The 121559-nt window shown below is 47.3% G+C and overlaps 1 protein-coding gene across 2 annotated transcripts; it reads right to left on the bottom strand.

Annotated features, from left to right (window-relative positions):
* Positions 1-12675: 12675 nt before the first annotated feature.
* LOC133344077 (potassium voltage-gated channel subfamily B member 1-like) lies at positions 12676-118945 on the bottom strand. 2 transcript variants are annotated; one of them, XM_061554021.1, is made up of 3 exons: positions 117948-118945; positions 26869-27078; positions 12676-25761 (listed from the first exon to the last, which is right to left on the bottom strand). In XM_061554021.1, the coding sequence occupies exons 1-3, from the start codon at positions 118512-118514 to the stop codon at positions 23851-23853; spliced, it is 2688 nt and encodes an 895-aa protein (XP_061410005.1). In that variant the 5' UTR covers positions 118515-118945; the 3' UTR covers positions 12676-23850. The 2 variants fall into 2 exon arrangements, with proteins under 2 accessions (XP_061410005.1, XP_061410007.1); XM_061554023.1 differs by lacking the exon at positions 117948-118945 and adding an exon at positions 29215-29287.
* Positions 118946-121559: the final 2614 nt, after the last annotated feature.

The raw sequence follows: 121559 nt of genomic DNA, 5'->3' as shown, positions 1-121559 counted from the left end.
AGTTCGTAGCGCAGTGTGCTCACCACTACGCTACAGCTGCCCCACAGACTCACGCAGTTACACACAAGACAAAGATCCCCCGTATAGCCTTAACATACCGTTCGTGCAAGTGCTGCTAACGAGCACCTATGAAGGCCGGGACGGCACACGAGGGGGTGGGTGGCCATGACTCCCGGCCGCCTTTGTCTCCGGGCGGCGATGTTTATACACCGCAGGAGGTACTAATTTGAGGCCGAGTCGATCTAGGGAAAGCCCAGGACCGGTACAGATAATCGTCACTGGTGTCGGATGGCCGGGTACGTAGCGCAGCTCGCGAACCACTTCGCGACCGCTCCCCAATACGGACTCGCACACCGACGCACAGTTACACAGACACGCACACAGACGAGCATGTCTGTGTTTTCTTAAGCAGAGGAAATGTTTGCTGAGCCTGTCGGGGGCTCCAATCCTTGCAGGAGGGGGGAGTAATCACACGTGTCATTTTAGCAAAGGTTTTACATTTTTTTAATTTTTTTTCTAATTCCGAGGAACATATTAACTCTGCAGTCGACCTCTCCGTGCAGCAACAGCCTGCAACAGCTCCAGGGGGTCGTGTGTGCGTGTCTTTGTGCGCGTGTATTGGGGGTGCGGTAGCGAAGTGGTTAGCGCGCTGAACTTTGAACCCGGCCACCCGAGTTTATATCCCTTTCACGCCCAATACCAGTGACGATTATCTTGACCATTCGTTGGCCTCACTTAGGTCGACTCAGCCCTCAATGAGCGTCTGATGCGGCATGGAAACAGCAGTCCTCGGGAAGCAAAGGCAGACGGGCGTTGTGTGCTGCCCCCACCCGACCCTTCGTGTGCCATGGCGGCCTTCATTATGTGCTCGCTTACAGCACTTGCCCCAATACCCTGTTAAATGTTATACGGGAGATCTGTACATGTTGTGTGTGCACGCGTGCATTCGCTTAACACGACGCAGGAAAACCCCGGCACACGGAAACTCAATTACCCCCCCGCCCCGCCCCCCCGGGTCGAGCACCTCCTGGGCTGCCCGTCGAGTGAAGCCGCGGCGTCGTCTGCTGCGGCAGCGTCAGCGGGTGGTTCGAGCGCCGTGGTGGTGGTGGTGAGAGAGTGGAGCGGAAGAAAGAGGAGATGTGAAACCTGCGCTGAGCATAAATTAAATAAATAAAGATACATTGCTGCCATCCACAATCCACCAATGGATGAAGGTCTCGCGGTATGTTGTCCATGATTTTTTTAAATGCCATGCTTCACTAAGCTGGTCAATTCCGGCTGGTGAAGAAGACCGGCTGTGATATAACGTGCCACTGATGTTAGCCGCGGCCTGGGAAATCGTTCTCGGGTCGCGAGCGGTTCCTGTCGTGCGGCGCGCTAACCACTGCGCCACCGCTCCATCAGCCACTGAACAGGCAGCATGGGTAGATGTAAAATGCGTTGAGACGCCGCTGTCGTCGCTTCCAAGTGGAGCAAGGCAGAGCTCGGCACTGAGCCTGGGGCGCTCGAGACTTGACTCGTCTTGATCACAGAGCTCGAGCGGGCGACAGTGTTGGGCTTTCGCGGAAATGTTTGAATTCGCCACTCAGCTCTCGGTTGCCGATAAGAGCTGAGTGGAGCTATGATCATCAGCCATGATCTATCCACTGATGCATGAAGACCTCCCCCAAGCCATCTCAATTGCAAAAATGGAAATATCTTCGTTAGAATTTATCTTCGTCACACGAGCGGATGTCATCGCTCCATCTCTTCTAGGTGGACGTCCTCTTGGCTGTCACTATGTCATCAGCCTCAGCCAATGGCCATCACCATTCTAGCCCAAGCCGAGGAATCCGTCGTCTCGGCAGTCCCCATGTTGTCTCAAGCCTGCGTGTGTTCTCTCCTCTACATGCTCCTCTTCTCTTCTCTCAGCGTCATTACAAGATTGCGTCTTGGCACTCTTCTCATCTTTTGTTCCATTTTCTTTGTCAATCTTTATGCTCCATACATCAAAGGACGTTCACCGATTTAAAACGTTCTCATGTACGCACTGTGATATATACTCTCCATCGGCATTCGAACCTCCTGCCTATATTGTGGGGCGTCTCACCCAGACTCCATTTTCAACTAATCCACTAACCCGGCGATCATCTCTTCATCGTCGATAAAACGAGTACTACATTGTGAGCCTGGTTAGTACTCAAATATGAAACCCCCTGGATATGCCAGTTGTTGTAGGCTTGGGCCACGAGGCAGGGATGAGATGACTCCAGCAGATTGATTGTATGTACGTATGTTGAACTTCTTTCACACAGTTCGTAGCCAATCCATCTGGGTTGAACTTGGAGCGTCACCCCCTCATTTGCGTCCTGGGGTTTCCCAGGATTCTCGGATGTCCTCCCAACACGAAGCCAAACTCATTACTGGAATTGTCCAAACATTTAAAAGCAGGACCCTGCTGAAAAATATTCTTGATTTTCATGAGTAAGCAAAGCGAATTTATTTTGACTATTGTAATTATTTTCATTTGACCTGCCGAGTAAAGCGTGGCATTATTGCTTTTCCATTATGCCAAACTATTATCCGAGTCCTTAATCCAGCAGTGGATCGATCATAGCTTCTGATTATTATTTGTTATATTAACTGAAACCGACTCTATCTCCCGCCTCCACTACGTCCCGTCCAGATTCAGGAATTCATTTTGCACCTTGACTTTATTCAGAAACAAACAGCCGTATTAGAAAATCGTTGAAATGTCAGGTTCAACACGCACACATCTCACGATATATTAGCAGAAATGCATAAGGGAGGGCATCGTGGCTGCTCTGAACAGATTCATAACTCAATCCGTCACCCGCGCCGCGAGGGGAAATAACGAGGAGGGCGTCAGTGAAATAAAATGCACTTTGAAAACACAACACACTTTACATTTATCCAAGGCCTCCAATAATCATAATGATGTAAACTTGTAACGCGCTCAGTATTCGCTCACTCTCGGAGAAAAAGGGGGCTACGAAGAGGCGCGTGGAGGACACGCAGACGAGCGGGATTGCAGCAGCCACGCTGTGACCTGGCGACAAATTCTCCCCAAGCTCTGCGATCCTTTCTATATATGAAGTTGTTATCGGCCATTTAGTTCTTGTTTATACCTGGAAGGAAACCGGAGTACCCAGAGAAAACACACGCGTGCAAGGCGGCAACACTTCACCCCATACAGAGGCAACCGATGGAGTACACACCCTGCTGTACCGCATTGTCCTGGCGAGCCAGGGCATGGCACTACCTCGAAGCCCACAGGGAGTTGCGCATCATGTGTGTGATCACCAACCATCGCCTCCACAGTGCTAATTGCAGGCCATGTGCATGGTAACTACCGCCGATAAAATATGCGTAATGATATTTGTGCTTCTTGTTTTTGTGGTTATTGATATTGTGTGGAGCGGTGACGCAGTGGTTAGTGCTCTTCGCTATTTACCTGACGTCCTGACATCGATTCCCAGTCACGGTTAACATCCGTGGCGAGTGATATCTGAACCTGCATTGGCCAGCGTGGTGAAGTATGGTCAAACATCCATGACCGACACGTGGTGGAAGAGCTTTCATCTCGCAGTGGATTGACACATGGCTGTACATTAATTATAATGATTTAATATCGGCACTCTGAGCGAGTCAATGTTTTCGTTTAACAAGCATAAATTCTCAGATGTTTAACCAGAAAGACTTCACTGAGTCTCAAGACTGCATCGAGGTGTTTGGCCAATTCCATTGGAGGAAACCGGACACCATGGAGAGGACTCGCTACGTTGCATCGGAGGGCTTTGCCACTCAAAACTGCCATCTTGTGGTCATCTCGCAGAACATCGAAGATTAACCACCTGGTAGTTCTCCGGCAGTGATTTAAGCAGCCCAGCGCTGCTGATAAAACGCTGAATGTTGGCACCGGTCCAGAGTTTGTTAATATAAAACCATTGCTCCTGAACAAATTAACGCATTCGAGGCTTTGTGGCCGATGAATATGTGTATACACTTGTTTATTTACGTCCAGGGACAGAGATGAAGAGGCGAATTGTGTGCGGTGCTATTTTGCGTGAAGATGACAATAGGGAGACCGGTAACACGTGGGGCAATGAGTGCGAATGGATCATGACCCTCATACTCGTCTCCCCACTCTCTCCCCACGTACTTGACCCGGCCTCAGGGTTTCTCATCATCGCTCTCACTCTCGTCCCCACTGCGCGCCTCACAATGATTCTCCAGGAATGCGTCCCGGGGCCTTTGCGGTGGTGTTCTCTCTTTTTTTTCTCACGCAATTCGTACATTCCTTGCTCTGTGTCGACCGCCGCGCCGATGCAGACCCAAGGCACAGCTACTATCCCCACCCTTCCCCACCACCACCACCTTGGTTTCCCACGAGAGTTGAAGCAACTGCCGCTGTTGCTGTCCAGTGGCTGTCCCTCTGCAGGAGCCACGTGGTGGCAGAAACGAAACCTTGACGAGATGGTGACATGGCTTTGCGTTTGTCGCATGTCCGTGGTTCTAGACAGACAAGCGACCGCCTTGATTAATGCTGTGATTGTATTGACCATGATAATAATAATAATACGCGGCTTATGCTGCTTACGGTGGACGTTAAAAAAACATTTATTTGACGTGATATGAAAGAATTGGCCATGTATGCAGGTATCACTGTCCGAATTTAGAAATTTACTTAAAAATTGCTTAATTGGATAAAGCCACATATCAAAATTGCCTCCTACTGGTGGAATATTCTGATGGGCTATACTGGTGGACTATATTTGTGTGGAATCATAGCGCCTTCGCAGCAGCTGTGCCGCATAAGAATTGCGCGAAAAACAACGCCACTAAATTATCTCTGCTACCAAACAGGGACCATAGAATCGTCCCGCTCGCAATATTCAATGCGGAAATTTATCCTAAACAGTGACCCACATGGCTAGGTGGTTAGGCGAGATTTATTATCCGGGGTAGTGGCACACCGGCAGAAAAGGCCGCTCGCAATCGGAAGGTCGCGAGTTTAAATCCCAGTGAGGGGGGGGGGGGGGGTCGACACGATTGTCGCTTTGCGGAGAAATCAACAATAATCAACGTTGGCTGTCCTGTGAATAGTACTCGCCTAGGCTATAGCAATGTGGAATGTCCTCCACTGGTCTGTTTAACAGGGTATGAGCACGAATGTCTCGATGCCCACTTGAGTCGCTAACAGTGCCATGCAGACGCGACGACTTACAGAGCAACAGCGCCACCTCGTGAATACACCCCACACGTGACACGCGCGTCGATAATTATATAATTCAGGTTTATAGATACAGAATACGATATCAATGTTGGCAATATGACGATATCAGTTTCCCATAGCTTCGCAATTGCAGTTCGCTGCATGTTTATTGTGATTTGGTGTACATCCATATTATTATATACCTGTGTTGTGTAAACGTTATCCAGCTACAATTGATGAACCCGGCTGAATGTGACAGCTGGATTCGGTACCAAGATGTGGGCCACCTCTCTGTGGCTTGCAATTCCGTAAACACGAATTGGTCGCTTTCAATTTAAATCGCTGGCGCTGTAAGCGGGCGCCATGGCCTACGTAGTGAGAGTTAGTGGATCACTTATAGATTTGTGGTACTCACGAACCAGCTGGGCTGCGAAGTAACCATACGATTTCAGTAGAGGAAGCGGATTCGTGGGTCCATCTATGGATTCTATGCGCTATGATGTGTATCTTTATCTCACAGGTGACACACAACTGTCGTTGTTACACGCGAGAAGTCGCAGCTCTGATCTCGGCTCGTGACGTCCCAAACCTGCTGAGAGGTCGCCATCTTCTGGCTTGCCACGAAATGTCAGTTCGGCCCTGGACGATGTTCCACCGGCACGTGGGCTGATTGTTACAGCCCGCCCCTCCCCTCGCACGCGTGGGGGCTCCCCGCGTTCCTTTTCCTTCGTCGGGAAATGTGCCGCGTCTGATGGATGTTTGCTGTACGATCCACGCGTGCCTCTCTCTGGCCAGCAATGTATATCGCCTGCGTTCTCGACACACACATACATGTGGACAATTCGCTAACAACGGAATTACAAAATCAATGCAGGTGCATTACACACGGTGATGAAAGGGGTGGCGGGGGAATGTTATATGTACTGCAATGCGAGATCTATAAACTATGAAAGCCGAACGATGTTCACATTACGTTCTGTGATAATCATATTATCTGTCCCCATGCTGTAATTTCGTTACCGTGGAGTTGACCACGTGTATAATCCCATGGAGGAGGCTGAACATTATTATTGCACACGTACTCCTCGTCGCTGAGGTGATGAACGTTGCAGTGAGCGTCGTTGGTCCGTGAGGGCGGTCACTTCATTGAAACAATACAGGGAGAAGGCCGGAGAATGATATCCACGTATGAACGCGGAGAGGACAAGTGGCGAGGAATGGTTTCTTGACAAATAGACGATGTGAAATATGTCACGGCAGTCAGCCAGCCAGTGGCAGAGCTCACGGCGGTGTCTGCGGCGACCGTGAGCGGGAAGTCGAAGGGGGCAGAGAGGGGCGCACGCACGGAATGCGCAATGTGGCGCGCGCACGAAGCCACCTCGCGTGCCGCGTGCTGCTGCGTCGCTGCCGCGTACCATCCGCGAATCGCAATGACCGCGGACCACACTGCAGCTCACGCCCACGCAGATCTGCGAGACGAATGTGGGACGTGCGCGAATGTTGAAAACCAGATCGCAGTTCGCTGCGTGAAACGTGCCGAGCGGCTCCGTGGGGGAGGGACGGGGGTGAGTCGGCATAACTGAGGACCTCGGTTATAATCCGGGTATTAGCCACCAGTGATCAGATTCTACAATTCTTGCGAGTTGATGGCTTCAGCTTTGTTGCCGGTGACTACACAAAAGAAGATAACTACAAAAACGGATACATTCAAGTTCTGATCATTTTAAAAGATTAAGGTTGGCTATCGTGCCACGAACAATTCTCCGTATCAGGCATGCGGCAAATTCCAGTAGCCCTAGTGTGAAATAAAATACGTCACTTGGAGGGGTCTCAGAAGTCGCTATTTGTTATATCTTTCCGCGGGCCGTTCACTACCAGAGGGATGACGCACTGCTCTGAGAGAGTTGCACATGGAGGTATCTGCTGATGTGACGATGTCAGTCGCGAAATTGGAATAACATTTGAAATACACCAATTTTAGTGCACACACTATGGCTTAAATAAACCTGGATATGTCTGAGTAAGTGACCCAGATAATATGTATACACCTGTCACACCCATCCAGTATACGTCTCGCTGTGACTGTGTCTACGAGTCACGCATCTACTCCAACCTACCAATAACTGGAACATATTCCTCCTTGGCACACACATTTGCTCCTGTGCCTTGCGCGCGAGTGGACATAGCCCAGGCAATGGAGTCACGTCTCAGAACGGGACGGTTCGCACCGCGGTCTCCACTCGGCCCCATCTCCTCTCGTTGGGGAGAATGTATCTGTGCCGCCAACTCCCTGCTGCCCGCATTTATGATCTCAGCACAGTAAGATAAGTTTGACCCCTGACCAGCAGCGACCAAAACACAATGATCATGTTCAACCATGGCCAGGTGGCCTTGTGCGGACCTCTGGTGGTCGACCATGGCCCAGATACTCGCGCGCCTGTGTTCGTCGATTGGGATTTTGTTGTTGCTGAGGATACATTTGTGGATGGATCGGTGGGGCAATCATCAGCGCGCTGCTGTATGGACGTGGCGAAGATAGAATCTGATTGGGTGGAGGAACCCAAATTACATCCTAAAATAATATTAAAACTTCGCCATGCCGTGCCCAGTCATGTGGGTTGATTGACCATACTTCACCACGCTGGTCAGTGCGGGTTGGTAAAATGAGGCCATCCAGAACTGGCAGAGAGACCACTCGTCGCTGACGTTAATTCTGGCCGGGAATTGAACTTCAGTCACCAGCTTCATAGAAGTGCGCTAACTGCTATGCCCCCACTCGGCGTCGGGTAAATTCGGAGTAAAAATAAGATGTAGGCGAAAAACCCAAAGCGAGAAGCCATCAGAGAGGCCGTGATCGATGAAGAGACGCCGGGTTCTGCATGGGGCATTGGGCCAAGGGGCAGTGGGTCCCGCTCAATTATAGACGCCGCATTCCCCACATGGGTGTTGAGTTAAAAACATTCGAATCTCGGCTGCGTGAACCTTCACAGAGGTGCCTTTTAATCGAAAAAAGCGGCATCAAACAAAACGAGCGCCGTCCTCTGTGCTGTATTTTCATCATCTCCACTCTCAACGCCCTTTGTATTTGCTCAGTGTTGTGCTGCGCGTTAGCAGCATCGCTTGGGATATTTGTATTCCGCCCTCGCCGAGAAGCCCCGCGTCTGCTGTACAAGCCGCGGTGACGCGGGTGCTAAGAAGTGTTGAAATGTGGGTGCGTCTTCTTGGTTCTTTCGGTAAAGTCACGTAGAAGGGAAGTAATAAAATAATAAAAATAAAACATAATAAAATTATTTTATTACTTCCCTTCTACGTGACTTTACCGAAAGAACCAAGAAGATGAATCCCTGCAGTCACGAAAGCTTTAAATCAAAATTGTGGGTGCGTGTCTGTGTGTGTGGGGGAGGAGCGGTGCTGGCCACCCACCCCTTCCTGTACCGTGCTGGCCTTCATAGGTGCTCACTAACAGCACTTGCCCCATACGTCTGTTGAAGGCTATATGGGGGATCGTTGTCTTCTTGTGAATGTGTACCCCAGTTTTTATTCACGTGCATGAGCGGGTGAGTATGCAGCAGAGATTTCTTATGAAGAGCTAAGCCAATGCCTACTGCACTCTGTTAGGAGGAAAAAACGACCACGAAGGAATGGCAATATAACAAGCACCCTGGGAACGATGCAACGTGCGACCTCCAGCAGCTCCAGTCACTGTCGCAGCTTCCCGGAGCCCTTGCGGACTTTGTCCGTTTCCCACCATGATCGCTTTTGTAGAACATAAATAAGCAGACAATACGCCTCCTCCACACATCTGTTCTTCCACATACCTCATGAAGTACAACAGTATTTGACGCATCCCATCAGACAAACAGCCCTATCGGAGTTTGGAATTTTAGCAGTATTAGTTCAACACAAGTAACATTTCTGGACGGGATTCGACATTGTTTCTCCATCAGCCAGGCTTGCTTTCACCAATAATGATGGTGAACCCACCAGATGTTTTTTTGGCAGATATGGCTCCGAGTTTGATCTCATACCTGCAGCATTCGCAATTTGTGACGTGGTCGGCGTTGAGAAGCGAACACGTTACCCTGTCGATCCCTTTTCTTTCTTGGCACCACCCTCCCTCTGGCGCTCCTTCTCGGACGGCGGCGCGACGGTGCTCCTGCAGAGGCCACTGCACGTTACTCGCCAGAGACCCTCGCGCGCGTGCAAAAGCGGCTGTGTCGTGATAGCCCCCGTCGTAAAGATGACCCAACGTGAAACAAAGCTGGAATTAAAAATGTGCGTTGCTCTCGGGGACTGAAAACAGGAGAATTATTCTGCTTGTTTACCCAGGAGAGCATCGCTCCTTCTCGATCCTCTTTCAGCAGAGTCCTGGAAAATTTACGCAGCCGCCGGGGATGATTGCTATGTTCGGCGCAATTGAGTTGATCAACAGGTATCCCAACTTGGAGATACATTCACATTGAATTATAATTGATGGAACGGCCAAGAGGGCCTCCGGGGACTCCACATCATCCATGAAGACCCCACGTGCTGCGCACGTGACGCACAAACACGCCGCGTCCTCGGTTCGGTATAGCGCGGCTCTCTGGCTTCAAATTGAGCGACCCGTGCTGTTTATTCATTCAAGCGATCGGCAATGACGAGCATTGCTTGTAAAAGAGCGTTCGCCATTTGTGAGGCGGGACGATTAGACAGCGATTATTCCAAGGAGCTTCCTGATCTTTGCGTGAAAGTTGGTGGTGGAGGTCGGATGGGGAGAGGGTGGGAGGGAGGGCGTGGGGTTCTGGTGGAGTCCGGGGGTTGGAGGGGCCTCCCCCTCCACCCGGTGCTGCCAGCAGCTGCTGGCCGGACTGTGCAGTGGCTTTCGGGCGTACATGAGATGGATCATCTGCTCATTACTTCCTTGCGCCGAGGCCCATACCAACCACGCTACTTCGGCTCGATGAGGCCTTGACAAATGAACGAGATTTTATTCACTTCGAATGCGATTTGTCGAAAGAAAAGCCAATAGAAGGGAGGAGTAAAAAATAGGTAAAAAAAACAAGCTTTTCAATGCACGCATTTTTTGGGGACTCAAAAGTGTAAAATATATTATTTTGACTCCGGAATTCATTAAATTTGATGTGCTCAATAAAAGTTGTTGGCTTGCATAAAGACATTTTTTTTAAAGGCCAAAGGAAACTCCACCGCGTCGGTCGGGCCCCGCCGGGCCCCCGCCGACCGAGTGACGCCCCCCCCACACCACGCTCGCGCCCTCTCTCGTAGCGGCACCCACGGGCGTCGCACGGACGCCGCGAGAGGCGGAGGGAAGAGGAGGAGGAAAAGGCCTTGCCTCAACACTGCCTCGTAGCGGCACATACGGGCGTCGCACAGACGCCGTGAGAGGCAGAAGAAGGCAGGACGGGCAGGGGGTCTTGACAGCCAAGATGTTGAAGATTCACTCTTTTGAACGCCCCCCGGGCTCCCCTTTATAATTAGTATTACACGCTGTTATTTAACTCACTCTGTCTGTTGTCGTCGTCGTTGTCGTATGCTCAAATATTGTCACTCAATTTTAACCCACTTTCCAATGTGGTATCAACTGCAAACTTGGTATACTTATGTCATACTGATGACAATACTATATTCTATCATTAAAAAAATGAAACCATCTTTTTTATATGTTATGTTTCGCCTTGGCTCTAATTGTCCACGCTCAACTGACGTTGGCTGTAAATCACCACGGTCCTTACGTTATGGCAAGCCTCGGGGCCACTTCCTGGAGTCGTGGAGTTCTGCCATTACTCGTACGGTACATTTCATTAAAGAGTGTTTTTAAAAAAATATTTTTAAAATATTACTTATTATCCCCCTGACCTCAAAAGCCCGGGGTCGCGTCGTACAGCGCGGCCAATCGTGCCGCATGCCTGTGGGTGCTGCTTGGTCTGTCGCCGTCACTTGGATCCCCGCGTGGCTGGTCACCCCGTGGTGCCCTTATATAACTCAACGTTTAACCTCCTCACGCCGGCTTGTGCCCGCCGTTGACCCTGGCCATTGACCGAGCAACCCAACGTCCCTACCAGCTCCCTCCGCAGGAATGTGTTTACGCTACTCATACGAGAGAAGAGTGCTGGGATTAAACGGATCGATCATCGGACTGAAATTGATACAGGGGATGTGGCGAGAGGGATTTTAGTGAAAATCAAACTAAAAAGCTACGTAGTTTTACGTAATTTTAAGCTAAGTAATGTTACGTAATTTAAGCTAAGTTATTTTATTTTCCTAGGTAAGCCCACTGAGCTTTACCTGCACGGTTTTAAAATACCTGGGCTGACCGAGAAATATGTTCGGGCTTGGCCTGCAATGGAAAATGTTGCGACCCGATCCGTGCCACAGGAAACCCATTGCATCTCCAGTGACACGGGTCGTAGTTCCTGGCTATCCGAGCCAGGCTCGTGCTTCCTGAACCGGTTTGGAGCTATCCGAGCCCGGTCGTGCCGAGGCTATCTCAGCTCTGTATCGTGAGTATAAGTAGCAGCGTCTGGCAGTGAAATCAACAACAACCGCCATTCACCACCACTCAGTGGCGGTGACGTCATTGAGTGGTGCCAGGCTATGTGCACGTTATGATCACCGCCGGTGTCTCCCTCCACCTGCTGTTGTTGATATGGCGACTTGCTGCTGCTGGAGTGTTGTTGCCCGTGTCCGAGTCAAACCATCCCGCGGATGCGGTGAGCGACCACCGTGCAGCTGCCCAACCGGTCTCGTCTCACCCATCAACTCGCTCGCCCACCTACTCACCCGCTCACTCACCCATTCACTCACCCACTCTCACCTGCTCACTCACTCACGCACCCCACTCACATACTCACAAAACTGACCCACTCGCCACCGTGCATGCAGGTCACAACAACACACTGTTCCACATTGGAATTTCCTCCCGTCATCATCGCTGTCCCAAGCTCTCGACATATAATACACACTTCTGATATAAACCACCGTGCGTAGCCAACAGTACTCATTGGAGGTGCGGAGGGGGGGCAACAAACTAAACACCAAAAGCAGTAAAGAACAACGTGTTCACTCATCTCTTGTAACTGTAATCGTGCTGTTTGTTTCTGGCCGCTTGTTCTTTTGGGCCTCTGGGCCTGTGCTAAGCAACACTTAAATGAACCTTTCCAAATCATGGCAGTGCGCTTACAAAGTGAACAAGTGATTGGTGATACTGCGTTAGCTGCGGTGCACAAGCACATGTAATGAATAAGGGCCATTGCCCGAAACGTCGCCTGCTATTGTAGTATGTATCCGTTGAAGGCCACGCATTGTTAATGACAAACGTGTTCAGTGTTCTGATGATGCAGTGCGATGGTGCACTGTGAAAATCACACCTCGATACCCTTGCAAACGAGATGTTCAGTATCTTCTCACAACGCTCCCCGTCACTGCTGGGGGTTTCGTTAACGACTCATGAACATCTGCGGTTGGTTTTTAAAAAATACTTTAATGTTCATATTCTCATTATTCAGCTTTAATAATCATACACTAGCATGACAGTTCAGATTTGGTAGAACATCAGGGCTTCATAAGAACATTCCGACAGATAAACAGACGGGACAGGCACGGATACATCACCTCCTCCAGCGTGACCCCTCCACAGGGATCCGGGACTTTAATTTATTTGAGTTTTCATTTTGTCTAGATTTGAAGCTTTCGTGACTGCAAGGATTCATATTCTTGACTTTACCGAAAAAACCTAAGAATATTTCATTTTGTCGTTTGTTTTATATTTTGACCTGCAGGAGGCAGAGATAGAACAAAGTGCGAAGCTCAATTTGCACATTCTACCTTGAGCGTCATGAACACTGAACACTGGGAAAATAACGAAGAGTGAAAAGCGGCACTTTTGTGGTTCGAATCAGTGGTGGAGCTGTGACTCGTGGTCAGTCGGCATGCTGGTAAGTGGTAGGGCTAGGATTTGCTTAACCTGTTCACTATGTATGTACGTTGAACTTCTTTCACACTGTACATAGATAACCGTGATAATCTGTTCGCTATGTACAAGAAGTCGGTTGGCTCGTGGTTTCGGGTCAGACACTGCTCGTAGCTGGTGAGCTAGGTTTGATTGCCTAGGGCTGGACTTTGGAGGTTGAAATGTAGGAATAGATTAATATCTCCACATGTACATTTATAATTGTATGCAAATGTGATGAGGCTGTAAGGGTCAGAACAAACGAGGTGAACAGTTACAGAGCAGACGTGCAAGAGCAATCGAGATGGACTAGACGCACGGTACAAAGGAACGCGGCACGCAGCATTGCAAGAGACACCAACGCACAGACGAGGCAGACAAAGCGGACAAACTAGAAAATACAAATAAGATGAACAACATAGTGTAGCCAGTACTAATGAGACCATGAGAACGAGGCAGTACAGTGACATGCAGTGTGGATGAGACAAACAGTACCGACCAGACAGGTACAGACAGCACTTTCTCAACCAAACAAGTGGCTAAGAGTCAGAGTCAGTGGCTTGCATCCAATGGTGGCGAGTTCAAATCTTGGTTGGGGGCTGACTCAGCCGATCACCCCCCTGGGGTTGATAAAATAAGCACCACTTTGTGGGGAGGTCATCAGTGATAGACTCGCCCCTTTCATAGGAATGTGGAATATTCCCACTAACTCAGGGCTGTAAACAGTTGATGAGCTCCACCCCAGTACCAACTGAGCCAGAAATCACTTTAACTCTGAAAGACAGCACAATGAAGACAATACAAGTGACATGGGCAATGAAGACAAGACACTACGACCAATCAGAAAAATAAGGAATCGATTTCTGAATCAAATAATGACAAGAAATTGTGACATTTGAATGGTGTGCATCGGAGAATGGTGACATGCCTGGACATCAAAGAGACAGCGCCTCCACTGGTGATGGGGAATCTGTGAGATTATCCGTGTGGGCAGCAAGCCCAAGCCACCACCACCCTGGCTTTTACGCAGTGGCCTAGATTCATGATACACACGCTTGACTTTGGTGGCCTCAGCAATTATATTACTACAACGTAATTCTATGAATAATCTGGCTGCAAGGTGGTGTCGCTGTAAGAGCTCTTGACTTACAATTACAAAGTTGAAATTTCACATCCCTGTCAGAGAGGGATTTAGTCCATCCCCCCAGGGGCATTTTAAGTCGGTGCCACTTCATGGGATGTCAGCAGTGGTTGATCTAACGTGGCCACGTGTGACAGGCCAAAGGCGCTGTGTTTGCGGCTGGAGTTTGAAGAGGAAAATTGCGCCTTGAGAGATTACTTGGTCGGTTGTTGGTTGTGGGCTTGTTGGTTGTGGAATTGTTGGTTGTGGACATGTTGGTTGTGGACTTATTGGTTGTGGAATTGTTGGTTGTGGAATTGTTGGTTGTGGAATTGTTGGTTGTGGAATTGTTGGTTGTGGACTTGTTGGTTGTGGAATTGTTGGTTGTGGAATTGTTGGTTGTGGAATTGTTGGTTGTGGAATTGTTGGTTGTGGACTTGTTGGTTGTGGAATTGTTGGTTGTGGAATTGTTGGTTGTGGAATTGTTGGTTGTGGAATTGTTGGTTGTGGACTTGTTGGTTGTGGAATTGTTGGTTGTGGACATGTTGGTTGTGAACTTATTGGTTGTGGAATTGTTGGTTGTGGAATTTTTGGTTGTGGAATTGTTGGTTGTGGAATTGTTGGTTGTGGACTTGTTGGTTGTGGAATTGTTGGTTGTGGAATTGTTGGTTGTGGAATTGTTGGTTGTGGAATTGTTGGTTGTGGACTTGTTGGTTGTGGAATTGTTGGTTGTGGAATTGTTGGTTGTGGAATTGTTGGTTGTGGAATTGTTGGTTGTGGACTTGTTGGTTGTGGAATTGTTGGTTGTGGAATTGTTGGTTGTGGACATGTTGGTTGTGGAATTGTTGGTTGTGGAATTGTTGGTTGTGGGTTGTGGAATTGTTGGTTGTGGACTTGTTGGTTGTGGAATTGTTGGTTGTGGACATGTTGGTTGTGGAATTGTTGGTTGTGGAATTGTTGGTTGTGGAATTGTTGGTTGTGGAATTGTTGGTTGTGGAATTGTTGGTTGTGGACTTGTTGGTTGTGGAATTATTGGTTGTGGAATTGTTGGTTGTGGGCTTGTTGGTTGTAGAATTGTTGGTTGTGGACTTGTTGGTTGTGGAATTGTTGGTTGTGGACATGTTGGTTGTGGAATTGTTGGTTGTGGAATTGTTGGTTGTGGAATTGTTGGTTGTGGAATTATTGGTTGTGGAATTGTTGGTTGTGGGCTTGTTGGTTGTGGAATTGTTGGTTGTGGACTTGTTGGTTGTGGAATTGTTGGTTGTGGACTTGTTGGTTGTGGAATTGTTGGTTGTGGGTTGTGGATTTGTTGGTTGTGGACTTGTTGGTTGTGGAATTGTTGGTTGTGGAATTGTTGGTTGTGGAATTGTTGGTTGTGGAATTGTTGGTTGTGGACTTGTTGGTTGTGGAATTGTTGGTTGTGGAATTGTTGGTTGTGGATTTGTTGGTTGTGGACTTGTTGGTTGTGGAATTGTTGGTTGTGGAATTGTTGGTTGTGGACTTGTTGGTTGTGGAATTGTTGGTTGTGGAATTGTTGGTTGTGGATTTGTTGGTTGTGGACTTGTTGGTTGTGGAATTGTTGGTTGTGGAATTGTTGGTTGTGGAATTGTTGGTTGTGGATTTGTTGGTTGTGGAATTGTTGGTTGTGGAATTGTTGGTTGTGGATTTGTTGGTTGTGGACTTGTTGGTTGTGGAATTGTTGGTTGTGGAATTGTTGGTTGTGGAATTGTTGGTTGTGGACATGTTGGTTGTGGACTTGTTGGTTGTGGAATTGTTGGTTGTGGAATTGTTGGTTGTGGAATTGTTGGTTGTGGATTTGTTGGTTGTGGACTTGTTGTTTGTGGAATTGTTGGTTGTGGACTTGTTGGTTGTGGAATTGTTGGTTGTGGAATTGTTGGTTGTGGAATTGTTGGTTGTGGATTTGTTGGTTGTGGAATTGTTGGTTGTGGATTTGTTGGTTGTGGAATTGTTGGTTGTGGAATTGTTGGTTGTGGAATTGTTGGTTGTGGATTTGTTGGTTGTGGATTTGTGGGTTGTGGAATTGTTGGTTGTGGATTTGTGGGTTGTGGAATTGTGGTTGTGGACTTGTGGGTGCGGGAGACGTTTGAAATAGAATAAACACAATGAATTACACAGTGTAACAAAATACAACGCACAGAAATACAATAATAACACAAACAGGAAATAAAAACAATAAATGAAATAAAATACAGCCGGGAAGACCGATCACGCATATGGGTTCTGTAATGATTGTCAGCATGCGTGTTGTCCTCGGGACTGTTTAATCAGCGATAATGACGCTACCCTCTCAGCCGCACCACGAGACCTCACACATAATGACTTCATCACCTTGGCCGACAAGGCTTATCCTTTAAGCGCTGGTTTTGATCTCTAACTTTTGGAGTCGTGCATAGAGTAATTCAAAAATAGCAACAAGGCTTTATATATGTAAAAAAATGATTTATTCATTTGGGATGAACTTGATGCTGATTACTGCGACTCCAAACCCCAGCCCCCGCTACACACAGATAAACAGACCAAGATGAAGCATTAACACTTTCAACCCTAGTTGGAAAACTTAAACAAAAAATCATCTAAATTACTCCATGACATGATTACATTGAAATCACGCATTATTGTATGTGTGCCGCGTACACAGAAGGTGCAATGGCTGACCAAGTTAGCTGCTTTGTGCGGCTAATTGGTCAGCCCGGACACGAGTGGGGTGTGTGACATGACCTCGGAAGCACGACCCAGGAACACGTGACGTGTCTGATGGATGACCTGACCGAGTTCCCTCCAGCCAAAATATTGTTCTCCATCACCAACTGTCAAAGCCACGCTCTCAGGCTGTCACGCGTGAGAATGTGACATCATGGACCTCACGTGAGAGAACGTGACATCATAAACCTTGCCAGCCTGGAAATAGACCTTGGAGGCCGTGGCTGTGGTCCCGTGGGACTACTGAGCTGGTGTGGTTGTTCCACCGAAGGGAGCCCTCCACGAAACTTCCGGACGCTAGCGGGTCGCATAAGCACGGTTACCCCACGAGTACTTCCAGTGGCTGGAGGGGTGACCTGAAGCCATTTACGTATGAATCAAAAATCATTGGTTGGTTCCAGCACGTGCGGTTGCTCCTTTGCTCCATCTGAAATCAGAATCTTTATTTTTCCTGGAGAAATTCGATGAGCTATAAAGCTCTTTTCACAGATGTCCAGTAATCATCATGCCGCCTGCTGGGCTCCGCCAGACCAGTTCTCCACTGCCTCCACCAGTGCAGGCCAATTACTCAAGGGGTCTCTTTGTAAAGGCTGTGGATCTCTGGCCAGTCACTGCCAGTTCATTACAGTTTCGCAGTGGGTCTGCATGTGAGGCGTGAGGCTATGAGTCTTTTTTTTAGCCTGCAGGTATCTATGTGAGTCGATGAGCCTCTGTTAGAAAGTGCTGATGATGAAGCCACTGTCTGCGCATTCAAGTGTATCAATGGGTCTCTGCACGTCTGTGGGTCTCATTGCGAGTTTATTGGTCTCTTTGTCAGTGTATGAGTCTGTATGTGAGTGAGTCCTGTGTGAGTCTATCTCTATGTGAGCCTATGGGTCTCTGAGAAAGCACCTATGAGGACGAAGCCACTGCCAGTTTTCGGAATTAAATTTTTTCAGTCGATCCGCCTACACACGTTATCACCCGAGGCCGGGAAACCCGGAGTGGAGTTTGTTTACACTCCTCAACCTAGATCCGAGGGAGAACCAACCTCGCCAGCGGCAGTCCACGCTGCGTTACGGACGCCGTGGCGAGCAGGCACATATAACGAGACGGAGGACGGGGGTCACGACGCGGAAACAACATCCGTTAAAAGGAGGAGGAATGCACCTTGCCGAGTGGCACATTGACAGTGAACCGAAAGCCAAAACGGGAAAAGAACACGTTATTGCTTTTAAAAATGGAGAAAGTTGAAGCAAATTCCCCACTGACACTCTCACGAGCTCACGTGTCCACGTGCATGGCCCAAACAGAACAGCAATGCACAGCGAACAGAGAACATCCACCAAGAGGGGAGGGGGAAGGGTTCACGTAAGGTGCAAAATTGGTAATTGCCCAGTTTATAAATTATCGTATTAGTTTAATTATAAATTACACAACTATAATAATTTCACTCTGTATAGTACATATTGTCCCTTTACCGTTTCATACATTGGCCTCTGTTGTATGTTTTAGTATTCATTTCTGTACAATAATACTTTAAATAGTCTGTGCCTTTACATTCAGACATTCATTAGTACATTGCATTACCAATTAACAGCTTCACAAATGCCCGTCCCAGTGCCACGCCGCAACAAGCCGCGAGCTAACGGCGTCGCCTCGCTCCTGTCAGCCAATGAGAGTCTGTCCTGCTTCCACCAACCACGAGCCGACCATCGTTTCGCCCTTGGCCCACAAGTCTTAGCTTTGTCGGTCTAGCGTGGGTGGCACGCCACTCCCCGAGTGTTTAATTGTGCACTGCCCCAGTTGTGGTTGGGGGGCGATGCCCTACCAACTTCTTTCCTGTACGGAGGTTGTGATATAGAGCAGCCAGGTTGAACATATTTCGCACCACTCCAAGGACCAGGATGGGTGGGTGGGTGAGTAGTTGAGTCATCGACAGGGACTCTAAAGCAGCCTTGCAGATGAGCGGTGATTGAGGCTGAGAGTTCAGGTTCTGACCCACGTCCGTTCGCCGCCCTGGCGCGCTGGCGAGCTCCCGAGGTGGGGCACCTCCGCCACGAGTGGGGCTAGGAGGGGTGGTGTGGTCGTCTTGGCTCGTCACGGTTATGTATAGGGCCACGCACGCACGCACGCGTGCGCTGGTTAGGTTGAGACCCACCGTTGGAAGTCCTTGCAGCGGAGGTAAAACATGCTGCAGGAGACTCGAGCGATGACGCAATATTGAAGCAAAAATAAATAATAATCGTAATACGCGTGTAGAGACAGATATATATATACACATTATGCAAAGTTCACGAACGAATTGGAATAAGCCATCGCTGAAATTCCCGGGACGTCCACTCATCTAGCGAGGAGGGAGGAGGCTGCGTGAAGTGGTTGCAGGTGCGACAACACGGTCCCTGCTGCACGAGTTTGCTGACACGAGCAGACCAGTGCGCTGCCGCAAAGTGCGGTTCTCTGCCATGGAGGGAACTTTTGCTGGCTTTGCAAGCAGAATATTAATTCCAATAAGTGCTGTTTATTTCAATATAAGTACTTTGTAAAATCGACAGGTCTGACAAATCGCAGTCCACCACGCCAGAAGTGACCAATCAAGATCGGGATGTGATCGTGAGGTCAGCCACTGCTGCCACCACCAGCTCCTTGCTGCCAATGCTCTCTCCCCTTCGCCAGATCCCGCAACTTCACCAAAGTCGACACGCAACATCCAAGATATACCCTAACAGTCTCTGACCATCCTCTTCCAGGTCTCTATCATATATATTGTTTTTCTTTAAAAGCAGTGTTATTGACGAATGCATGACTGTTAGTCGATTCGCGTGTGGCGAGGTAAAATGTGGATACACCCAACGTTTTCAAGACGCGCGGTCAACGTGGACGAGTAGACCAAGTGCCATCGAGAATTCGCTCGAGCGGTGGTGTGCGCGAGCGGGCGTAGCGCCGCCGTACGTTTGCGTTTGCCTCAATGGGGAGTCGGTGATTTTGTCGGTGGTGATTAAACCGGGTTACCAGCAGCTGCCCGCCTGAAACTGGCTTTCTCGCTCATGGGCACAGCTGGAATTTGCACTGGGAAGACTTAAAAACAAAGCATCTTTCACCATCACAGCAAGGTGTGACACGGGGACAGGGAGACATGCGGACACGTGCAGGCTACACCGGAGACATCGAGACAAGCCCACAGAGACACGAGCAGCACACAGACAGACAGGACGCATCGGAGTCTGTACACCCGCACTCTGCGCCCATTGTATTCACGAGTATGTAAAACACGGCTCTAGTTTGATACGGGCCGTGGCAAAACAAGGACAGACACGGCTAAACATCACTTGCTTCTCTCCAAGAAGTGTGTTGACTTGCACGTTATGTGAAGGTCAACGATCTCTCGGATAATCGCGCGATACTTTATTGCACCCGACCATGTGTCCCGTATCGCGCACAGCCATCCATTCAATTCGCTACCTCCCTCGCGTAAGGCGAGTCGGACCGTTCATTCGCTACAACTCTCATTGTTCTGTTGGCTGGCTGGAGGCCACCAAATCTTTGCAGTGTCTTCCTGATTTTTTATTTAAATGACCGTTTACTATCAGTAACTTCTCAGCCCAGTATTTTCATATTGGCTCATATTGCACTCGTGTTTGATAATTCATTTTGTTACTCTAGGAAAAAGCCTCTGATGTGTCTCAAGGTTTCTGCATTGGGATGTTTGGCCAATTGCCTCGAGTTTTCGGGCGTGGCAGGAGACCACTGTGTTCACCCCTACGACGGGACAGCACTCAAAACTCTGCACAGATGACCTATCAGACACCTACTCCTGCCAGCTCAATTGGGTCGGAAATCACTTTGCCCATTACATGTCGTTAATTGCGCATCGCAGCTGTATTTTGTTGTGGCTGCTGTTATTGGTTTACAGTTTGTCATTACCACGTCGTAAAAGTCTGCAGACTTCACAACTGCATTATGGCGAGGGGTAAGAAGTCTTCACCGCCTATCTGTGTACGAGGTCACGGCGGTGTCACTCCTGTCACAGCCACTCTGCCCTGGTTACAATGATCCCTTCATCCCAGCGATGTAAAAACTAAACCTGAAAAGAGAATAAAAACGGACAAGGGGATTGCGCAGAGCCCCGATGTGGGGCTCGTGATAGGAATGGTTTCAGAGGTAGGGCCAGTGATGGGGACTGGTTCCGTGTATGTATGTTGCACTTCTTTCACACCGTACGTAGCCAACCATGCTAATCAGGTGCGGGGGAAGGACACTAGATTAAACACAAAACGCAGTTCTAAAGAATTGAGTTCTCAATGTAGATGTAAAAGTGCATACCTCCAGTGGCTTCCTAATATTGGAAGGAAGAGCGTCCCAGACGGCCGGTAGTGTGGGTAGGGTTCGGGGCTGGTCTCATCTTAGAGGCTAGTTGGTTCGTGTGCTTAGGACGAGAGAGTTATGTCAGCAAGTGTGGTTGAGGTAAGAAATAGGAGTACTGTTTGGGGCTGCTTGGCCAGCGTGCTAAGTGCTATGGTTAGGGTTATGGGTAGGGCCAGTGCTTGGGGCTGTTTCGGGTTACTGGTGAGGGCAAGCGTTTGGGTAGAGTGCGATTGTGTTTAGAGGTGGTATCTAGTTATTGTGGTTAGGGTTGGGAGCAGGTGTAGAGTCGAGTTGACTGTCGTGGTTAGGCTCTCGGCAGAGCTACTGGATATGTGTGCTTAGCTAGTTAGCATCAAGAGTTGGGCTAACGTTTATGTTGGCAGTGCAGTTTGGGTCTGGGGTTGGGGTCACGGTCAGGGGTGGTGGCCTCGTGTACTCCTCCTACCCCTTACATTTGGCAGGATTTTTTGTTTTACCTTTTTGTTCAGTTTTCTCTTTTGGCATTCACAACAGCATCATCATCACCACCACCATGACCACCACCATTATTAGCATAAACACCACCCCAAGAAACACAACCACCGCCACTGTTATCGGAGTCGTCTCGACAAGAGCTCGGCAAGCGATGGGCGAGGTGAACCGTGAGCAGACCACAGGCGGATGGGACGTATGATTAGCATACTCGGATCAGGGGGCGGCTTTGTTGTGGGGGCATGGAAAGTAAAATAAAAAATCGTTACAAACGGAAAGGAACCTGCGCGTGGATCTAAGCGTCTGTGGTGTCAGTTGTTTTGTTTTCGTAGCCGGGTGCCAGAGCCTCGCGTCTCCGCCGTTACGGTGAACGGTTGTGAAGGTGAAGCGACCATGGAAATGGTCGTTAGGTCAGTGTGAGATGGTGGAGGGGAGGAGGGGTCGAGACGAAACGAGGGGTAGCGCGCACGAATGCGAGTGTGAGTATATGTGTGTACATGTATGATAGAGAATACAGATGCATGTGTGTGTATGCATCTGAATGACTGAGCACCAGTGTGTGTGTTTGTGGAGGGCAGTTGATGCATTCTACACCATTATAACTAGTATTTAAAGCGAGCATTAGCAATGCATGAGATTGATACTTTAACGATGTTACAGGACCTCCCGTTGCGACTGGTATTCGGATGAACCACCATTGTGGTAACAGAGCGAGCATGCCGATATCCAGGACCCGATCATCTGGGCTCCTGGGAAGATCTTGCGGGAAGCGTTTCCATTTGCCGTTCACTCTCGTTCATTATGAAACGTATCCTCCACAAAGTGCTTCCTTTTTTGTCTGATGAGGAATGGAATGAGAAGAGGAGAGGGCTGTTCGCTGGCTGCTTGCTCTGGTCAATTTTCATTCCCATCCGCTGCCGGCGATGGCTAGGGATGACCATCGGGAGAGGCGGTGCAAATGCTTGTGAAGCTTGTTTTCGGCGTATCTCTGCGGAGCTAATGAAATGAAACAAACCAACACAAAAAGCCCAAATGTCCCATTTACATATGCATAATTTGCAGCTCCGCTGATAAAAGTATGAAAGTAAAGTGTTTACATTCTGCTTGTGAGTTTTGTGCGACTGGAGTAGGTTTTTTGTGTCGATTATTCCTCCTGACGGGACGGATTATTGCACGCTGTTGTCATTCCAAACCAGCAAAAAGGCATGTCGCGACAAAACTAAGCATCCTCAAGTGTGAAACAAACAAACGCGGGCGACAACAGCGGCAACTCGTAATGTTCGCTGCGAGCTTTATTAGCGTGCCAATAATTATCTCAATTCCCGAGAGGTTTTCCCTTCCAGCACCGTGGAACCACGCACGGATCGTGGTGGCGTGCGTTTCCGAGGATTAAGCCGGTAATCGGGCAACATTACGTGCCTTATTGGGAGGCGAAGATGCCATCCTCCCATCAGAAAACACCACTCTCAGTCTTACTTCGGGGATAATTCATCGGAATCGGCTCACTGCACAGGATTTGTAAGATGAATTAAAGATTAATTAAACACAATTTATTTCCGCCACTGTAGTCATCCATTGCCGTTTCCTCTTTCGCATCGGCAGCCAACCGAACGATACCCGGTTGCCCATAATATAATGCCCACCGTTTGTCTGTATCCCTGAATTTAACAGAATGGATACAAAAATAATTGAATGAAGATGGGAGAAAAACACCAGCAAAAGCATCCTCCGGGGCAGTTCCCAGGAAGGGCTCTCGCGTCTCATTGGACTATCAGTGCGCGTGCCGCGTAATGGCACCCATCATGCCGGCTCCTCCAGCCGCGCCGGCACTTCCCGCACGCTCGCCCCACACGGCACCTCCCACACCCTCGCCCCACACGGCACCTTCCGCACACTCGGCCGGTACGGCACCAACCGCCCGCCACGCACGGCGGCGACGATTCAGCTTCTCTACACCGCCGGCTAGTCGCGTGGCACCACCACTCGCCGAGTTGGTTTTCACGTCCCGCGTTGGGTGGAAGGGGGGCGCTCTCACATGCTGGTCTCGCACACGGTTGACAGCGCGTCTGCGTCTTCGGTGGCGTCTCCCTCCGGCGCCAGGAGCACCTTGTGATCGAGCGGCGCCGACGTGGCGCGCACGTGGTTCTGTCCATACCCGGGCTCCGCGACGTGGCCATCGAAGCGGCGGGCGGTGGCCGGAGGCAGCGCCGCCTCCACGTGGTTGGCTTCTCCCTGGGAGGCCGCGCGGGTTTCCCGGACGGCACCGCCGTCGTCGCAGAAGTGGGACCTGGACGGTCTCGCCGCACCGTCCCCAGTGCCGCCGGCGCTGTTGTCGTCATTCTCCCTCGACGGCAGCATGCCAGAGTTGGGCTGCTTCGCGGCTGCCTCGGCCGTATTTCCGCCCGGTTGCGTGGCACCGAGGGACGACCCAGACAGACCCTTCCCCACGGCACCCAGTGCCAGCGGCTGCGTGCTCAGCTCCGCCAGGCTGCTCCAGCCCTTGTTGCTCCACGGATTCGCCGCGGTGGTGGCGGCAGCAGGATGCACGGGGCGGCTCCTGATGCTGCCGCAGGCCTCTCTCTGAGCGCTGCCAAAAGGAGCCTTGTGGTGCTGCTGACGCTGGAGCGGGGTGTGCGCGTCGCCGACGTGCCAGCTGGACCGCACCCCTGCCGGCAGCTTGGTCCATGGCGTGACGCCCTTGCCGCACTCGCTGATAATGGGCAGGGGCTTGGGCCGTGGATCGCCGGCCACTTCGGACAGGCCGGACATGAAGCTGAGTGGGCGGTCGCTGTCCAGGAACTCGGAGGTGCAGCTTGTGAAGCTGTCGACGCTGGAGAAGCTTCGCATCTCTGGGTGCTGCTCTCTGCCCATGCTGCCTGTCAGCCCCTGGAAGTGCAAGTCCGAGGAGACGGTGGGCAGCGGGCCCGTCCGCCCCTCTGCGACCATTGGAGGCCGCTCCCCCGAGCTCGCGGACAGGGTCATCGGGTCCACGGGGGGCCGAGACTTTGCCATCTCGTCGAACATCTCCTCCAACCGCTCCACGCTCAGCCTTTGTGAGTCTCCGGGCACTGGGTTCGAGGTGGTGCCAGCAAAGTCGGTCGATGCCGCAGCCGCCGCCTCCACGTTATCGGTCGCCTCCGTAGCCCGCTTTTCCCGCGGGCTGGGTGACTCGCTCGTCTTGAGCTCGAGGGATTTGACTGAGCCAGTCTCCACGAGGGAGGTCACAGAGCGACGCCCCCATTTCCAGCGGCCTGGCGAGCGCTGCTGCTGCAGCAGAGCATCGGCCTCCTTCTCCTTGTGCACCTCGATGCTGGAGCCGTGGCGCTGAGACATGTCGGACAGCTCCAGGCCACGGGCGCATGCCTCCTTAGAGTTCATCGACACGATGCTGCCATTGCGCTTGGCTCGCTCGAGCGCCTCACGCCGTTTCACCGCCTTCTCCTGCCGCTTCTGTTCCTTGTAGAACTCGCTGAAGTTGTTTACGATGATGGGGATGGGCAGCGCGATGACGAGCACGCCCGCGATGCAGCAAAGGCCACCCACGATCTTGCCGAGCAGTGTCTGTGGGTAGATGTCCCCATAGCCCACCGTGGTCATGGTGATGGTTGCCCACCAGAAGGATGCCGGGATGCTCTTAAACTTGGTGTCTTGCTCGTCCTTCTCGGCAAAGAATACGAGGCTGGAGAAGATCATGATGCCCATGGCGAGGAAGAGGATGAGCAGGCCGAGCTCGTTGTAGCTGCGGCGAAGCGTGAAGCCCAGCGACTGGAGGCCCGTTGAGTGGCGAGCCAGCTTGAGGATCCTCAAGATCCTCATGATTCTGAAGATCTGGACGACGCGACGCACATTCTGGAACTGCAGCACACTCTTGTTGGACTCGGTGAGGAAGATGGTGATGTAGTAGGGCAGGATGGCGAGCAGGTCAATGACGTTGAGAGCGCCCTTGAGCAGACGTGAGACCAAATTCAATTACAAAGAGGGGAAGAGCAGACAATCAGTGAATGCACATCAATATTCGTTTCTCTGAAGAAGAAGAATGTGACGAATGGACCTCTCGACATAATCTTTAAGGAATACGCGTTCCTGTTGAGGAATCACTGCAACACACGTGGAACTTTTACAAGGTATGCCCTTGTGATATCCGAGATCATTAAAATAGCATTAACTCATCGTTTATATTCGCCACATAGTACGGACAGAGCAAGTGACAAGGAGAGTGGAAATAGGTCGAGGCGTTAAATCATGAACATTTGCAAGAAAAATGACCAACATCTGACAAAAAAAGTAATAATAAGAATGCCCTGTATTTATGAAGAGGGTCCTGCGTTGGGATGTTTAGCCAATTCCGTTCACAAGTGTTTGGCGTTGTGTGGGAGGAAATTGGAGAACCCGGAGGACACACAACCACGCTGTACACGAGGGGGTGAATCTCAGCACTGCAATCTTCTGATCACAACTCGCAGCCCCCGAGCCTACAACACCTGGCAAGCTCTGGTGGTTTCCAAACCAAGTAATAACTAGGCTCAATCCTTCTTAAGCAGGCTGGTTTGTTCATAGTAGCAAATATATTATATTTTATGTGGCAACCCCCCACCCCTTGCACAGATGGTACACTCCAATATTACGCAGGAGCCAATGTAATCCAACATCAGTGAGTGAATCTGCAGTTATGATCCATCACAGTCCTCTGATGGAACAATCTCTCTAGCTGCTGCGAATTAGGGGCTGCACACGAGGAGCTCGTGTGCTCGAGCAGCATGGGTGGGCAACACCACGCCCGGCCAAATGTGTCTCTCCAGTGCTGATATTTACACGCATTTTTACGGCTGAGTCAACCTTGGGGGAGACCCATGACAAGTTCAGATAGTCGTTACCAGTGCTGACTGTGAACGTGAATCAGAGTGGGGTCGCTGCGGTGCTGGGTTTGTGTAATTATATATACACGGTGCACGCAGCGCCCTGCGCCAACCGCTGTGCCACCACTGCTGCCCACGGTGGGGCATGTACACGCAGGTGCGCGCCAGCGGCCGGAAGCTCTGCGGGTCTCACTTTGAAGAACTTCCATTTGTTGGGCGAGGAGAGGAAGCGCAGCATGTACTCGGTGGTGAACCACGCGATGCACACGGCCTCGACGTGCGCCAGGCTCGGGTTGTCCGTGAAGTGGCCGTACTCGTCCTTGTGCTGCAGCTCAGGCAGTGTGTTGAGCGACAGCGCGATCGTGGACAGCACGATGAACAGGATGGAGATGATGGCGAGCATCTGCGCACGCGTGCACGCACACACAGATTAGTGAGTTTGCGCCCACGCATGCACGTACACACACGCATATGCGTACGTGCACACACATACATTTTGGGCACGTACCCACAAATGGGTATTAAACATCAAGGCAGATTAGCATTGAATAATTGCACCAGGGCTTATCTGTTTACAACCCTGAGCCCGTGGTGAAAATACTACATTCCTATGGCCAGAGTAAATACACCTTCCGATGACTTTGTGCGACCACCAGCAGTGCGTGGGGCCATGCGTCAGGCGCCACTCGCCACTTCCCAACCTGTGGATTTTGTGCACTAAGCAAGTGGAGAGCTGCACGACTGCTGCGAGCGGAGAAAGGCACTCTGCCTTGTGTACATACGGAAGAACCCATTTCCGGAAACAATCATGCAATTAGTGTGGCCGTCGACAGAGCATTCATTCCCGCCTACCTAATGAGCTGAGCGCTATGAACTTCACACACGTGTAGTGACATCGCGGATGTCACTGTGTGACGCCGGCCCTAGCGAGGCACGGCGTGTGATGTATTGCCATCGCGGACACCCCGTACATGTGGGTGTAGTGCCAGCCCTAGAGGGGCTCGGTGAGCGCTGAGTGGCACCACGCTCGGCGTGCAGTGTGAGGGTGCCGGCCATGAATGGGGTTAATGTAGGCCATGGCACTCTAGTTGACCCTGGAAGGCACGTGACGGGCAAGATCTACACACGGGCCCCAAGTGGAGAGCTAGGGGTGGTCACGTGTTGGGCGAGATCCTGCTAGAGGATTCGAGAAGGTGGTCGTGGACAAGGGCGGAGCCAGCCACGACCCGTGAGGATATAAACCTGGTCCCCAGAGGGTCCGGGGGTCAGCGTTGCTGTTGTCAGCCTGAAGATCTACGTTCTACGTCCTACGTCCGAGAAGAGTCACCGATACGTGGACATGGACCCAAGCCGGGGTCCGGTCCGTTGTAGCTACTCCCAGTGTGATTAGTGTAGTTAGCCTGGTGGTTCACCACCATAGGCTGTGATCTGGTAAAGGGGCAGTTGCCCCTTTGTGTTGGTGTTAATAAATGTGTTTCCTCCAAAGAGTACGTCTGCGACTCAGTTGAATCCACTGCACGTGTAACAGGCGACAGATGACTCTAACCCAACCAGGGCCTCCAACTCTTTCTGAGCCAATGTCTGCACCTTGGTGACAGCGGTGGCATCAACAAGCCAAGAAAAAGCTGTGGGGCACCAAGCCGGTTCAGTGGCTCTGGATTCATGCCATGAGATATCAGATTACTTTAAAATCCCAATACATAGCATACACATCCAATTAGTCTCTCGTCTTTGTCTGCATCTCTCTTCTCTCAACTCACTATGCCTATTTTTATTCATGTTTCTCTAATCTCACTTCATCTATTGTCTATACCGCCCTTGTCATCTCACTAGGATTTGACAAATGGACATGGGGTTCCCCAAAATAAATTGCTCCTATAGGACTAGCACCACCACTGGTTGGTGATTTACATATGATTGATGAGTTACGTATGATTGATGATTTACATATGATTGATGAGTTATATATGTAAGTAAGTAATAAGAACATTTGATATTGCACAACCTTATAAGTCTAGTCCATCACGAATGCGCATCGACCACACTTTGAAAAAGGCTCTCTGAAACAGCACTGTTTTAAGTCTGCTGCGGAACTGGCTCAGACTCAGGGATGGATCCTGAACATGAGCTGGTAGCATGTTGCAGGTCTTTTGGCCGGAGACCCCAAAACTGCGCCGGCTGTGTATCGCACGCGAGGTTTACACGCGGCAGGTACAGCAGCAGGTCGCCGCGAGCCGCAGATCGTAGTCGGAGTCGATTTGGGTCTGTTGAAACTGGTACACGCTGATCGGCAAGATAGGATGGAGCAGACTGATGGAGACTCTTGAAGACGAGTCGGCATAATTTGTACGCAATCCTGTATCTAATCGGTAGCTAGTGCAGCTCATCACGTATCAAACTCGTGATTGGATCATGTTTTTGTTTTCTAACTATCAGACAAGATGCAACATTGATGAGTTGCATATGATTGATGATTTGCATACGATTGATGATTGGCATATGCATGTCAATAGGTTCCTAGTTTACGTTATGTATTTACCTGACGACCTGAGTTCGATATTCCAGCCACAGCAAACATCAGTGGTGACACGGATTGACACAAGGCTACACTTCGCAATTCTCATGAATACACGCAGACGACCACACAGGCACACTGAGAGGGGACAGGTTCTGCGAACTTCATGCAAAAATAATACCGTTGGTTGTTGGGGCCCATTGCATCATGGTAACCATGGCATCATTCCCATGGGAACGGAGGCTCGTTACTAAGGGGATGGCTGGTCCCCCCCCCCCCCCTCTGATGCATTCTCTCCACCCACCCCACCAAACACTGATGTGACAGCTGCTAGCAATACAATCAATCATTGCTGTCCCCATAACCTGCTACGATTAAAATGAATTCTATTTTCTCCCAAAATGAAAAAAAAATCACAGCCAAATCAAGATGTCAAAACATGAAAATCATTCAGGCATTGAGATGTCTGCATACATCGAGTCCAGGAGAATGTTTCCTCTTGCCTAAGTGGTCATGTTAACCATTTGCCGGTGTGCTGACAGTAGCTCGGGGATGCCGAGAGAGCGCGATTATTGACCGCAGCGGGAACATTTGTGGGCTTGTCTAAGTGCCGGGGCATTAATCTTGGGCACTCTGGGTGTGGATATGTGGTAGGCGTTTACAAATTGTTTGTGACCGATGTGGTGTACCCTGGATGATGTACGAGCAACCTGCGAGGAGTGGTGGCACAATGGCTAACCCACTGCACTTTAATCTTTGTACACACACCCATATTGTGTACCAGGAAAGGACCTGGCCAGGAGTTTTCAACATTGCCTTGTCCACTCTTCAGTATCATCATCATCCCTTAGCTGATAAAAATGAATGTCACTTTTTGGAAGAAAACAGCAGTCATTCTAGGAAAAGACTACCCTTCCATAGGAATGTGGAGTTTCCACCACATCTCTGGGCCACCAATGGAATAGAGCACCCAGCCCCACACTAGACTAAGCAAGGGACAAATTACACGGTCAGTTGCCAGATATAAATCAGCACCACTGGAATTACTGCTGGGATAATACAATTGCACACATTTTCAGCCAGCGCAATAATCATCATAATAATGATAATGGAAGGGGTTGTGCTGAAAGTCTCTGTCATGATAGGATCGCCGCTTTTCCAGCTGCCACTCGCGTCTCTTGTGACGTGGTTATTCCACGTTGGAACTAGTGATGTGGAGGTGCCGCTATGAAGCCGATTCGCCCTGCAGCAGCCCATACTCACTGCGATTTCCCCCTTTGCAGAAGCATCGCGGTATAGGAATAGGAACCGTTCTGAATAGTGGCGATGATAAATGGCGCTGTGGAGCACTGTCATTTACCATCCCGTTTCCACCGTGTACTTGTGTTGTGCAGTATAACCACGCAGAGACGAGGAATACTATAACGGCTGTTGCCGTTTATTAAAACACTCTCACACTCGGCATCCTACACTCACACCAGTGTAGGTGCACTCAATCACGGTCCTTCACCCGGACACTGAATACTATTTGGACCCTACCATCGGCTACCCTTTGGCTATCTCACTCGTCTGCCCGGAGTGGGGGATCAGCCAACACCGCTCCGCGACGAGGAAAGAAACCCTCTTCCAGCCGGTCCTTACACTGGCACCCAACGACGTCATGGGGTCCCCCTTAAGAACCCCTTAGGCGGCTCCTCCTCCCAGCTCGGCCCCGCCCACGTTCCAGAAAGTATTTTCTGAAAGCCCCTTACGTAACCCGTGACATTAAGTCATCCTTGACTCTCAACCCGCTCGCACCTCCTTCCGTACGCCCCCTCATTGGTAACTCACAATACTCCTCTACACTTGTATAGCCGGACAGGGCTTTTAAATACCTTTGGTGGGTCACAGATGAATGAACACTGAGATGAACGTGGAAGCTAAATTTTGAAACACTTTTGCCAGGCCACTGAAAATATTCCCCTCTCGTAACTGAATAGTGCGGCTAAGATGCTGGCAGTGACGGATACATATCCATCATGGACCATTAGGAAGTGGTAGGTTTGAGTTGCAGTTGTGGTGATTGCTACATTGGAGAAACGAAACGTCATGTTTCTGATCGTGTCCGCGAGCACAAGTCAGATCTGAAACACGGCAGAACTGATTCTTCGGCCGTTGCCGATCATTGCTACAACTCTGTGGGCTCTCATGAAATTGTCTTTTCCGAGACCAAGGTGCTCTGCAAACCTCCTGGCTACCATCAAAGGTTTGTACACGAAGCCATACAAATATACAAACACAGACATAATTTCAACCGTGATGATGGTTACAAACTGAGTAATCATTGGAACGATGTGATTAACCATGCAAAAAAGATTTAACTACACTTATTTGGTCCATCTTATTTGACAGACAACTATTACAGGTTATTGATAGACAGCCAGGCTTGTTTTACCATGTTTAGTTGTTTTCTTTTTTCACACTATTGTTATGTAGGTCAGGCTTAGTCACAAACCGTACCTCTCCATAACAAAGGCTCAGCCTTTTGTTATGCAGTCTATTCTTAGTCTTAAGCCTCACATTACCATATTAATAAAAAGTGTGCCTTACTTGGCCCTTCCCCCTCTCCAACCATTATATATACGGAGTGGTAGCTCTTGTAATCTCTCATTTACTTGATACAGCTATCGTGGCTGTGACGGTTCCAACTGAAGACGGAAGCTTGTGTTGCCTCCGAAACGTCGTGATTTTAATTTTTATTTTATTTAACTTTTATTAATTTTAATGCTTTACCTACGTGACTTTACCGAAAAAACCTAACAATATGAATAGGTTTCATGCGGTTGTGCGCTGTGTGAAATTAGAATCTTTATTTATCCTGAAGAAATCCGATGAGCAATGAAGCACTTGTTCATAGATGTCCAGTAGAAATGAAGTCATGGACCACATTTGGCCCAAAGGCTCTATGTTCCCCACTCCCGGACTTGGGATAGGCTCATCTTTACGCAACATCATGAGAATGTGCTGCTGCTGCGACTGGCTGCCTCCCTCGCCGACCCACTGTTCCTCCTGCCTGGCCTGCACATACCAGGTCTGCCAGGTATTGCGCGGTCTCTGGCGGGCCACGCCTGCCCACTGTCGGGCTCCGTGGCCTCCGGTCATCGAAGTCCGTCTGCGGTGGTGCCCCATTGTCGGCGGTGACCAACGTCCTCCTGCGGTTAGACTCCCCCCCCCGCCCGCCCAAGTCTCTGCCACTCCTGGCGGTAAGCACCTGCCCGTGATCATGCTCCTTGGCCTGGGGCCATCTGTTCTTCAGGTGGGCAGCTGCCATTCCTGGCAGCATGCCACCACCGCTGGTCGCCATTGCTCATCCGTCTTGGTCCTCTTTCATCCCCGTCTATCGGCGCCTGTGCCCGTTGGTGCTCTCCAGCTCTGCCAGTGTCGGCTCCAGAGGTCTCCTCTTGTGGCCCCTCTGCCCGACTCCTGTGCTCGATGGTGGTTTATGGCCCTGCTCACATCTTGACTCCCATCATCTTCAGTGGCCTTTGCCAATTTGGGGTTGCACTCCCCAGAAACCTGGGTGCCGCACCTTCACCTTGGACTGCCCCAGGTGGCCGCTGGTTGACGCTGCTGCAACCATGGGCAGAGCACTGCCTTCATTGTCCTGCCTCTGTGTACCACCGTCGCCAGCAGTTTCATGCATCCTCCGGCTACCAGCGGCAGCTCCTCCAGTGCCACATTTAGCTGCCAACTTAAAGGATACTAATGCTACTCGTCCACTGCTCTTTCAGCATCCATCCTTGCTCTGCCAGCCAGCTCTGCTCCCAGGACAACCAGTGGCTTTCGACAGCAACTGTTGCATCAAAACGCAGTGGACGCCGACTGAAATCCATCTACCTGTGCTCCCGTCATGAAGCTGATCATGATATACGTCGCCTCGCCTGCAAAGCCACCATCAAGCTTATTGTGGCCTTATGCACTTCACACAATAATGAACGCATAACATCTCCATCCAACCGCTCACATCAACTCTAGTCGACACTTCATGCCTGATGAATTTGCAGTTATGGCTTCTCATCGTGACATTGCCTCCTTCTGGCTCAATGTTTTTTTCTCTGTCACGTAAGTTTCACCAAGTGACACCTCTACTCAAGATCCCAAACACCCTGCAAACTAACACCTGATCCCTAACTTATCAACCATCTTCAAACTTCTTGAGCACCTCGCACATTTCAGAATCAAGATCACGTAATTTCATTCCCCAATTGTCACCACCTTCAGTTTGCCTACCGCCCAGGGCACTCCACCGAGATATCACTCATCAAGATTATAAATAACATTTAACATTTTATTTCAATTTCAATTACAATTTAATTGATTCAAATTCTATCATATCACAAGAGTTTGATTGAACACTTAGAATCTGATTTCGCCATCAGCGGCACAGCTCTTCAGTTGCTCTCATCGTAGTTCTCCGACCGGTTCAACATCAAGTCGGCAAAGTCCTCAACCTCACAGTCGTCACATCCACTGCAGGTCCCTCACGGCTCCATTCTCGGTCCTTCACTTTTCTCAGTCTATACCTCCCCATTCGGTCATCTCATGGGCAGTCATGGCATAAAATATCACACCGACGCTAATGACACTCAATTATACTCCACTCTGACCTCAATCTCGTTACATTCAGGCCCTTTGTCATGTCACCACCGGTTAAAGGCCTCCTTACACACATCAGTTATGGGGAATGTTGACTATACATCATCATAATGGTCAGTACGGGTTGGTGATGGTGGTTGGCCCGGGACCAGTTCACATGACACTTGATGCTGATGTTAGCCATGGCTGGGAATTAAACTCCGGTCACAGGGTTCATTGCATATTGCGCTAACTTCTCTGCCACTGCTCCACTATCAATTGCATATAATTTCAAAGAGTGTAATACATTCTCACGCCAACGATTGGATGTATCTTGAACACAATACCATTAACCGCATCAATTTCCATAGCACAACCAGTGTCAGCTGTTGGTAATTGATACCCTAATTAGTTGCAGACAGTTCTTTACCACAACTGCTGTTTAGACCTTTATTCGTGCCTTCGTCATATCCAGACTTGACGACTGCAACTCACTTCTCTATGCCTCTCAACATCCCTCACCTCCCTCCATCCCTCACCTACCTACATCCCTCACCTCATATCCCTCACCTTCCCACAACTGCATATGATCCACAATACTACTACCAGACTTCTCACCCACACCCGTAAATTAGATAACATCATCCAATACTCAGATCCCTCCACCAGCTCCTGATCGAGTCCTTGATTCATTTCAAGATCACACTCAGCATCTTCAATTTACTCCATTGACTTTCCCCTGCCTACCTCTCCCCTATGATCGGACTCTACTCCTCATCATGGACTCTCTGTTCAAGTTACGAAGGCTTTCTGTGGAAGCCCCCAGTCAACCTTCGCTCAGTGGGAGGGACACTAATTATGCTCTGCTTTTCCCAGAGTTGAGAACTCCCTTCCCCCAAAAATCCATAATGTTGACTCACTGGCCTTGCGTAAGTCCAGGCTCAAGACCCTTCTTTTGTCTTTCTGTCTGAGTGACTGTCTCCCTTTATGAAATAAATACAGCCATCTATTTCTGTCATATTTAGACTCTATGTGAATCCACTTTTTTGTAATCAATTAATTTGTCAGTGGTGACAGGGGTGGCTGAATATACACCACAATATAGTCATCGCTCCTCCACTGCCTATCAGTCCCAGTTCCTGAGACCAATAACGATGAGCACGTTTTGTTTCCGCGAATTGTTTGTAGATGTTGACAGCGATTGTTGTAAATCTCTTTGACTCGTAACGCGGTTGTCACACGGAAAAGTGTAATGTAAAAAGTGATATTTAGATTTTGCTTTAATGCTCGAATTCAATGAAATGAATGAAAAGTGGATTTTATTTTGTTGGTGCCACAGCAAGACAGTAAGGATCTAACAGGCGGGTGGCAAAATTTTAAAAACATTTAATCCGGATTTCGTAGGGGGAAAAGGGGCTTGTGATCGTTGTTAATTCCGAAGGATGTTTCTGACAAACGGCTGGCGTGGACACTGGGACACGAGGAGTGCTCGTTCATCTGTGCCGTAAAATTACTGATGACCGAATGACAGGTCAGTGCTGCACTGGAATTGACATGCGTCGCTGAGTGGAGATCATTCCTTCAAACCAGAGTCATCCAGTTGTGCAGCCCCTTACAGACTGGGGCTATTTAAATGAAAACCGCTCGACTGGTAACCGTTTTCATAATCGATTACTCGCGCTAAAAGTCAGTAATGTTAGTGATGATTATGCCAATTGGCGCTCGCGCGAACGATTTAACAGTTTTTTCTAAAGCAAAGAAAAACAAACAGTAAAACACATTTATTGCAGACCTATCTCATTCGGTTAATTATGGATTTCTTCTCGTCATGCGCGTTCGTGTGATGCAAAGGAAGGTGCGCTAGGTTAAAGGCGGGTTTCTTTTTGCTGTTGAGTGAAAGTGGGAAGGAGCTTGCTGGGTGGGCTGTGCCAGGTTGGGACCCTCCTGCAGTTGAGATGACGCGTGGATACTACTCAGCATTGTCTAGCCACGCTCATGTGTGTATGCAGTATTGGTCATCTCAGTCAGTCAACCCATAACACCTGGGCCTGTCCCATTACCTCATGTCAGACAGCCTTGCACATTTCACGTGGCAGCCTCAAAATGCACCTAGCCTGGCACAAATGCTGTGGTAACATCACTGCCACTTTGTGGCGAATGGCAGCTGTTGTATGTAAGTGGTGGTGCAGTGGTTCGCGCTATGAACTACAAACCTAGCGACCGGAACCGGATCCTGGGTGTCCAATCACCCCCCCCGCCCTTAACAAATCATGTTCACTCGCCCGCAATGACCAAATTAATGAAGTATGATTGAAACGGCACGGGGAGTCCATCATACGGTGGGTCAACAATGCAACTATGAATTATAATGCACGGATTGAGATGGCTTTTAAATGTGTGACTGTGAGGTTCAAGTGAAAATGCCTCTGTATCTGTGGCAGTATGTTACGTGATATAACGCAACCCACCATCTCGCATATTTCAGATGCTGGGCGGCACTGCGCTTTGCACAGTTTGTTCTGTGGTTCCGAGCCAGATGCACGGGTACATCCCGTGCGCTATTTGTAGCCACAACTGGCAGGACCTGTGCCCGACTATCGCTCCTGCCACCACTGATATGTCCAAGGACGTCAACTGTTACCGTCATCATGTGCGCACCGTTAACAGCTCGGGTCAATTAACGTGGTGCCTACCTTGATAGATTTGACGGTAATGGTGGTAGTAATAGTGGTGGTAGTGGCGGTAGTGGCAGTGGTAGCGGCGATGGTGAAAGCGGTGGTGACGGTCGCGGTGGTGGCAGCGGTAGTGGTGGCAGTGTATCTATGTTGAACTTCTTTTGCACCACATGTAGCCAACCGTGATAATTGGAGGTGTGGGGAAGGACAACAGACTGAACACAAAAAGCAGTTCTAAAGAAATTAGTTTTCAATTTAGATTTAAAAGTGCATATCTCCAGTGGGTTCCGAATATCGGAAGGAAGAGCGTTCCAGAAAAAGCGCATCTGAAAGCGCACAATGCAGTGACCGTCTTTGTTCGATGGTCAGCGAAAAGCCGTTGCGAGGATGACCGATGTTCGCGTGATTGCTTATTCTCTTTGACAAGATCAGCTCGGTTTTGTTTAAAATTTGTGGCAAGCACTTTGTGTATAATGAAGTGGTGGTGACTGTAGTGGTGGTGCTGATGGTGATGGTAGCAGTGGTGGTTGTTGTGGTGACGGTGGTGGCAGTGGTTGTGGTGGTGGTGGCGGTAGTGGTGGCGGTGATGAGGGGGGTGTAATTCTTTGCTAGAAAGCTTTACTCAACTCTGCTAAAGAAATGTGTCTGTGGAATAGCAGTTAACCCGATGTTTAATTCTCCGAGATAATGCAGTCACATGTGGCCAGCCTGAGGCCATCGACTCCCTGCACTTTAGAACCCAGTTTAATCACAACTTAGTCTATCAGTCTATGGGCCTCTATGCAAGGTATGGTTCTCCACCCATTCTGCATGGGTTACTTCCTGGTTTTCGGATTCCCTCCCATAGCTAAAGCACCTCAATTTGAAAATGTATCTGCAAATTACTAATTGGGAATTACGCACAGCGGCAACATTGTACCCTTCTGCAAAAACTTGGCAAGACCCTCCTGAAAAATACCCATCAAACTAAATGAGCATAACATTAAAATAACAATACACGAGAACCAAGGTTAATCACAACTCAGTCTACATGAGTCTACAGATCTCTATGTGAGTCTGGGTCTCTATGTTCGTCTGGGTCTCTATGTGAGTCAATGGGTCTCTATGGGTGTCTATGTGAGTCTATGGGTTCCTATTTGACCACTGCTGGAAAGGTTTGCTGCACTTAAGAACTGGTCTAATTACCGCTGTGCAGCTAAAACTCGAATTCAAAGCCCTGGACCCTGACGGTGCTGTCTCTGCGTCTCTGGCCCCTGAGCCACTCGGCCACTTCACATGCGGTCTACTGTTGCACTGCCCGTTCTCTAGATCGTCTGTGAGATGGCTCTTGCCGAGGCCAGCTCGTTAGGATCTGACAGACGTGGCGATTAGCGGAGAAGAGACTCGGACGTGGGCCCCCGGCACGCCACAGGGACACTCAAGAGCGTTTACCGAACGCGCGAACCACACCACACCGCACCGCCAGCGATGGGATAGGCCGTGACAATGCATCCTGATAATGTGCCCTTGTTTATCATATTCCGCGGGACACACATTAGTGCTGATGCACTGTAATAGGGTCGTCACTTTCGCTAATAGAGGTCAAGCAATTCCACTTCCATATGCTGGGCAAAGCACATAATGATGAAGTCTCAGGGGCTACTAATGATTGTGGCCGGCGTGGACTATGAACGATGAGTTGCACTGCTGCCCAGAGCAGACCCGTGGGTGATGAGTCTAGACGTTGTGGCGTTCATCTTTGTGGGACCTCTTGTGGACAATGCCAGCCTTAGTGCATTCCCACAGCTGCTGCAAAGTATTCCACAAGCCACGCTGGGTTGTTCCCAGGGTGAATTGCTAAGCGACCTAACGATGCTGGTGTTTTTAAATATAATTATTTTAGATTTTTATTCCAGTGCTGTAAGTCATGCGGCTCTGTTTCCCCGGCCCCTCCTGTTCTCTTCCCTCTCCACCCACGTGGATAAAGTCAAAAGTCAAGAAATTCCATTTAAACACAATGCTACATTCTTTTCACTGGATACTGTTTATTAATTGTATGTTAATAAAAGTAAGCGATCGTAATTATTTATTGTCTGCTTATTTATTTTGTTTTCTATATTCTCCAGAACGATGCTAGTGATTGATTTGTGTTGTCTATTATCTAGTTTTGTGTCGAACTATAACCCATGTCTTACAAAGAGAGTCCCTTGCCTATAAACATCTGGAAATTCATCAGCATTGGTGCATCAAGCGAGCCTCACTGTTGATGAGACACTGAATGTCGAATCTGGTCCAGAATTTGCTTGTGTTGAACCAATGCTGCTGAAATTATGCACTCCCAGTAGACTGCCATGTGTGTGCTGTGTAAGAAGCATCTTCATATTTACGTGAAGGGAGGGATCTGCAAAGAGGGGAGTATTATCTGCTTAGTTGTTTTGTAAAATGTGGTTTGACTCACACTTGGCTTAGCTCACACTACCCCAACATTAATTCCACTGCTTTTGTCATTTTACACTGTTCATTTGTTTTTGTGACTAAAATCGTGGTCATTAACGTTCCCCACCTGAGAGATGACATTTACCGCACGCATCTTACACGCTGAGCCCTGGATATCAACACTTCCCATGGACGGCCCTGATGGACGTTTTTAGCTCGACACTAATGTTCGCCATGACCAGGCATCAAACTCAGGCCACCAAGGCCGGATTAAGTTTGATGAGGACCCAGGGATGTTTTCGTTTTGGTCACCCTCTTTGTATATTAATGTCCTACCCTTGACTGTTTTGCCACCAACCATGCCCAATTCCATACACTCCGTTGCTATTCACCTCTGTTATTTCAGTTCTAGTTATGAGATGAGATTCACATTGTCAGACTAAGTGGAAAGGGTGGACCGTGCGGCGGAGTAGGTCGCTATGACTGGAGTTGAGACACACCGCCGTGGAGGGCAAGCGTCCTCTGAGACCGACGGCAAGCTCAGAGGCTAAAGGTTTAGAGATGGGCGGGGCAACTAATGTTAATGTAGGAGAGGTCTCCGACACCGGCAGTAGGTCTACATCATTACCTTGGCTAAGGAAGGTGGTCCATACAGTGCAGGGTTTTTTCACCCTATTTTGGGCAGCCCTTGCATCACTGTGGCCGCTTTTCTATCAGGAAGGGTCGTAACCGTAACATGACCTTATACAAAATTTTTATTTATATCATATCATCTGTACGAGAGTTATGTGACCCCGTTTTACAGACAGATGGACTGATATATCGCAAAAAAGGCTTTCAGCCTTAGTGTGAAAGCATTAAAATCAATCAATGTTTACACACACGATTTGATGCATGCACCGCAAACTCCCAATGACGTCCACTCCCACGCAGCCCTGATATAGAGCGGTCGGGCATGAGTAGGAAGCGTTCTTAATAAATAATGAACAAGTGCTGGCTAATTGATGCTTAATGATGATGGCAGTGGGACATGGGGGTGGAGGGAGTGCAGTAGTTCGTGATGATCGCAGTCATTCCCAGTTAGCTCATCCACTTTCGTGGTGGATGGCGACTCGAGTCTGGGTTGTTGTGGGAATCACTGGGATGGGGTGGGCACAACGTCTTCTGTAGACTGCGTGTGATTTTGAGGGGTACAATAATGGATTAGACTTCTAATGAAAATAAAATATAAATTTTAGTCAATCAGCTTGGTGGGCCTTTCACCCTAATAAACTCTAAACCTAAGATTCGTCACCACAATCATCATGAGCCATGGTCTATGCACTGCTGGGTGAAGGCCTCCCTCAAGCTCTCGTCATCATTCATAGTCCAATGGATGGGATTGGTCAGAATGGTAGCCAACGTAGCGAAGGCACCTGCCAGTCCATCCACAGTGGAGTTGGGGCGGTAAGATCAGCTCACGTGCAGGGCGGATTATCACATCGCAAGACTGTGAGAGCTGGTGGAGGCGTTCATCTAGTAGTGGAAAGATCATGGTTGATTATGATTACTCTTTGATTATAATGCGCAAGGTTTCTTCAGAGGTTGATACCCCATGAGCACGGCTGCCCGAACTCTTCCCGGACCCTCCCTCTACTTATCTTTGATGCAATTGAGCAAATATACAAATAAGCACGTGCTATAACTCCACCGAACAGCCATTGGAATCTCAAATTGATGACCAATGCCATCCCATTGATAAAATTAATATTTCACTTGTCAGAGTCTCGGAGATTAAAAATCATTGGAAAAAAATAAGTAAATTGAATGGATTCTCATGCATTAATGCATGCATAACACTAACCAAACACGAACCTTAACACTAACCCTAAGAATAACTTCCCAGTGAATATTTTCTGGGTCACTGGTCGGCTGGAGTTGGCACAAGACCAGTCGCCACAGCCATAGCGACGGGTATTTGGGAAGTGGTGTACCAGTTGCAGAAATATTTTCTGGGTCCCTGACCTCGACAGGCCTCGGTGTCATGAGTTTTCTGGGATGACTGGTAGATTCACCAACTGTGCTGCCCCCTGTGCCACCTCGCTGTGTTTTAGTCTGCCCGGCGCTCCACTCATGGTTATGGGCCTCGCTCCTCCACCCTCTATCACACACACACTCGCGAAAATACTCTGTGCGGAGCCGGGCAATGATGGACGTGCGGTGATGACATCACCTGCACCTGCCACTTTCTCGGCATTTGCTCCACCAATTTCGCTAATTGCGTTTGAGAAAACCCATACCGCATGTTCCTGAGAAAACGGAGATGCAAACCAAAATCAATAACTTACTCTGAACAAATGCAAAAGGAAGCAAACGAATGCGATACTTCAGCTTTTTTACCGATTGCTGTGGAAGTGCCTTGAACGTATTGTGTCAGTTTCAGTGGGAATGAGCAATGTTTCATTGGATTGTAACGAGCTCAGCAGAGTCACGAAAACGAAAAACCACAAGCAAATGTAATTATCCTCAGAATGTTTAAATATATTTAATTCGTTACTTTGATTTTATTGTGTCACAGTTCATAAGAATAGGGACTATGATCGTGTAGCATTTTCCAAGATTGTAATTTATCTTCACGCTTAGATCATTTATTCACACTTCCGATTATCACGGTTGGCTATGTATGGAGCGAAAGAAGTGCAACATACATAATTTGATGTGCCGTTCTTTCATTAATTCACCCAAAAAAGTTAATTAAGAAAACTAATTTGACCATCTACTCTATTCACGCATTGGACAGTGCTCATCTCCATTTGTTATCCTGAGTCAGTCATTTAAATTCCAAATTTTTATGAGAGGACCATGAGAGATGCTTTCAGCATGATTTTGCATTTCCCAAAATTGTGCTTACCATTGATATGACTGTTTGACATTCAGGCCACAGGAAATCGTAGCTGAGTATGTTAAGAATATTTCACTCATCTCTCACGTCAACTTCAAAACACACGGGGGTCAGAGCACTGAGCTGGCAGCAATCACATCTGAGTTCGAATCTGTATTTTGAACCCAGGATCGATCTATGCTCTTTCGTGATAAAAGTGTAATGAGATAGTGACCTCTACTGGTTGGAAAAGGGAAGAACGGGTACAGGCACCACTATTAACATTATTCAATCCCCAAAGGGAGAGGTATCTGGGCCAAAGGTGAAGAGTGGGGCTGGCCGAGAAACTCCGAGGACCGGCAAGAAAGTTACATGAGAGGGCTTGGCCGGCGGAGCCTAGCCGCGCTTGCGGCAATATAAGCAGAGGCAGAGGAGGACTCGGGGTCGGTGTGGGGAGTCTTGGGTTCGAACTGCGTCGCTGCTCGCCGTCATCTCTCTCCGTCGTTCGGCCACGTGGCGGATCTCTTGCTGAGCTCCACCGTCCTCCCCGGCACGCCATCAGCCAGCGGCGAGACCGGGAGTGGACGGGCGGGTGGCTCAGTGGTAGAGCAAGCAGCTTGCAATCTGAAGATTGTGAGTTCAATCCTAGTTGGGGGTTGACTCAACCCATCATCCCTCTGGGGTTTAAGATAGGTTCGGGAACTGATAGAGTTAGGTTTGAGGATAGGATACCAGGATAATTTTAACATCCTCCCTGGACTCGCCTTTGACTACTTCTCCCATCTCATCTCACTTTACTTCGCTCCACTAATTATCTGCTCCAGCAACCAAGGGTGTCTGCCGAAGCCCGCAGTCAACCACCGGTCAGTGAGAGGTTCCTCATTCTCTTATGTTGCCCCCATTGTCTGGAACTCTCTTCCCCTATCCGTCTGTGCTGTCGACTCCCTGCCCTTTTTCAAGAGCCCAGGCTCAAGACCGCTCTCTTCTCCTCTATGACCGACTACCTCTTTGTATGAAATAAAAATGACCACTGTTTATTTCACAACATCTTGAGATGCGGTCGCTTATCACACTACAGCCCTTTGGTGAATCCACTGCTACGTTGTAAATCCTCTGCTTGATTATCAATCTGTAGTGGAGAAAAGCTCGTGGGGTTTTGCAAACAGTGTGCATGCATGTGTGAGCCGCGGACAGTGAGGTCACATCAGGGCGAACAGGTGCTGCGAGAGAAAGCAACACGAGAGAGACGACCAATGAATATGCATAGCCGTGATTGGTTGGCTGCAAATGCAGGCGCGGAGTAGGCGCCTCGGAGTGTGCAGATTGAGGCGATAGCAGCGGACGCTACGTGCGGGAGGCGACGGGAGGACGCCAGCTTAATTAGGGCAGTTAATGAGGAGGAGGATAAATACGGAACGGGTGAGGCAGGGAGTTGAGTTGGTTGGAGTGAAGACAAGAGGGGACACAAGAGAAGTCCGGGGCCCGCTCGCCACACCTCGTCCTCTCCAGCGGTGATGGCTGAGCCCCCACTGGAGGCAAGGGCGAGGTTGGAGAAGTGAGGGCAGGCAAGCTAGCAGTGGAGAGGCTAGTGGAATCCTAAGTGTGAGTGCGCGAAGACTAGCTGTCGAGAGGTAAGCAGAGTACATAGCGGAAGGCTAGCAGTAGAGAAGCTAACAGAGTATATAGCGAAAGGCTAGCAGTAGAGACGCTAGCAGAGTGTATAGTGATAGGCCAGCAGCGGAGAGAGTGAAGCGAGCGGAGCGTGGCAGGCAGGCTAGCAGTGGAGAGGCTAGGAGAGTGACAGAGAGCAGGCTAGCAGTGGAGAGGCTAGGAGAGTGAGAGAGAGAGAACAGGCTAGCAGTGGAGAGGCTAGGAGAGTGAGAGAGAGAACAGGCTAGCAGTGGAGAGGCTAGGAGAGTGAGAGAGAGAACAGGCTAGCAGTGGAGAGGCTAGGAGAGTGAGAGAGAGAGAGAACAGGCTAGCAGTGGAGAGGCTAGGAGAGTGAGAGAGAGAGAACAGGCTAGCAGTGGAGAGGCTAGGAGAGTGAGAGAGAGAACAGGCTAGCAGTGGAGAAGCTAGGAGAGTGAGAGAGAGAGAGAGAACAGGCTAGCAGTGGAGAGGCTAGGAGAGTGAGAGAGAGAACAGGCTAGCAGTGGAGAAGCTAGGAGAGTGAGAGAGAGAGAACAGGCTAGCAGTGGAGAGGCTAGGAGAGTGAGAGAGCAGGCTAGCAGTGGAGAAGCTAGGAGAGTGAGAGTAGGCTAGCAGTGAAGAGGCTAGGAGAGTGAGAGAGAGAACACGCTAGCAGTGGAGAGGCTAGGAGAGTGAGAGAGCAGGCTAGCAGTGGAGAGGCTAGGAGAGTGAGAGAGCAGGCTAGCAGTGGAGAAGCTAGGAGAGTGAGAGAGCAGGCTAGCAGTGGAGAAGCTAGGAGAGTGAGAGAGCAGGCTAGCAGTGGAGAAGCTAGGAGAGTGAGAGAGCAGGCTAGCTATCGCCCCTCCCCGATGGATATAGAGCCGTCCCCTCATCTCAAATGCGGTGGAAGGAAGGACCCTGCTGGAGGACATCATGCCGCTTGTCACAATCATTCTTATAGCTGCGTGCTGCCCTGGGAGGGATGCCCTGGGTGAGCATCCCTCACGGGACCACAGAAATTACGAGATGCTCGACCGGTGATTTGCGGCTCCTGCTGCTCCACTGGCTGCAAGGCTGAATTAATTAGGCCCGTTCCCCATAACCTAATGAGAGACGCAATCAGGGAACAGCCAAGTAAGGAAATACATTGATGGGTGGAATAAACAAGGAGGAAGCCAGGCAGGTATGTAAGCGCGTACGTAGATTAACAAACCTGGTTCAAATACAAGCAGTGTGATTTACACGTACATTGTGGTGCATACACGTGTATACACACAGGCAATGTGATATAAAGACATGGTCTATGATATACCATGTCCATCTTGACATGTCAGGGGGAGGGGTACATATGTTTTCAATATGAGTGGTGGCACAGTGGTTAGCGAGCTGCACTACGAACTGGACACATGAGTTGTATTGCTGGCAACGAGTACCATCCGTGGTGTGTGCTATCTGAACCGGCCCTTAGAGCGATCCCTTTCAGGAACCCACAATGACCAGCATATGTTAAAACCTGATGTATGGAGGCCTTCACCCAGCAGAATATTGACATTACTGAGAATTAAATTCTCTTAATACAGGGGTGATCCTTAGCTTCATTTCACTAATTAAATCGCGCAGATGCGGCTTCAAAACAAACCAAGCGTCAATTCAAGTAAAGTTCGTTCAGCATTAAATCGCCACGAGTGTTTTAAAGCCTTTTGGCAGTTACACAATTATGCATGCAGACATAATTACATCATATTACGTACAGAAATACTAGTCCATTAGTGTCACATTGCATGTGTGGATTAAAGAACATGCAAGTGTAATGTTCGACCCAGTGCCCCTCATGTAGATGTAGGTGCTCCGGTGACATGACAAAACCACCGCTTCGCAGTTTCTTCAAAGACCGTCCATACAACCTTCACAAAATGTTGGGACAAGTGCTGTTCGTGAGCACCAATGAAGTCCATCAAACCGAACAGCCTTTGCGATCCTCGCTAACTCGTCCTTTGTGGGTAAAATTGTACGGCTCTCACCACATCCAACGTGTGGAGAGCTCTGCCTGCAGTCCGATTCAAAAGGAGCTGGACAGATAGTTGACAATTGCAGCTCTTGTTGTCGATTAAAAGTTGAAGCCACCTTGGGCAGAAACTGAGGCGAGATCCTCAGAACAACCTTGTCGGCCTTGAAATACACAAAGGGGGGATAGGCCAACAAAGCCTGTACCTTGCCCACTCTCTTGGCCTTCATCAGCCAAGAGACTGATGGTGAAGGCTTCCTGTCTGGTAGGTGTATCAGACCCCGATCCATCCAGATATCGTCGTCACCTCCGATTGACACAGTTGGCTACATACAGTGTAAAAGAAGTTCAACATACAGACGTAAAGGCGCTGTGTTGGCTGTAGGACACACTTGGTCGGGTTCACCACCCATCTCTGGTCTTTGAGCAGTCGCTGGAAGGTGTTTGACTTGCCGTAAGTTGGGGCTTGAAGAAGACCTGATCAGCAGATCGTCAAGGTATGGATCAATGTGGATACCCCTTTCTTTGATTGTTGCCAGCAAGGCCACCAGGGTTTTTGTGACTATCCTTGTGGCTGAAGCTAGCCTGAAAAGCAATGCTCCAAGGCTCTCTCTGCATTGTTAAGATTAACTCAGTGGCCAGTGGGCGGCGGCATGGACCCAGAGACATTGGATAATCGCCACTGATGTTAGCTGTGGCTGGGAATTGAAGTTCCAGGTTTGGAGCACAGTGCACTAGTCACGATATCACCACAGTGGTTACAATAGTGACTAAAACATTCACACGCATTCATTCAGTCACGAACACACTGCGCTAACAAAGCCTGTGATACATTCTCTCACGCACAGATTGGCACATAATAACATGTAATGAAAACATTTAAACAGATAATAACATGGAATCAGTTCCAAGCCATATTTCGCAATCAAACTCTGACCGCAAATCACACTGCATATTCATTCGCGTCCATTAAGAGGTTTTATTAAATGGCTGCCATCAAAATATTTGGCATGGAAACATTCGCTGCGAGGTGATATACGGTTCTGAAAAACATGGTGAGCAGACAATGAGAGCGTTATCAGGAGTGCACACCTGACTGGGGGAATTGTACCTCAAGGCTAGCACTTCCTCCCTTCTCGCACCTGCCTCCCTCCCATCTCATCCCCCTATCACATCCGCCTCCCTTCTACCTTCCCTTCTCACATCCCCTCCCTCCTACCCCCCCCCCCTCTTTTATCCTACGCCCTTCTTTCCCTTTCCTACACCTCTCAAATCCCCCTTCCTCTCCCACTCAACACTCCCTCCTCCTCCCCCCTCACCTGTCTTCCTCCCACCTCCCCCTCTCACATCACCCTCCATCTCTCCTCCCCTTCTCACATCTTCCTCCCTTTCCCCCTTTTACATGGCCCTCTCTCCAATTTCCTCACCTTCTCACCCCTCCCTCCTCTTTTCCCCCACGTGTCCCCAGCCCAAAGCAAATATTAAGACACTGTCTCCACCTTTGACAAAGTAATCTCAGGGAAGGATTAATCTAAAGTTTAATGTAAATACAATGAAGTTAATTATTGGAATTTTTTCTCAAAATGACTCACACCTCAATCCTGTCTGGGTTGACTCATCCTTAAAGGAATCACCTGGTGGGACAAATAATGGCAATCCTTTGTAGACAAAGGTGACCAAGCACGACATGGTTCAAGTGATTGTGTTCAGTATGAGGCGGTGGTCATCTTCATGATGCCTTAGCGAACTAGAAAAATTCAACATTCATATGACAGGACCCCAGAACATCTGCTGTTGACCTCTCAAAGTAGTACTAACTTTGACTACGAAGTTATTATGATGTGTAATTGTGGATAGGTATGTGGTATTGATACTGATGGAGTGGCAAGACATAAAAACTTTAGTAATGATGATGAAGTGGACAGGTGTTGAGGTGGCCAGGTGGCTTAGTCTAGAGCTGACACGGCTGACATCCTGTGCTGGAATCCAGGTTTCAACCGTCTGTGATGAAACCAGGTTATGGTCTTTTTCTGGTCACAAATGACTGGACACAAAAAAATACTAAATTTGGTTTTGCACTTGATTTGGCTAAATGCGCGTGGTGAGAATAGAACATGTCAGTTTGCTGAGTGACGAGCATTATTTTCTACAGCAAAGTGGTGGCAATACGCTGCCCCGATGGTGGATAAGAAGATGTTTTCAGGGATGTCACAAGAAGTATTGTCATATCTACTTCTGTGGACCATTTCTAACACACAGTACATTGCACACTTTTCAATCATGCTGAATTCTTCATCTCACGACATGACGCTTCTTGGAAAACTGTCATAATATTGTGGGGGGAAACTAAAATAGTTACAGATAAAGAGTGGATACGTGGATTATGATGATGGTGATTGCTGACGAGTGAAGTTGTCCTTCAGCTGATATTTGAATTATCAGGCCTTGGTGGAGTCGCTGACCCCGTGACCAGATTCAGTTCAGAAAAGCGGGCCAATATTAATTTATGTTTGAAAATTATTTTAAGTCAAGCAGTGCATGTGATAATCAGGGGACAAATCTAGAAGATTGATTTAGAATCAGGACCCTTCATCAATGATGACATGGCATTTTGGTCACTCAACTCACACACACACAACTTTTAACTAAATATTTTCCCCCAATTGTATCGTGATTGTGTCATGAGATGAACAATCTATTGGAATGTTTCAGTGCAAACCTTTTTGTTAGAGCTTGAAGAGAGCTCTATGTTCCAAAAAGTAGGCCACCACACTTTGGCCGATGCTTTGCCACATGTGATAGTAAAACTGACTTTTTTTATTCTTAGTGTTAGAATTTAGCCAAATTAAGTGCAAAACTTAGTTTTGTATAATGGGCTTTTTTCAGTCATTTGTTACTTGATTAAGACCACAAAATCACTGCACTTGACAACACGGATTTATAATGGATGGGTGAATCCTGGATTCAAGTACATATCTCATTGGTTCTGGTCCAGTATTCTGGCCCATGAATCTCCTGGCCAACTTTAAAATGTATTCTTACACTCGTGATACGTACAAACATCAAACTGCATGGATATCAGTCGATATTGAAAATTATTACTGGTTTATCGATTATCGTTGAACAAGCCTGGTTTCCTTACTTTATTGGTGATCTGGCTGATACCATCAACTCACTACACTTTTCAACTTGGTTTAATCATAGGTGGCTAAAACCCAGAATTTAAACAAAATCTAGATGGTGCTGACTCAACTCTCTGGCCGCTTACTCACCCGGTCACTTTGAAAAAATTAAACTTTTTTATACTTTGTTGAATTATTGTGTTCCGCATCATCAAACCGAAGGTGTTGATGGAGCTAGAGATTATTATTTAAAAAGCAAGCAGATTATTTGGTGTGTAAAAAATAATGCGTGGCTGAGTGGATCTGTGCCAGACACTTATGAAACCAATCCTAACTCGGGTAGTAGGCTCACAGCTCTGCGCCTTGTGTTGATTCCAGACTTGATGGGATATTGTGGCAGAAGTCAAAACTCAATGAGGTTGCACGCACGCAGGCGCAATGGTAATCGCTGGTTGAAAAGAGGGGGCGCTGAGGATGGTAGTGGTGGGGGAGTACTTGGAAAGATATGGACAGGCTTCGCTAATGATAGGAATATCATCGCTATAATTACTGAGCGTGACAAGAGCGAGTATTGCTGACAACGCGCAGCGAGGAAGAGAAGGAAAGACGTAATGTGGCAGGCGGGTGCGTGGGTGGGTGGATAGCCTGGTATTTTGTGGATGGGTGGGTGGATAGACCAGTGGGTGGGTCAGTGTATGGGTGGGCCGGTGGCTGGGTAGGAGGAGGGGCCAGGGAGATCGGAAGGAGGTATTTGGTGGCAGCACCAATGAGGCAGGCAGTGAAAATGCCGGGGTTGTGAGGAAGGGTGACGTGTCAGGGCACGAGGTCACCTGGCAATGCGTGCCACGTGCTGAACAAACAACAGCTGCTGCCAGCATCACATGATGAGTGTCATAGTCCCACCAAAACACAACCTAATATTAATGTTATTTTAAATGTTTTTAGCCGGCCGCTCAAATAACATCAGCACCATTCCCCCACCCAGAACAAACTCCCCCGTTCCCTTCTGTCAAGCTAATTTAAGCAGATAGATGCTTTAAATTGTTATAATACAGAATGAGGAGTGGAAGATGGCAGCCTTCACGTGGCCTATTCTGTTAAACGAGAAATCACAAAACTCACAACTGAGCCATAAACCCAGCAACCGAATATCGATTGAGGGACTTTCCTGGTCAAGTGCAAGTATCTCGCAAACATTTTGAAGAGGCGTAAGTAACATTGACGTGTTCATGCTCCAAGAAACCCACATCTCCAATGACCAATAAAATCAAGAATACACTTCAAAATCATCATATTAACATATAAAGAAATACACAACCAAGCTCCGCCTTAGACAATAAACCTCATACAGATCAGGCAAAACAACAAATCACTTCGCTCCTCAACCCAAACACTCCTCCAATCGCCAACAACCAAACACAAAACTATGGGGACATCTTTATCATATGCAGTACCACACCATGAAAACCTCCCCGCAGCAATCAGCACACTCGACTCCATCACTGTATTCATGACACAACTCAAACACACACCTTTTTGCACTTGCATATAACAACTCACAGCCACAACTTGCTTGTCTTTAAATATTTAAAACAACTATAGTAAGTATATATTTCTTCTCATTGGACAAACATTTCTACTTTTATGTTTCAGTATTAATGTGATGGCGCCTCGAGTGGCAGATTTATTTTTCGCAGAGAAGCACCACATGTGTAAGCAAAAATAAACCTTACTTGACCAAGAGGCCGGTTGCTTCCTCATCCATGGCTACAACCTCACGACTCGCCACTACCACCCAAAATATGGTCTGAAAAATATTCCCCGATTCCACAAAGGCCATCATCACCTATATCGGCATTGAAATCCCCATGATTATCTCACAATGAGTCCCATTATGAACCTAGTTCAACATACATAACCAAAGTCGGCTGGGATTGCTACCGGAAAGCCATCGAAAATGTGGTGATCCGAATCCTCATGACAGCGGAATGTTATCACCGGTTCATTGGCCTTCCTTACTGCCACTAAGAAAAAGAGTATCCCTGGGGTTTCCAGAAATGATCCACTCACTCCTTGCAAGGATTAATCCCTGCCTCAAAACATTACGCTTGCAATAGGCGGCTACGTGTCCATTTGGATGACAGAGTCACCTTGTCCCAATTCCTCAATAACGGAGCTGCCACAAGGTTCAACGATCGTGACGATTTAAATTTTTATTTAAAGCTTTCGTGACTGCAGGGATTCATATTCTTGGTTCTTTCGGTAAAGTCACGTGACTTTACCGAAATAACCAAGAATATGATCGTGACGATGTTCTTAAATATTTACATGAACGATTTGCTATCAACAATACCGGACATTTTGCATATGCAGATAACCTTGCCCTGGCAACGCAAGCAGCCACCTTCAATGACATCGAGTCCACCTTCAAAGGTGACCTAAACTCCACGCAGGGATATTTCTACAAATGGAGGCTCGAGCCAAACCCCAACAAAACAGAGGGCACTGCATTTTATCTCAAAACAAGAACATTAAGCACACCCTGAAAGTGTAATTTTGTGCCAACACTCTGCAACATGACCCAACTCTGACCTCTCTCGGAGTGAACCTGGACCAGACACTAACCTTCCGTGACCACCTAAAGAAGGTAGCCGTAAATATTAAGACAAGGGTTAACCTGGTCCAGAAACTAACAATGACAAGCTGGATAGCATCAGCAATGTGTGCTACGGACATCAGCGATGGCCATTGTGTACTCTGTAGCTGAGTGCTGTGCAGCACCAATACGGATCAGAAGTAGCCACACTCGACTTGTTAAAGTTCTTAACTGAACGCTGCAATGCATTGGTGAATCACAGGAACCCTCAAGTCGACCCCAACAACCTTGCTTCCCGTGTTGCTGCACATCGCTCCCCCATCTATTCGCCGCAACCCCACAACCCTCCAGAAAACATACATCTCCCCATCCATGCACTTCATCATCAACCATCCAACTTTTGGCCCATGCGCTTAATCTTCGACCATCCAACTTTAATCCTAAAATGCTTGGAAAGCCAAATAGAGTTCACAAGATATCACAAATAAACACCTCGTGAATATCCTGACCTAGAATATCCATGGCTTTGATCTTCCATGAAGCTTATGTTTAACCATAAACCTCATCGGCAAAAAACATGGGAAATGCTGATACTTGATGCGCCAATTGGAAAATAAAAAATACTTAAACGTGTCATTGTGGTCACCCAGTAAAGATAATGGAACATATATAATGACTCAATGTCTGATTCACAAATATGAAGGAGGCATCACAATAATACACTGCTACTGCTGATGTCATTATCTGGCTCAACCACCTTCATGTAAAATGATAGTTGTTGCTCCATATCCACATCAGCCATATGAAGGAGAATACAGAAGGAAACCAATTTTGATTTGGCCAAGAAGTAGATGTGGCTATGGGTGGGATATGTGTGCAGGGTGGAGGAGGGCATTATCGTGGCGCCCACAGGTCGACAACCGAGGGGAAGATATAAAAGCAGATAGTGGTGACGCTGCAGGAAGGTCAGGGTCAGGTGTTAACCACTCAACAGTTGTGAGAATCTAGAACAGAAGGGAAGCGATGACAGGTCGCCATGGCATTTGTAGGGTGACTATGACCTCTCGTCAATATTTTGATCTTCACAATAAAATGAACACCTCTGCAAATAATCACAATTCCTAGAAATGCGGCTCCACTCGCCCGCTTCTGTCGACCACTCAGGCGGTGGCTGCACCTCGTTAATTCTGGTCGGGAGTGCATTATTTATTGCACGTCTTTATTCCTGAGTGACCTTGACAGTGAAGGGAAAACAGAGCGCGCCGATGACAGATGGTCATCGCGGCTGCTTGCCACGTGTTAACCATACACGCGCTGATTCTCTAGACGAAGACGTGTGGTTGGAGAAGCCCTGAAATTACCAGCAGTGTATTGGGACACCTGATGGGGTGACCGTCTCTCTCGCTCGTTTCTTAGGGGGCCTTGACATGCTTAAGAGAAAACAAACACTGTTGGCTTAGAGATCCGATAAACAATGCCTATTTTGCAGCACACTGATGAAGACCGCTTGTGTTGCGATCGAAACGTCGTGACTTTTTTGCTTTAATTATTTTAAATTTTTTATGTTATTAAATTTTATTATCTGTTATTTTAATTTTATTTTCTATCTACGTGACTTTACCGAAAAAACCAAGAATATGGTAAATAAGGTTTTTTTCTTCCTAAAATATTTCATCTGGAAAATCGCTTCATATGCAAACATTTCATTTGCAAGATTGTCCAGTGTCAACTGGAAAATAAATAGCAAACACATGACACGTATGCACACACCTATACAAAGACAAAGGCCCCTCCCGGAAAGCCTTAAGACTGTTGGGGCAAGTCCTGTTCGCAAACAACTATGAAGCCCGGGACGGCACACGAGGAGGTGAGTGGCCAGAATTACGCCTCGCCGCCTTTGTCTCCATAGTAGATTTTTTTTTACACAGCACACCAGGCTCTCACTTGAAGGTAGGATTGGGGTCGAGCTAGGTGACCCCACGACCGATTCCGGTATATGTCGCTGATGTTGGCTGTGAGTGGGAATCGCACTTGGATCTCTGGATTCGTGGAGCAGTACGCTCACCACGTGCACTGCATAACATCACTGTATAATATTTAAAACGTATTAAAACACGATATAACATTACTGCACCTTATTTAAAATGTATTATGAATTACATAACACTATTGCACGGCATTTGAAATGTAAAGGAAACAGTCCTCACCTCATGGCATGCCACCAGGGCCTGTGATTTAGTGGGAGGTGCTGCAAAATGGCAAACCGCACCGTTGATATGGAGTTGGAGCAGCGTGCTCAATGAATTAATTACAGCCAAATAAATATATAAGCGCATGCATTTACGGAGCATGCATGGGAAGTTAATATAACATTTTTTTTTTTTTTATGGGAGAACTCAATTATAGAGAGAATGTTTCAACTTTGAAGTCTCCTCCACAAACCTGGAAAATGTCGTTGATAACGTTCATGTTTTTTTGCACAAACATTTTAATTTCCAATGACACAAATCATAATGTTTCGAGGTCTGTGACAAAAACCACTGAACCACAAATGTTATTAAATTGGCGATGGAACTCCTATGGGAGAGACAACAAGCCTGCGAAGTAAAGCAACATACTTCAACAATTTGTGCAGCTCCTGCTCTTATCCATCTGTGTCGACTTTCTCTTTCATGCTGACAGACGCACCCCCCCTCCGTTTTGCTTATAGTGCCGATAAATACCGCACCCATCATTATAGCTGAGTGGCACGTGCAATTATAATACGTGACGACCCTTACTAGTTGGCTGTGTTGGGTGGTGGCGGGTTTTAACGACACATTTATATATTTACGCGATCTAACCCAAAAACACCTCTATTATGAATACGTAAATCATTAATTTACTGGACATCTGTGAAAAAGAGCTTGATAGTTCATCAGATTTCTCCAGTATAAATACATATTCTGTTTCGGTTCACACAGCCAGTTGAAACGAGTTGAAATGTTGTGCAATCATGGTTCAATTAAATAAGTCGCGACTGGCGACATGAGAGCACGTTGAAGCGCCTCTGTGTCTGAATGAGAGTGCCCATTTGGGTGTTTACTTTCCAGGTCAATGCCATCGATAAGTTCCAGTCAATGACGCTTGCAACGACAACAAAAATACTTTCTTGTAAATATTCATAATAATATGCGAGAGTTCGGCGATGATTGCTTGGTATACCCCCAAAACCAACAGGTCTTAAGTTTGATTCTGGTTGCTGTGTTAATAAAAGCTACAATAATGTAGTGCTGTGTATTAGACGAAGGGTATGTTGGTCTAGGTTAGCAGTGGAAGATGAAAGCAATGAAAGGTACCCTTTGGTTATTTCGGTAAAGTCACGCAGGTATAAAATAAAATATATCACGACGTTTCGGGCGCAACACAAGCGTCCGTCATCAGGTGGGAAAGCTTTTTCCCACCGAAAGATCCAAAGAGTATGGATTCCTGCAGTCACGAAAGCTTCAAATTAAGATTCAATGAAAATGTATTCGAAAAAAAAACGATTTCGGGGAAGATATCATGTAACTGTAAAGAAAAGTAAGTGGGCTTGAGCAGGACTTCTGTCTAGAAGCAGATGACGGCCAGTGGTCGAGAGTCGTGACAGAGTGGCAGCCAGAGGAAGGAACACACACACGAGAGGATGTCCGCTCCCGGTGTGGAGCTTTGGAATCAGCTAGTGTGCAGCTCTGCGGATCGCTCCATCACGTGACTGTTATGGATGGCAGCAGCTTGATGAGGCTCCGTCCAGCAGCGCACTTTGTTTAATTCTAGATTTGATTATATTATTTTATTATTATTATATTATTTCACTTTGTTTAAGCCGGGTCAGTCAGCGAGAGTCCACCTCGTTGTCTTGTACCTCGCTGGAGGTCACCGGGCAATTGCGGGATTGCTTCGTCACCCTCTTTACATTTTCAAATCGAAATTGATCCAACCCTTAATCTGGTACGATTGCCAACTTGCTGTTTGCCGACCAGCAAATCATCCCGACTGTGCCCGATCACATCCAAGGCAGATTAGTACTTGGATTGGTGACTACCGGGGGCTTGTGTGACCAGGCGATGGAAGTGTTCATTGTGGTGTTTTTTTCTGCAGGTTCTGTCTAATAATTGTTCACCATCAATACCTGCAGTTTCCCTCCTGCCCTAATTAATTTGTGTTGACTTTCAGCAGCTGTCTGTGCAAAAAAAGATTGTCAAAGTAATTCCCTGTTCAAATGAGCATTGAGGCAGTGCTCATCTCATAGTTCCTATGACGGAGGGTGAATCTATATGAAAACCGCCGTCGTCTTCTTAACAGAGTTGCACTCATTTTATCGACTAGGGAGGACTGATGGGCTGAATCAACCAATCTAACCAGGATTTGGACATCTACCTTCCGCTGAGCCGCCTGGGCAGTTATCTGTCAATGAGAGATGAGCCGGTCCCCCCCGCCCTTGACATGTCGGCCCATCCCAAGCCTAGCCACTCCTGTCAGTGTCCCTGCAGGAGATCCAGCTACCCGAGCAAACTCCATGCAGTCGTGTAAAACGAACCGCTGGCACGACAAGCCTCTCCCGGGTGCATTGCATGGCACGGGCATGGCGGAGGGAGAGTGTGCAGCTTCACCTTACAGCACTGGGATCGTTACTGGGCGGGGGAGCGGGATGGGGGTTGGCAGTGGGGTGTTGGGGCGGTCACGTTGCTGTGTTCAAATCGGGTCATGGCCTACTCGACCTTCTGTCCATCCAGCGAATGACCGTGGGTTTTAACCAAGCGGTCGAGCCGCACAGGGTTGAAATTCGAGAGTCGAAGAAGTTGACGTGCTTAGAGTCGCCGCTAACAATAGCCTGGTCCAGCCGGCATCCGGATGGCGAAACAGATACGAGCGTTGCGGAAAAGTGTGCAATGGTTATCTCGCAGCTTCCACGCGCGTACAATGCGAACCGCTCTCTTCTCATGCCAGGCCGTTTTTTTTTATGAGAATTATTAGTTTAATAAGGTTTTTTTATTTCTATGAGCGACTTGAAAAATCATGGTCAGCATAAACGTCGTCATAACAAACCAGCTCAAATTAATATCGTGTTGAACGCACGCCGCGGAGGAGACCAACGTTTTGCTGGAGGGATTTACCACCCACGTGTGCAACTGAAATCCGCTTAGCAGACCTCAAGAGATGTAATGCCGCCTCCCCGTTGAAAACCAGACATGGCTATGGATAAAAGCACGAGACCTTTGTACACGTCCACCCTCCGAATGAGGAAACGGACACGAGGACACACCTTATCCTGCCAGGGGGAAGTGGCAGCTTAGGCAGCGTCAGTGGGGCCATAAAGTGGGGATTCACTAATTATGAATCGGGGTATACTGCCCGCTATGACATGTGGATAACAAAATTGGAAGGTGCAACTTCTGCCACTGCCTCAATGCTCGTTTGAGCAAAAAATCATTTTGAAATTATATATTCACCCAGCGTCCAAGCTGACCACCTTGCAGTCATTATTGATGATTTAATAATTTTGTTATGACCAGTAAAGCATTGCGGATGCTGCTCTAAGTTACCAATTGGCTGATGGCTGTACCAGAACGATCCTGATTGGTCAGGCTAAAAAGTATATTGGACCAGCGAGCATTGGATCGGCTGTTGCCTGATGATGCTAGTGGCAATTACCAACACACTGGTGTGCTGTACTAGTGTAGAGGAGTGAAATATACGGTGCGCACAGTTAGCCGAGGGCAACTGAGGGAAAACGGGTTCGCGCGTGCAAACGTTAGGTTTCCATGGACAAACTGCCAGTTTTTAAGGGGCAAAGCAGGTGCAAACGGGATCGACCGGTTGTGCACGTCAAAGGCTGGAGGTGTTGCCAGGGAGACGGGAGGTAAGGGTTGATTAATGGGCGAACAGGTGCCAGCTTGGCTGGGCTTAAAGAGACACACGAGAGCTCTCGGATAATTGGCAGGAGGATATAAGGGCCTGTGTGTGAGCGGATCGAGAGAGTTGTTGCTGGGGACAAGGGTAAAGACAACTCGCCACTGCTGCTCCAGTCGTCAACGGGACCTCAACCCTCACGCGTCGCCGGGTGGGTATTGGCTGATCCCTCTGCCCAGGACAGATGGGTGAACGGGTTTGAGGAAGTGTAGGTGAGGGCAGCGGTGGAATTGTAGAAGCTGCTGTCTGCAAAGCTGCTGTGTGCGAAGAGGCTGTGTGTGAAGATGCTGTGTGTGGAGTCGCTGTGTGCACGCTGTGTGCGAAGACGCTGTGTGCGGAGTCGCTGAGAGCAGAGCTGCGGAGGGCAGGATAAGTGAGATGTATCGTAGATACGAGTGGGAAGAAGTTATATCTAAGTGACCATACAGATAGCTCTAGGAGTGCCTACAACTGGTGCCAGAATAGGTCAATAAAGGTGACTTGTTACAACGTGTCAGTCTGAGTGATTTTTGAAGACACTACATTTGGTGTTAGAAGTGCCAACGAAGCTTCGCCGTCATGTCCAAGTCCGCGATGAAACGAAAAAACCAACCTGCTGTGTCGTCTGACGCCGACGCCGAGCAAGATGTCGTCCCTCCAATGGCTCCGGTTGCCGGAGCTCTGAGCGCCCGCTCCGACGACGTGCTGCAGTTGGCGCAGGAGTGCATGGCAAGTCCAGCCAAGCCACCTCCTCTGCAGAGCTAGACATCACCGGTCACTTGGGGAGGTTGCTCATCTCTTCGAGTGGATGACCGCTGCGCCTTCCACTGGACACCAAGACGCGCTTCATGACCGAGGCGACTGGAGCGCTGGACCTTCCCGCCATTTTGGAAGCTGCAGCCATGCTCCACTTGTCCACCATTTCGGGCGATTGGTCCGCGCCGCAGCAGCAGCCGCCGACTTCCAAGGTGGAAGTCGTTCCCAAGCCCCGACAGCTGCGTAGTGGGCACCGCGATGGGTTCTTCAACAATTGTGCAATTGATTCAGGGGATCCAGGTTAATCTGTTGATAGACACAGGGGCCGTTGCGACTATGGTTTTACGCGGCTGTGTTTCGCACGTTGCCTTCATCATCTGATCATCTTGCCCCCGTAGAGAGCACTTGTGTAGTGGTTAGCGGGGAGAGTCTTGGTATAATGGGTCAGATGTTGGCCTTAGGGAAAATCTTTTTGGAAGGCCAGATATTCGTTTCACGGACATTGGCCTTGCCCTGTTTGCTGGGCACCGATTTTCTAGGCAGAATGCCCTTGTAAATTCTTATTGACCAGGGGTGTATTGAATTACCATCGGGACAGTGGTTGCTGTTTTTGAACTCCCCTGGTCGACAGCCATCAAAGAACAATGTCATCCATGACATTGTTCAGGTTCTCAAATGCTCATCCCGCTGCGATTGTGCAAAGAGTTACCTTCACGGTACCCAGCGGAGGGGATCTTGTTAACCCCTTCTAACGCCGTGTCGCAATCCTCTTCCCTAGTGGGGGCTATGACTATTGTATCTGCCGAGCAGATGCCGTTCCTACAATTACTTAATGCGGTGCATGCGCCGGTTGTGATTTAGGCGGGCACTGTCCTGGCACATGCCTCGGCGGTCCAGTGTCTTGATAATGCGGAGGAGCCAGCTCCTGTATTCGTGGGAAACTTTACTAAATCTGATGAGATGGATTCCGCGTTGCTGGAATCTCTGTGCTCCGAAAACCCTGCACTGACAGAAGTCCAGCGAGCTCAGCTGCGCCGGCTCTTGAACCATTTTTCTGATGTCTTTAGCACTAGCAAATTTGATATTGGGCGCACTCCTTTCCTCCATCATATCAATACGGGCGATTCGCCCCCAAATCCCCACAGACTTAGCTCCGCAGAGAAGGAACACATACGCCAGGCTGTGGATGAGATGCTGGCAGCTGATATTATTTCCCCGTTCAATAGCCATTGGGGGGCACCCATAGTCCTAGTGAAATAACGTGAAGAGAACTTACGGTTTTGCTTTGATTTCCACAAGTTAAATAAGATATCAGTGGCGGATGCATATCCCCTCCCTCGTATGGACGACTCGCTCGATGCATTGTCGGGCGCACAATTCTTTTCAACACTCGATTTACTGTCTGGGTTTTTGGCAATTGCCCCTCGACAACGAATCAAAACCAAAAAACGCTTTTCGCACGCCCCAAGGGCTCTACCACTTCAATTGTCTTCCGATGGATTGAATTCAGCACCAGCCACCTCTCAGGGATTAATGGAATTGGTCTTAGCAGGGCTGCAATGGGATTCTTGCCTTATTTATTTGGATGACGTCATCGTTTTTGGCAGTACCTTTGACGAACACTTACAGCGATTGCGCTCGGTCTTCAAGCCTCAGAAATGTAATTTGCTTCAGACATCGGTTAAATACTTGGGCCATATAGTTAGCGTAACCAGTGTTGCCACAGATCCAGAGAAGACCGCGTGCGTGCGCAAGCGGCAGATGCCTAAATCGGTAGCGGAGGTCTGCAGTTTCGTCGGATTCGTTTCTTACTACCGGCGTTTTGTTCAAGATGTTGCCATTGTTGCTAAACCACTACACGCCCTCACGGCCAAGGGCCAGAGATTTTGGTGGGATAAGGCTGAGGAAGATTCCTTCCTCGCCCTCCGCGCCGCCCTTGTCGATGCCCCCCCGCTTACGTATCCTGATTTGGCAAGGCCCTTCATATTGGACAAAGATACCAGCGATACGGGCATCGGGGCAGTCCTTTCCCAGCTTGTCAAGGGCACAGAGAGGGTAGTTGCTTACAGCAGTCGAGTCGTGTCTCCTGCTGAACAGCACTATTGCGTCACGTGCAAGGAGTTACTGGCCATGGTCCATTTCATCCTGCTCTATCGTCCATATTTGGAAAGACGGGACTTTGTTGTCCGCACGGACCATGCGGCCCTCCAGTACTCCCTGTGCATTGACCAGCCGTCTGGGCTGTTGTCCCGATGGCTCGAAATCCTCCAAGGATTCTCATTCAAAGTGGTGCACAGGAAAGACACTCGGCACGTCAACGCTGACGCCTTGTCCCACTTCCTGCCCCATGTCACGTGCACATTTTCCTCAGGGGCGTCGAGATGTAAGCCCTCGCAAGGGGATGTGCCCATGGTGCTTGCAACAGCTGGGACAATGCGGGATGCAGGCGTTCAGTCACCACGCGATTCTGTTTTGAATCTTGACCATTGTGCGTGGGCTAAGCTACAGGTTGATGACATCTCGCTCTTGGCGTTGCGCCGTCGTGCTTCTCGTGGGCCAGGCCCTGCTGGTTGCCCATCCATTGTGCTGCATGAGGGACTTCTCATGCGTTGGGAAGTAGAGTCCCAGTGTTATTCCTTGGTCATACCTACGGTCCTTAGGGGTCAACTTACTAAAGCCGTACATGAGAAATTGATGCATCTGGGTGTTCATAAAACGTTGGCGATGCTGAAAAAGGACTTTTACTGGCCCAGGATGGAAAACGATGTACTCCTCCTGATAAAAGGCTATGCCGATTGTGCACGTCGGAAATCTCCTGCCCTGCGACCGCAAATCCCGCTACAGTCCATTGTTGTGTCACGGTGAATGAGTTGGTGTCCCTTGACATTTTGTGGCCCTTGACATTTTGGGGCCCTTTCCGGTCTCCCAGAGGGGACACAGTACCTCCTCGTTGGGGTTGAATATTTAACCCGTTGGCCTATGGCATGGCCTCTGGTTGACCAATCGGCTGCATCTGTAGCTGACACCTTTTTATACGGCTATGTCCTTGATAAGGGGGCACCTGAGCAACTCCTCACGGATCAGGGCAGGAATTTCTCCTCCAAGTTGCTCCAGGAGGCGTGCGATTCACTGGGCACATGGAAAATACGCACCTCACCGTATCATCCGCAGACGGATGGGATGGTCGAGCGGTTGCACAGGACCCTCACTGCCATGCTATGCCAGCATGTAACCAGGGGCCAGCCGGACTGGGATCTTCACATTCCAGGGGTCCTCGGTGCTTACAGACTAGCTCCTTATTTCTCTACGGGATTCTTCCTGTTTTATTTGATGTATGGGACTGAGCCCAAACCCCCGGTGCAGGTTCAGTTGGGATTGTGCCCTCCTTGGAAGGGGTCGGTAGTGCCGAATCCCATGTCACAAATGCTTGAGCAGCTGCGGTGGAGTTGTAGAAGTTGCTGTGTGCGAAGCTGCTGTATGCGAAGTCGCTGTGTGCAGAGTCGCCGTGTGCGAAGACGCTGTGTGCGAGAACGCTGTGTGCGGAGTTACTGAGAGCAGAGCTGCCGAGGGCAGGATAATTAAGGTGTAACGTAGGTACGAGTGGGAAGAAGTTAGATCTAAGTGACCGTACAAATAGCTCTAGGAGTGCCTACAACTGGTGCCAGAATAGGTCAATAAAGTGTAAGCAGGTGACTTGTTACAACGTTTCAGTCTGAGTGATTTTTGAAGACACTACACTAGTAACGAATTGGCATGTTATGTTTACGTGACAAACATTACTAATTGGCTGTGTCGGGTGGTGGCGGGTTTAACGACACATTTATATATTTCCGCGATCTAAAAGGAATGGTCATAAGAATAAACGGCACGGGAGAGAATTCAGGGACCACTGAAGATCTCCCTACAGGTAGCCGGCTGTTGGTGTAAGCTGTGAAGAAGTATGGATAAAGCCGACCTACAGTACAAGCAACTCTCGTTACATGTGCTGGACTCCTCTAGAGCCGCAAAGTGCTGGATCTTAGAGACAGACGTTCTACACCACGCCTGGTAATTTGGGGAACACTCCGAGTGAGACATTGAAATGAGCCACACCATAGCCGCACCTGTTTGATTACTGCGTGGGCATCCTCAGTGGTAGCCGGGGACATTATCGTGTCACCGAAATTGCCTTCATGCCGCGGCAAGGAAAAGGGAAGTGCAGATTGGTTTAACGTAAACACAGAGCGGTCGGAACAAGGTCAGGCGTTGCAGCCAACATTGTTTTCATCTTCGTTGGTGTCTATTTTGACTGACCAGATGAAGGTCTTCAATTTTAGTTTTAGCCCGACAATCCCATGCTTTTTCCCGTGCAGGTCAAACACCAGTCCATCTAGACTTTGAAATACCCTTGGCTTCTAGTCTCCTTGACACTGCCATGGTTTTGATTGAAATATGTTTGTTTTACAGAAAATAAAAAGCAACAATATCCCTAAAAAATAGACATATTTAATCCATATACCATACTTGCTATGACATGCGAATCAGAACCATGGACATTGCCAAATTAATAATCGAACAAAAGCTGAAAAGTGCACAAAGAAGCATTCAGAGATGCACATTTGTAATTACACCGAGAGACAGGAAGAAAAACACACAAATCGGAGAACATAGACAGGTTATAGATGTTATATAGGTTGCTAATAAATGTAAGTGGGCTTGGAAAGGACATGTAATGGCTATAAGAGACGACCATTCGTCGAGACGAACGATGACGTGGCAGCCGAGAAAATTCACAATTGAGAAGGAACAATGAAATCAGCTCCCATGCAGGAGCTGGATGAATTGTTGTTTCACAAGAATGGTGATGACTTGGGATAGCCTTCATCTAGTCATGCGTAAATCATGGCCAGTGATAATGATTATTAAAACAAATAATGAAGACCCATTTGTAAACGGGGGCATTGCAAGAATAACATGCGGTTTTAAGTGGCGTTGGCCTTCAATTATCATCGATCACAATCACTGAAATCGAAAGCATTAGTCAAATTCACTCATTCATCATCAATCAAAACACATGACAAATGCTGTCACAAATCCACTTTGTGCAGGTAATAGAAGCATAACCGTATCATGAATTCATATAAATAGCATTTCCCCCCAATATGACTGCAATTGCGCTCTAAGTGTCGATGATAATAATTTGCATTTGTAGGGCGCATTTAATATGTAGATCTCAATGAGAAACACAAATATCCATGTGTAACTCTTGCAGAGTACAGGGAATCTTAGAAAATGGCGCGCAAAAGGAGATCTTGCAAAACTCCATCTCAATTTCCTTCAAGCTATCTCCTTTTTTGCTCACACTAGGGGGCGCTGAAAATTCCCCCATACTCTGCTACAGAAAATCGTTCATTGCGTGGAGGTCAACATGATACGTCGGTGTTTTATAGCTGACGAATATACTTTCGCTAAAGTGAAAATAAAATTTATCATGATGGTTTTGTGCAGTTATTGGTGGCCAAGTTGAGACCATTAACTCGTTAAACTTGAGAATCCGGTTTAATCACTTGCTGCTGAAACCTCAATTCGAACTCCGAATCTCATTGGTGTCATCTCAGTGTCTGAACCCTGAGCCACCTTGCCCCATCGTGACGAATTGTATCTGTCTTGCTGGCTAACAGAGTGGTTTGGCTTAAAGGAAGACACATCTTAGTGGGAGGTCCCTAATTCTCTTCTGTTGCCCCCAGAGTCTGGAACTCCCTTCCCCCAGCAGTCCGTGTTGTCGACTCCCTGCCCCATTTCAAGAGTCCAGACTCAAGACCTTCCTCTTCTCCTCTATGACCGACCACCTCTCTGTATGAAATAAAAATCACCGCTGTTTATTGCACAACATCTTGAGATGTGGTCGCTTTCACACGCACAGCCATTTTATCAATTCACTGCTCGATGTGCAGATCGTCGGACCTATTTGACAAAACTTCAGCCATAGTCGTCACTCCGGTTTGGTGAAAGTGGGGAGCATCGGCGTGGGGGCATAGGAGGACAGTACAACAATGAACGTTGCAGTACTGTACCGTCGTTCGCTGCCTCCCGCAAAGCACTTCCTGTAATCTGCTTTGGTGGATTTGACTGGAGAAATACTTTCCCTTGAAACGAGCCACCGTTTATTGGTACTATAAAGCAGTGATAACCAAATCGTGCCTCTGCGTTAAACCAACTCGACCACCACATTGCTATTGCGCGATCAAACGACAACATTTCTCACATGAAAGGACTTACGCATACGTTTCACTGCATGCATGATTTCAGGCACTATTCAATCCATAATCCAAATTAAAAACTGTTAATCAGAATACATTTCAAATGTAATTCAGGCCTCATGGTATAAAGTGCAGTTTCCAACTCTCAGCGATGACCCTTCTCTATATATCTGCTATGAAGAAGGGCCATTGCCCAAAATGTTACCTATTATATACTTTTCTTTGATGGCCACACAGTGTTATTGAGGAATGTGTTGCGTTTTGTGTTACAGTGAAGGAAAAAAGTATTTGATCCCCTGCTGATTTTGTACGTTTGCCCACTGACAAGGAAATGATCAGTCTATAATTTTAATGGTAAGTTTATTTGAACAGTGAGAGACAGAATACCAACAACAAAATCCAGAAAAATGCATGTCAAAAATGTTATAAATTGATTTTCATTTTAATGAGGGAAATAGGTATTTGACCCCCTCTCAATCAGAAAGATTTCTGGCTCCCAGGTGTCTTTTATACAGGTAACGAGCTGAGATTAGGAGCACACTCTTAAAGGGAGTGCTTCTAATCTCAGCTTGTTACCTGTATAAAGACACCTGTTCAATCAGATTCCAAACTCTCCACCATGGCCAAGACCAAAGAGCTCTCCAAGGATGTCAGGGACAAGATTGTAGACCTACATAAGGCTGGAATGGGCTACAAGACCATCGCCAAGCAGCTTGGTGAGAAGGTGACAACAGTTGGTGCGATTATTCGTAAATGGAAGAAACACAAAAGAACTGTCAATCTCCCTCGGCCTGGGGCTCCATGCAAGATCTCACCTCGTGGAGTTGCAATGATCATGAGAACGGTGAGGAATCAGCCCAGAACTACACGGGAGGATCTTGTCAATGATCTCAAGGCAGCTGGGATCATAGTCACCAAGAAAACAGTTGGTAACACACTACGCCGTGAAGGACTGAAATCCTGCAGCGCCCGCAAGGTCCCCCTGCTCAAGAAAGCACATATACATGCCCGTCTGAAGTTTGCCAATGAACATCTGAATGATTCAGAGGGCAACTGGGTGAAAGTGTTGTGGTCAGATGAGACAAAAATGGAGCTCTTTGGCATCAACTCAACTCGCCTTGTTTGGAGGAGGAGGAATGCTGCCTATGACCCCAAGAACACGATCCCCACCGTCAAACATGGAGGTGGAAACATTATGCTTTGGGGGTGTTTTTCTGCTAAGGGGACAGGACAACTTCACCGCATTAAAGGGACGATGGACGGGGCCATGTACCGTCAAATCTTGGGTGAGAACCTCCTTCCCTCAGCCAGAGTATTGAAAATGGGTCGTGGATGGGTATTCCAGCATGACAATGACCCAAAACACACGGCCAAGGCACCAAAGGAGTGGCTCAAGAAGAAGCACATTAAGGTCCTGGAGTGGCCTAGCCAGTCTCCAGACCTTAATCCCATAGAAAATCTGTGGAGGGAGCTGAAGGTTCGAGTTGCCAAACGTCAGCCTCGAATCCTTAATGACTTGGAGAAGATCTGCAAAGAGGAGTGGGACAAAATCCCTCCTGAGATGTGTGCAAACCTGGTGGCCAACTACAAGAAACATCTGACCTCTGTGATTGCCAACAAGGGTTTTGCTACCAAGTACTAAGTCATGTTTTGCAGAGGGGTCAAATACTTATTTCCCTCATTAAAATGCAAATCAATTTATAACATTTTTGACATGCGTTTTTCTGGATTTTGTTGTTGTTATTCTGTCTCTCACTGTTCAAATAAACCTACCATTAAAATTATAGACTGATCATTTCTTTGTCAGTGGGCAAACTTACAAAATCAGCAGGGGATCAAATACTTGTTTTCCCTCACTGTATCTGTGCTTGTGCAACACTGCCAATGCAGTATCACCACATAAATCGTATACCTCCATAAATGAGTGAAATCGGATTACCCAGAGAAACCCGAAAGGGTAATATTCAACCCACGTACAGATGGAAAAACGATGGAAATCCACTTGCTATGATGCCATCTCATGCCAGGAGATGGCGACCTCGCTGCCTCGTGAGTTTGGGAGTTTGAAGAATTTCTGCGGCGATCCACCAACCCTTGCTGCTGCCTCCACAGTGCGAGATTACAGGCTTCCGTAGCCATCAGGGGGAGCTGCAGAAATGTGATGGCAGGAAATCCGTGCTGGCAGATTCGTGAGTCGGGATGCTGCAATCAGGGGCTAAATGCCCATCTTGGCATTGAACAGCATTAAACCAATTGAGCAAAGTTTTGAAAAATCCTCTGTCTCCCGCCTCTGTCTACCCAGCAGTATAAATGGGTACTCCACAATTAATTGACCCGAAGGTCGCGTGTAGTGAGATAAAGTGTGGATACTCCAACTCTTCCTCTAATGCTTTTGGCCTGCATATAAAAATGCCCAAATATTGCTAAAGGAGCTCTCTGGAGCACACTCTATCGTGGAGGCCCGTCAGCAGCGGCGTGAGCAAAGGCATTGCACGGAAGCACCTTTCCCTTTTCCCAGTTGGCAACCATCAATGAGGGCATCCGGCAGAGTCATTAATAATTCATGCAGGTGGCAAAAAAGAACATGGGAAACAGTGCGGAGTGTGTGTTTTTGGCTGTTTGATCTTGGTCTAAAGGTGAAATATTCATCCCTGGGTCTGTTTGGATGTACGCAATGCAGCACAGTAAATTTGCCCTTGTGTGACATCAACATTGGGTAAGCTTAAATCAGTCAGTCACGGGATTGCTTTAACTTTTTTTCAGGCCACCTTTATAAATTATGTAGGGCACACTGCAGAAGACAAAGCGATTTTGATTTAGAATGGGTAAAGTTTGGACCCAAGAGCTTTCATCTGTCCGCATGAAATTCTGCTCTATGAATCAATACCCGTTCTGTATGTTAGCTCATGGCTTGAACTTGACACCAATCGCTGTATCTTTTATTGATGACTGCAGGAATAATTGAATGCAGTTGGTAAATATACTGATTGTTTTAAATACAAAAACTAAGATCCCCCGCATACCCTTTAATAGACTGTTGAGGCAATTGCTATCTATTAGCGAGCACCTATGAAGGCCTGCACGACACACGAGAGGGTGCCCAGCACCATCCCAACCAGCTATTTTATGAATCGTCATTATTCAATTTAGGTTGGAGCGGTGGTTAGCACACCATGCTATGAAGCACGGTGTGCTAACATCAGTGGTGAGTGAGGATTTGAGTTTTAGTTGATTTGATCTGTTGCACGGATGATCCCATTGAGCCAGTTGCCTGGCTATTTTGTAAGGGTGCATTCGCACAGCAGCATACAACGAGTCCAGGGTCTTGAATGATATTTCACAACTAACAAGCGAGTGATGTCTAAATTGGGACTCAGCCCACCCCCTTTGAAAACCCACACTGACCCTCGTGGTGAAGAATGGTCAAAAAAGGATAACGCCCAACATGGTATGGATAGGTTTGCATCCAGCAGCCAATTGACAAACAGCTGTAAATTATTAATGTGATCCTCCGGATCGAGATGGGCAATTTGAGGTGGTTTGGGCACCTGGTAAGGATGCCCCCAGTAGACGCGGCTGGCCTGGGAATGCCTAGGAATTCCCCAGGAAGAGCTAGAGTCTGTCACCAGGAAAAGGGAGGTCTGGACCGCCACTACTCAGCATGCTGCCGCCACGATTTTCGCCAGAACAGATTCACATATCGATTTTCATTTATCATAAATAATTGCTTCTATATGCACAATTCAATGTATGTATCACAAGTGTACAAATGTATCATAATCAATGTATCGACAAATTATCACACACCTAGCAATGACTAACCACATCATTATCATCTTGTGTATGGCTACATGAATATCAGCTTACACATCTTTGTACATATTAGTCAGCCAGTACATTATTTCACTTGATGAACACTGTCTTATAACACACTTTTTTATTATAACAGGCTGATATTTCAGGCAATTTTCCTGCAGAGTAGATATATATAGGGCAGAGATTAGTTGCCTTGAAGCTGGAGATCACATCTTATACTGCAGAGAGCTGAGAAACCTTGGGAATTACCACTAAGAAGTTGGGCTTTACCATCAGTCCCACAAAAACAAAGTACCGACCTGGATATTTAATGTCATCAAATACTCCACCTCGTCCACTCCCAATGAGTGATGGGGCATTGTTGGAGAAAGTGGAGATGATTTCTTACCTCAGCAGTCTGCTTATGACCAGCTTCGGTTTGGCAGCGGTGGTCTCACTGAATCAGTTGAGTGGTATTGTATTTTCTCAGCTGCGTAACGCTGTGTGGAAGCTGCCTGGCCTATCACTCCATACGAAGCTCCGGGTCTTCTAAGCCACAGTTATGCCCTCCCTTCTGTATTGTAATGCCCTCCCTTCTGCGCCATTTTAAACATTCTTTATTGCCTGCCTATGATCCATCCTGGACACGAGACTGTATTGTGTGAAGGGTTCACAAATTTTTGAAAGATCTGGACACAATCCCATCAGTGGGCTCCTCCGGCAGGCAAGGCTGCATTGGCTGAGTTATGTAGCCCACATGCCCAGCCACCGCATGCCCAAAGCAGCTTATGTTTGGGCGCATAGAAGGGGCTAAACGGGAACGACATGGGCTAGATAAGAGATGGGCTAATGTGGTACAGCAGGATTTGGAGCTGTTTGTAATTGCCGATGACTGGTAAAAGCAGTGTCAGTAACGGCCTCTGTAGAGGAGGCTCGTGAAGGTCACTGCTGGGAATTTGGAGGCAGTCGCCCTCCAACAACAGCGGGGTAAGTGAGCGATGCTCACAACAACGAACAGTGCCAAGCAGATAAATTACAGAAAGTTAGTACAGTAGCTAGCACAGATGGTGCATCTGCCGGTCATCTCAGTCAGTCAAACCATGGCACCTGGGTCTGTCCTGTGACCCCCTGTCTGCAAACCTTCGACACTTCATGTAGCCTCGGGGTGTACCTGGCCTGGCACAGGGGCCATGGTGACGCCATCACCACGTATTGGCGAATAGTGGTTGTTACTACTTACAAACGACATTGTTCGCACAGCAGTTAGGTCATTGTGTATTTGCGGTTATACTACAAATCCCAGATTTAAAAAAAAATACCTGAGTTGACCCAGGCTAAATATATATATCCAAAAGATTCTTGAGAAAATAATCTGCTTCGCCTACATAGTGGCTCGTAAAATAATTTTTTCCACACCAGTGCATGATTCTGTCATAAACTGGGTGGTTTTATAACAGAGGTCTGCCCCATGTTTGGCAAGGTAGGGCGAGTGGTGAACGGCCACGAGCTGCGAGGAATGTGAGTCACCTGTGTGAAGGTTTCCTCAATTCCATTCCTATCTCATAATCGCATAACGGCTTTCTGAGTTTACCAATTAACTGCCTTTCAAATTCAAATGAAAGGCAAAATAACAAAATACTGCACATGCTCACCTGGAAGTAAACAAATGCAGTATGTACGCTAAGCCACTGCACGTAATATACCCAAATACAAACAATATCTTAAATTGAATCGTTGCTATCTGTTTCGTGAAAATTTTTCACCAATCAGCAGAAGTGGAAGCACGTAGCAATTGAATTTATACGTATTTAAAATAGGTGAAAGATGTATGTGTGGTGAGGAGGAATTTTGGAAACTGAGCCCAAATCATGCACCACGCGGCAGGCACCACCGACCCACAAATGTCAAATAGCCTCTACCCTATAATACAAATTATTTTATCTTTAAATACTTGTGACCGGCATGGAAGGGTGTGTGACTAGAGAAGGAATGGCCAAGTAGAGGGAGGGAGGCCGGTATGTGTGGAAGAGTTAATGAGAGGGGAGCAGCTTGGCGACTTGAAAACGTCCCGTTCAGACAAGGTGCCCACAGTTCATTGAGTGTGACGAGTTGGCGGCCTGCCCGGTTACAAAGCGACCGTAGCACAGCAGTAGCTTCCTTGGGTTCACTATTTGTTTTGGCGAATCACTCAGTGAGCGTGCTGCATGTATGCTGCGTGCGCGCAATATGGAGTGGCGAGTGGTCGTGCGTTGGTTAGCACACTGCGTTACGAATCCGGCAAACCTGAGCTTGATTCCCATTCACAGTCAACATCACTGATGAATATCTGATCTGGCCCTCGGCCTCCCCTACGTAGACTCAGCCTTAAATAAGTACCTGGTACGGTATGTAAAGTGTCAACATCAGCATCGGAGAAATAAAGGCGGTCGGGCAACATGCCGGTCACCCATCACTCGTGTTCCGTGTCAGCCTTAAGATGTTCTCTCTAGCAGCTATGCCCCAAGAGGCTATATGGTTATACTGCTCGTGTTTGTTGCATGTTTTCACGTGTAATTATATATCCAGGTTACACTGGATGTGTGAATTCTGTGCTCTCACATGAGGAACTAATCATCATGGCACATTTGCATTATTCCGATGTGTCGCATCTTGACAAGACATTGACACTGTGCAAATGTCCTTTGTTCATTTTGTGCACGTGGGGAGTACTATCATTTTTAAACACTTTATGAGCATAGGCTCAAAGGCTCAAAACGTCAAGTGGCCAGCAACGAAGAGCACTCTTACAGTTGTAATAGATCAGAGTGAACACGTTGCTTGAATCGAGCAAGGTTAAGAGCTTGGGAAAATAGACGATGAGGTGAATTCGAAGGTGGAGTAGTGCGAGGGAAGAAGCAGAGCGAGAAATGAGGTGGTCTGCAGTGTGGTGAGTGTGGGTGTGTGGGCGAATGAGTGTCTGAGTGAGTGTTGACCAGCAGCATCGTGATTGAACACAGTATAGGTGAGTCGACCAGACTGTGGCCAGTCTGGTAGAGTGATTGGCCGCGCTGCAGACACAAACTCCGCACAGACGGATTCGATAATCCATTGTGCTGCTATCTCCTGGCCACATTGCAGCTCCTCGTCTACTGCACTTGGCAAGCCCTGGTGGTCACCCATCCAGGTGTTGACCATGTTCAACCCATCTTAGCGTTTGAGATTTGACAGGATTCGTCGCATTTGTTTGTTTATAAACATATTTCACAAGGAACATCACTCGAGATGGCACGTCTCGTTTACAAGGGTGTTTGTCTAAGGTGTCAATTGATACAGAAAAAGCACACCGTAGAATGGCACCTAGTGAAATATGTTCTATCTAAATTCATGCTGATTTAGTCATAGTACTTCTATGTGTGCACATGTGGAATCAATCTCATGGTGACATCACCACACAGGGATGCACGGCGCACCAGCGGTGACACGTCGGCGCATGATGACGTGGGGTTGTGCTGAGCAGTGCAATTCCCTCCATCCCGTTGCGCACCCGTTGCAAGTTATTTTTAGCAATGGAGATTAAAATAAATGGAAACACCCAGTGTTCTGTGGCCACGGAGGAGGGTGGGGAGACGGGGGTTTCTCGGAGCACTGGAGCAAAGAGTGCAGTGTTACTCGTCACGTGAGGGATGCGTGCTGAAAGCGTTACCAGTGGTAAACGTGAAATCGCCCTCGTTCCGTGGGGTGGTGTTGGGTTTCTGGTGCTAACGAACGCTTGCCCCATCCCTTACCATAACCCGAATTCCATAGCTATAATCCTTACCTTAATCAAAGCTCTAACCTAAACTGAAATGCTAACAACCACACAACTATCTCTAAACGTAATAACGTTTCTAAGCATAATCCAAATTCTAACAAGTGACGAAACATTATAAAAGTTTAACACGTTGTTCTCAGATTGTAAATGTTGTGGACCGAGAATTGAGGAAGCAGGGAAAGATATGAGGGGAGGTGGGAGTGAGGACAAACTGCTTCGGAATGTTCACATGTCCATCATCATAGGGGGGAGGGGGGCGTGTGATTAGTGCCAGGTGCAGGAGCTCGGCGTAGGCCCTTAGACTGCGATATCAGAGACGGGTTCAGAGATGGTGGGGCTCTCTCTCTCTCTCTGCGCGTCGCTGCTGCCGCATCGGAGGCGATGGGCGACCCCACAACTCGCCCTCCTCCACCGCTTCGTCTGCGCGGGCGACGCGGGGATACCCAGAGCCGGTGGAGACATTGGACCTGCGCCCGGTGAACTGTGCTGGAATAAACCAACACTCCCGACGAGCAGGACGGTTCATTACACGAGTAACGCATTGGCATGTTCTGTTTACTTGACAGACCATACTAAGTGGCTGTGTTGGGTGGTGGTGGGTTTAACGAAACATTTATATTTACGCGATCTAACCCAAAAAAGACTGTATTATGGATAATAATCAAAGTTTTGCAATAAATATGAACATACTCCATACCCCGAGTTAGAACAGTAATCATAATCCCAGCTATAACCCTAGCTCTAGCGCGAACATGAGTACTAACATTAATCCTTGAACTAATCCCATCCACCACGCTTATCCTGTCCTTAATTCCAACACACGCCATAACCCAAGTCCTTACTCCAATCCTAATACACATCATATTATAAGTCCTCACCCTTATTCTAACCATAACCCCAACCTCTGCTACATCCGCAGTCATACCACGCACCTAATATGATTTTCTATCTTTGAGACAGTTACAGTTTCTATAACAATTGTCACTGCAGTGGCGTCACTAAGTCTGACTATTCATTGCCATGGTAAATGTTTACCATGGGAGACTGTGTTAAAGTGCTTATCATTATGGCAGTGAGCCCACCTGCTCATACTACATGAACATCATAATCCAGGCTTCCCGCGGGAGCCGCATAGATATGCTATGTGTTATTACTACCCGCTGTATTAAAGATAGGCACAGAGAAGAGCTTGTGAAAATACTGCATTCGTCTGCGTGTAATCATCCGAGCAGATGTGCAACTCAAAAACCCAGATTACTGGGGCTGAAATCTCGCCAGACCTATCGAGTGAAAAAGGTGGCCAAGCTGGCCTACAATACACAGCTGGAGCCTGGATCTTTTTTCTGGAATCTGGAGCCTAGTCCAGAGTGGCCAGTACAGACTTTGTCTCCAACAGGGCAATGTGCCATGTCTGTGCGTGCGTGAAATAATAATGGCTTGCGGAGTTGCGTTTGATTTGTGAAATAGACTGCGTCACAAGTAATGCTCATGCTGTGCCGATAAGTGCGTGCTGTTGTTTAAGCAATTTATTGATGAATCCTATTCGTGATATATATCATATCCATGTATTGACAAAAAACATAGCCTGGATGATTCTTTCGCTGTTGATAAATGAGAAATGTATGCGTTTTTACAAAAAAAACTGTCAAAAGGAAGCATTTTCCCGCGGTGTATAGGCAATACAAAACAACGTGTGGTATAAAATTTAAACAATGTATAAACAAAACTCATGGACTATCAAGTGATTTACAATGTCATCTCAATTACAGACAGACCTCGCTTAGTGTGACCCCGTAGAATGCTGCTTCGATACAGTGCTCTTTGTCGTAGAGGACATTTTTACAAAAAATGAAATAAACATATCGAAGCAGCGCCTATGAGTGACAACATGCAGCCTGAAGAGACGTTCCCGCCCCCATAATTCACTCGGCAAATAAGTGAGGCGCACAGGAGAGCCAACCTGACCCCACCCCCAGTGATTTGTCACGATTCGTGGTCATGATTAAAACAATTTAATTGTGCTTTTTGTGATTACAGTGCGTTTAGCCAGGTGAAAACTCACGAGATCAGGATAGAGTGTCACAGTCTACCTAAAATAAACCTCACCACAGACATTTTGACTGAGGGCAGCAGCTCCAACCTCTTCTCCCACCACTGCCTTGCAGGAGTTCAGTAGAATGCACTCGTGAGTATAGAACATAATACTTGCTGATGTTTGAAAGCATTATAATTTTTTATTATGAAACGTTTACCATCTGTATTATTAGCATTATTAGCAATAGGCCTCATGTATTGCTCATACAAAATATATAATGCTGTCGGAAACACATCCCCATATATACGATGGTATATAATGACCCCTTGTAGCGTTGATTCGATTTGCGCTCACTGCTCGAGGAACGCATCTTGAGCACTAAGTGAGGACTGCCTGTAGTTGTGCTGTCCATGGCACTGAAGGCTGAGAGTTGAAGTGGGTATAGGGCGCACTATTGAAGGTTTAGATTTGAGGTACGAGCTGTCCATGGTGCTGAATACTAAGCCTTGTTGATGCTATCCACAATGCTAAAGGCTAAGGTTTAAGGAAGGTTGCTGCCCGTGACTCTGAAGACTATACGTGCCAGTGAGCATGGTTTTTGTTTAACACAGGTGCTGAGGACAGGCCAAAGGCCCAAAACGTAAAATAGCCAGCAACAAACCGCACCTACAATTAGCACAGCTGCCTACGTATGGTGCGAAAGAAGTTCAATGTGCATACCTGCATACTCCATAATAGAGGTGTTTTGGGTTAGATCGCGTAAATATCTAAATGTGTCGTTAAAAACCCGCCACCACCCGACACGGCCAACTAGAAAGGGTAGTCACGTAAACAGAACGTGGCCAATTCGTCACTAGTACAGCACTAACCGCTGTGTTGGAGAGCCAAGCCAGAACATTTACAATCTGAGTACGACGTTTCTCCAGTAATTACAACTAGCTTCATCAGGCGACAGCCAGATTTGTGGAGAAGTCTAACTGTTTCGTTCCTTATATAGAGGGGTAGATGTGGTGACCACGCTTCTGCGCTTTTGCGCCACGTGGGGGGGGGGGGGGGGGGTGGATTAGTGAGGCAACGTACATTATGCATTATGCGAGTCCTTTGAACTTGTCCTGATACATATCTGCATACTATCAAAGTTGTAATACATTTAAAGAAATAGCACATTTCTTGAAGCGAGCTAGGTTATTGTAAGAGCTTGGGAAATTAGACAATGGTATGGAATTCCCAAGTCGAGCAGTGCGAGGGAATAAGCAGAAAGAGAAATGGAGTGACCTGCAGTGTGATGGTTGTTCCGATTAAACACTTTAGTAGACGAAGTACTCGACATGGGTAAAGGAATCAACAAGTGAAGTTGACGGGAACAGTAGCCATTGTAGTAGTCGTTGAAGAATGATAAGGAGGCGAGTGACCGCTGGTTAGCGAGTGACTCAGCGAGTGCTGGATCTTCAATACGCCCGGCTGTTTTACGTGCAGTGACCAATGTGAATGCACAGTGGTGGTCAATTGGAAATCAATGTATGAGTAAAAGGATAATTCAAAAAAATCGGAATATATACGACTCTGTAAGGTTTAATCTGTTTTGCAGTAAGCATTGTAGCGTACTGTACAACAGGAAGGAGTGTTGTGAACGGATGATATGATGATGATGGATTGACCAATTGTTTTATGAGAATAACTGCTGTGATGCAACGGAGACAAATATTAAAAAAAATGAAATACGTTAAAATACATTAAAGCTGTGTTGGTGGGATGTGTGGGCCACAAATGACACGTCACAGATGCAAGACATTATGCCATTCAGGATGACCGATGTGCCTGCTTTAGCCACTACACTCCGCTTTTCTCCGTGTCACAAATGAAGATAGATAAATAGCACTGGTTGAGGCAACCGCTGGAACACCACAACCGTTAGTCTGGAATGGGCTCTTCTCGTGAGGGCGCACAAAGCAGGGTGCGGCCCAAAAAAAACACTTGTAGTATGTTTCTTTAAATGATCCCACAACAGAGTAGCCCTTATGTTGTAAATACTGCACTCAACTAGGCAGTGTGTTCTGGGCGGCAAGACGCGAGTTTAAAACTTTGAGAGTGAAAACATGCTTTAAAATTATTTGAGTACACCAATGGCATCTGTGCAGTGTCATTCCAACACTTTTAGTAATTTCCTCATTGTTATATTTGTGCTATGGGTATCATGCCATGGGATGAAAAATCTTTTTGTAATTCTCCCAGAGCAGTGCAATTGCCATGTATTAGAGAACGGTCCGCTACAGAAGATATCACAGAACGACTTCTGAGATCATTTCTAGTCACCTCTTAGCCATAACTAGGAGGCAGCACTTTTACACAGGCCTGCTAGAGAAAAAAGCTCGCATGACAGTCAACCGATATTGCTAATTCTGAATGCCGGAATCTAGCCAAATTAACTTGAAAATCGAATTTAATGTAATTTTTTGCATGCAATCATTGGTCACTGAACTTAAACCATCAACACAGTACACAAGAGAAAAGTTTGAATTATTGGCAGCTGCTCCGATTTGAACCCAGGATTTCAATGGTTTGTCTCTTTAATGTCACACAACACGTTTTGATACCACTACTGTCTCCTTAGCAATCGTGACTGTACGTAAATAAATACGCAGACACTATGCTCCCTTCCCATATCTCTTCCTCCACGTAAAATATACAAGCACATTCACACATCCTATCATTCACACAACCTTCTGTGAATTCATAAATTGACAGCATTCGCTCAACAAAACAAGCTCTGGAAAGGTTTTGACATTCAGTGTATCATCATCAGTTAGAATTGCTTGAAGCAATGCTGATGAACTGCCAAATGTTTAGAGAATTAGCACGATTAGCACGGTTGGCTATGTGCGGTGCGAAACAAATTCGATATACATACATCCACAAGGACCCTCTGTTCGATATGGGCCCTCGTTCGATGCAGACATATATACGATACACAACACAATATCATCATTAGTGGCACTCATATTGTATCATGACTATGTTTTTTAAGTATTTCTTTCATTTCCAAGGCAACCATCTGGTGGGAGGCAACTCACGTCACGCAGCTTAGTGCGCAATTATAAGATACGAGATGTTTGTGTTTTTGGGCTGCATCTTCCTGAAGTATCGATTTAATGAAACATGTTTGTCACTCTGCATAAAATTTAAAAACCAAAAGTCAGGTAATAATGACGAAAAGACCAAACAATCAGCAAAAAAACCAATATTCTTTCCAAAATGCAAGGTTGTTTTGAGAGAACATAATCTGACCTGGAGAGTAGACAAATATGTTTCACGACGTTGTTGATTGTAGTAGTTGAGAATATTTATTTTTACTTTGTGATTGCTCGCCAGCGATACATATTTACTGATGAGAATTGCAATGTTTTATCAGTTACTGTCATGCTATTGTCGCTTTATTGAGAGATGTTTGTTTTCATCTTTATCATCACATTACAACTATTATAGATGTCATCAAACATATATGTCCACTTTTAACTCAAGGACCAACAGCAGGGCAACGATGTACCTGGTCTTGTTGGCGATAGAGCCCAGAGCCATACTCCTTTCCAAGCTGGGTCGCGACTATTTTTACTTTTGTCCGGATGAAAGAGAGAGGGGAGGGCAAGCGGCAGGCAATGACACAGCGACCGTGCCGGGGGTAGTAGCGTGTGTGAAGAGGTGGCACCTGGGAAGCTATAAACGCGTTATCTCGGATGGACAGGCGGCCTCATTTAAATGCAGTCAACTGTCCTCTCCAGGGCATTGTTCTCATACTTTGACTTTGGAAGAAAGTTTAAAATGAATTAATCACAGAATTTTCCTTTTTTCATTTTTTTATTAAACGTCAGTGACTAATTATGTCGTCTTATTGGTAGCGCTAGTTAGCACAAATAATTAATTATATTCGTTTAAAAAATCAAAACAATACCCCCAATATAAAACCACTTCGTTTTCAGGATGAAAAAATGGAAACAATCCCTCGTCGTTGTGACACGCAACCCACCTTTTCCATTCATTTTGTTATTTATCTTTTCCAAAAAGACTCGAGTGATAATTTAGCGTTGTGCATTTTATAGCTGTTTGTCAAACTAGGACCTATATCTAACATAGAGAGTCATTGCCTACAAATATTTGGCAGTTCACCAGCATTAGTTTCAGTAAGCCTGACTGCTGGTGAGACACTGAATTCCAAAACCATTCTCACGTTTGATTGCGTTGAACTAATGCTGCTGTCATTATGCACTCCCAGAATGGCCGTGCGGTTGATGGGATATTTTTTATATTTTTTATATTTTTTATGTGGACAGACATGGGAAGGAGGCATCTTGTCTGCTTATTTATTCACTTTCCATGTGGGGAGGTGGTGTCGTGAGCTGCTCGCTGTATGAGACAGTACATTTGTCCAGACATGTGCAGTCAGAATTGCGTGTGGATGTCTGCCACAACAACAATCAAGGGTCGGACTCACGCACATGGAGGCTGCACCACACTTGCCCCTTTAGAGAAGCAATGGTAGATAACAATGGCACATTTATATTTGAGCCTTCATTTACAAAACCATAAATTCCACACAAAACAAAAACTAGGGGATTATTATCACATTATCAGAGAGAGAGAGGGTGGGGGCTGCAGGCATCTGGTGTTTTGGCTGCACTATCACACAATCGTCGTTAGTATAACGTTAAACTTATCCGGTTATGGTGTCACCTAAGAACACTGATAAGGGAGGCCAGAGAACACCTCCTTGGCTACCCTTCCACGAGTTGTGGCTCAAGAGCCCTGCAGCAGAGCGCTGTGTTGGGAGGTAAAGTGGGGGCATGGGTACAGGCGGGATAGCGATTCGCTGCAGCTATGGATCTGTCCATGTGCACATAACTTTGGATTCGAAGACAACCTGACGTGAAGCATCTCGGCAATCCACGAGCATGCACCTGTATTGGTACATAATAATTCATGATCACCATCAGTCATGATCTCTCCACTGCTGGATGAATGCCTCCACACACTTTTGTTATCGTTCACTGTCTTGCGACATAGCAATCAGATCTAGCTCCGGCACATGAACTGCTCCAAACTGGTACAAAATTGCAGTCATAAATAAATAATCATACCTGTCATCAGCCAGAAGACAATTGTCTAAACACAACAATAATAATGTCTTTCATTTATGTGGAATAGACTCACTGAGTCTGGACTCTTTCAGGAGGGTCTGATACATCGGGATGTTCGGCCAATTGCCTTGATGGGTGTGTTGCATGTGGGAGGAAACCCAGAGTACCCAGAGAAATACAATGCATACGTGGAGATAACAATCAGAGATTCACGCAGATGGATTGAACAATTAATTCACCACATGGCTGCCTAGCTGATTTCGGGGTTTCAAAAATCTCTACATGATCTAACAACCCTTCCCTCCAAAATGCGTGATTATTGTCATGCATAGCCACCACGCCCAACTAAAAATATACGACTCGTAGCAACATATTGGCAAGCAAGTGGCCTGAGCGATGCTGGCTGGCTGCCGTGGCCCCTTCACCTGTAATCGCCGGCGTGTCTCTGTGATCACTTTTCCCTTGCCGGGATGTGCATCTCGGAGCCAGCGCCCAACCAAACAAATTCAATCTCTTGGCGCCTAAAACCTCGAATGTGAATTCATATACAGGCACTGATATAAAAGCGATTATATTTTCATTTTTTATTTCGCAGTCAACAATATACAGAGGTTAAGAAGCGATGGTGGGGCTGCACACCACTACTGTGCAGCAGATGATGTTGTTACTTTATTTCGCGGACCTAGCCAACACTCGCTCTCCACGCTCGGAGGCTGCTAATTCAATTTAAATGTAAATGCTCGGGCCTCCACCAAGGGCTGGCTGGGTCTGCGCGTATCCCCCACATGCCGCCTGCATCTGCCCGATTGCGTCATTTGCACTCTTTCACTGAAGGCATGAGCTGTCGAGCGTGGTGGCGATGCACTGCCAGAGCTTTGGAGGCAAGGGTTGGAGGATCACATGGATAATTGTTACATTCTCAGGAGGTTTATTGTTCAAAAAAGTTGATGGACATAGACTTAAAGGCCCAAAACCTCAAGTGGCCAGTAAGAGGCAGCACTTTCAAAGTTGTAATAGATAACAGTTGACAGGTGTGTTAAATTGAGCATGGTTATAAGAGCTTGGGGAGAAAGACGATGGGAGGCAGCGTGAGGGAAGAAGCAGAGAGAAGTGTTGTGACCTGCATGTATGGTGGTTGAACAGCGATGGCAGTACAGCAAGTTGGTTTTTTTAAACGAAACTGTGCTATGCCCTCATACGTTTTATTTGGGTACTCCAATGTCCTCCCACAGGCAAAACGGTCATAAAAAATAATTGGCCAGGCGTCCCAATTTTTCAGAACCGTCCTGTTAAAGAACAGTGAGGCTTTCATCGATAAATAAATTACATTGTTTATTTGTTAGAATATCTTGTATGGAGGCATTGGAGGTGATAAGCCTGACTCTGTCATTTTACCTTGGCAGCGTGTGTCTGGGATGCATAATCATGTCAATGTAATTGTAAAATATACAATCAGTTTGTCAATCCACTGCCAGATGCGGATCTCTCCCCATGCCATTGCGGTTATTTGACCACACCTCACCACGCTGGAGAGTGAGGATGCGTGAAGGCAGAGAGCATAGACTATGGAGTATAAACGAACAATGGATTGTTGCTATACTGCCCTCAGCTGACCACCATATATGTGTAGGACTTGAAATCACGCGCCACGCGTTCTGTTGCTAGGCAAGCGTGCATAGTACAGTGAGAGCATCTGAGGACACGGTTGTTGTCGTGGCATTACGGGGGGAGGGGGGTCGTTAAGAGACACGACAGGTGTTAGGGGTGACTGAGGACGCAGGCCGTTGATTGGTCAGGAGGGTGAGTGGTTAATGACCGACGCCGGCCTGGCGGCAATAACATGGTCACGTGAGGCTGGGGGCCTGGGGGCGAGTAGCAAAGCGGGGGATGGAGTAATTTATTGGGACTAATTGGTGCGGGGATATAGGGCACAGCGTAACGGAGAGACGGCAGTCTTGGTTAGGATTGGAGCTGGAGCGGTTGGTGCCCGGGAGAGAGATGGAGCAGCAGTGAGCAGGGATAGGTACGATCAGGATAGAGAGAACGCAGTGTACGGTAGCAGTGGATAGAGAGAACGCAGTGTACGGTAGCAGTGGATAGAGAGAACGCAGTGTACGGTAGCAGTGGATAGAGAGGATACAGTGTACGGTAGAAACGGGGAGACATGGAGTGTTGTTAATGGCGAGTTGTGCATCGGAGTGAACGGAGAGACACGGAGCGATGATGGGGAGGTGTGAACTCTACGCGTGAATAAACAAGACGAGAAAGACAAAGAGAGTACGAGTCCTACATATGTGGAGAGACTTGTTACGACACCACCGTGTGGGCCTTCACACACACACAAACACGCGTAACGTCACTACGTGGAGGAGCATCACTCCCACGCGGGTCAACACACACACACATGACATCACTATGTCTGCATGCGGGAATGACGTCATGGCCGGATCGGGGGGTCTGGAGGCCGTGGGTCAGTACCACGGGGGTTGTGTGAGGCCGTGGCACTCTGGATGAACCCGGCTGGACACGTGACCGTATCAAGTTGGCACCTTGGGGGCCACGTGGACAGAAGAAGAGCCCTCTCGAGAGTTCTCGAAGGTGGGCGTGGCCGGGGTGTGGCCCGGACATGCCGGGGCGCATATAAGCGGCCTCCGAACCTGGTGCGGGGCTGCTCGGGTCCGGGATGAAGATGCCTCGTGAAAACGCCTCAAGTCAGCGTGGCCAACCAGTAGCTCTCCTGGCTTGGCCACGCTAGTCGTATCAGAGTGTCAGTGTTAGCGAGTGATAGTGTGTGTTAGTGTGTGTTAGCGAGGATAGGTTGGTGGTCACCACCCTATGTGTACTGTTACGAGTTAACGTGAAGTTCAAGTAATACATAGTGTTGCCTCCCAAGTTCAGTGTGTGTGCCTCTATCAAACCATTTCATATGCATGTATGTTTAACTTCCTTTTGCACCGTTCGTAGCTAATCGGAGGTGCGGGAAGGACGACAAACTAAATACACAAGGCATTTTTTATAATATAGAACAGCTACATATATATTGAAAATAGTCAATGTTCGTTTCCTATCACTCCCATCGGCCATGATCAATCCACTGCTCGATGAAGGCTCTCCAAGCCGCTGCCACCTCTCATGATCCTGCGAAGCAAGAATCCATCCAGCTCCTGCCCATGAAAACTGATCTCATCACTCCATCTCCTTTGTGGATGTCCGCTTAGACACGTTCCATTCCTTGGCAGCCACTCAGTTATTCTTGACCATCGTCCATCATCACCTTTGAGCGACATGTTCTGCCCAAGCCAACTTACTTTTCTGAATAGTTTCTATGATGCCATTAACCTGTGTATCTATCTAAATTAGCTCAAGTTTATCATAACTCACATGAATTCTGCGTGCCCCCCCCCCCCACTCTGAATCCCTCCCCTCTCCCCACCCCGCCCACTGTCAAAACAGATACTGCTCTATGCACACACACTTCTGTTTGCTCCTTTATCTCTCCCTCTTTTACATCCCCTCTCATCATCACAGTTTCATCCCTGACATCTTGGCCCAGTTATTCCTTCTCCCCTTCCTGCACTGCCACTTCTCCTCTCTTCCAGCTGCTCATCTTGAGCCATGCCCTTCTCTTCTCTGTCCCTCTTGGTGGGGACTTCCATCCCGGCTTACTGTCCTTCTCCTGCTCCTTTCTTTGTTTTCATAAATTGTATCCGAGACTCTTTTCTCCTTCCAGTGGCATGCCACTGGAAAGATTTCATGTCCTCTAATCGAAGTGTTCCACTTTTTGCTTCTCATTTTCATTCTAAGAATATTTCTGTATTTTCCAAACATCAAATGATTAAATCTTACCCTTAAAAATGTATATTGATATAATCTTCCCTTTCTCAGATCCTACAGGTCCCACAGTGCCGTCAGGTGAAGAGGCCACGCAAGGCCCCAGGGCGCACGCTGCACAGCCCTGCTGACAGCTGCCGCCCATCGGAGCAGAGCCAGGTTTGTGAATGGATTCCATCCTCTGCTCATTACCATTCTGTGCTGCCTGCAGTACAGTGGGCGTTTACATTCTAGTTGCATTATTCATAGACAACTAACAGTGTCACATCGCTCATTTCCCTGGTCTCCATTACAGGCAACCTATTCCACACCTGGATGAGCACACCATGATTTTCGGGGTAAAGAATTTACCAACTCCAACTGGGAGGATCATTTCTTTGCCTGTGCTTTGTCGGTAACCTGAAAACCCTGGTTAGGCCCAGCTGTCAGGGTAACTGTCGGCTGGCAAATGCTTATTTCTTTGTTAACATAGTTGCTGAGCACAAAGGTCCAAAAGGTTAAGCGGCCAGCAACAAGCAACACTGTAAAAGTTGTTATCGGTAGAAATGTAACACGTTGCTTGAATTGAGCAAGGCAATTGTAAGAGGTTGGGGAAAGAGACGACAGGTAATAATTCCAATTGAGCAATATGAGGGAAGAAGCAGAAAGAGAAGTGTTGTGACCTGCGGTGCAGTGAGTGGGTGGGTGAGTGCCTGAGTGAGTGTTTTTTGACCTGCAGTATGGGTGAGATGAAACAGTCAGTCTGGTAGACCAGTCTGGTAGATCAAGGCGGAGGAGTTATTGGGTGAAGTTCGTGGGAAGATTTACCATGGCAGTAGCAATAGAAGAGTGAATATAAGTGACCAAACACCGGTGAGCGAGTGAATGTAGTGAATCAGTGAGTGCTGGAATAGCAGTCACCCTGACTGCTTGACTCTGGATATTATCAAGTGAAGTGACATAGTAACTGGATAGTGTTTGCCTGAGTTATGCTCTGCACAATTCGGCATCACTCAAAATGAGCACCTAGAGGAAACGTGGCCTGGATAACAACTCGTTCCACGGATTTTGGAGTGTCGCATAAACCAGGAAGCGGATCTCTGCCATTAACTGCCCTATCTATCTTGGGCGAAATCATTATCGGGGGTTTATGTTTTCACTTTGGGATTGTGGAGCAGAAATTGAACCCGGACCAGTCCAGATCTCGCCTGTGTGAGCTGGCACACACGGCAGATAATGGGCTTTAGCTCCCTGTCTATTTATAGACGAATCGTAGAAGGCGTGTTTTGAAGGTGTGCCCGTGATGCCGTACCATGCCCAGGTGAAATGATAACAAGAATTACTTCCTTTTTTACTTCTCCCAATTGTATCGCGATTGTGCTGTCATATCATATTATGAGCCAAACAATCCGTTCGGACCACTCACAGAGCAGTGCTCAAGAACCACGGTGCACGGAAGCAGACATTCCAGAATTACTTCTGAGATCCATTCAAATGACCCGAATTAAATTAAGTTGCATTTCCCTTACATTTACCATAATTTAATAAGCAGCTAAGGCGGTATCCCACTTATGGTACTGTCAGAAACGATTTATCCAATTCATGTTGCTTCACAATTAACCTGTGTGATGTATTTGAGTGAAATGTATAATTTGTCAGTGTATTGTGATTGTTGTTTGGTATTGTTATTGCCACAATCCGTCCCAATTCTTCCCAGGAACCGACCTCATCGTTTCATCTCCATACTCTGCCGCCTCTTGCTCCGTGACGGCCTTCACATGTGCTTGCTGACATCACTTCCCCCATCAGCTTGCATAGCTATAGGGAGGATCTTTGTACATGTAAGTATTTAGAGTATTATGCACAAATACCGGGGGTGGTTTAACATTGGGCCCCCCTTTGCAAATCGCCCTGACCCAGCCTGGTGAAGTATGGTCAAACAACCCTCTTAACCAACATGGTGGTGGGGCTCACCTTCATCCATCAGTCGATTGACCAAGGGATGGTCAATTATTATGCATGGACAAATGGACCCACCCACTCTGTGGCATGCATTCCGAATTGTCTCAAGCACCAACCCGTTCCCCGTCAATCCATTTTTAGCTTTAGCCTAGATTTATATTCTCGGAAAATGATCATGAAATGCGTGTGTCTATTCCTGTGAGTATGCTAGGATATATTAATACCGCACGGTGCGTGCCACAGTGACTCGGGCCTGCGCTGGACAACATTTCCGTGGCAGGTGCATGCATGACGGATAATTGAACGGTCGATTGCTTTCTGTGCAATCCAAGCTGCCTCTCTCTGGCTGGGGGCAAGCGGGGGGGGGGGGGGGGGGCTCCCGAATCGCCCTCCGCCCCCACCTCCAACGCCTGTGACGCTCACACAAGGAGTCTCGCCCGAGAGGATGTCTATCACAGAGACGACGCAAGGCGTTCTTGTGACTTCGCATGCACATGTACATGGACAATGATGCACGTGAGTATACGGCTCACGTGCAGTTGTTACATCATAAGACCGTTTAGTAGATGGCGTATGGAGGTCTTCGTTCCGCAGGCGATCGATCATTGATTATGCAGCGGGGAATTCCGGAGGACATTTATGAAATTAAAGATAGGCATGAATGATCATATGCAGGAATGTCTTTTAAATACCATGACTTACGTAACTGTATCTGAGCACAATTAAAACCGGAGGCATCGGGGAATGGATGCGCTCGCCAGCGGGCTACGACTCCAGCGACATTGTGGATGCATTGCCCTCCTCTCAGGGCAAATGCCTCATAAAGTGCCGAACAATCCGACCACATCGTGTACAATAACTATTAAGCAACCCAGGAGAATCAATCAACTAAACAACTCATTGCTAGCGAGGTATGTTCATCGTGAAAACCGTCTTGAATAACTACACAGGCGTGATTCTTTTTTTTAAATGGACGTTAAATTAGCAGATATTACTGTGGGTTGGTCAAGCGGTGGAGCACCCAGTTTCTACCTCTCTGCACCTGACACAAAAATAATCCAGAGAAAAGCAACTACCCCCACCACCCCTCGAGTGGCTCTGGGTCATCTACGCATGGTTATCTCTCCTCCGTCACTCGGTGTGTTTTTGCATCACCGAGGCGCGGTGGTACAGTACACCATGTCAATATTACCCTTCGCTTTCTATTCATAGCCCTCCTCCGTCTCCCTCTCCGAGCCCCCTGATCTCACAGCAGCACTGTCTCCCGACAGTGACCGACAAATTGTCAAATCGCCAGGTGTAAACAAAATAAAAGAGTAGGGTTGTTAAAATCAGTAAAATGCATGAAAAAACTGGCAAAAAATTAATTGTCAATTTCTCTCCGATTAAAATGTTTTCTAGAGCAATGAATGAACACACTGTACAGTTATACATATTTCTTTACTGGGAAACGAGAACAAAATGTACCACGTAGTGGCTTAGGCCGACGTACGGTTTGCAAGTCCACAGTGCCAATCAGTGCATTCATCATGAATATTCCACTGGAATCGATTAACTGCTCCTGACTTTCTGAATCGGTAACCCTTTCTGAAAACGGTTACCAGTTTGCCCGTTACCGCGTAACAAGCCTAACACCAAGCAATGTCGTCTTGCCCTGCCCATGTGCTTGCCCGTGCATCACCCAGCTGGCACAAGGGCTGATTTGTTCCATTGTTTGTCTTCGGTGTGCCTTGCGTGACAGCGCGACACGAGCCTGCCGCCTCTCCATCTTTCTTGATCTCTCTTTTCGTTCATGTGAGTTATCTTCTCCATGTGGTGACATCTCCACTTTTGGGATGTAATAGTACCTTTAGTCTTTTCATTGCAAAAGCTCCTCGTTATATAGCTCATTATACTGCCTCAAAACTCGTATACCATTCATTGTATGAAAGAGGCCCTGCTTCTACTCATTGATGTTATTCAATGAAGGTCATGTGTACAACCCTTTTATTAATCCACTGCTGGAAGAGGGCCTCCCGATACCGTGTGGGACATGGGAGTTGTTTTCCCAGACCTCACCACTCGAGTCGGTGCAGGTTGGTGAAGGAGAGCAGTGTCGACCTTTTGACCTTTTGCTGCACTGCCAAAGGGCACCCTGCAAGTGGTACGACGGCTGTGGAAATATAGTTCGGGTCATCGACCAGGATGGACTCGGCTGAAACGAAGTCTCGGGTGTGGAGGACTTGAAAGCCACAGACGAGATGACTGTCGTGTTCTCTTACTGTTCCAGCATCCATCACCGCCTCTCAGTGCCGCAAGAGTGGCAGAGTCAACGCGTCACCCTGCGGCAGTGTCAGAGTAAACGCGTCACCCGGCACCAAGTATACTACTGTGGCGCAAGGATTACACACGTTCTGCATTTTGATACTATTTGGATCAAAAATATATACTGTTTAATATCCACGTTATGAAAAAACAAATGTTTGTGACTCTGCACAATGATGTAAATATCTGCTCTGACAAGTGGAACAACCAACATGGCCGACTGCTATCCCACAGGAAGTATTGTGTGTCCCCACCTACAAACATGTGTGCCTCCATACTCTTTGTACTCCTGGGGTTTGATTAGGAATTACGAGTTGGGGGGGGGGAGTGGTTAGGTTTAAGGTTATGACATGGGGTTATGATTAATGATTAATAGTTGCAGATAGGGTCTAGGATTAAAGTTAATGGTTAGGAAATGGGAATGGGTTTTTGAGTAAAGGTAAGTGTTAACGCTTGGATTGGGCACCTACATTGCTTGGGACAAAAAACTAAATACATGATATGAAAAAGTAAAACTATCATCACGGTAGGTGTCCACTGCATATCTCATAATTTGTTTCCACTTAAGTCTTGTGACAAAATGCTCAAGTAGTGCACATCTTTCTGGCAGCAATCTCTTATGTCGGAAAGCCATTCTATGTTAGGTCTTCCCCTCTTTTCGGTTCCTTGCAATTTTCCGAACCACACACTTTGATTTCCTGTTGTTGTCCATCCTACATACATGTCCAAATAGTGCCAGGTTCCTTCTCATCACTGCCTGCATCAGGTTTTTTTCTACGTGCAACTCTTACATACGTCTACATTGGTCACTCTTTGGGTCAGGTTTATGTGCAGTATTTTTCTGTAGCAATACATTTTAATTGCAATATCTAATCTCTGTCGGTCTTTTTCAGTGTCCAAGTCTCACAGGCATACAAAGCAGTACTGAACACGCATGTTCTTAAGATGTTCAGTTTGGTCTTATAGCTGATTTGCTAGCTTCTCCAGATGTTATGGAATCCTGCCATTATTCCGATTGCCTTTGCGATCCTCGCTCGCGTGTCTTTCGTGCATAGTAAAACTATCAGGATAGTAAAACTACTTTATACTGAAAGAAAACTGAGCAGTTATTTGACAAATACATTTGGAAAGTTATAAAACCATCTTTTAGTTTAAAATTCATGGTTATAGATGGATATGAAAATATATATTACTCTGTTGGAAACATATAAGGGGTTACACATATTCTAAAAATAAAACTATTCCAAAAATATTTACAAATATATTCCCAAACATTGGGTCCTACTCAGAACGGATATTTCTTCAGGGGGGGACAAATATTCCCATGGGTTCAAGTCGATTTGGTCTAAAGACAAATTTTCATCAGGATTCATCGTCAAACATCATCACTATCCTCCCAACATTCCGAGGTTCCACAACCATCATCACTTTGCTTCTCGCCATCACCAACTCACACTGACCAGCACGGTGAAGTATGGTAAAGAACAACCACCATGACCAACATGGTTGTGGAGAGGGCGATGGCAGAAGGGCTACAAATGTTGAATTCACATCTCATTCCAAGTGCCCCCACTTACACATCGCATCCAATACCATTAAAAAAATGTCCTAATTTATTCACCCTGCCTTCTCTATTAACAAATGAAAAGCTGAGCAAGAGCGGCAGACAATGCAGGCTTATTATGCGAGGCATGAAGCAGTATCACCTCTGAATGGAAACCAGCGCTTCCTATTTGGGCTTGCGCATGAGCGCAATGCGCGCCATTGTGCGTGAGCGGGATCGACACGCGCCACGTGTTGCTGAGCTTGTATTTCACTACATCCACACCTCCCCTCCGCGTCACACCGACACTCAAGCCACCAGCACACTGAACCCACCCATGTGCCGGCAATCTAATCATCATCGTCAATATCACTCCGAAAAAAATAGTTGTAAAGAAATTAGTTTTAAAGCTAGATTTAAAAGTTTCTAGCTCCAGTGGCATCCTAATGTCGGAAGGAAAAGCGTTCCAGAGGGCCGTAGAAGCGCACGATGCAATGAAGTGGCCCATCCGGTGTGTTTGTTTGCCTTATGCAATGGCACCATTGTCTTCTTGGCTCTACCCTGTGTTACCCAAAGGCCGTGCTAAGCAATTAGCGTCCAGATTAGTGCTGTGAGCTCATAATCAGATTCTGCCCTGGACTTGGCCTTGCTTGCGTGCGCAAAAGGCGACTTCAGCGGCAGGACATGAGCGAGCTGTGCCGCCCAATGACAGTGTCGGATTTGACTGCCCTGGGTGTCTTCGTGAGACTGGGGAACAGCGGCGCATTGGTTAGTGCACCGTGCTTGGAACCCAGCGACATCAGTTTTATTCGAGACCATTATCAGAACCATTCTTTGGCCTCCCCTAGGTCGACTCAGCTTTAAATTTGTACCTGTAATGGAATGTAATAGCACTGTATACAAAGGTAGCTGAGCGTGGTGCTGACCACAACACCCCATTGTGTGCCCTTCCGGCCTTCAAAGGTACCGACTCACAGCACTTGCCCCAACAGTCTATGTAGGCTTTTGAGGATGTATTTGTGACTGCGTGTCTTTGTGTGTGCTTATGTATGACTGGGTGTGTGTCTCGATGTGTACCTTTGTATGTGTGACTGTTTGCGTGTGAGCGGGAGGGTAGCTGTTAGCGCTCTGCAATACAAACCCGGCGACCCAAGTTGAATTCCGCCAAGACCAGTGACAATTATCTGAACCGGTCATAGACCTCCTCTAGGTCGACTCAACCTCAAATGAGTACATTACCTGGTGTGGTGTATAAACATCACCACTGGGAGACAAAGGCGGCCCGGCGTGATGTTGTCCACCCACCCCCTCGTGTGCCTTTGTAGGTGCTCGCTAACAGCACTTGCCCCAACAGTCTGTTATAGGTTATACGGGGGATCTTTGTCTTTGTGCGTGCTTCTGTATGACTGCGTATTTGTGTACCTTTGTGTGACTGTGTATATCTGTGCTTGTCTTTGAGTGTATGTGACTGTTTATATGTATGGTTGTCTATTTTTAAGTTGAGCATTTATTTGCCTATTTGATTGGGCCAATTTATATTTGTGTGCGTATGCATGAGTGCATGGTGTAAACACTAAAAATGCATTCAGTAGGAAACATTATTGTGATCCAATGCGTTTCTCCCACTGAATTCTCAATAAACAATAAGACCACCCTTGACTCTACAGAGCCTCTTCTACAATCATTAATAGGTTGGCTTCTGAGTAACACTCACCCCAAGTGGTTATGCAGTATTGTCTGAGGCTAACCCTCACCCTTGTCCATGGTGCTGAAGGTGGCCTGTTCACAATACCCAGACTATGTGGATTTATAGAGCGGTGCCTAAATATGACTGCATCTCAAGACACTGCACAGAAATAGTGGGCATATTTATTGTATACGAGCTTTACTTCCCGGCTTCGCCCGAGACTTGGATTCTTATCTTTGATTAATACACGGCCTACGCGGAGGGTGGGGGGGGGGGTGCGTGACATCAGCAGGCACACTGCGTAACGCTTACGCATGCGGGTAACATCACAGATGTGACGTCACCACTCACTTGCCGTGCAAAATATATCCATTATTGCGCCCCCCCCCCCCCCCTCCAAATACAAAAGTCGTTTTATACTTTTCGCATTGTGTACAGTATGTAAGCTACCCGCATGCCATATTTCAAGTTGGTTGCATGTCGGGAAGTATGCTAAACATTTCGAACAGACACACATATTCACAAATTTCTCTTTTATGTATATAGATATAGAGAGTCTGGCAGTCTTAGGCAGTGGTAAAAAGGGAGGTCTTGAACCTGGATTTCAACAGCAGCGGGGAGTCCATAGCGCAGATTTCTGGTGGAAGAAAATTACAGATTATAGGGTGTTATTAATGTTGTTAATTTATCCATAAATGTCTCACTGAGTCTCAGGACTCTTTTTCAGAAGGGTCTTGCGATTGAATAGTTGTCAATTTTCTACAAAGATCTTGCATTGGGGCTGTACGTGCAGCATCGGGGATTGTTGTTTTATATTTTTACCTACGTGACTTTACCGAAAGAACCGAAGAGTATGGTTTCCTGCAGTCACGAAAGCTTCAAATCAAGATTGTTGGTCTTCTTTGTATGTATTTGATAACACTGATGCCTTTTAAAAACCCAGGAAAGCCTAAGTCTCAAGGAGGGTCCTGCATGGGAATGGTATAGATTGAATAGATTTGCAAATGTCGTCCATGTCATGTGTTTGCTATGTTGATATGTCAATTGACACATGTGCAAATTAGATGTTTTATCTCAAGGGATTTTACAGGTGAAATATTTTATTTAAAAAATAATGTCGCAAGTTCCACTCAAAGCACCACTGCACAGATGGGCTCAAGAACCTATTTACTGTACCGCCGTGGCCGGGAACTTCGCTGCAGTCCAGTTAGTGAACTTGGAAGTTTCACAAATCTCTCTGTAATCCACCAACCTTCACCTCCAAAAGGATCAGCCACCACGCCCAACTCAAATAAACCAATTACCCTAGATTATCTCTAAAACTAATAAAAAATATTCACCGAAATAGCAAAGGTGCCAAAGCACATATAACAAAAACTCAACACATCAGTCAATAACATGAAGGCCTTAAAATGTTTCAAATGTAATAGACGACGTTTTGGGAAATTACCCTTTTTTTGCACTTCAAAAGGCAGAGATGCAGTGAAAAAAGTGGGAGTCTGCACGGTACACCAAGGGGCACTAATAAAACGGTTTTTTTCGTAATGTTTCTCGATGAACATTGATAAGTTGGCATGTGGACAGTTAGCCATGAATAAATATTGAGTAACATAAAACCTTAAGAAAAAATCGAAACTGCCTGCAAACTAGAATTACCACTCGTGGCGGGGGCTTTGCGGAAGGCCGGTTGACTTTTGCTTTGGGAGACGAAGGCGGCGGGTGCTGCGTGAAGGTTACTTCGGTCCCGCACATTTCCGCGGGGGGTGGCGGAGCGGCGCATGAGTGGCGCAAGATGAGCGTGTGCTTGTGGCTTCTCATCCATCCATTAACAAGCTCGTAAGCTCCTAATCCTATCAGCGTAATCCCGCCCAAGCCCCCGTCTAAATGTATTGCTTACTGCCCGTCATGGGGGCCACCGCATTGGCACAGCCGCAACCGCGTTGTCAACCCCGTTTCTTCCTTGCTCATCCTATCTCCCAATATCCTACTCCGAGTCGAGTCCACTCATTCAGTGGCTCACCCCGCCCCAGCTTGTCTAATGATCCACTCGTTCACTCTCCTGCTTAGCCACTTACCAAATTCATTCTCGTCTACTCATCCTTTCCTTCCTCATCCACTCGAACACTCCTCTGCTCGTCCACTCAACCGTGCTTCTCTTTCTATCATCCCCTCATTCACTCTCCCGCTCGTCCACTCCACCACTGTATTGCGCATCCACACACTCACTCAACCACTCTTTTGCTTTGCCATCTACTAACTCCTCCCTATTAACCGAATGAGACTAAGAGACAACTGAAGGGACCTCAGAAGTAGTTCTCAATCCAAACTGCAATACATTCTTTTCCTCCAGAGGCTGTTCTCTAATGCCGAATGCTGTTACAGTGTGAGTTACAAATGGAAAGTGTTTAATTTTTAGTTTAGATTATTTGTTTAACCAGGTGAGGACTCTCGAGACCAGCATTAGTCTCATTTGCAAGAGTGAACTGGATTCACCAAAATGACATTACAATGATAGCAGCCGTAAAATATTACACTTGGAAACAAATATATAATAAATAAAAATGCTTTCCAGAACATTAATCATCATCAGTTTACACAAATGAACAGATCAAAAGACCCAAAAAATATATTGGCCAGAAAAAATCTGCACGATGACACTAATAATACATGAAGAAGAGTATCCAGCTCTACGTAAATACCACACAGTGCGATGCCATTGCGCCGTCTCAGTTCGGATGAAGGAGCAACATGAACTTCCATGTGAGTGTGCAAAGCAGCATTGGGAGATGCAGATCTAGAATTACTCTGAGAGGCAGAAGCATGAACACATGGATTAGAGAACATACGCAAGTTAGAGGCATAACGCAAATGAAGAAAAGTCGGCTTGTGTAGGACACTTCACTAGAAGGGATGATGGCCGGTGGTCGAGACTTAACAGAGTGGCAGTCAAAGGAGGTATTGCGCTCAGGAGCACGTCTCACAGAGTGAGAAATGAAATCAGCTCGTACGCAGGCATTAGATGGATTGTGCATCATAGGGTCGTGACAGATGATGACTTGGGCAGGCCTTTATCCAGCAGTGGAGAGATCATGGTTGATGATGATTGATGGTGATGTTGATGCGCTTGGCTCCTCTACCAGTAGAGGACAGAGTGTTTGATGGGTTGAGCACTCATTTGAAGGTCAGACCCCATGCTTTTATGATGAACCACCACTGACAGGCATTGACGTTAACCAAGTATGCCAGGATATGGGACCAATACCAGGCTCTCTCTGAAGCTCAATTACAACCAATTTCTGCCACTAATACAGATGCCAATTCTCGAGCTGTCCGGGTACTGTATTCGGCATCTATATTTTGGAATCGGCGTGTTTATTCGACATCTGTAATCAAGATTTGGTATCTGTATTCGGTTTGTACTGAGCTCTGGTACCGACATTGTGTTGAACTTTATTACGGTGCACTGTAACATTTTGAAAGGCCTAGGTTGACCGAGAAATACATCCAGGGTTTCGTCTACAGTGGAAAAGGTGGCGACCTTAGCGCAGGCCTAGTCATGCTCACTGGCACACAAAGACAAATATTTCCCATATAGCCTCTAATAGATTGCTGAGCCAAGTGCTGTTAGCGAGCACTGATGTATGTGTAGAGACGGTAATAGGTTCACTATGACGTGTGCGACATCTAGGATCACAAGCCCAGAATTGGGTGTCTCGGCCTCTCTCTGGCACCGGCGTAGGTAGGGCAGGGAAGTGGGCCCTAGAGGACGTGGTCCCGTTGACGGGTAGAGAGAGGACGCATGAGGACGTGACCGTTGGGTGAACCCGAGAGGGCACGTGACCGGCATAGGATAGCAAGGCGGCCCAAAAGGGGGCTTGAGGGACACGTGACACTGACTCCAGATCATTCGGGAAAGATCCAGAGGGGGGCGTGGCTGGAGGCAGAGCGAGGCCACGCTCGGCAGCATAAGAGGGTTGGCCGGAGAGCAATCGCGGCTGTATTGGAGAATCAACTCGCCGTACCCCTTCTCTTCGGTCTTCGGTTATCAGTCGTTGGTATTTGGTGGCGAGTCGTCACGCCGGGCATCGAGGGTCAGGCAGATGTTGCTGACCTGACCCGGTTATATGGTTACCCTGTTAAAGTGGCCGAGAGTACGTTATGTAGTGACCCTGTTGGGGTCTAGATAGCTACGTTGACCGTTAGGGAGTTACCCGGTTTGGGTTAAATAAACGTGGTGCCTCCGACTTCCAGTGTGTGTGCCTCCATCGATTACACTACATATGTATGTTTGTAGAACTTCTTTTGCACCGTATTTAGCCAACAGGGCTAATCGTAGGTGCGGGGGAAGGACAGCAAACTAAACACAACAAGCACTCGGCAACACCTTCTCTCCTCATCCCTGCTCATCGCTCTGAATCACTCGCGTGCCCTCTACACCGAGACATCACACTCAAGTGACCTCCGCCACTGCTAATGAATCCGATCACGTTTTCCATCCTACTCCGACCCTCCGCTTGCAGCGTCGGAAGGGGGAGTGGGCTGGAGGTAGCTGGAGGAGGCTGCTGAAAGCTCAGCTCCCCCTTCTAAATTCCTAACATATCATTGTCCTGAAGTTTGTTTAACATTGCCTGGGTCATGGCCCCCACCCCTATAAGATTTCATTTGGCTCCTCTCCTTTACATAAGTAACAAAATAATTATGACAATACATATCCTTTTCACATGTGTGCCTACACGTAAACATGTTTTGCACATCCCATCAACCACAGGGACTTCTGGGAATTAAAATTGTCAGCACCTATGTATGTATGTTGAACTTCTACGATTCAACACGAGAAAACTCTGGACTGGTTTTGACATTCACTATCTTCTGGATTTTGATCGTAATTGTGCAACACTTTAAGTGTGTTATCCCCTCTCCGGGTTCTCCGGTTTCCTCCCACATGAAGCCAAACACTCATCCATGGAGATGGCCCAACATCTCAATGTAGAAGGACCCTGCTGAGTCTTGAGGCATTTCTGCGTAAGTTTTATTTTTTGAGCAGCATCGTTATTAATTACCGCAAGATGCAATTTCAAGTTCGTCAATCAGGAACAACAATAATTTTAGTTCTCTGCAAGCAAGTGAATTGATTATTTTCATTTATCTGACCCCTCACCCACCCCAAATTCACTCTGCTCTCACCTAAACAATACAGAAGGGGTCACAAGGATAACCTTGCAGAGCCACAGCTCGATTCGTGACCAGGTGCAAAGTCGTGATACAGGCCAGGGACATATGAGTGTCGTGCCACTCACCAAATACCCATCGGGTCTCATATTCCGACTCTCATTGCCTTTTGTTAGAATGCTTGCCCACCCATCCAGACCATCTAAACCCTGCTTGGATGATCCGAGTTCATTAATCTTCAGTTATATCTGCCAATTATTTTAGAGTGTGTGTATGTGAGAAAGAGTGTATGGGGAGCAGTGGTGTAGGAGTTAGCGCACTGTACTATGAACCCGCGACTCGAGTTTGATTCCCGCTCACGGCCACCAACACCAGCGACGATTATCTGAACCGGTCCTGGGCCTCCCTTTCGGTAGACTCAGTCTCAGAATGAGTACCTGGTGTGGTGTGTGAACATTGCCACTGGGGAGACAAAGATGGTCGGGTGTGGTGCTTTCCACCCATCCCCTCGTGTACCGTGGGCAGTTTTCATAAGTGCTCGCGAACAGCACTTGCCTCAAAAGTCTGTTAAGGCTATGAGGAGGATCTTTTTTCTTTGAGATAGTGGAGAGTGAGCAAAGACAAAGATACCTGTGTAATACGAGAGTTCATCGACGAGCGCCGATCAGTGGATAGGCTCCGCCGCTTGGGCCATCACCCAATTAAAGGGATGGGCCGAGGTTAGGGGCAGAGCTAAAAAGGCTCGGGGGAAGTAACCATCTCGAAGGTTCGTGAGGGAGAGTGGCTGTAGGCGGGGATTGGTGACGTAGGCCAGGGGATATAAGGAGAAGCGGAAGAGAGCTCGGGGTCAGTGTGTGGAGTCCGAGAGCGGGACCACATCGCTCGCCACGTGGCGGGCCGGAGGCTTCCTCCCAGCGCACTGCCTGTTAGCGGCGCGCGGGAGCGGGAGAGGTTGAGAGAGAGAGGGGACGCGAGTAACCACCAGCCGTACGGAACGGAGTGCAGCCGTGCCAGAGAGAGAGAGCAGAGCTGTCCAGCTGTATAACCTACACAGGCTGTTGGGGCAAGTGCTGTTATCAAGCTATGAATGCGACGACCCGAGTTTGATTCCCGCTCAGGGCCAATATTAGTGACGAATATCTGAACCGGTTCTGGGCATCCCCTAGGCCGACTTAGGCACAATAGCTGTCTGATGGAGTGCGTAAACATCAACACTGGAGAGACAAAGGCAGCCGGACATATTACTAGCCACCTTCCATGTCATGTGCCATGACGACCTTCGTAGATACATACACACTGCTACAGGTGCTCGTTTAGTCAAGTATTTTTTACCTTAAAATACTTTTATTTTTATACGTGGAGAGACAAATATGGCAAGAGGGAAAATGATCTGCTTTTTATTTTATTGCTTAAATTCTCTACAATAACGCTAATGATTGATTTAGGGACTTGGTCGGCTTAAGAGAGGCGCATGGCCAGTTCTGATATCACTTGCCACTCACTGCCAGCCGTGGTTGGGAGTGAAACGCAGATATCTGGGTTTGGTGGCAAAATGCGCGAATTACGGGGTAACCGCTCATGTAATCCGTGCTTATGAACAGCACTCGCCTCAACGGTCTGTGAAAGGCTCTATGTGGGATATTGGTATTTTATTCAGGTAGCTGTGGCACAGCGCTTCGGATACTGTGCTGCAAACTCGCACCTCCGATTAGCACTTGGCTAAATACGGTGCGAAAGAAGTTCAACATACATACAAACCCAGTCACTCGAGTTCAATTCCCAGCCATGTGTTTGTGTGTCTTTGTGTTTCTTAGTGTGTGCGTCTTTGAGTCTGTCACTATGTGGCTTAGTCTTAATATTTGGTGCGTGTCTTTGTTTATGTTTCAGTATTTCTGTTTATGTCTGTGTCTTTGAACAGTCTGTTAAAGGCTATATGGTGTATCTTTGTCCCTTGAGGAGAGTGAGCTGTCGTTGATTTAAATTAAACTCATGTAGGGAAGCGCGGCAGAGGTGGCATCGCTCGGGCAGACAGCCAGCAGGCACACGGCACACTGCGGGCAGGTGTTTGTAATGGGCATGTCTCCTCCTGTGTAGCATTCACACAGTGTCCTTTGCCAGCCAGCCCTCCCCCATCACCCATTCCACACTAACCCAAGACCAATCAAGCCTGGACCAAAACAGTTGTACACAAGAATGACTCACACGCGGCATGCAAGCAGTGGTGGAGCTTAGTGGATGTGCACCCTGGTGCAAGGAGATAATTTTAAGTTTGTGAATTCAGACAAATATTTGGCCATAAAATTGAATATTTTAGAATAATAAAATTAGCAATAATAATCACAATTCAACAATTATTTAGCAACATGTGTTGATACGATTATCGTGGATCTTTTTTGCGATATATCAGAGTATTGCCATACCGCAGTGACCCTAATATCTGGGATTAACCCAGCACAGGCAGGAATTCCATTCAGTTTTTTTTTTATCAGTGTGAATGTAACATTGCGTTTTTGCGACAGCCTGAACTCAACATCTTGCGTCAAAAAACACAAATCCTCTCTCTCGCGGGAGGCGTCTATAAAACGAGCTGCTGTATAGCTGCGGTCCTGTTGGAGCCCTGCTTTTTAGTCACGGTCGGGATGTCGCCGTTGGCGTGGCAGGGATGGAGAGGCAGAGGGAGCCAGGCGCCATGATGAAAGATGCAAGCGCGGTTGTTTGGCAAATTCCTGTGACACGGCGAGCGTCCCTGAGCCTTGCTGTGCATTCTTCCCATCAAACAAACCTTCGACGATGTCAGCGCTATTATAGCCACACTCGCACGTGATTATAAATACCTGAGGAGACAGACCAGGTGTTCCACCGCATGTGAGATAGGGTTGCCACCTCTGAAGAGCAAAAACTTAGCATTGAAAGAAGAATATCCCACAATACCAGGAGACGGCAGAATAACGTGTAAATACATTTTGTTGAGTGTTGTATTGTTACATAACTGATAAAAAAATATTTCATGTCCCAGTAAAGTTGATAGATTTCTCAGGCCAGCAACCACCTCATCAATGAGAGGATGATCCTGGGAAAACCAGGACAGGTGACAACCCATCACGATAAGACAGGCGCATTCCACTTCTCGTTCCCTAAGACCATACCTCCCTGAACGTGTCCGATCTCATCAGATCTCAGAAGCTAAGCAGGTACAAGCCTGGTTAGTAAATTGATGGTCACTGGTTGTTAATTCATCACTGTTAATGCAGGTCGGCCTGTAGAATAGAGATGACACTGGTGCAGGGCAGAACGAGGAGAGAGAGATATGAGGCGAGTCTATGTGTCTGGAGAAATACAATCTAAGCAGCCAACTTCATGAAACAAACAAATAATCAGACAAAACAGCCTCCTTCCCATATTTGTCCCTCGACATGAATGTTTTTTATTTACACATCTCGGTCGCGTTATGGCTTCGAAGAGGAATGCCAGTTGTCGTGTGAGACTTGTTAACGAGCCATTCTGTGACGAAAGAATTAAGCGACATAACAGTGGATACGTGCGGGAGCAGCTCTCCGTGTTAAGCCTCATGAATATTTCCGTGTGAGTTGAGCAGCGCTCTCCCTGGTGTCGTGTCTCGCGCGCCGCTGCCGTTTATCTCGTTTTTTGCGAGCGAAACGTCGGGTGTCACTTCTCATTATCCCAGTTAGGGCAAAATCATCCTCCACTTTCTGCGTCGTCAGTCTAAGGATTTAGCCAGCGGGGTAGGTATCGAGTGTGCAGGCAGTGTAGACATTACAGAACGACTTTTGAGGTAACATCTGCACTCGGGACTTGTCAAGGAACCCACCGTTTAACACGTAGCAGGCTTTCGCGACCAAAATCATCCATAATTGAGGTTTTTGGGTTAGATCGTGTAACTATATAAATGTGCCATTAAAACCCACCACCACCCGACACAGCCAACTCGTAAGCATTGTGATGTACACAGAACATGCCAATTCGTCACTAGTATAGCACACCGGTGTGTTGGAGAGCCAAGCGGTAGACCGGCGTGATGGGTGAACCCGTGCCCTTGGACGCATCAGTCCACTGTGTGCTCTGCTCATGAAAACGTTGCACTCCCTTCATTCTGGACATTCATTTTCCAATAAATAATTTATTATAAATATTACTTTATAAAATATATTTTAGCCCTCCAAAGTACATATCTCACCCACCAACTATGCACCTCTCCATCGCCAACCCAAGAGACACCGGGAGATCTGATAGTCCCGCGGCCACTGGAATTAGTGCCGCGCATATATATGTGGATGCTTTTGTGTTGCACTTAACGCTAACGCGTTAATGCTCTCACACATGTAATTCATCGTCAGGATTACGTGGAACTCCGGATTATTTTGCCTCCAATCGGCACGGATGTCTGGGATTAATTATCCTTCCCAAAGCGAGGGTTTGTGAGCTGGGTGGTGGTGGAGAGGGTAACAGCCAAGAGGATCATGTCCCCTTGCACGAATCTGAGTTTGTGCCTTTGCAATAATGCGTCGCGAAAGACCAAATCACCACACACGCGCGCCTCTTGATCTCGCCGAATCTCAGACGCTAAGCAGGTTGAGACTGGTTAGTACTTGTATATAAGTTTTCGTGGAATTATCGGAGGGCCAGGAGAGGGCAGTACAGCATACGGGTTAATGAACCCATCTGTTTTGAGCTTTAAGCGTTAACCCCTCTTATGTGTGATGGGGTTTCTCTTGGTTCTTCAGTTTCCTCCCATGTGAAGCCAAACTCCCATGAATGAGACTGTCCAAAAACCGCAATGTAGCAGGATCATCTTCAAAAAGACTGGTTGTGCTGAGTAAATAGAGAGTCTGTCCTTTGTAAATGAAGAGTCTGGTTGTCCTGGGTAAATGAAGAGTCTGGTTGTCCTGGGTAAATAGAGAGTCTGGTTGTCCTGGGTAAATAGAGAGTCTGGTTGTCCTGGTAAATGGAGAGATTGGTTGTCCTGGGTAAATGAAGAGTCTGGTTGTCCTGGGTAAATGAAGCGTCTGGTTGTCCTGGGTAAATGAAGCGTCTGGTTGTCCTGGGTAAATAGAGAGTCTGGTTGTCCTGGGTAAATTAAGAGTCTGGTTGTCCTGGGTAAATATAGAATCTGGTTGTCCTGGGTAAATGAAGCGTCTGGTTGTCCTGGGTAAATGAAGAGTCTGGTTGTCTTGGGTAAATATAGAATCTGGTTGTCCTGGGTAAATGAAGCGTCTGGTTGTCCTGGGTAAATGAAGAGTCTGGTTGTCTTGGGTAAATTAAGAGTTTGGTTGTCCTGGGTAAATAGAGAGTCTGGTTGTCCTGGGTAAATGAAGAGTCTGGTTGTCCTGGGTAAATGAGGCATCTGGTTGTCCTGGGTAAATGAAGCGTCTGGTTGTCCTGGGTAAATGAAGAGTCTGGTTGTCCTGGGTAAATGAAGCGTCTGGTTGTCCTGGGTAAATGAAGAGTCTGGTTGTCTTGGGTAAATTAAGAGTTTGGTTGTCCTGGGTAAATAGAGAGTCTGGTTGTCCTGGGTAAATGAAGAGTCTGGTTGTCCTGGGTAAATGAAGCGTCTGGTTGTCCTGGGTAAATGAAGCGTATGGTTGTCCTGGGTAAATGAAGAGTCTGGTTGTCCTGGGTAAATGAAGCGTCTGGTTATCCTGGGTAAATGAAGCGTCTGGTTGTCCTGGGTAAATGAAGAGTCTGGTTGTCCTGGGTAAATGAAGAGTCTGGTTGTCTTGGGTAAATGAAGCGTCTGGTTGTCCTGGGTAAATTAAGAGTTTGGTTGTCCTGGGTAAATGAAGAGTCTGGTTGTCATGGGTAAATGAAGCGTCTGGTTGTCCTGGGTAAATGAAGCGTCTGGTTGTCCTGGGTAAATAGAGAGTCTGGTTGTCTTGGGTAAATATAGAATCTGGTTGTCCTGGGTAAATGAAGCATCTGGTTGTCCTGGGTAAATGAAGCGTCTGGTTGTCTTGGGTAAATAGAGAATCTGGTTGTCCTGGGTAAATGAAGAGTCTGGTTGCCTTGGGTAAATATAGAATCTGGTTGTCCTGGGTAAATGAAGCGTCTGGTTGTCCTGGGTAAATGAAGCGTCTGGTTGTCTTGGGTAAATAGAGAGTCTGGTTGTCCTGGGTAAATGAAGAGTCTGGTTGTCTTGGGTAAATAGAGAATCTGGTTGTCCTGAGTAAATGAAGAGTCTGGTTGTCTTGGGTAAATATAGAATCTGGTTGTCCTGGGTAAATGAAGCGTCTGGTTGTCCTGGGTAAATGAAGCGTCTGGTTGTCCTGGGTAAATGAAGCGTCTGGTTGTCTTGGGTAAATAGAGAGTCTGGTTGTCCTGGGTAAATGAAGAGTCTGGTTGTCTTGGGTAAATAGAGAATCTGGTTGTCCTGGGTAAATGAAGAGTCTGGTTGTCTTGGGTAAATATAGAATCTGGTTGTCCTGGGTAAATAAAGCGTCTGTCCTGGGTAAATGAAGCGTCTGGTTGTCTTGGGTAAATGAAGAGTCTGGTTGTCTTGGGTAAATAGAGAATCTGGTTGTCCTGGGTAAATAAAGCGTCTGTCCTGGGTAAATGAAGCGTCTGGTTGTCTTGGGTAAATGAAGAGTCTGTTTGTCCTGGGTAAATAAAGCGTCTGTCCTGGGTAAATGAAGCGTCTGGTTGTCCTGGGTAAATAAAGCGTCTGTCCTGGGTAAATGAAGCGTCTGGTTGTCCTGGGTAAATAAAGCGGCTGTCCTGGGTAAATGAAGCGTCTGGTTGTCCTGGGTAAATTAAGTGTTTGGTTGTCCTGGGTAAATAAAGAGTCTGTCCTGGGTAAATGAAGCGTCTGGTTGTCCTTGGTAAATGAAGAGTTTGGTTGTCCTGGGTAAATAAATGGCGATATAACTGAGTGACAGCTCAAGGATGGAATGTGCTCAAGAGACCATCTACCGCAGAGATGGAGCAATTGAATGAGCTCATAATCAGGTGTTGGGTGAATAGTTGCATGAATTGTTGTGTTATGGATGGGGATGGCTTCGGGAGACCTTCATACAGAAGTGCATTGATTATGGCTGTTGATGGTTATTGGGTCTGAGCCCCCCTGGATCATGCCCTGCTCTGGGAATACTGACCAGTGCATAGAGTGCACAGGCAGCAGTGGAGGGCAGGGAGTGGTGAGCAATAGACAACAACAATCCCAGAAAATAGGGAGGTTTGAGCCAATTTACTAAATTTTAACAGGAACGAGCATGTGTATTTATGTAGGGGTGGAGTGGTGGCACAGCGGTTAGCGCACTGTGCTGTGAACACAGCTACCTGAGTTGAATTCGCGACCGCGGCTAACATCAGTGGCAAGTGATATGGGAACTGACCTTGTACCTCCCTTTTTCACCTACTCCTTCCCTAACCTTGACCAACCCCCACGAATCAAATGACTATGATGCAATTGCTTTTGGTTCGAATTTCTATTTGCTTCATTGCTATTCTTTAGTTTCAATATTTTTCCGTTTGGTCATCCAGGTCACTCTTCGAAATTGGACTTTTCCTCGTCTCTTGAGTTGCCACCTGGTTAAACAACGACATTTGACTCGACTTGGCTTGAAAAGGCTACCTAGCAGCGGATTGACAAAGTGGTGAATATTATTAACAAATGCTATGTTTGTTTATAAAGAGAACATTTAAAATGTAATACGCTATCGGCTACTTATGTTAAAACAGCAACACTCAGTGCAGTGACACTCTAGCCGAGGTGGGGGGGGGGGGTGTTAACGTCATATGATGCTGGGATTTATTCTGCGTTGCATCGCCTCGGCTACAGCTCCTCAACGAGGAAGGCACCACTTTAAATCGACTTGATATCTACGGTGTCTCTTCATCAACGCGCCCCAGCCCTTATTTCCTCTCCACTCGTGACACTGCTGAACTAAAGTGGTGGCGGTCAAGTTTCAGCACAGGTGAGGGCAAAGAGATTTTTTTTTATCTAAAATCCTAACATATAACTTGACATTTTGTGCTTGGAGAAGGGCATGAATGTGAAACAATTAGTTGTGTACTGCGCTAAAATGCAATTTCAATTCGTATAGCGTCTAAATGCAACTGCGTGTCAAGATGCTTCACAGAAAATATAAAGGTAATACAGGTGAGCAGGGATCATAATATATCAATACAAACATCAGCAAAAAAAGAAAATTGTAATGAACGTTATGACAGTAAAATACGGACATGAAATACCCATAATAAAAACCCTAAAATGCTTGTCAAATTGCCAAGGCCATTGCCAACTCGACGATTATGCAAGCTCAAAGGCACGTGTGGACATAGGCACGTGTGGACACCGACAACTTGGAGACAGCGCAAGATCAGCTGTCGGCTCAGCCCATCATATCTCTGGAAGATGATACAATAAGTACCGCTCTGTAGGAGATGTCGAGCTTCTCACTGTGAGAGTTCGCAAAGGAAATAACTTCACATGGCAATGTGACATGGAAATGTAATTGGAACTTAATTAAGGCATGTCAAATTTAAAGAAATACCCATTACACCAGGCACATGGATTAACCCATGGCTGATCCGAGTCAAGTTCATCACGACCCTAGCGAGCACTCGCGATGGACTCTGCAGGCATTTGAAGATACCAGCGGAAAATGTACCAAGTGGTGACTTAGCCAATCAAAGTCGAGTGTGGTACTGGACGTGTGCGGGGAAGGCGGCCTCGTTCTGTAAAGAGTGTGATGAGGCGCAGTTGAGCGCACTAGCTGCGTGTTCTGGATAATCTACGCAGGAGGATAAACCCCCTAATCCGCGACCCCCCCCCCCCCCAATCAGCACGCACAGCTGCACACGCAAGCGGAGCCTATAGACAAAAATTACACTTCACTCGGGTTACCCCCCACGCCACGTCCATACCCAATTATGCACGTCCGTGGGGTATTGGTATAATTCATATATACAGAAACATACGATCGTATACACATACGGGGCACATACATTTCCGCACGCACTATGTACGTATACATATGTTAATACATGTACTGTAAATACGTATACACACACTGACATATGTTTGCACATAGCAATAATCGCTTTAATATACAGCCATATAAATATAGCAATGCACTCAGGCGGTTGGTGTGGCTCGAACCTTGCCCGAGTGGCCGTTCCCTCCCCACTGTCGATGTTTACTCACCGCCACGCACGGCACCCGGTCATTGTTTCAGGACCTCGCCCAGCAGTGGGGTGACAACAGCGCTGTACATGTGCACTTTTTTATTTCACATTATGTATACAATTCCGTTTTAAATCCAATTAGAGCATTCCAGACGCCAGCCTGCAGATAACCAGGTGAATTAGCATTTACAGAGCGCAAGCAGGGATATGGGGACACCTTGGGCGCCGCTTGAGTGGAGGAAGTGCTTTTGTTTGTTACGTGGAGTAACGGATACGCGAGGGAGGTGTGTTGCTTGCTTATCTATCTTGCTGATTGAAAGTCAGAGCTGTGCGTGTACTTGGACGTGCACGCGCCCTGCAACATCACTTCCCGTCCCCGACTCAACCCCCACCACCCCAACCCTCGCTTTAGTTGATGGCTGAATTCTGCTGGTCCGTCACCTCGCACGTTTCAGTAGAGATGTGGTGCGGTGGTTAGCGCATGGCGCTACGAATCCCGGTACCTGAGTGCGATTAATTTTATTCCCTAGCACGGCTAGCATCAGTGGAGAGAAATCTGAACTGGTCTTGGGCCTCTTCCAGGTCGACTGAGCCTCGCACGAATACCCATTGGGGAATGCACGTGCGTGAGGTGTGTGTGTAAGAAGGTGTTGGAGACACTTCTGCAGAACCTGGAATGCATTCCTAAAGGATGGCACCTTGCTCTCAGCCCCCAAAAAACAAAGCACCTGCCTGGGCATTGTGTGTTATCGAATGCTCCACCCCCTCCACTCCTCATGTGTGATGGGGCAGTTATGGAGAGAGTGGAGCAGTTTCCATACCTCCGCAATGTGCTTATGACCAACTCCAGTTTGGCAGCGGAAATTTCACTCCGAATCATTTGAGTGGCATTGTCTTTTTATCAGCCTCGTGACGCGGTAATGGAAGCTACCTGGGCGATCACTCCATACGAAACTCCAACTCTCGGCCACAGTTGTGCCCTCCCTTATCTATGCTTGCAAACGTACAGCCCTTTAAAGGAACATCTGCGCCGGTTTGCAACCTTCAGGCTCGCCTCCCTACTATCCATCCTGGGTTTCACGAGGGTAAATTTTGTGAGGTCACAGATCCTTGAGAAATCCGGACACAAGTGACCTTCTTTGTTCCCTCGATTGAAACGCACCCTAAAAGGAAATATATTGCAGGATATGCCCAACCATTATCCAAAATGCAACTCAACCTGAAAGCCATTCCGAAAGAAGAAGACCAGAGATGCTTCGACAAATGGCAGGACTGCTGGAATCGCTATCGTGTTCGAACAGGAGGAAAGTACTTTGAAGGATATACACTTGATTAGGTATGTTGTTCTTAAGGTTTGTTTCGATAAAAGAAGTGCTGGTACTTTTTGATCAACCCTCGTATGTACAGAATATGCACGTGGATGTATATGTTTGTGTAACGCCATGAACTTACCTGCACTAGCGGACATACGTCAGTAGGGGGTGATATGTGGGCCACCGAGGTTCCCCAGACCCCAAGAGGGGGGCTGGGGGAATATTCTAGGATCCCCTGGAACACTCTGGAAGGGAGGCGTGGCCAGGGGCGGAGAGACCCTAGGAGGTGTATAAAAGCCGGACCCATGCACGGGTTCGGCAGTCGTCCTCAAGCCGAAGACTGAAGACCGGGCTTCGAGTAAGGACCCTGGGACCCCCAGACCCGCTGTCCTTCTAAGGGCCGGGACTGAGGTGGGACAGTGGTCGGACCCTGGGTACCCCCAGACACGACGTCCTTGTAAGGGCCGGGACGAAGTGGACCAGTGGCCGGGACCCGAGGACCTTGGCTGGGTCGGGTGAGGATAGCCTCCCCTAGGGCCCCGAGCCGGAGGGTTGAATGTAGAGTGGTCCCCAGTGTTCGGAGGCACGATAGCCCGGAGGCCATACCTCCCCAGGTAGCAGGTGTAAGGGGCCGCTACCCCTTTGTAGTAGGGGCCTTGTATTGAGTTATTTGTTAAATTAAACTGTTGCCTCAAGTACCAGCTCTCCCTCGTCTTTGGGCTCACTACATTTGTATTGCATGTGTATGGTGCCAGGCTTTCATTAAAAACATTCAGGGTTCGATTTCCGACCAGAGATAACAGCGGTATGTGAACCTGTCCGATGGCATGCCCCTCCCTTGGGTCTGCTCAGCCTGAATAAGAGTAGCTGTAAAAGAGCATAAGCATCAACACTGGGGAGACAAAGTCGGTTGGTGTGGTGTCTTCCACACCACTCCATCGTACGCCGTGTCGACCAGTGAACCTTAATAGGTGTTCGCTACCAGCATTTGCCCCAGCAGACAATACATTCTCTCTTTGAAATCACCCCATTCCATAACCCACTCGGGCCCCCCAGTTAGTGTAGGAGGTGGAGGGGGGCGAGATAGGGGATCTCGACAGATGCATGGCTTGAGGGTCACCGCGGTCCCAAAGAAACCGTGTCTCAAGTGCATGCCCACCGGAATGATAACAACGCGAGCGCCATGGACGCCGGACTCCTCGCGAACCCCTCCCCTCGCACCCCGCACCACCCCCCTCGCACCCTCCCTTGGCCTCTCCCCTTTTGGTTTTAAAGTTGAGGCACGAAGCAATGCTGCATCGCTTACAACCACCCCGCGCGCAATGCATAGCAATACAATGGCCCTTTATTTAACTGTGTAATATCCCATTGGGGTCAACTATCTGCAAGGTCCTTAACCAGAAGAGATACATGAGAATTATGTAAATGCAAGGCACTTCATCTAATCAGTTGGTGTTCTTAATTAATTACTTACAAGGCCCTTTATTTAACCAGGTTATGTTTCATGGGCATTCAAAATCTACAGTCATTTACCCAGACGAGAGCTTGCTAATTTTTAGTTTGTCCTTTGTCAGAGACCTGGAAAATTGGGAAACTATAATTAAGATTATTACTGTTACTCTCATGTGTTATTCCAAAGTAATAGTCATAATCACGAACTCAGATCTCTCTTGACCTTGACAAAGACGTAAAGTCTCAGTGGGTTACCGCCTGATAAAAAAAAGTATTTAGTGTACTGCGTAATGAAACCAGTAACCCAAGTAGCATTCCTGGCCATGGTTGACATCAATGGCGAGTGATTCCTGGAATGGTTCTGCTTCCACACATTCACCGAACCTACCCAGTGTGGTGAACGATGATCAAGCAGTCTCCATAACCGATAACGTGTAGGGAGGCCTTCCAACAGTAGATTGACAAAGCACAGTAATTTATTATTGCTAATTTAAAACGAATGCCATCGATATTCAACTTTTTATATAAACTGCTATTATAAATAAACATTTTGGTTGTATACGGGTGTTATGAAGGTGTGTAAGCTAAATGTATCTGTCCTACATTTGGAGAATTGTGGATGAAATGTAAAGGTGACAAATTATCTGCCAGGGGAAAGCATGGCAGAGACCGCTTAGGACACTTGGCTGCGTCCCAACCTCTGTCTGCTTATCAGATTTTGCCAAATTCACGCAAACCTGATTAGATTTACCCCCCAACCTCACTCCTACCCTACCCCACCTATCTTACGTCTCCTCCCTTATGTCTCCAAATCCTGTGTCCTGATCCTCCTCCTCGTCTCAAGATCCTCTTCTGCCTCCTGATCCTCCCCCTTCCTGTCTTCTCCACCCTCCTCCCTCCTCCCTCCTCTCTCCCGATCCTCCTGTCCCCTGTCTCATCTCTCCTATCTGTACTCTCCCTCGTGTGTCCGGTTACTCTGTTGTCTCCTGATTCTCCAATTTCATGATTACCGGTCCTCTAATCATTTTAACTGTGCGGCCCAACTGTCAACTGTGATGAATGTTAATTCTCGTCGGTGTTTGTTGTATGACTTCATCACCCACTTTACAACAGTGGGACAAACTGCCCGGGGAATGCTAATCTGGCCCCGTGTCTGCTCATACATTGTCCGAATCAACGAAAGCGTCCTTGAGTATTTAGTTATCCATCCCCATATCCCCCAATCCCCCTCTGCCATCACCAAACCCACATATTAATATTTTTCTGGCCGCACTTATGTGTCAAGTCACAATTTAAAAAAATCTCACCTCTTTTAATGCATTGTGTGATTGAACAACCGAAGCTCTTTACCAATCCGTTGCTGGATGAAGGCCTCCCCAAGCTGTGTCGGTATGGGGGTTATTTACCCAGACTTCGCCACGCTGATCAGTGTGCGCTGTAAAGTTAACCAACACATATACAATGAGACCCTATGGCCTAATCCCTCATCAGCATCAGGAATTCCTGTTTGTGGAAGACATTAATCTTCATAGACAAATGCTTTTAGGGTTAAGGTTGGGTTAGGGATAGGGTTGGGGTGGAGTTTGGTTTATGGCTATTATTAGTGTTGGGGTTATAATGTTCATGTTTAATGATAAAGTTGGGATAAGGGTCAAGGCCACCTATTGTCTGCAGCAGTGTTTTGTTTCAGAGCAGCAGTACTCTCAGTCCAGGGCACTCAATATAGTTGTAAAGGTGAGACGGTGGCTTTATACACGCACCTCCGATTAGCACGGTTCGATACGTACGGTTCAACTTCCATACATATGGAGGCAGGGATTAGTGGATCATACTGAGATCTGTGTGAAACTTCCAAACCTGCTGGGCTGTGATCAGTGGCGCATCACGATTGGCACATGGTTGATATCGATCCTGTTGCATAGAAAGAAATGGGGGCCCCTGTCCAATTTATCTCGTCTTTGTAGCTTGGCAACGAATTCCCTTGGGCCCGTGGGCCCTGGTGCAGTAGCACTGCCTGCACACTCGACAACTTCACTGGTGGGTGTGAGGTGCGCAGGAGATGGCAGCACCAGTAATTGTGTTCGGGAAACCATCTGTCGAGCTGGCTTTCGCATTTTATCCCCTCGTGTACGGAGTGGGTATTCTCAGGGAACTCTAGTTCCCTCTCTTGAAAATCTGTCTTTCGACTCAGTAAGGCTCCTCTGCATGCACGAATGCCGTTTTTGTGCCATCAACAGTCTTGCTGAGATGCCGACGCTTTCGTTGGCTGCCTCCCTTGCTGACGTGCAATTCCTCAGCCTGTCTGATTCGAGCCGCTTGCCTTCTCGTGTTTTTGCTGCTCATCTCCTGCCTGGTCCATGTTCCACCAGCCCTGCTCGTGGTTTCGCTCAGTGGCCCCCTGTGTCTTCCCTTGCTGGCGCTCCCTCCTTTGGCTGCCCCTGTGTTGCTCGTCTGAACCACCAGCCATCAACTTTACTTGAGATGGGTCCTGCACAAGCTAACTTACTTTTTTTGACGGTCTCTCATCCACGTGTTCCTCTTTTTGTCTCTCAATGTTCATCTCTCCATGCTTCTTTGCCAACTTGTGAGCTTTGTTCCATCTGACGTGTGTTTAGAATCGTCAATGGAACGATACTTAAATTTCCTCTAATTGTAACTTCAAGACTAAATTGGATCAACGTTTTGATTTACAGTTTCATGCCGATTTTTAAGCTCACAAAAGACATGCATCAAATCGCTTGTTTTTTTATACATATTTTTTGCTACGTACACGTTGTGTATGGTTGTTGGCATATAAGTAGAGGTGCTGCTTGAACTGCACAGGAGGGGTGCGTGGGGGTAGCCCCTATACCCCACACCCCCCTAATTATGAAGTGACGTGTCAACCTGAACATGGGCAGTGCGTGGATTTATGGGTTCGAATCTTTGTTGATTCTTCCTCCACATCCGTTACTGGGATCTTTATCGGTCGGGCAAATCCAGAGCATGACTTGTGTAACCCTCCTCGTTGGCTTTGCAAGGTCAGTGACATTTGTGAATGTACGTGCACTGCCATTTTGATAATCCACTGCTGGATGAGGGCCTACCCAAAACATTGCCGGTTGAGACAGTTCTTTTATGGCGGTAGGGGAGGAACCATAGACGTGAGAACATCTAAATACAGTACATTATCACAATGGATTTTGCTGCACTGCCCCTCTGCTGCCCACAATGCGAAAAAGCCCTGCAAACAGCCTGGCACGCAATCACGATACAGACGGAACCCTGAGAAGCTAAGGAGAGCGGGTGCATTTTAATACATAATTAATGTTTCATTAATTAATTTCTGCTTCCTAAATCCTGGTTTTTATTAAAATGTACAGAGTATTGTTTTATATCTTTCCCACAATTATATTAAATGTAAGCTCTCATGATATGAATACATTTATGTTCTTACAGTACGTAGTGCACCACTGTCAGAGAACAGCCCTGTTCTCCTATAGACTTCAATAATCCTCTGAATCGACATTAGGAGAACAATTTATATGCCACGCAACGTGTTAATCACGTATCGATCAATGCGATGTGTACTGTAATATAGCCAAATAAAGCAACACGCGAAAAGTAACGTGATGGAGTTTTATGCTGTAATTTTTGGATGACCCTGGCTGAGACCATCAACTGGGTACACTTGAGAACCCGGCTTAATCAGCAGCAGCTGACACCCAGTTTCAAACCGAGGATTCTCCACGGTGCTTGGTTAGCGTCCCTGACTCCTGAGCCACCCGGCCACACAATAACAGGTGGACATTGCCTTGCGTGTATTGATCATATCCTTGTATTTCATTACAGCCCCCCCCCCCCACCGAGCCCACTGAGCCCCCAAAAGCAATCACTGACCTTGCGGGGGGGGGGCGAGTGACACTACCTGCAGACGTCACCACTAATCTTGTTCCGTAAGTTTGAATCGCTCTCTGATCCCATCTTTATCTGCTCTTTGCACAGAGCACGCTGGAAAAGTCTGTGTGCTGCTCGTAACACATTCCCCTCACTGTAAAGGATATATAGCGGATCTTTGCATGTTTGAGTATTATGTGACTACCTGTCGTGGTGTGTAAAAATAAGCCCTACGGAAAAAAGGCGTCCGGGCGGAGTACCGGCTACACCGCCCCTGCGTGCACCGTCTTCGCATTTAATAGGTGCTCGCTAATAGCCTGTTAACGTCTATACCCGTTATCTTTGTATTTGAAGGTATGCGTATGTGTGCGAGTGGTGGTGAAGTGGTTAGCGCACTGTGCTACGTACCCAGCTACCTGAGTTTGATTTACAGCCGCGGCTGACATCTGTTGTGAGTGGTATCAGAACCTGTTCTGCGCCTCCCCTATTTCGACTCAGCCTTAAACCAATAACTGGTGCTATATGTAAACATACATCACTGAGGAGACAAAGGCTGCTCGCTCTCAAGGGCCTGCGTCACATCGTAGCAAGATCTGAAATTGCTGCAACCCTCAAAAACGCTAAGCTGCCAGCTAACAACATCAGCAAAGATGAGCGTTTTGAATTATCTCAATTAAAAAAGAGGGATGACATTGTGATCCTCTCAGCCGACAAGGGTAATGCCACTGACATCATGGATAAAATAGAATATAACAACTAAATTCAAGAACTACTCAACGATGGCAGCTATGCAAAAATAAAAAGAGACCCCACCAACAGCCTCGTCATAAAAAAACCAACAAAATCATTTCTGATTCAACCGCGTTAATTGATCAAACCAAACAGTTGCCATTGAAACCTTCTGCTGCCAGGCCACCAAGATTATATGGCTTACCAAAGATACATAAAGAAGATACACCGCTCCGTCCCATTGTCTCTACTATCAACTCCCCCACCTACAAACTGGCTCGTTTTTTGTCTGTAATCCTGCGGCCTTTCACTGGAAAAACCACCTCTGCGGTACTAAACTCTACTCAGTTGGTATCGACAATCAAGGGTATTTCCCTGTCCCCAGACGACCTGTTTGTCAGTTTTGATATGGTTTTCTTATTCACCAAAGTTCCTGTACCTGACACCATCGCAATCATTGAAGACTTGGCTCATCAAGGAGTGAACACTGAGGTCTCCCCCCCCTGGTGAGACACTGCTTAACCAATACATACTTCACCTGGAATGGAACTTTCTACAAACGAACTGAGGGCACCCCAATGGGCTCTCCCCTTACTCCGGTTGTAGCCAACGTTTTCATGGAGAAATTTGAGACTGACACCATCCAAACTGCCACTCTACGCCCGACCTTATGGAAGAGGTATGTGGATAACACTTTTGTCATCTGGCCACATGGCCGGCCTGCTCTAGACCAATTCCTCGACCACATCAATTCCATACACCCAGCCATCAGATTCACCATGGAAGTCGAAAAAGATGGCAAGCTACCTTTTTTGGATGTCCTAATAAAAAAATATTAAAAAATACTTTTTTTTTAAACACGCTTTAATGAAATGTACTGTCCGAGCTGCCCCTCCCCCTGCCCCCTTTCCCCATCGCCCCTCCCCTCCTTCCACATCCCCCACCCCTGGGCATGGCTCCCCAAGACTTGCCGTGACGTAAGGGACCGTGGTGATTTTTAGGCAACGTCAGTTGAGCGTGGACAATTAGAGTCGTTAAAAAGATTGTTTAATATATATATTATTTTTAATGATAGAATATAGTATTGTCATCAGTATGACATACCTATACGAAGTTTGTAGTCGATAGCACATTTGGGAAGTGTGTAAAATTTGAGCTACAGGATTTCTTTTTTGAGGATACAACAGATGAAGTGAGTTAAATAAAAGCGTGTAAAAAGAGACCTGATGGTTCATTGAGCCACTCTGTCTACAGGAAAGCTGCCCATATGGATGCTTACCTAAACCCGGATTCCAACCACCATCCATCCCAGAAGATTCCCTCATCAAGACTCTACACCATAGAGCCCAATGCATCTCCGACCAGAGCCCAATGCATCTACGACAAGGTTACTTCGACTACACAATCCGCAAAGCCTTCACTCCAACCATGAAGAAGGATCCTCTTGAGGAGCCATTCAAAACCATGACCTTACCATACATTGCCGGGGTCACAAAACATCTCCAAAATCCTGAATAAACACAAGTTCCAGGTCCGATTCAACACAGTACATAAAATCCGTGATCTGGTCCCGTCTGTAAAATATGTGATTCCAGACATACAGTACCTTGGCGTCTACAAACTAAGTTGCCTCTGTGGTAGCAGTTACATTGGAGAAACCAAACGACATGTCTCGGACCGCATCCGTGAACACAAAGCAGACTTGAAACACGGTAGGACCAACACCTCAGCCGTGGCAGACCATTACAATTCAGTGGGCTCACATGACATTGACTTCTCCAAGACGGAGGTTCTCTGCAAGCCATCCGGCTACCATGAGAGATTTATTCATGAGGCCATCCACATATACAAACACAAAGACAATTTCAACCGAGAAGATGGATTCTGGCTCAGCAATCATTGGAAGGACGTGATACACTATTTCGGGTCTTGATTGATTGTGTTCACGTTTACGGTGACTTTCAGACCGCATTCCATTCACTGGCATTGACGATATAGCTTTTGTATTCTCTTTGTAGTGACATAAGAAGGGAGGGGCTGCTGGGGGCTCTGGGATCCCAGGCGAGTCCAGACGCTTAAGCCTTTGGGCGCCAGGCGCTGGGTTCCCAGGGGGTCCAGACGCTTAAGCCTCTGGGCGCCAGGCGTTGAGTTCCCAGGCGCTTAATCCCCTGGGCGCCGCCAACGGGGGGGGGCTGTGTGTGCTCTGTGGGATGTCTGGTGGCGCACACGGCCCCACCCCTCGTTGGACCAGGCATAAAAGGAGAGCTCCCTGGACGATCGGGGCCCAGTTGTAACTCACGACCCAAGACCCACGACCAGCCATCTGAAGACCCTGGGATGCTGTGAGAGCCAGCGCTGGGACTCTGGAACTCCCGACTCTACGACCTTGTGAGGGCGAGTCCGGAGCGTAGCCAGAGTAGAGTAGCTAGGCTGTGTACCTAGGCTGTAACAGACTATCAGGACTGTTGGAGAGTTGGACTGTTGGGAGTGTTGTATCGTAATAAAGAAGTTACGTCTACAAGTGTCTCCGGAACCCGTTACATCTTCACAGATCGGAGTCTTTGCTCCGCTGCAAGTTTCCTGCTACCACTCTCCCACTGACATATTCCTTTGCTTCCTCTTAGTACCTTTCATGCGACGTTCAATAGTATGGTGTATAGTAGATTGTATAATAATCAATTGTATAATAGTGTAATGTTTAATATAATGTTTAAGGTAATATATAGTAATTGTGTAGTGAATGTACAGCAGTGTGGTATACAGTAGGGTTTGTAGAATAATACATAGTGTAATATTACAATGTATAGTCTAAGGTAGGGGTTTGTCTATGGCAGTGTATAGTTGTTTGATGTATAAAAAAGTTTAGTTGGAGGCATATGAATATAATGCATAATGTTAGAGCTTGGTGTTGTGTATACGATATTATACAGTGTAGTTTAGATTTTAAGGTATAATATTGTCATGTATAGTGGTCTAGTTTATAGCATAGTTGTAACGCAACACTGGACAGTGTAGCGCACTGTGGCTATTTCTCGCTCTCTCCCCCCTCCTCCGTTCCGAGCATAGATGGACTCGTCTGTCTGAACAACGCGAATCGCTGTCCGTGGTGCTCACGTTAAGGAAAAAACCGCCACTTATTTTTTCGACATAGAAGTGTAATGTATAATGACTTATTGTTAGTAGCTCAGCTTATTGGAGAGTATATTGAGTACATTGATTATATTGATGTAGTTTATATTTAGTTTTTCACATCGGTTTATTGTATGGTCGTAGGGTATTTGCAGTTCTTTAGAAACTCCTTTTTGTTTTCCACATAATGCACTAGCTTGATACGCGGTGGTTTGGCTGCTGCAGTTCTTTATTATTAAAATTTCCCTTCCTTATTACTGCTAATGCTACATAATTTACGAGCATAATATGACTTTGATACCCCGCACCGCCTAAATATTCCACAATGAGTGACTAACCCCATATCTGCATTGGTCATCAACATGCTAAATTCCTCTGTTGATATGTAAACTTCGTTGTCAAGGCGCTCTCCTCCTCTAACCCAGCTTAAAATACACTGCCAAGCTTAGCAGTGTTCATTAGGACGCTGTCTTTCCGACAGCTCTGTTCTTCACCTGAGGATGGCTGCTTACGCATGCTCCATTTACATCAGGGACAGGCCCGGTCCTCGTTTACACGTGACTGTGAGTAACTCAGCCCAGAGGCCAACCAGAGAAAAACCATGTGCGCGGATCTGGTTATTCTGGACGAAGACCCGAGTCGCCCGCAGCATCAATCTGAGACACCCAACCCCTCAATAAGGGCTTATTCATTCTAGATTTGAAGCTTTCGTGACTGCAAGGATTCATACTCTTAGTTCTTTCGGTAAAGTCACGTAGGTAAAAAATGAAATTAAAATTTATAAAAAAAATACAAGTTAAGGGGGAGGAGGGGGGGGGCTTATCAGAATGTGGTATCCAATGAATGGAACGTATCGGGAGGGGGGGCGGGGCTAAAAGAGAGCACGAGGTGCTCGTAGGCGTCGACGTGGACGTGTTTGTGCGCAAGTCCCTGTTGGTGCACATGATAATGTATTGGAAGGGGGGGCGGGGCTAAAAGAGAGCACGGGGTGCACGTGTACGTGGACATACCTGTGCACAAGCACCTGTTAGTGCACATGATAGAAGAGAACGAAAATGTGCATGTTTATACCAGTGTTGGCTGACAATAAAGAGAGTACTGTTAAACGCTGGGGATGTTAACACTCGGTAAAGTAAAAAAGTGTCTGTGAGATAAGATGGTCCAAAAATGTGTAGTTAAATCTTTTTTGCATGGTTAATAACATCTTTCCAATGATTACTAAGTTTGTACCCATCATCACGGTTGATATTATGTCTGTGTTTGTATATCTGAATGGCTTCGTGTACAAACCTTTGATGGTAGCCAGAGGGTTTGCAGAGCACTTTGGTCTCGGAAAAAACAATATCATGAGAGCCCACCGCGTTGTAGCAATGATCGGCAACGGCGGAAGACTCAATTTTTGCCATGTTTCAAATCTGACTTGTGCTCGCGGACACGATCAGAGACATGACGTTTCGTTTCCCCAATGTAACAGTCACCACAGCTGCAACTCAGTTTATAGACTCCAGGGTATTGCAAGTCAGGGATGACATCCTTCACAGATAGAATTAGATCACGGATTTTATGTACTGTACTGAATCGCACTTGGATCTTATGTTTGTTTAGAATTTTGGAGATATTTTTGGTCACGCCTGCTATGTATGGCAACGTGATAGTTTTGATCGGCGTTTCAAGTGGCTGTTTCTGTATGGTGGGAGAAACAGCTTGGCGGATGGTGCGTTCTCGAGTATCCGTTCATCCTGAGGGCCCGATGTACATGTCTTAATTCACTGGCCAGGTGGTGTTGGTCAGAAATTCCATGAGCTCTGTGGTATAGCGTTTTTATGAGAGAATTCTTTTGAGATGGGTGGTGGTGGGAATCCGGTTTCAAGTAGGAATCTGTGTGGGTGGCTTTCCTGTAGACAGAATGTCCCAATGATCCGTCAGATCTCCTCTCAAACAGAATATCTAAGAATGGTAGTTTGCCATCTTTCTCCACTTCCATGGTGAATCTGATGGATGGGTGTCTGGAATTGATGTGATCCAAGAAGTTGTTCAATGCTGGGAGGCCATGTGGCCAAATGACGAAAGTGTCATCCACATACCTCTTCCACAGGGAAGGACGCAGGGTAGATGTCTGGATGGCGTCTGACTCAAGCTTTTCCATGAACATGTTGGCTATCACTGGTGCCAAGGGGGAGCCCATAGGGGTACCCTCATTCTGTTTGTAGAAAGTGCCATTCCAGGTAAAATAAGTGTTGGTGAGGCAATGCCTAACCAGCGCAGGTACATCCGAATTCAATCCATGTTGGACCAAGTCCTCAATTATTGTTAGGGTGTCAGGCACTGGAACTTTGGTAAACAGAGATACTACATCAAAACTTAGTCTCTATGGTCAAGGAGATGGTACTATCTCCTGATGATATCCTCGTCAGTTTTTTTTAAGAGCTTGCATCTTGGAATCCCTGCCTCACTTGATGCAGCAAATCTGACTGTGACGGTCCCACCTGATGACGGAGACTTGTGTTGCCTCTGAAACGTCGTGATTTTTTTATTTATTTAATTTTTTACCTATGTGACTTTACCGAAAGAACTAAGAGTAGGGCTCATTCACACCAACGACCAATAATAATACAAAACAATAATTGTGTATGGTGCTTAAATAACTCAACAAATTATATCTCATCTCAAACATTCAAAGGGCACCTACAGTAGCAGCTGTTTGTTTGTGACTCAAGGCAAATACATTTTGGTGAATTGGTTTATGGTGTAATTGTTTTAATTTGGCAATTTGGACCACGATGTCAGCTCACAAAGGTCTAGTAATTTACAATGACGTTAGTAGATATTTGAGATCCACTGTGAAGCAGATGGTTATAACTGTGGGTGACAGGGTGGCCTGTCAAAATCAAACCGTGAACCTCTTCAATAAAGGGAGAACTTGCTCGCATTGGGCCATGTCACCATACTGATTCAAATCATGACCAAGAGTTACCCACGTCCTCAGTCCCCCACACCTTCGATCAGAATTGCACCGAGTCATGCACACTCCTTTCTCTACCCTCCACCTCCCAGGGAGGGAGCGTGCCTCACCTTGGCCGCCACAGAAGAATTGGGCTTCTCCAGGAGATCCCAGAGCTTCTTGCGCTTTTCCGCGCAGCATGTGGCGTCGAACTCTTCGGCCTCGCGCTCACGGGCACTCTCTGCCTCCCTCCGCAGCTCCTCATTCATCTGCTCCTTCTTCTGGTGGTACCTCGCCTGGCAGCAAGACTCCAGGTAGATCTCATCGATGCCCCAGTAGTCAAGCTCCTGGCTGAATGACAACGCGCACATCTCCTCCATCATGTGCAACTTGCCAGTGCGGTAGAAGTTTAGGATGGAGGAAAAGGCCCCCGGGTGCCTGTCGAAGAAGTATTCGTTGTCTGCGAGGCTGTAGTCATCGCACAGTTCCATGACGGTGTCGTGCGCATTCGTGTCACGTAAGCGGCCGAGCCTTGTGCGGGGCAGCCGCTCGAGGGTCCGCCACAGCACCTCATGGGTGAGGCCTCCCACATTGAGGCGAACTCGCCGGGAGTTACCTTTGCTCTGTGCAATGTCCAGAGGTTCTGGTGGCAAAGACTGCGTGGAGGAGGAAGCCTGTCTGTTGAGTCCGGACGTCATCTTTTCTTCTTCCTCTTAGGTGTCTTCAACTTGATGCCTCGTTTGTCTTGCTCGGAGTGAGTTCGTGGTCGTGGTCTTTTCGTTTTTGTTCGTTGAGATGGTGTTAGTTTTTGGTGGCCTTGAGTTTAATCACGAGATTGATGGACAAGACGAACTGATGACAACCCTGTCCTCCTCTTCTCTCTGTCCTCTTCCCAACACAACAGAAATTTCCTCTGTTCTCCACGTCAAGATAAGTTCGCTCTCCGTGGTCACCGCTTGCATCGGAAATCCACGCAAAGGCTCATATCCACCAGTCCACATGGCCCATTATGATGTGTACTCATATTACTCTTGTTATTATTGGCTGTTGTGGTAATTGTAGTAACAGTTGTTATTTGTGTAGTTGTGTCACTCCACACTTGCCATAAATTTCCCCTCGTCTTTGTCTTTGATCCTAGACGAGGTGGAAAACAGAGACACATCGTCATCGAATGATGATTAACATGTACATGCGACAGTTTTATTCAGTCGACAGTGAGGTTGAGACCCAGTTCAGCTTTGGGGGAGGGGTGGGCGCAGGGATGAAGAGCATTCGGTGTGGGGATGTCCTTTCCCAACAAGTCTCTCCCCCCCCCCCCCCACCAAGGAGTGCACAATATACTTTGTGGTGGGGGGGGGGGTGTCATCCATGCCCAAAGCTGCGAGTGGGATGAGACTAAGAGGGGACCTTAATGGTCAGGATTTGGCAATTGTGCAAGGACGGAAGTGATGGCGAGGTAAGTGGCATTATCAGTATTGACGGTAACGTCCTCTTTAACATGAACTCGTCATCTTGCCTTGCTCAGCGACAGTGGTAAAAAGAAGATCGAGAAAATAAGACATCATGCAAACACAGCCGATTACACACTTGGGTAATTTTTCAGGGTTGTTGACCAGCGTGGTGAAGGATGGTCAACCACCCCCATAACCCACACGAAGTGGAGAGGCCTTCATCCCAGCAGTTGCTTGACAAATGGCTGCCACAAAATCTATGAGAGGCAGGAAGTCGTGACAAAGTGGTTCAGGACCCCCAATTTACCAACCCACAATGACTATCGTGGTGAATTATGGTCAAATGGAACCCCCAATTCTGATACGTGGATTGGGGAGGCTTGTGAATTAATATTACTGCTATTCGCATGAGCGGAGTGGGAGGGGGGATTGAACCTTACTGTGTAAGCGTAGAGGGTGGATATTGTTAATGGTATTATCCCCATTAGCCAGTCACCCCCGTTGACTCTCGCAATCCCCGGCAGAGTGGGGACGTCACACAATAGGAGGGTCATGAAATCAACGGCTACAGTAGCACGGAGCGAAGTGGGTTTTAATTAAGCCGGGTTCTCAAGTGTCGTGTAAGTTGTTGGTCTTGTCCCTGTTATCAATGGGTTGCATGCTCAAAGGCTTACACATAGACCCGCAACCTCACATTGAATAGAAAACATACAAGGTTTAACTCATCGATTTACACAAATATGCTTACTCAAATAGAGACTTGTGGACTTACGTCTATATCAATAGACTCGCATGGACTTAACTAAGCTTTGAATAAACCCGAGTTCTCAAGTGTAGCGAGTTGGTAGCTTTCAGCCCGGTCATGCCATGTGACCAACATTTCTCAATAGCAGGGTATCTGGGAAAGTGCTGCTCCCTACTGTGTGGAAAAGAGGTCTATATACTTGCTTAGAGACCAAAATACGCACTTAGAGACCCATAGATTTACATACAGACCCATACACGTATATAGAGATTTGTAGACTAAATAGAGACCCAGATATTCGCACAAAAAACAATGAATGTACGACTGAGTTGTGATTAAACTTGGTTCTCAAGTGTAAAGAGTTGATCATCTCTGTCTGGTTAACAATGAACTTAGCATAGCCTTTTTCTTTTTCACTTGTTTTGGGCTTATTACAGATCTCACAATTATACATTTTAAAAAAAATACATTTGAGAAGCATTTCTAAAGTAGGACATGTTAGAATTTGGAGCCACCCTTGGGTGGATGAAAGGCAATTAAAGGGACTCCTAACTAAGACCTTTGCCGTGTTCTTGCAGAAGCCGTTCTCTAACACACGGGGTGATGTTACACTGCAGTCCACGAGAGTTCCCGATAGATTAATCTCATGACACAATTTTGGAAATTATCATCATCATTCGGCCAAGTGGCTCAGGTAGAGCAAGCAGCTCACAATCAGAAGATTGCGAGTTTAAATAGAGTACCACTTTGTAGAAAAATCAACAGTGGTTATCCTATAATAGGAATTTGGAATATCCACCAAAAGTTCAGGGCTCGAAACAGGAGATGAGCACCAATGCCACAATGCTCATTTGAGCAGGATATCACAGACTTGTATTGTTTGAAATTATAATTAAGTATCATGACAGTGTGACGTCTATAGAATAACTGGGATGGAATTTGGAAAGTTAATGCATTAAATCGCACAGAGGATTGTGACACTTAAGCGAGTGATCACGGTTAGTGTGTTACTCAGTCAATGAGTGATAATTTTGCATGTGATTTGGGAGGTAAGTTTAGCCAAAATTACATTCCCAAGGCCATGAGAGAATTCATCTCAGTCAAACTCGACCACGTGTGCCAATCCGGGCACATGTGCGTGAGTGTGTGTGTCTCAGAGGGGAGTGGTAATGTAGCGGTTAACGAGCTGTGCGACGAATCTGGCGCCCCAATTCCCGCTCACGGCCGACACCAGTGACGGTTACCTGAACCGGTCCTGGGCCTCCTTCCCGGGGCGATTCAGCCTCAAATGAGTTCCTGGTCCAGTGTGTAAACATCGCCACTGGGGAGACAAAGGTGGTCGTGCATGGTGCTGGCCACCCACCGCCTCGTGTGCCGTGCAGGCCTTGATAGGTGTTTGCTAACAGCATTTGCCCCAATAGTCTTTTAAGGCTATATGGGGAATCATTGTCTTATAACTGTGTTTGTGCGCATGTGAGCGTGTTTATATACATATGTGTGTTTGTATGCACGTGTCTTGGGGAGCTGTGGTGGGGATCAGTAGCGAG

The sequence above is a fragment of the Lethenteron reissneri genome, chromosome 19, assembly GCF_015708825.2.
Source record: "Lethenteron reissneri isolate LAM-NWPU_2019-01 chromosome 19, ASM1570882v1, whole genome shotgun sequence".
Lineage (NCBI taxonomy): Eukaryota > Metazoa > Chordata > Hyperoartia > Petromyzontiformes > Petromyzontidae > Lethenteron > Lethenteron reissneri.
Note: the sequence above shows the minus strand (reverse complement) of the source record. Positions and strands in the feature narration are given on the sequence as shown.

Bases quoted from the DNA above. Each gene is read 5' to 3' on its own strand.
- LOC133344077 (XM_061554021.1), bottom strand. From the start codon at position 118,514: ATGACGTCCGGACTCAACAGACAGGCTTCCTCCTCCACGCAGTCTTTG. The intron at 27,079-117,947 runs GTGAGGCACGCT...ACGCGTGCGCAG, and splicing joins ATTCTTCTGTGGCGGCCAAG to ATGCTCGCCATCATCTCCAT. The intron at 25,762-26,868 runs GTGAGACCCGCA...CGTCTGCTCAAG, and splicing joins ACAAATGGAAGTTCTTCAAA to GGCGCTCTCAACGTCATTGA.